This window comes from Gadus macrocephalus, chromosome 3 (genome assembly GCF_031168955.1).
Source record: "Gadus macrocephalus chromosome 3, ASM3116895v1".
Taxonomy (NCBI): domain Eukaryota; kingdom Metazoa; phylum Chordata; class Actinopteri; order Gadiformes; family Gadidae; genus Gadus; species Gadus macrocephalus.
Window position 1 is genome coordinate 2,263,294 of NC_082384.1, and position 144,179 is coordinate 2,407,472.

The following is a 144,179-nucleotide window of genomic DNA, read 5'->3' on the forward strand; positions in this document are numbered from 1 at the left end:
CACACACTACACTACACTACACTATGAATCTAGTGTGGCTTGTCAGCTACACACTTAAATCTGATTTCAATCTAGAATATGAGATGACCACAAGCTATTCCTCTAAAATTCACTGTGTGAGTGCTAGAAACAATCACACATGCAATGTCACATCATATGGGAGGAGCCAGCCTGGAGAACACAACACAGCGAAGCAGGAGTGATCTAGCACCCAGGTGAGTGGAAAGTGGTGAAATTAGTATTTCTAACCTCTTTGCAGTGTTTTTTCCATTTTAACCATCTTGGATGCCTTCTTTCTCCCTTTCCCCTTCTTCTTCCTCTTTTTGTCCTCTGAGGATGAGCTGTTGGATGACTCTGAGTCGGTACTCTTTGAACTCATCTCGGAGGAAGATGAGTCCAGTGTAGAGACACTACTGGAACCGGCAGTTGCTTTGGGCTCATCTTTTTTAAGAGCTGTTTAAAAAGATTAAAATACAAACATAAGAGTCACAACACATAATACATAACAACACATATGTGCACGCATACAATGCACAGCCAGATCCTGCAAGTTCATGGTCACACTTTTTCCCCCACTACTTTTTAAGTAATTTTAATACTAATGTGAATGTTAAAACAACAATCACAATACTAATGTAAATTGTATTCGGGAGATATGCGAATAACAGGTACACAAACACACGCAGACTGAGAGACAGACGTTCCTGTCATTAATTGATAGATGTAGCCTGCTGCCAAGCAATAGTAGTACTATTTCCGATGAAAGCAAAGACTGCCTCTTAAACCAGAACCTTACTAAGAGAAGACTTTAACATCATGAGTTTGCGGTTGTGTGTTAATAACAGCAGTTCAATAACCTGACGGACTGTGGAAAGGGAATGTGCGAATCTGCTAATATGGATCTGTACATTCTTGGACCACTCGGCAGATGACTGTGGCGGACTGGAGGCGAAGAGGACACGCAATGCCTTCCTTCTACCCTACTAAAAACAAATCTGCAACTCGTGTGCTTTATTGTTTAGTGCCAGCTGTGCTGTGGGGGCTGCTGACACACCTAAAAGAAATACATATGTCATTATTGAATGAATGTAGAAAATCTAATTAAAGTCAAATCACTGGACACTGGACAAATCACAGGAATTCAGTAAAATGTGTTTCTTCTATTCAAGCACGGGTTTCATAAAGTAGCCTATAAAACATTAACTGTTAGCCTATTAAAGTAACCTCATCTAACAGAAAGAAATTAAACTAATGGATTTCAGTCAATTTCCTTTTCTAACGCCTGTATAGCTTATTGTTCAGGTATGCAGTGTGAAATACTATACAATTAGTTCATTACAGACTGCATTCAGAGGTTTTCATTCGGTTATCTTATACTGTCTTTATAATACGTTCACAAGATTAATTTGGTTTGCTGAAATCAGGAGAAACATGCTGAATTAATTTGTTGACGTTCCATGGTAGTTAGGCTACAGTAAACTCTCACTTCTTATTCATTAAACTGCTTATGCAGTTCAGTGCATATGAGTAGCTAGCTACTATATGTGGCTGTACTGTATAAGTAGCTAGCAAGCTAGCAAGCAATCTACCTCATTGTCAATCAATGTAAGTTTAAAAAAACGACAAAAACACATTTATACTCACCAACACTGCTGCCTTCCGCTTCTGTCTCCTCTACATATTTTTTTCCTCTAGTCTGTATCCGTTTTCTGTTTGCCATTATTACTGCTACTGTCCACCAACTGGAACAGGTGGCTATATCACTATAGAATAAGCGCGAAACCTTTCTTTGTCCTACGTTGATGACGCGATCCCTACTGAACGCAGGCGTTAGATTCTGTGGCAGCACGATCCTGGCGGCATCATTCACCAGTGCAATGACAAGATTCAGGAGTGTGAGAAACCTAATACATCAGGATGTCTCTAAACAAAATGCTTGGAAGCTTATTAAGTGGTTTCAGAGGAAGAAACTTTTGAGAAGAAAAATGAAATGCAGTAAATGCTATCATGGCATGGAGCTGAAGAGAAGAGGAAACTGTGTGGACCAATATGCTTGGTAAGAAATGGATAGCTGAGATGAGATACATTCCGTTTGAATAGCATGATATGCTGCAATTTTTTATTGTAAAAAAACGAAGTAATTTATTTCTTCAACTTCATATGGGACTAGACTGAGCCTACTTGGGGTGCACATGTTGCACACTTGAAGAAAGTAACTCTAAACAGTGTGCTGGGAAAGATTGCCTTCATTTATTTACACATTTACACATATTTCAGCTCACTTCATAAGCAACGACTGCTTCCCTTTTCCTTATCATGTATTTTGTAGTTTATAGTAAAATATGGGGACATGTACAATTGTGCTGATTGTATTTTAATTGTATGATGCACCTCTCTAAATAACAACAACGGTATGTTACTGTTTGTTAGGATCTGTCGACGGGCTGCACATTACAGAAAGCCCACACAAAAATCTGTGCGGCATAAGTCAATGTTCAGTCATTCAAAGGTCTCTCTGAAAAATTGGATGCAATTCGTGTACAGGTAGGTAAGCAAGCAATACATTTGAGTTTTAAGAAATCACCTCGCCATTCTGTTAATGTAATTGATTATGGAGCCATACTTTTATAAACTTTTTATAGTTTTACCTTTTTATTTTAATTGATTACTATTTGTTTTGTAGCTGAACATGTTTAAGCCTACACTCAATGTATTATGATTGCATTATTATTCGTATTATTGTAATGTATGTGCTATTGTTGAGTTAACATTATATTTGTCATTGCTTGTTATTATTGGCTATGTTGGTACTTTTTAGTGTTATGCGTTATAAGGTTAACAATAGGTATATAATATAACCACCTTTATACAACCCTATTAGCAAAAATAACTACAAATGTTATTCCAAGGAATTACCAGTGCATGACAATGCAAAAGTGACTTAACATGTCATTGAAAGCTAAAACAGATAATGCGTAGAAAGACTGTTGTGTTGCTAGACATGGTGGCTGCTAGGTAGTAGAGACAGAGAGCCTTTAAAGTTCAGCAGTTAAGTGAGCAAGGACCTTTTGAAATAGCACCATGCACTTGAGCAGAGGAAGTGTAGAAAAGTAAAACACACCGAGAAAAAGAGCCTATATTTTGAGTACTTGAAACATGCAAAGCATTTTCTTTTTAAAAATAAATAAAAGAACAAAATGAATAGTATAGAGTGCTCGGTTAATATGTGCTTGATTGTCTGAATATGATGTTAACCACATTTCTATGTTGAAGGTTCTCGAAGTATTTTTGGGTGCCGTCACGGCTGTTGATGTTTCAAACAAAACAGAGAGCTAGCATATTCAGCGGACAGGCAGCTAGTGGATCGTTAGGAGATGATTGCTGTATGTGACAAAATAAATGTTCTAGCTAAGAAACTGCGTAGCAAGACTTTAAGCCAGTCAAGCTGAATTAATTATTGAAGAAACAATACAGTGTATTGTTTTGCTTTTTGCTGGTCTCTTTGATTGTGTTAAATGTATTAACAGTACAACATTTTTTGTATTTACCTTTGAAGATTTTCACAGGGTCTTAGACTTAGACAAATTGACATGATGGAAGACAGCATTGCAGCCAGTTCAGCCACTCTGACCAAAATGGCCAAAAAAATAAGGGTGGTATGTGTGTTTGCGATGGAGAGGTTGAGGAGGCGGACACGTCAGCAGATTGGTGGGAGAAGGGAGTTTGTAGCTATTGATGAGAGCCATTTTCGACACAAACGAAAGGTATGTTTTTAGCTTTAGTTTACAACATTTTGATACTTGTGAAAAACAGTAGTTAATCAAGTTATTTTTTTATAGTAATATGATTGTATAATAGTAAAATATATAAATATATTTTTTCCTGTATAAGTATGGAAGAGGAAGGATGGCTGGTGGGTGGAGACGGCGGAAGTGGGTAGTTGGGATGCTTGGCGTGAATGGAGAGGCAAGGAGGCCAGTTTTGCGCCTTGTGGAGAAGAGATCCAGGGGGCACCTCGTGCCTTTAATAGTTCACCATGTCAGACCAGGGACATCAATTATAAGTGATGAATGGCGTTCCTACCGTGTACTCTCAGGGCTTGGGTACCACCATCATACTGTGAATCACAGTAGGTGGTATGTTGATCCGCGTACTGGGGCTCATACTCAGCACGTGGAGAGGGCCTGGCGCTCTTACAAGGAGCAGATATGGAGACTGAGGGGAAATCGGTCAGAAAGTCTGCTCTCTGACCATTTGTCCCTCATAGAGTGGAACGAGTGGCTGGCGAAAAAGCACCACCATGGTGCATTTGGTCGGCTAATGCACGACATCTCAAAAAAATATAAGTAGGCCTAGGTAGTGTTAATTAATTGTGCATACATATGTTTATATTGTTGTTTGTTTGTTTTATGACAACATAAGTATGCATTAATTGTATTTTTTTGCCTTTTTTTCATGTTTGTTCAATACCATTGTTCATAGCTTATTTTCTGTTTCTTTTTTTCCCCCTGGGGTGTGTGATCTTAGTCACTGTTTAAAAACACAATTTGTGTTGAAAATAATAATTATAATGTATTTAGTTTTAAATAAATATTTGTACGTTTTCAACACTTTGACATATCTTTCCCTTTTCTTAAAATAATACTTATTTTACTTGTGTCTCTTTGGTATCTGCTAGCTTTTGCCACTCATTTATAAATACTTTGAAAAGCATAGCAAGTCCTCACTTTAGATGGGCTCACACCATATAGTCAACTAATCAGTAGTAACTCATGAGTTAATCATGAATTGAAGTGTTGTTAAGTGCTTGTTAAAGATGCAGTAACACTAACTATCCGTAGGCATAGTTCTGAAGGCATGTCCAAATAGAATAATACATATTTGTGTCCAGGTTATGTTTGCAATTCATTTATAAATGCTTTGTAAAGCATAGAAAGTGCTCACTTTAGATGGGCTCACACCATGTAGTCAACTAATCCGTAGTAACTCATGAATTAATCATGGATAACCTAATTGGTAAGTATTTGTAACATATGTATTAACACCCCAGCTATTAGTTGAGGCCTATTTCTAAATCATAACATTTTATTTAAGGCATGAACAAATGTAGGTCTAGATAGTCTGTTAATCATCAACTTCCAGGTTTTAACCGGGCTTATACATTCCTAGGTACCTAGATAATAATGGTAAAATTACTTTTTTAGAAGGCTTATTTACTATGAACAAACCATTTATAACTGTGTGAAAAAATGCTTTACTAATGATACGTTATGTATGAACAATAAATAACTAATGGTGAACAAACCATTATTTAATAGTTTTTTAGAAGGCTTATTTACTATGAACAAATCCATTTATAACTGTGTGAAGAAATGCTTTACTAATGATACGTTATGTATGAACAATAAATAACTAATGGTGAACAAACCATTACCTAATAGGTAACGAATGCTTAATAAATGATGAATTGTGTGTAGTTATTATATAGTGTTACCCCCTAAAGATATCGATTGCATCTCTGCAACGCGATAGTCTGAGTTCACTTTTCACAGTCTCACCTATACTGTCTAGCAAGTGAAGTTTCTTGCATTCCCTTGACCCCGTAGGCTCCGCTTGCGCCTGGATACTCTCCCATTCAGCCTTCCAGCGCCAATAGTCCCTCCTGTCCCCGGAGAACTTAGGCAAATTTATGGGTGTGAGCCTTATGCTTGGTCGGGCCCATTGAGAGCTGATATTCCCACCGACGTACGCACCAGGGCCGCTATATGGCATGCTACTACCTTGCTCCATGCTGATATCGACTGGTGGAGAGGCACGAACACTCAACAGTTGTGGCGTGCTGGCAAGGGTTGGAGGTAGGGCGGAACTGACACCAAGTCCACCATCAGACCGTCGCGACTGCAGAGTGGGCTGTAATGTCTGTTGGGTAAAAGTGATGTTATCTGCAGCTGTAAGGCTGTCGCTAGCTGTTGCGACATGCCCACCGACCGCACCATCACCTGCCACATCTTCATCCTCTTCCTCCTCACCTCCGTCACCGTCGCCACCGTCATTTTGTTCAGTACAGTTCCTCTTCATAACCTCATTGTCACGTTGGCAGGTCCACTCATCCATCAGTTGCTCCTTGTCCTCTCTCAATGATAAAAGGAGCATCCATTTGTCCTTTCCAGGCGGCCGATAGTCTCTCCAAGCGTACACAGCCTCTCTGAGTTCATCGAGTTTCCTATCCAATTTACCATTGTAGACCCCTCGCTGCGTCCATGGCACTACTATACTTTTCCCGAGCGCCTCAGCCTGATCAAAGGCAGACTTGAACTGTGTTACGAGAGCATCTATGTCCGGCGCTGCATACTTGGACCACAGCATTTCCATGATCTTGCCCTCAGTTTCAAGGAACCTTTGCTCACTGGCATCTCTCTTCACCAGGACGTCCCGCGACTCACTGTCGTCACCTGTAGGGTCTATCTGGCTCTGTGCGTCGATATATTCATTACCGACATCGAGGAGTTTTTCATAATCATCCTTCAATCTCGCCAACTCTTCTGACAACTCAACTTCACGTAAACGACCAGCACTAACATCAAGGCGGTTTAATCTTGTTGTAAAGTTTCGTTGCGCATTTGAGCGCCTCCGCTTTAAGCTCTCTAGATCTGGCTTGTCATCCGCCATTTTGTCTTCTCTAGGTGAACAGAATCACTAAAATCACCTTTTAGCAAAAGGACTCATTTAAAGGACTCGTTCAAAGGATTCGTTCAAAATGAACGGCTCGTCCAAAAGATTCGTTCGAAACGAACGACTCGTCCAAAAGATTCGTTCGAAACGAACGACTCGTCCAAAAGATTCGTTCGAAACGAACGACTCGTCCGCCAACGACACAGACGTCTTCCCGCGAACGACAGGCGTCTTTCCCCGGTTGCTATGGCTGGTAGCGGCGTTGTTTACAAAGTCACTTTATTCCTTCTGCGGCTTTAATATCATCCACACAGCCTTAAGGCCGATTTATGCTCAGTTACGTAAGCGTAAGCGCAAGCGCAAGAGGCCCTTGCGCGCCCTTGCGCACCCCTTGCGCGACTTCTCACGTCTGCGTCGGGCGATTTTTCTAGACTTGCGTCATTTTTTACGTAAGCTTTTACGCGAGCCGCGCAGCCTGCAAGGCTGTGATTGGTCTGCTCGTCTGGTTACTACTTCCTGTCTGGAGTATCACATTTCCTGTTTTCATACCGCCACCTACCACACGATCTCATAGCGAACCCTTTATGCGAACCCTTCCACAGGGGCAAAGTGCTATTTTGATGCGCGACATCAAACAGCTGATGCGGGATTGTGAGCCATTTTAATGATCTTGTCACCCGATATTCGTTCTATTAGGCCTACTGGCCTTATTTGTTTTAGTGTTAGCCTATTTGAATTAATTACGTAATGTTTTGTGTTCACGTTCTATGTGAAACATAAGTGTTCATGTTCTGTGTGAAACATAAGTTCAGTAGCCTCTTTGAGTGAATGAAATTTGAAAGCGTGAGTGTGTAGTGAATGAAAAATGTGTGCGTGTATGGTGGGACTATTTTCTGTATTTGATAAAAAAAAAACTGTTCTCTAATAATGCTGCCTACCATATAATTTATGTGGACATTATGCGCTATAGCTTAAAGCCTTTGGCTATAGGCCTACACTTCAATAATTCATTCATCTGTCAAGGCAGTAGCTGTTGTATAAACATTTTATATGGATATGAATTAATGAGTTTTGTTGGGCAAAATAACCTGCTGAGTACATCACATGTACATTATAAATATAGCTAACTCCTACCCTAGCCTGAAGAGCACATCACACGGCAGTCACATTACAATATAGTCAACTTTTAACACATAACACACACATAATATATAGTCAGGTCAAGGCCGGAGCCGAAGGCCCCATTTCTCAGCCAGGCAGATGTTGGACACTCAGACAATGCACTAGTCATCCTCAAGAACGGGAGAGTCACAAACAGGAGACTCTGTGAAGCTCTCCCCCGTTAGGAAGAACACAAGAAGATACACAGGCATACACTAAGGCCTGGGAGGCAAGGTCAAACAAAAACACACAGAACCATACACATCTCAAACGCACACACCTCATCGAGAGGAGGATACAGCATAAGAGTGTATCACACAGGAACTCATCACCTTCTTCTGCAGCAGACCTTCCACGGAGGCGAAGCTCTGGACGAACCATCAGCGCTGATTAGGGACTTAGACATATTCGATCTCTCACGCTTTATGACTCTGTACAACCGTTGCCACTTTACTTAATAAATCCAAGGTCCTCGTGCCGATAGACTTTATTACCTCTCCGTCTCATTTCATCTGGTCCAGTAACTAGACAGACCGTTTTTCCCTACAGTTTGACGTAAACCAAATTAGGTAACTTGTGTAACATGATAACTAATGAATCAAAAGTCATGCTTCCAAGTGACCAATGTATATATATTTATTGGTCAATGCGCATACCCAATCGTAGCACATTGTACTGGTGGGGAAACACGCCAGCATCTGACAAAAAATAATCTGCCAGCTGTTCCCTGACAAGGGCCGGTTTTGGTGAGAGTCGGGAAGATATCGGATGACTCGCGAAAGGAGATCATCAAACTTTGGCACATAAACAAACCAACGACTCCCACAGACAAAGACGTCATTCTCGAGGTCGTCTTCAACGAAAAACTTTACTCCACATATTACTCCACCTACTGTTCTGACGGTAAATTGCTTGGCAACACGCGCAACACGCGCAACCTAAAAGGGAGCATGAATTGCTTTGAGTAAATTTTGCGCAACAACGTAAGACCAACGCTGAAGCATGCAGCCGCCTTTACTCACGGTTGTGGAAGTTCTTCAGCCCTTTAACGGCCCCGTTAGCTCTTGGCTTCGGCTCCTCCGTTATAGTGGCGTTACTGACTCCGGGTCTCCGCTCCCGGCGCCGGTCATCAACGATGGCTCCTTCGCTCGGGGCCCGTGCAATCTCCGGCACGGCTCCGACGACGGTTTACAACTGTCCAGTTTTCACTAAGCTACCTGCTATAGCTCAATAAACTCCCCACTGGAAGGGTTTCAGGACAAGTACGGTGGATACAACTCGAGTAACTTTATGGACTTTTATTGCACTCACACAAACAATAAGCACCCACGCACTAGGTAGCCTGACTACCAAGCTAAGCTAGCCTCTCAAGTTGACAATAACTGTTAGTTAGACAGTTAGATAGGTTGTAAACCTGCAACGAAAAAACAAACACAAAACCCAGAATTAACCAATGAAATTAAACAAACATTCCCGTGACATTAATTCTTGATTTCAGTTACTAGCATGCTAGTTTATAATCACTCACCGGCAAGGCGTACTAGTCCTGACCATCAACTGTATAAAATGTGACCTAAAGGCGTGGCCACCTGTGCACTGGGACTAGTCGCACATACACAGACACACAGTCCGGGGATCAGGAATGACAATAAACAAACCTGTAACCTGGTATAATTGTAACATATATAAAATATAACATAAAATATGCCTGCATTTGGAATAAGGTGGTAAATGTTTGTACTTATATCCTCAAATACCCTAGAACGTAATTATAACATCTATCACTTCCAATATATATATAAAGTAACAGTAACACTTACTGGGAAGTTCTACAGATAATCTGCGGGTTGGTGAGGGGTGTCACATGCCACTGCACACTTTTTGCACTTTTTTGCAGATTTCGGATGACACAAAGCAAAATCATTTCTACAGATGTTATGTTTGCGATTGTCGATGCCGTTAGGTTGTGAAACGACAGTCACTGCCCTCTAGAAGATTTATTGCGTAACATCCATAACAACGCTGAAACCAGACGGAGGTATGAAGGGTAGTTACGGAGGCAACGTTTGGGGCGACGGACGAATTTCGTCCGGAACCAGAGGTATGAATCGGCCTTTACGGTTTCGATCTATCCGGTTTCAGAGTATCTCCGTAAAGAACTCCGTCAAGTGAAACCGGGTAGATCTGTTGAAACGCTGTAGTACACATTCCAGGCCCATAAGGGGCGCTGCTTCTGCTACAGAAATCCAGAAGAAAAAATAAACAAGAAGAAGAGGCGAGTATGCGCATAAAGGGTGAGACTCCGCAGCCTTATCAGTCATTGGCTAGAGAGTTGAGGGGTGGGGCGATGACGTCATGGTTTACGGTTTCAGTCGGTTTCAGGCGTCCACACAAATCCAAAACGAAACCGGGTAGATTTGAAACCACCTCCGAGGGTGGTTTCAGAAGTTTACGGTTTCGGTCAGCGGATTCGCCGGCTTCGTGTGGACGGAAGGCCAAACTGTACAAGACCTTTGCGGTTTCGCCATGAAATCAGCTTCGTGTGGACGGGGCCTCAATGTGCGACTGGCTCGGAGTGGCTGTAACTCTGCACCACGCCTGAATTTCCGGAACGTCTTTGAATACTGTGTTAGTGGCCCACTAATACCTATATTAAAGCATCCATGAAATAGCATGTCATGGCACCTTTATGGGATTCTTAACAAGTGGCATGGAGCAGCTGGTTCTTCGTTATTTAACCTCTTCAGTCGCGGTAAAGCCGCTTTAATTGGTCTAGATTATCTAAGAGAGCCTAAACAGTCTTTAAAACACAGTTTACAATTTATGTAACCTTTATTTCATTAGTATAAATACCAAAAAGGGGAGATTTCACTGCTTTTTTTGCATCTGAACCGTCTTAGAACTAGTCCTGATTGAAAACCACTACACCTACACTCTTCAAATCTGGATTAGATTATCACAGTGAGGCTATACCTTATATAAAACATAGTTTCAGGTTTATGAAACCCTTTCCCTATTTGTAGGGGTGTGACGAGATCTCGTACCACGAGATCTCGCGAGATTAAACTTGACGATATTACCCGTCGCGTTAAAAATCTGTCTCGCGATGTCTCGAGATTTCTGAGCTAGCCAAACTTCTATTTGTGGCCTGTAGGGGCAGTAATGCGCCTTTGATACGTCTAGCCTGCCAGAACCTTACGAAGGAAAACAAGAAGAGGAGGAGAAGGAGGGGAAGCAGGGGAAGCAGCCATAGGCAGCCAGAATGACGTCGGAAAATACCCGTATTACCGTTGAAGATGCCCCCGCCACTTTTAAATGATTTGTTTGGCAGCATTTTGGGTACCCGGCGGAAATTATGAATGGCAGTAGAGTGACTGATAAGACACGGACAATACCAATGTCAGTGACATACTTGGTCAGACTCTGTTTGCACTATTTGCACTCTGTATTGATGGAGTAGAACTTTGATTTGGTTTTGCACATAATATTGTTTGCACTTGAAAAAAAAGAGAATTATTTAATTTAATTTATTTTACTTCAACTTTTATAAATTTTAGTTTTAGTTTCAATTTCATGAATGTTAAGAGTTATAATAAAACATTTCAAAATGCATGTGCAACTCGGTTAAATAAAAGTCTGTTGCTCCAGTCATATATTTTGTCATTGTAGTTTTTTTTAAATCTCGTCTCGTCTCGATCTCGTGAACCGAATATCATGTCTCGTCTCGTCTCGTGAGCTGAGTGTATCGTCACACCCCTACCTATTTGTGAAAAATGCAAAAAAGACACATTTCAACGCTTTTTTGTGGTCCAGACCACATTAGAACTGGTAGTCATTGAAATTCACGACACCCAGGGGTGGACTGGCCATGTGGCATACCGGCATCGTCCCGGTGGGCCGTTGACCCTCTCTCTCTAAATTCCCTCCAAATGGGCCGGCCAATGGGCTACAGAGTACGACGGAGTATTAGGGCCGCACATGAATAGGGCTGGGTATCGAATTTCGATCCGGTTATGGCACCGACCGAAATGCTCCGATCCTATCGAATATCAAAACATTAATAGTTTTCCGGTGCCGTATTTCGATACTCAATGAAATTAATCCCAGCCTGTCTGCCAATAGTAATATCCTTTTCAACTGTTTCTGGGTAAATGCTATGTCTGTGAGCCAATAATCATGTGGTATTAGTGGTTCCGAATCTTAAGTCGCTGGTGATTGGCTGTCCCATTTTCGGAGCGCGAGACACGTTTGTCTACTTGACCGTCACTATTTTTGTCAGCTGTAGCGTAACGTCACTCTTGACGTTGTCATAATGCCTAAAAGGTCCAAAGTGTGGCTCCACTTCGCTCAGGTGGACACCAATAGAGCCAGATGCTCTATTTGCCAAAAAGTCGTGCTGGCGAAAGACGGCAACACATCAAATCTTGCGAAACATTCAATAATGCACAAGATTAACCTCCGGTCGGACAGCAGCTCCGTGTTTGACTGTAAAGCTAAGAAAGCTAAGAAGGACGACGGGACTTCAGTCACCAGAGCCCTGTTTCAGGTAGCTGGTTTTGAGGCAACCCCGAGTTTGTTCGCTCTGAGTTAGTGGAAACTCTGGGTTTTCCGTTTCAGGTAGCAGGTTCAGCGCAACCGAGAGTTAGTTGCTGCGGCAACATACGCCGTGGGTCTAACCTGCTCGGGAGGTGGTTAGACCTACTCTGAGTTTGTTGTCTATAAGGCTGAAGGCAGCTCTCCGACAGAAGGAAGTGTTAGAAATGGCATGTCCTTTTCTACGAGAGCCTGTGGACGTAGAGGCTGCTGCGATCCTCAGAAGGAATCTCCGTGAGGAACGATTATTAAGACCCCGGTTGGATATAATTTATTTTCCTGATAATTTTCTTCCCGAGCGCTATCGTTTTTCAGCGCAATCTACCATTTATTTAGACCACCTTCTCAGCCCCCATGTTAACTGTCAAACGCACCGGAGGCATGCTTTAAGTTTAAGTTTTGTTTTTTTATTGCAATTAACGCGTGCAGAATGATCCGCCCCGTGTATCCCACCCGCTCTGTACAGTCACTTCAACGTTGTGGCTTTCCCATGATCAGAGTAGCTGACTAACCACGGACCTATCAAGAAACTGCAAGTCAAGAAACTCATTTTAAGAATGCAAGGCAGAAAAGACCCTGGTACTGCTTTTAACCAGATGCTGTTCTTCTCTACATGCACATGCTCAACATAATCGTCTGCATTGTTCACTGAAATAAAACCCTTTGAGTAAACTGTTCAACAAAATAACTTGTCCCACCACAGCCCGTGTTCTAATAAAGACAATCTACTTATTATGAGGATTCCTTTATTTCCTGAAAGCACAAAAAAAATTAAGTAATTTATATTGGGTATGTTTTAAGAGCAGGGAACACTATCCCAGTTTGCACCTCCCCCACCTTTAACTTATGTTCCGAAATTTGGATCTCCAAAGCATCCTTTTGCATCTTTTGAATTGTTACAATTGCATGGAAGTTGGTGAGGGCATCTGGTTCAAGTAGGGCGATGACGCCATCAGATGATTAGACAGTGCAATTACCTACTTGAGCCAGAATATTGCCCCATCTAATTTGCAACGCGCTGGGTTGCGTGTACATATTTAATTATTTTGAATAACCAACCTCTTATAAAGGCACTTCTATCCTGGGGGGTGGGGGGATCAGAGGAGCTCCCCCCAGTGATGCCCTCATCCACAGGACGCATACTCTGTTGGCTGAGGGCCATCTCCTCAGCCTCTGAGGGCTGTAGAGGTGGACCCCCTCCAGTCTGCCGGGCCTCTGCTTTTTTTCGATTTGCTAACATGGAGGAAAATGTTACCCTAATATTCAGTAAGCGCTATTTTGAAGACATATATATATATATATATATATATATTGCATTTTGCCTAGGTGTAGCCTTCTAATATATCTAAATCCTATTCAATATTGGCAGTGTTGGGGTGGCTGGGAAATGTACTACTTACATTTACTGCTTAAATATAGGCCCATCACATGTTGAATATCTGTTAAATTAGGTAGAGCAGGCAAAACAGCACAATTGATTTGATTTCAATTAAACATTAGTTTACCTGTTTAAACTATATTTTTGTACTTCATCTTCATTTGCTGCCAAGTCCTCGTGGGGCAACTCGGGGTTGCGTAAATTGACACACACACACACACACACACACACACACACACACACACACACACACACACACACACACACACACACACACACACACACACACACACACACACACACAATTTACATATTGAATAAGTGGAAGATATTAAACTTTCCTCTTATTTTATTTTACTAATTTATTTTACTGACGCATTGACTTGTTCAGCTATTTACTGCCAAGCTCTCTCTCGCGCTCTCGCTGCCGCGGCGGAATTGCTTTTTTTTGTTAAAATGGGTAACTGTTCGGCATACGCGTTCATTAGAATTTCCAATTCCGTGGGGGAAAAGTAAGTGGATCTACGCTTTTGTTCCATGTTTGATCATGTTATCAGAGATCCATTGATGATGGCTCTTTATAGTCAACAGGCACGCCCTCAACCCAGAGTGAACATACTCAGAGTTGATTAACCCAACGCTGATCACCTGTTCTGAAACCGAAAACCCAGAGTTGCTTTTCAACCCTGAACTCTGAGTCAACCAACTCAGAGCGCAGGATTAAACTCAGAGTATGTTAAACCAGCTACCTGAAACAGGCCTCAGGTATCGAAAAAAGTATCGTATCGAACCGGTATCGAAACCAAGGTATCGAAATTAGCACCGTATCGAAATATTTTGAACGATACCCACCCCTACACATGAAGAATTTTTTTTTTTTTGCCGTGACAAAATGAATGTCGACAAGTCGACTTTAAAGTCAACATGCGACTTTAAACTCGAAATTTCAAGAATAAATTTGAAATGTCACGTTGACTTTAATCTCGACATGTCGAGTTTAAACTCGAAATGTCGAGAATAAAGTTGAAATATTATGTCGACTTTAATCTCAATTTGTCGACTTTAAAGACGACATTAAAGTCGAAATGTCGAGAATACAGTTGAAATTAGTTGGGAGAGATTGCAACCGCTCCACAGGGCCTGCACTGAATCCAATGGCTTGTGCAGATAATTTGGTAAAATTGTATTTCAGAATCGGGTTTAACAATAAAGAGATCCTCGCTGTTTTAACGCAGAACCACAGTGGGTGATTAGTGTAAGGACGCTGAAAAGGTTGTGCGGAAAACTTCGTCTGTTCAGGAGGAGGACCTGAACACACGTGTTACTCGTCGACGTGTCGACTTTAATCTCGTCACGGCAAAAACATTTTTTTCTTCATGTGTGGCCCTAATACTCCGTTGTAACAGAGGGATAGGAGTGTGTTGCCAGCATCGATGCATATTATTGGTCTATGTTTGTCATTGTCGATCAATCATGGGCTGACAGGCTCAGAGAGCCCTCACAGTGCTGTCAATCACAACACAAACCAGGGTGGGCGGGACCTCATGGCATGGGCCGGAGTCACGGGAGTCGGGAAGGAGCTGAAAATGGATAAGCGTAAGAAACGCCCGGGTGGCGCCGAAAAACTGCGACTTATGAAGCTAAAGACTCTGGAGATGGAAGCTGCTAAATGTTCAAAATCGACAGACCTATTTGGTGATGGGGTCAACAACAAAGCAGGTGCTGCTGCGCCAGGAGACGAGCGACTGGAGGCATATATGCTAACGTTAGCCTGGGGCTAGCTAGGCTACATTTTGAGAAATGTCCAAAAAAAAGTAGTTAATGTTTTTACATTGAATGCGATGTGACCTAATTGACTGCATACTTGTGACAACATATTAGCCCAGAGTTGAAGGGCTGTGACTGTTGGTAGTTCTGATTGATTTTGTTTAAATATGCCGAATTGTGATATTATGGGTTATTATTGTTCAGATGATTTAGCTAAGCTAGCTAACAGCTGCTAACGTCAGTAGTCTCCAGTTGCCATAGCAACAGTAAACATTCACATGGACTAATGAGCTGTAAATAGAGATGCAGAATCAAGCAGTATTGTAAATACAGATGAGATACTTTGAATTTTAGCACAAAATACAAGTAAACATATAGGAAATAATTAGTTTAATTTGCAATATTTGCCATTGAGTTTATTGTAATCTTTCAATTCAGGTATTGTTTACTGAGGTGATGACTATTTCATGTGGTGAGAGGAATGCAATATGTATATGTTCAAAGGTTTATGTGAAGAAACATACTATATGTGTGATAAAATGACAATTGGTCATTCTTAAATGTCTCTTTATATTCTCTGCTACCATTATCTCCTGTCAAACTGGTTTTCCTGACCGGCTAGAAGTTCAGTTCTTCTATGATGCGAGAGAGAGAGAGAGAGAGAGAGAGAGAGAGAGAGAGAGAGAGAGAGAGAGAGAGAGAGAGAGAGAGAGAGAGAGAGAGAGAGAGAGAGAGAGAGAGAGAGAGAGAGAGAGAGAGAGAGAGAGAGAGATTCGTCTTGACTTTGTGATTTTGTGTGATGCATATCTATTCAGACCTGTAATTCATGTCTTGGACTTTTTCACACAGCTATAGATAAAAAAAATAATAATTCAATTCTCTATTTATGGTTTCATAATGACTGAGTCACCGTTAAAATAAATTAGTTTCAGCTCTAATGCTGCTACTGTCTTTAATATGTTTCTATTTAGATTATTTGTCAGGATATTTTCTTATTATTGTCCGAGTCTGGTTTTAACTAATGCTGGGCTTACACCAAACGATTTTCACAGTCACAGACTAAAAACTGCAAGAGAGAATTTAGTGTTGGATTAAGTGTGATATACAAGGGTTTTGTAGATATGTAGATATGGGGGGTGGAGATGCAGTGACCACAGGAGGTAACTTCCTGTTCGGGTTTCACACCTGTCTTCTCAGGGGATTCTCTAAATCAGGCCTATTCAACTAGCGGCCCGTGGGCCAAATGCGGCCCCTCTTTTTTTTTTTCTGGCCCACGTCCCATTTTAAAAAATAAATAAAATAAAGGTTGCATGCAAATCAGGTTTCCGTGTGTAGCTGGTGATACTAGCCAGTATCAGTACCCCACAACCAGGAACTGGCATCACTTATTCTGACAATGTTTGGCTCAACCGATAAGTGTGAGTCTAGCTTTTCTCATATGAATGCCATCAGAACAAGGGCACGTTGCTCCATGACCTATAAGAAGCTGCGTGAGTGTGTCAGGATGAGCCAAACTAGGCAAACAAGGCAGTGCAATCTTTCTCACTAGCTCAGTGGCTCAAAATATCTCATATGTACAGTAGTTCTGTTTTGTGATGATTCAAACAACATTGTTGAATTCTAAATACGTGTCCAAAATATGTGAGAACAAAATCTTTTATAATGGTACGATTAAAAGTGAAGAAGGAAGGAATGCGTCTGACAAGTTTATTCCATGTAGCAGTACTATATATAGTAAGTTAACACTTCTTTAAGTACGATTTATTTGTAGAGATTCATTCACATAGTTTTACTCTGTGTGGCCCATGAACCCCCAGTGGTTTTCCTTTTCGTCCCACTTGTTAAGGAGGTTGAATAGCCCTGCTCTAAATCGACGCCACTTCGCCCGGGGCGGGACTTTACGTCCTACGTCACTCGCTATCGGTGTGCATGTGTGCGCGTAGCCGTCACTAGCGATGGGTGTGCATGTGAGAAAGGTTTTGGCTTTTAGTGTCTATGTTTATTACGCTGTGTGACGTACTTCCTGTTTCAAATAATACAGCTCGGCCGGTTCCGTTCTGTGTGTTTATCGCGCTAGCCAGCTGACGTTGATACACTTTAGACATGAATCAAGACCACAAACATTTAAAAACGGTTCATTTTTATAGGCAGGAGAAACCTACGCCGAGCACTCCTGTGTCCCCCACTGTACAGCGTCAGCCAAATCCAAAGGGGTATTAAGTTTCCATGAATTTCCGAGCCAAACTGACGTGAGGAGTCAATGGATTGTAAACATACGCCGGGATAAATATGTCATCACCACTCACTCTAAGATCTGTAGCAGACACTTTAGTTCTGACAAGATGATTGAGCCAACTACTCTTCAGGGTCGAAGGAGATTACAAAAGGTGCCGTAGCGACCATTTGTGAGTGGAACCAGTATCCAGTCGAAACCCCAAGGTGCGGCATGCGGGAGAGAGTGGATCGGTTCGTCGAAACTGCCCCTCCGGAAGATGAAGTTGATCTCCTTTTCAACGATCAAGACTACTGCTCTGTCCCTGAACCGGCTGCCATGGATATGTCCGCATCCGCTGCTGAAAGCGTCTCAAATGAAGTACAGGAGCTGAGAAAGGAGCTACAGGAGTTACGTCTCCAGCGAGAGTTTGGACTGCAGCGGTCTGCTGGCTCCGACACAGACATCCGAATTTACATTTACATTTACATTTAGGGCATTTGGCAGACGCTTTTATCCAAAGCAAATTCCAATAAGTACATTTGTCATAAGAAGTGCATCAATATATCGCTGTCGGTACAGAAAGGATGTTCATAGAACCCGGCATTTACACAAGGGAAGTCACTTTTTCACAGTCACATTTTTTGTATTAGCCTATGTCATTAGCCTAGGCCCTACGTGACGGGGATATTTGTCAGGCAGGGACATTTTTGGTAAGAAAATAGCTTGACGTTACAGATTAATAGTATTATTATTTCTTAATAGGTCTATGTGAATGATAAATAGCACACAAGTAGTGGCATGTTGAGGGATGGTGTAATTGGAGTTGGGGATGTCCATGTCAGAATTTATATACATGAATGTGACCGCACCAATAGTACAGAAACAAACAACATTTATAATACAGATTTGTGTAAAGACTTACAGAGACGTGTTTCCAGTTCAAGTCTACAAAAGTTTATTTTTAATTAGTTGAAAAAAGTCATGTTAGTATTCTATGAGATGAAAATAGGAGCACTGAAGCGCCAGCGCCAGAATGTGACCGTCTCCAACTCCACCAATGCTGGTCCTAGAACAAAAATACTATTAATAAACAATTGGAAAATTTATGAATTGATAACACCCTACTTATCTGCATGCAAGTACACATGGCAAACCACCAAACCACGCCTCCCAAATATACGGCCCGGACAGGAACACTACTCTCAAAAGAAAGAGCATAGAGACCACATTAGGGCATTGGATATCCAGACACATCAGGTCGTCCTACAGGAAGTTGGGGAAGTTATTGAACTGCACCCAAAGAGGCTACATATGTATATATATATATATATATATATATATATATATATATATATATTAGTGCTGTCAGTTAAACGCGTTATTAACAGCGTTAACGCAAACCAATTATATATATATATATACATGATATAATCTTAGGTTGAATCCCATTACTTGGCTCGCTTCAAAATCTCAGCCCTAACCCTCGCTGTTGCGCGTTCACGCGCCATGGAGCCATGTCCCAATACCAGTTTAAAGGTAGCTTAAGGGGTAGGGGGAGGGCTAACATCCCCTCAAAATTGAGATTTTCGATGGGCACACTCAAAGCGCTTCAGTTCTGACTTGCTCCCACAATACCTTGCGAGAAAACGGAAAATCAAGAAATATCCTAGACAAGATGGAGGGCGAAAAGATGCGACAGGATTGGAAAAACACAAATGTAAGTGTTTTCTCTGTAATTAACTAGTAATTATTTTATTAATTATACTCTGCAGCCCGGCCGCGGGCTTCGAAGCCCGGCCGCGGACTCTCGGAAGATCGCGAAAGTCCGCGGCCGACTTTCGCGGAAGATCGCGAAAGTCCGCGGCCGACTTTCGCGGGCCGCCCGACCCCGGTTCTCGGCCGGGCTGCAGACCGGGCTGCATATCATGTCGCATGATATCCAGATCTTCCATGTTCTAGTGACTCCAGGTTAAAAATAAGCTTTATACTAATATATTATATTATATTAGTAATATTACATGGTTAATCAATGTATTTTTTGGCAGTACTATATTGTGTACATAGCTATTATATATTGTACATAACATATGGCCATATCAACCAGTTCTGGCATATAATTCCTAATTCCTTCTTATTTGTTTTCTTTCAGGACGAAGATGTGATTCTCCACCATTCTCTCAAAAGCTGAGAGAGAGTGTGTGTGTGTGTGTGTGTATTTTTAGGTGTGCGTGTGTGTGTATTTTTAGATGCGTGTGTGTGTATTTTTAGATGTGTGGTTCAGTGTTTCTTATTTAAATATAGTGTTTCTTCTAAAGTGTTCTTGTTCATAACCGATTATTATCTAAGGGTGCACTCACACTAGGCCATCTGGCCGTGGCCGTGGCCGTTTTAGCACCTAACCGTGCTCAAATCTGCCAGTGTGAGTGTGGCCAGTCTGGCCAGGCCGGGCCAATTTGGCTACTTGGGAGAGGTGTGCTGCTACGGCACGGGCCGCTAAGGTACAGATGCTAATGAGCCGACACGCGCACGGCTACGCAACCTGAGCTGGATGACGTATAGTCAATGCGACGACCACGGACATAATAAAGGCGACGAGCCTTCTTTCCCATTAAACGGTAAACATCGCGTCAAGCGGTTCAACTGTTGGTGTGTTCTCTGTGTTGTTGTCCTTTGTTGTTAAAACTCTGACTGGCGGCAGACTTTATTATGGTCCATGCAGCGGATGCTTGGTGATGACGTGTTACGACGTGATGACGTATGTACAAGAGCCTTCCGTGGCCAGGCCACAGCTGCGACGGCCAACGGCCACGGCCAGATGGCCTAGTGTGAGTGCAGGCCAGAGAAAAATGGGGCCATTTGAGCACGGTTAGGTGTGAAAACGGCCAACGGCCACGGCCAGATGGCCTAGTGTGAGTGCACCCTAATACCACCTTTAACATGTAGCTAAGTGACATTCAAAATAAAGGTATATTACGAGGGACAAATAGTATAATTTTTTATACTTTATTTAAACATGCCAATTACAAAAAATAAATACCATTTCAGGTTAAACATCTTTACAATGGGTCTTGCTCGTTGCCCGAGACAATGGCAGCCAGTCTGTCTCTTGTAACATTACCTGGGGGCTGGTTATCTGCTAGGGGGCACGGGGAGGCCATGATGACGTCACAGGGTAGGGTTGTCCCATTTGGTAGGGGATCGGTTAGGGGTAGCAAAGAGCATGAGCTATGAGGGTAAGGGTTAGGGTTAGGGTTGAGATGTAGGGTTGAGACAGTGAGCAAAGAAACGGGATTGGGCCTTAGTAGTTACTGTTGACATTATTAACAATGTATACTTTTGATGTACACTTTTAATTGACATTTTTTATGTGATGTCTTTTGTGAATAGATTTTCCAGCTACAACCACTTGATGGCTTTTTGGTCTTTGATTGAGCCTTGTCTCTACACAACCCAGTCGCCAAGAAGAAACGTTGACGGTGTACGTTTCCATGAACACTGGATACGTAGCATTTCAACGTAAAATAACGTGTTATACCTATAGTCAGTGTTGTGCCTGAACGCGTTCATTGAACGATAGTTCATGAACTCGTTCATATTTTCGGCGAACGTGAACTGAACGTACTGTATTACTGCCTGATGAACGTTACTGTGAACTCGTTCATTCTGGTCTCTGTGAACGGCACGCGCACTCGGTTTAACTTCAGTTTTATATCAGCCTTGATGTTTGCCTGTTGTGTTGAGTAATAATAGTTTAAGTACAGCCACGGTTTTGTGTATATAAAAGTAACATTACTTAGCTACCTAATGTTTCTTTCCATGTAGTAACATGTTGTAGATGTGATGATGCGAGTAACCCAGTACAATTTAAGCTTAATGAATTTGTATGTGTTATTTCATTCAGTGTCCAATAAAGACAAGCTGACAGTGCAGGTCAGCGTGAGAGCCTTGTGCTACAGGTCGATGGGGAAGAGCGAGGCACCACAGTTTGAGTCTAGGCAGGAAGCTGTGTTCATCGCTGTTCAGTGGTGTTTGTTTGGTTAAGCAGTAGCTAAGTGTAGTCCTCAAGGGCCACCAACTTGAATGTTTTTCATGTCTCCCTGTTTCCCTGTTTTTCACACACAATTTAATATAGTCAAGGTAATGAGTACAAGGCTACAACTTTTCAATAAACAAGATATTTATTGTCGTTTGCACAGCAGAAGTACAGGTACATTGGAATAATTGTGATTCTTTAAAAAATAGTTGTTCTTTAAAAAAAAAACACATCTTTATTTTAAGAGGGAGAGAATATAACAGTAAGCATTCAGGGTGGTAGGCTTTTTCTAGCACAGTTGAAGTACTTACCTTCATAAGAAACAAGTTGTTTTTTACGCCCATGATGCTGAGGTTATATTTCTAATGATTTACCTTTTTCTCATAGATCAAGCTTTGTGATTTATCAGCCAAGGGATGAAAAAAGAAAGAGTTAATCTATGGGCTGGAGCAGCTGTCTCTGAGAGGAAAAGAAAAAAAGTATAGCTCAAAAACAACAAATACAAATGCAATGGCATCACGTATAGTTACATCTGTAACTACTTATAAAGTACTGTTGATGCACGTGCAGGTGCGACCACTTCTTTTTTCTGGGCAGCTGATTTGGCTCTGGAAACACGGACCATCTTGTAGAGAAGGCTCAATCAAAGACCAAAAAGCTATCAGATGGTTGTAGCTGGCAAATCTATTCACAAAAGACATTGCATATAATTTTCAATTAGAAGTGTACATCAAAAGTATACATTGTTACCAAAATAATGTCAACAGTAACTACTAAGATTAAGATTTTATCGTATATATTATATATATATATATATATATTAGAGCTGTCAAGCGATTAAAATATTTAATCGTGATTAATCGCATTAATGTCATAGTTAACTCACGATTAATCGCGATTAATCACAAATTATTTTTCTATGCTAAATATCCCTTGATTTTTTTGTCCCATAATTATTCTCATTTTAATTCTCTTATCAACATGGTGAAGTGTATCGGCTTGCCTTGTGCAAATGATTTTCTATTGATAACAACATTGGCATATACTGATCAAAACAGGACGATACAAAAAAATAGCCTATAGTGCAATTAAACGACTGCTTTGAACAAATGTCATTTGAACATAGCAGTCAGGCTACTGCTTCTTTGTTTTGAGGCAAAAAATATATATATATTTTTTTATAAAATAATTACGTTAATCGCGCGCTAATTTTTTTAACGCCGTTAAATTTGGTAATTAATAACGCGTTTAACTGACAGCTCTAATATATATATATATTATGTAGCAGGGTGACCTGTATTTCTCCCATATATCTGTTTCAGACTCAGTCACCTCCCTTTTACCTGTATTGTGACTTGTGCCACTACGCAACGGTTGCTCTACCGGATGGCGTCATAACTAATCCCTGGCACTCAGCTGACAGGTTTGTTTAGCTTCCTCTTTGGGTGCAGTTCAATAACTGCCCCAACTTCCTGTAAGACAACCTGATGTGTGTGGATATCCAATGCCCTAATATGGTCTCTGTGCTCTTTCGTTTTAAAGTGGTGTTCCTGTCCGGGCCGTATCTTTGGGAGGCGCGGTTTGGTGGTTTGCCGTGTACTTGCATGTAGATAAGTAGGGTGTTACCTGCTCAATTCATACATTTTTACAATTGTTTATTAATAGTATTTTGTTCTAGGACCAGCATTGGTGGAGTTGGAGACGGTCACATTCTGGCGCTGGCGCTTCAGTGCTCCTATTTTCATCTCATAGAATAATAACATGACTTTTTTCAACCATTTAAAAATAAACTTTGTAGACTTGAACTGGAAACACGTCTCTGTAAGTCTTTACACAAATCTGTATTATAAATGTTGTTTGTTTTTGTACTATTGGTGCGGTCACATTCATATATATAAATTCTGATAAGACATGGACATCCCCAACTCCAATTACACCATCTCTCAACATGCCACTACTTGTGTCCTATTAATCATTCACAGACCTATTAAGAAATAATTTGGTACAGTACTATAAATTAATCTAACGTAAAGCTATTTTCTAACCAACAATGTCCCTGACTGACACATATCCCCGTCACGTAGGGACTAGGCTAATAACAGACCAATACAAAAAATGTGACTGAAAAAGTGACTTCCCTTGTGTAAATACCACAAGGGAATTGTGGTATTGCGTCGGAGCCAGCAAACCGCTGCAGTCCAAACTCTCGCTGGAGACGTAACTCCTGTAGCTCCTTTCTCGGCTCCTGTACTTCATTTGAGACGCTTTCAGCAGCGGATGCGGATGCGGTTCAGAGAGAGCAGTAGTCTTGATCGTTGAATAGGAGATCAACTTCATCTTCCGGAGGGGCAGTTTCGACGAACCGATCAACTCTCTCCAACACGCCGCGCCTTGGGGTTTCGACTGTATACTGGTTCCACTCAAAAAGGGTCGCTACGGCACCTTTTGTAAGTCTCCTTCGACCCTGAGGAGTAGTTGGCTCAATCAACTTGTCGGGACTAAAGTGTCTGCTACAGACCTTGGAGTGAGTGGTGATGACCTATGGTGATGACCTATGGTGATGACATATGCATCCCGGCGTATGTTCACAATCCATCGACTCCTCACGTCAGTTTGGCTCGGAAAGCCATGAAAACTTAATACCCCGTTGAATTTTGCTGACGCTGTACAGTGGGGGACACAGCAGTGCTCTGCGTAGGTTGTCTCCTGCCTCTGAAAAGGTCCAGTTTTTAGAAGTTTGCGGTCTTGATCCATGTTTACAGTATCAAAGTCAGCAGGCTAGCGCGATAAACACACAGACCGGAAGCAACCGAGCTGTATTATTTGAAACAGGAAGTACGTCACACAGCTTAGTGCATACACCCTATGGGCCTATCTCACAAAAATCGGAAATGACGTCACACCGGGTAAACATTCTTGTCATTTTTGTATTGCCGTCAATGCAAAAATGGATCGTTTCTTCGCCACTTCCCTGGTGGGTTTTCCGAAATTGCGATTCGAAGATGTGCAGAAGATTGTGGAGACACACTCAGCAACACCACAGCCCAGGCTGACAAAGGGGTACAAGTTTTTTGTGGAGGAGTTTGTACACAATTATCAAGGTAAGTTGTCTAAGGTGTTTTGTTGTTGTCAGTAGGCGACTCAATGGCCGCCTTGCTCATTCATGTTTTGTGATGACAAGCAAACCATACACGATCCATATAAATCATCAGAAATATTGTCTGTGTGTGAAATGTGTGTAAAATGATCATATTTGTTACGTGTAGACTATAATATTATGAATATAATTAGCCATGGTGGCTATGAAGTCTCCGTGTGTAGCGTTAGCATTTTAGCATTAGTTTATCCAAGGATAGGTTCAGCTAGTTATTTGCTGACCAGTTTTCTTCCGATCAGCGACATATTATTAACATTATGTATATGCTAAGTGTCAAATATAGTTGATGGAAAGGTGGTAGTGAGAGGTAGATGCAACCGCTCGATGAGGAGGAATGAGGAGCCCCACATACTACATGTTTCTGCTGAGTTAGGGCCCGTTGGCCCAAGTCTGTGTTTGTTTTGATAGTCTGTCTGGACTAACAACTGCAGTTGCAGTTTTCCTCTTCTTCTGAAGTTCAGATCATTTTCATTGTTCTTTCTTACAAACAGTAGCGTGCTTAAGACTTGGCCCACCTAGCTTGCTGCAATGTTGTGGCTGTACAGACCTATGTATTTTTCTTCCTCTTCATTAAGGCACAAGCCGTAAATAAAGGAAATTTGTTGAGTGCATTAAAAGGACAAACATCTAGGCTAGTTCATGTTATAACATTGCTAAAACAACAGATGTAATGGTGGCCCAAGAGTTTTGCACGGAACTGTACATGGCTTTTCTGCGGTTGCAGGCTCCTTGCCAGTTTCCAATGGCCTTATATCAAGGTCCTACCTACTAAGTTCAGTAACTCAATTCTTATGGTGTTCACAGATCACCCTGGAGGCTGTTGGACAACTGGGTCTCTCAGAGCTGTAGCTTTGCTGCGGGCAAAGGCTTCTGTAGCCATATAACCGCTCTGCTGTTCCAGACAGCGCATTATGTGCAGCTGGGCCTTGATGTGGTTCCACCTTCCCTGGCCTGTACCAGTCAACCACAGATGTGGCATCGACCTCGAACCCACGTGTGCTGTTGTGTCCTCTGTTCAAATCATACACTTCAGTATTTGTCTAGAGTATATGAGCATTTCCTGTATTGTTGTTCGCCTCAGGGAATCCATCCAGAGGCTGTGAGTGACCTGGTGGTGAAGAAACCCAAGTCGGTGGGGAAGACTGGAGTCAAGTCCACACTCTACAGAGCGTATGCTGGTAAGACATTTGTTTTGCAATTTGCACTCTGTTAAACTTGCTCATTATGAAAAGATGCATATTAGAATACATCTGTTATCACTACAATATAAAAAAAAAAAAATTATTTGATGTTTCGCCCTTTGATGTCCCACATCCTAGAGGGAATATCCAGCTTGGAGTTGGTACCATCTCAGCTGTGCTGACCTGGAAGATGTCAGCAATGACTTGTTCTTTAAGGCCAGTTGCTACTCTACAACAGTAGATGAAAAACTCATCAATGGCTGGAATCTTCCTTGAAGGGCTTGGTGTTGGAATCGCCTCTTGTCCAATCCTCTGTGCTTTGCTCCAATAAAGAATATATTGTGTTGAGGGGCAAAACAGACTCCCAAAACACTTGAAACACTTCTTGAGATGGAAACCGAGTATAATATGTCATGGTCTGATCAGACACACAAAATCTGTTGAGGACAGTTTGTGGCCCCATGGACATTTCTTGCAGCCTTGCCTCCAGCTCAGCAATATACTCCAGGGCATCATCCAGTGCACCTACAAAAAAAGAAGACAAATCAGTCTTCATTACCATTCATTCGTATTCACCCTTTCTTTTTATTGTATTGTTATTCTGTATACTTAAGTTTATTTATATTTATTATTATTAAATTTATTTGTACTGTTTTCTGTTTTTCTTTTTTATGTATTAACTATAATAATAATAATAATAATAATACATTTAATTTAGAGGCGCCTTTCAAGACACCCAAGGTCACCTTACAGAGCATATAGTCATCATTCAAAACTATGTAAAACAGACTAGGAATAAAAGGAAAACAGAGGTTAAACATGAAGAATAATAATAATTAATAACACTCAAAGACGCCTAAAGTGAAGGGGGGACCTCACTAACCACCACCAATATGTAGCACCCACTTGGGTGATGCACGGCAGCCAATCGGTGCCAGAACGCTCACTACACACCAGCTTGAGGTGGAGAGTTAGGGATGAGGTGGAGAGTGAGTGAAAAGAACATATTTAAACACTATCGACCATATTTAAACACTGTCGATCACATTTAAACAATATCGACCACATGTAAACACTATCGACCACATTTAAACACTATCGACCATATTTAAACACTATGGACCACATGTAAACACTATCGACCACATGTAAACACTATCGCCCACATTTAAACACTATCACCCACATTTAAACACTATGGACCACACGTAAACCCTATCGACCACATTTAAACACTATCGCCCACATTTAAACACTATCGCCCACATTTAAACACTATGGACCACATTTAAACACTATGGACCACATGTAAACCCTATCGACCACATGTAAACCCTATCGACCATATATAAACACTATCGACCACATTTAAACATGTAAACCCTATCGACCACAATTAAACACTATCGACCACAATTAAACACTATCGACCACATTTAAACATGTAAACCCTATAGGTTGAGTGTTGTACATAGAGTAAAAACCAAAGTCAAATTCCTCGTTTGTTCGCAAACCTGGCCAATAAAGCTGAATCTGAATCTGATTTAATATGCAACCCCAGTTTAACAGAACGTCTGATGTTGATTGAATGTTTTACAATAACAATCAGGGATTATCACGCTTCCTGGTTCCGGTGGCGGGATTTGTCTTCGTTGTGCATGAACACTTCCGGCGCACTTCCACCATGGCTGAAACAAAGGCGAGATGTCACTGCTCTCTGTTCCACTTTGTACATCTAACAAACAACACCAACCCTACTTAAGTTTTCATGGATTCCCGACTGAAATGAGTCTAAGGAAGAAGTGGATTCAAGCGGTTCGCCGGGATGAAGGGCCAAACTTTAAAATAAAACAAGGTAGCATGTTTGTTTGTAGCCGGCACTTTAGTGAATCAGACTACAAACGCTACAGCTAGCAACCAACCGGGGTCACACCAAGCGACTGAAAATCGGGTCTGTACCCTCCCGTTTCCAGTGGAACAACTGGGGACTGCCAAGAAGGGGGTCTGTTTATAAAAGAGCATCAACTCGCTTAGGCCATGACGTTCACCCATCCCTTCCCCTGGAGCAACCGCTGCCCTGTGAATAAGAGCCGATGGAGGAGATCTCAGCTTCGGTGGTGATGACAGAACATGATTTCGGTTCTGCTCCTAAACCAGGTTTGTCAGTGTTTGTTAGTGTTCTGAAATATTGGCCTACTATTACCCCATACTGTTCTTAAACCACCTACCTGACAGGATGTACTACCTATGGTTTAATCACAGAATTGGCTATTAGTAGGTTATACCGAGGAGGTAGGTCAACTTTTCAGAACTCAGGCACAACATGTTTAGTCTTATTAATGTCCCAGCATTTGACCAAACCACAATGTGAAAAGCTTCATCACAAGTACAAATGTTGCATTTTATATCTTACTTAATTAATTGTAAAGGTGAATATTGAGCTATAAAAAGCAAAATTTAAAAGCAATATTGAGCTACAAAAAGCAATTTCTTTAGAGGTCCAAACTGCTTCCAATATGCAAGTCACAGCCAAAATCTGGGTTAGATGTTTTAATTTCATCTCATACAGGTGCACTGGATGCTGCTGCTGTAAACATACAGCAATTGGAAGAAACAGTCAAGGAGCTGATGAGAGCTGTCACAGCTGAAAGTGGTTCAAGTGCATTTTCACAGATTCTGTGTCTCAGACGCGGACATCCTTTTTTACACCAGATTCACGTCGAGATGTTTTTTGTGACTTCTGGGAGGTTATTCAACCATCTGCCTCCATGTTGGTTTATTGGTCGAAAGCTCAGAAAAAGAAACAAACATTTGAACCCATTTCTCCCAGTCCAACGTGTAGACTGCAACTGGTTGAGTTTTTTCTCTTCTGCTGCCGGGTTGCTGCAGGCCTGCAAGAGAAGGTGCTGGCTGACATGTTTCAGGTCAGTGTGTCCACTGTCTACCATGTTGTTATACCGTGGGCCAACTACCGTTACCTGCTCCTTGGCTCCCTCCCCATCTGGATGAGTAAACTGCAAGTCAAGAACACCATGCCAAGATAATTTGTGCAGTACAGTCCAGATGTTCAGGTAATCATCGACTGCACCGAGGTGCAGTCGATGATTACCCGAACATCATCTTACAAGAACACAACAACCTTTAAGGCCTTGATTGGGATTGCCCCTTGTAGTGCTGTGACTTTTGTGTCAAGTCTCTTCACCGGCTCCATCTCCGACCCAGAGCTGACTGAACGAAGTGGACTGCTGGATTTACTGGAGCCAGGAGATGGCTGCATGGCAGACAAGGGTTTCACCATCGAGAAGCCACTAGCTGATCGTGGGGCAACGCTGATTATACCACCCTTCAAGATGACAGGTAGGCATGAAAGGAATGAACATTTTAAATTAAAACTTTGACCCAAATGTGACCATTAAGATATGCAGACAAATGTTTAAGATGGACTGAAGCACTCACAATAATATTACTAATTAATTTATCTCTAACCACTGCGCAGTTCACTGAAGAGGATGCTCTGAAAACACAAGCAATCGCTCGACTTCGAATCCTCGTAGAAAGAGCAATAGGCAGAGTCAAGGAATACCGCATCTGGGAACACACTGTCCTTTCACCTTGTCTGCGACAGTCAATCAGCTGTGGACCGTCTGCTGTGTGATGACCAACTTCCAGGGACCACTTGATTTAAAAGGCTACATCCCTGTTGAATAGTGTTTCTACTCAAACATGTACCTATAAATATTAAATATAATATATAAATATTAAAACGAGAGGCACTGAACATTTGGATTGGTCCCTTCATTTTTTCCGGAGCTGTAATTTTGTACACTGAAAACATTGTATATATTGAATGACATGTAATGTAATTGAATGAGAAGTCTTTCATCTATAATCAATTTTAAAGTCCAGTCAGTCCATCCTGAAAGTATTCAAAATAATGTTAATATATAATGTAGTAAATGATGTACTCAGAAAAAGAGAATGAATTAAATCCTTTTATTCTTTCAGTTCCTTTATTCATTCAGTTCATTTCACATTCATTTCACTTTCTGCTGAAGATACACATTCATATATGTACCAAAGAAGTACAAGTCTACCTTATTTTTCATCTCTTATCATTTCATCCCTCCAGACTGAGCTGACGCCAAACCGACGTTAGCATAAGCCAACCTACCTAGCGTAAGCTAGCTAGCAGACACTCGCATTCGTAGTCGTTATATTTCTCGAAAAATAAACAATCCCTTGTCCAGTTTGGAGCGGGCTGTTATGGAGTGTTGTTCGGTAAGTCTGTGAACTTCAGAAAACGTGACTTTGGGTACATTTACCAGGGATGTCGTGAAAGTGAACTGCCGGTCCTCCATCATCAGTTCGCCAGAGTGATGAGTGGTTCACCGGATGTCACAGTGCACAATGAACACCGAATGCGGAAGTACTACGTATCAGCGTGATAATCCCCTATTGGGGGGTTATTTGTTTATCAAAACGGCGGATGCGCGCGCAGAATGATTTGTTTGACCGGTTGCCATGGTTATCTCCGTGTGTTTCATTTGCAGTTGCGGCGTTGTCAGCTTACTGTTACATTAAACTGCAATCAGAAAATGCAGTTATATGCTATAGACCCTATAGTGTCTGTGGTGTAAAGGCTGGGACGAATTAAAAAATATAAATACACTTTATGTTGAAAGTATAGACCGTCCCGATTCCCATTGAAACGAATGGCGCGGGGATTATTCTTCAGAACGAGATCTGTTAAATAGTGAAAAATGAATCGAACTGTAATCAGACAACACGGTTATATGCTATGGACCCTAGAGTGTCTGTGGTATAAAGGCTGAGACGAATTTCGAATTATAAATATGTACAATCCATAACGTTATCTCCCGCTGGCTCATAGCTCAGCGGACTAGAATACCTCCTAGAATCATTGCTTGTTGGCCGGAAACGTAAATGGGGGCTGTTTACGTTTGGTTGTAGTCTTTTCGCTCGGTTCTCCGACTCAACAGTAGGGCTAGAACCGAGCGAAAAGACTACAACCAAATTTGAACTACAACCAAACTAGTTCCCTTTCCGCTTCCGGCCAACGAAGCAATGAGTCTTCCAACAGAAATCAATGGGATTTACAAAATGCGCTAAATGTACAATACATTTTCGCTACGATGCTTGATTCAACCACTCTATATCATCCTAGACAAATCACGAAGTGGGCTCGATGTTCAAAATACCGGAAAAAAATAATAGCTCACACAGCAACATATTGAAAAAAAGAACTATGAACTAGTTCATTTTTTGGAACTGTGAACTTAGTTCAAATCTTTGAATTATGAACGTTGAACTGAACTACTTCATTTTAAAATTTGTGAACTGAACTTTGAACTAGTTCAAGTAGAAAGTGAACTATCCCAACACTGCCTATAGTATCCACGCGTGCCGCTGTGGATGCGGGTTTCGGGGTTTGGGTTTCACGGGTTCCGCGGCAAATTGTGGACACGATTGTTGAGGGGGGGGGGGAGGTAGACTGTTGTTGACCGGGGAGGGGGGGGGGGGGGAAGACACGTGTGTTGAGGGGGGGGGGACACGTTAGTTGAGGGGGGGGGGGGGGGTACACGTTTGTAGGGGGGGAACACGTTTGTTGAGGGGGGGGGGACACGTGAGAAGTCATTCCTTCTCCTGAGTTTGCTTCCTATTTATGTCTAGTGTACAACCCTACTGTCCACAAGCATCACCCCCCCCCCTCCCCATATGGATTTGAAGAATTGTTGCCACGTCCCAGTGGGGGAGGTATCATATATATGAAAGAGGGCATTCGATTATACTACAATGATCAATTAGGAGGCCGAAGCCCTAAAGGAAGTGATGAAATAGGTGACTGGGTCGACAACATTTAAGTAAGCTGTTACTTGAGGTCTCTTATATATCAAAGGGGGTCTCAAAAGACGCATACGCTTCAACCTGTGGCTCCAGCCCTACAGGAAATGACTCAGCAAGTGCTCCATCTCGTTGCACCTGCACCCAGCGGCTCGCTTGCAAGATTTTGGCCTGAAGTTCTTCCCAGACCTACACCGTAGCCATCCAACCTGCATATCTGAGAATCAGGCCTCTCTTTAATAATGACAAAAAGTTATGAGAGAAATACACATTGACTTTTGTCTTATAAGCGGCGTGGTGCCGTCTCCTTTTGACCTTTTGACCCCAGACTTCTGGGGGAATAGCTGAATCAATTCATTAGTCAATCAGAAGCATGTAAATATCTTCCCGGTGGTGTAAGAGGGCGAACAAGGTGTCCTTCAACATCTACGCTTCCAGGCGATTGCAACAGTGCCACACAAGAGCATATTCGAACATGTTTGATGGTAGTAATTAGCTGTCGAAATTGGAGGCCTTAATCAATAATGAGCAGCTATTGATTTGCTTCCCGATAGAAATTTGTGACAAATGACATGTTATTTAGCATCTACACGTTGAGCTGAGTCCAATGACACCAAGCATGACACACATGACAAATGGTAACATGTATTTTACATGGTACACCTAGGTCTAGGACATGATCTCGGTGTAGCAAGAGGGCGAGCTTGATCTCATTGGACTCAGCTTAACGTGTAGATGCTAAATAACATGTAATTTGTCAAAAATCTCCATCGGGAAGCAAATCTATAGCTGGTTATTATTGATAAAGGCCTCCAAAATCGACAGCTAATTACTACCCCGACACATATTCAAATATGATCATGTGTGGCACTGTTGCAATCGCCTCGAAACGTCGATGTCAAAGGACACCTTGTTTGCCCCGTTACGCCACCGGGAAGATATTTTCATACTTCTAATGGATTAAATCATATTTTAAGGTCCTCAGAGTGAGACCCCCTGTCTGTCTCTGCCTTGCCTGCCACTCAACTGCTCACACCTGGCCTGCATCGTCTCATCAACTCCCCTACAAATACACCTGGTTTCCCTGCAGTCATCGCCAGATCGTACTTTGTGTTACCGTGGTAGTTATTCGTTCCTGGCTCCAGTGTATCTCTCTAGTGTTCTCTCTTGTGGAATTCTCGTGCCTCACCTTTGTTTTCTCTCACCTATAGTTTTTGGATTGTCACCTCCAGCCTGCAGTCTTCACTCTCTCCAGCCCGATACGCTCCACTCCAACCAACCTCCTGCTTCACTCCTAGCTGATCTAAATAAACCTGTTCACCGTCACTCCAACTCCTGTCCAGTCTCTGTGTTCTGCTCTTGGGTCCAGCAGCTAACGCTACCCTAACAGTTAGGCCCTTGAATATGGTATTCGAATTTCAGGACCTTCCTATCTCAAAAACTGTTTTTCCACCACATTCTGAACCATTAGGTCTTGCAGGCCAAACTTCTGAGGGGCTTTGTCCAAATGACAGTCCATTTGGGAAAACTTTTTTTCTCTATGGGCTAGAACGACAAATCTTGGATATGTCGTTCTCGGGGCCCCGGGAAATGTGTGTAAACATTTTAGCAGTTATCTCCCTAGTTATCTCGAAAAGGCCGGAAAAGGGGCGTGACCTCCAACAGTACAGTCAATGCACATAAGACAGAGGTTAGTTTCTAGGCCCCATTTTTTGCTGGATGGATGTGTACATTTGTGGCTTAATGTGTGTAGAAACAGCTGGCCTGTGGCCACGTCTTTGAAGTCTGGGGTCAAAAGGTCAAAAGGAGCCGGCACCACGCCGCTTATGAGATAACAAAAAGTGAATGTGTATTTCTCTCATAACTTTTTGTCATTATTGAAGAGAGGCCTGATTCTCAGATATGCATGTTGGACTGTTAGGGTGTAGGTCTGGGAAGAACTTCAGGCCAAAATCTTTCAAGCGAGCCGCTGGGTGAGGTGCAACGAGATGGAGCACTTGCTGAGTCGTTTCCTGTCGGGCTGGAGCAACAGGTTGAAGCGTATGCGTCCTTTGAAACCCCCTTTGATATATAAGAGACCCCAAGGTACAGTTTACTTAAATGTTCTCGATTCAGTCACCTATTGCATCACTTCCTTTAGGGCTTCGGCCTCCTAATTGATCATTGTAGTATAATTGAATGCCCTCTTTCATATTATATGATATTCCACCACTGGGACGTGGCAACAACTCTCCAAATCCATATGGGGAGGGGGGGGGGATGCTTTTGGACAGTAGGGGTGTACACTAGACATAAATAGGAAGCAAACTCAGGAGAAGGAATGACCTCTCACAAATATTTATTTAATAAATTGTTTCAAATAACCCTGCCTCGTTAAATCAATGAACTTGGTGTTTTGCTTTCAAAAATAGGTTATAGAAGAAGTCTAAACTGCAGAAAATAAAAACATCCAAGCTGCCTTTTAAGGATACCTCGGAATATCTGTCAATTTTTTAACCGTCGGACCCCAGTTTACGAAAAAAAAAAACACAATTGACAGCAGCTCCTTTGCCGCGTGGTTTTTAGAGCCATGTAAGGATTAGAGGGGGCGGTCGATAGCAACCACCATAGCAACCACGACGGTCAAGTGACTGGATGCAGCCCCGTTGAAAAAAATAGAATACCACCCTACACACTCAGGAGATTAATGATATTTAAATTATTATGACCATGAAGTCTTTATTTGCATGGGTTTACATTTCGTTCTGTGTAGCATGGAAAACTCTGAGAAACACTCCCATTCAGAATGCATTTTATTTATTTATTATCCTCAAAAAATTTAGTTTTTGAGGAGGTGCTTCAAATATTCAAATTTTTCTGCAATAATCCAAAATCCAATGGAAAAACCCGTTGGCTTTTTGTCAAGGGAACCCAGGGCGACGTAATCCAGTGTTCACGAAACGTACACTGTCAACGTATGCTTTTGGCGACTGGGTTGGCTCTCAGATATACGTGTTTCTAACAAGATGATATCATTAAAAGTTACATAAAGTAACGGTTTAATAACACAAACGCAGGAAACACGTGAGCTGCTAGTTTAGCGAAAGCAGCGTCCCTAACAACCTGACGTCGTTGAAACATGCGAGCGAGCCGATAAAATCTTCCTAATAACTATAAAACTAAAGATCAGACACAATCACTGACTGAAGATTATGCAAGTAATTCTTTATTTCTTGCTAGAAATGTTATTAGAAACACGTTTAACAGTGAATCGGTCCTAAAATATTGCATTTCCCATTCAGATAATAAAGATTAATAAAGATCATACACATTCACTGACTGAAGATTATGTAAGGAAAATGTACATTTCTCGCTAGAAATGTCATTAGAAACGCGTTTAATGGTGTATCTGTCCTAAAATATTGCATTTCCCATTCAGATAATAAAGATTAATATAGGCTACGTAACAATTTCACCAAATACTAGGAGAACGTATGTCCCCCTGTTGGTGCTATTCCCCCATTCATTTCGAATGGAGAAGAAAACGTTTTCAGGGTCACGCTTTGCTCCAAGGCAGAGGGGAATGTAAAATGAAAATATATATATATTGTGGCGAGTGGCGACCACGGGTGTGGACGCCGTGTTCCGGAGCTGCGGGGGATTCTGGGAATTGGGGTTGTCAGTTGACAAAAGGGGCTTTTGTTAACTTGTTTTGTTGTTAGGATTAAGTGGGGTTTAAGGGGTTCGGGATGTTATGTGGTTGTGTGTTTTACTGTTGTTCTATTAACATGTTCATTGTTCGTGTGTTCATTGTTGTCGTCACCGTCACCGAGAGTGACGTGACCATCGTTTCGGGCAGCTGTTCCGTGTTGAAGTCTCGTTCAATAAAAACCAACTCTCGTTGTCGAGCGTTCAATAAAAACCAACTCTCGTTGTCGAGCGTTCAATAAAAACCAACTCTCGTTGTCAAGCGTTAAATAAAAACCAACTCTCGTTGTCGAGCGTGTCCCCCCCCTCAAAAAACGTGTCTGTCCCCCCCTCAACAAACGTGTCCCCCCCCCCTACAAACGTGTCGTCCCCCCCCTCAACAAATGTGTCTCCCCCCCCCCCTCAACTAACGTGTTCCCCCCCCCTGCAAACGTGTCTTCCCCCCCCCCTCCCCTGTCAACAACAGTCTACCTCCCCCCCCCCTCAACAATCGTGTCCACAATTTGCCGCGAAACCCGTGAACCCCAAACCCCGAAACCCGCCTCCACAGCGGCACGCGTGGATACTGTAGGTATAACACGCTATTTTACGTTGAAATGCTACGTATCCAGTGTTCATGGAAACGTACACCGTCAACGTTTTTTCTTGGTGACTGGGTTGCTCTACAAGATGGTCCTTGTCTCAAAAGCCAAATCAGCTGCCCAGAAAAAAGAAGTAGTCGCACCTGCACGTGCATCAACAGTACTTTATAAGTAGTTACAGATGTAATTATACGTGATGCCATTGCCTTTGTTCTTTGAGCTATAATTTTTTTCTTTTCCTCTCAGAGACAGCTGCTCCAGCCCATAGATTACCTCTTTCTTTTTTCATCACTGGTGATGAATCACAAAGCTTGATCTAAGAGAAAAAGGTAAATCATTAGAAATATAACCTCAGCATCATGGGTGTAAAAAACAACTTGGTTCTTATGAAGGTAAGTACCTCAACTGTGCTAGAAAAAGCCTACCATCCTGAATGCTTACTGTTATAATCTCTCCCTCTTAAAATAAAGATGTTTTTTTTTTTTAAAGCGGACTCCAAGAATCACACAATTATTCCAATGTACCTGTACTTCTGCTGTGCAAACGACAATAAATAACTTGAATATTGAAAAGTTGTAGTCTTGTACTCTACACTTTACAACCGAAAAAACACCACTGAACAGGGTTGAACACAGTTTCCGCCTACACTCAAACTGTGGTGCCTCGCTCTTCCTCATCGACCTGTAGCACAAGGCTCTCACACTGACCTGCACTATCAGCTTGTCTTTATTGGACACTGAATGAAATAACACATACCAATTCATTAAGCTTAAATTAGTTACTCCATCATCACATCTATAACATGTTACTACATGGAAAGAAACGTTAGGGAGATAAGTAATGTTACTTTTATGTACACAAAACCGTGGCTATAAATTAAACTATTATTACTCAACACAAAAGGCAAAAATCAAGGCTGATATAAAACACTGGTTAAGAAATCTGTTTCTGCATCGTAATACACGTTAGAAAGTGACAGTTAACTGACAGACTAGACTTTGACAGTAGCTAGCGTCTGCTAGACGTAGTTTTCTTACCTTCGTAGCTGTGAATATAGGTCACAGCATACAGCCTAAACCACTTCTCCAATTTGTTGGTCGGAGTTTTCGTTTCCCTACATAATCGATGTACATCAGTGATGCTTATTGTCGGCAGCTCTTGTAAACACAGGGTGTAGAACGTCGCCATATTTGACCGGAAGCTGTGAAGCTGTATTACGGCGAATCAGGAAGTGCTTGTGCAAGTAGCCTATTCTGTGGCAGTTCCAAAGATGCTGAAAAAATGTTTTAATGATTAACATTTAGCTCACACATCTTCCCGAATATCCCATGTTGACTGGATATAACAGGAATTCTGTGCTTCTATTAAAAAGCTCAGCTGAAGCTTGAACAAGGTTTGAACTTATAGAAATTAAGCAGGTGTCTTTTTAGGTAAGTCTTTTTGCTACATTTCTTCCCTTACTAAAGGGGACCTATTATGCTTTTTCGACTTTAATGACCTATAAACGTTGTTATAATGATTGATAGTCATGTTTAACCATACTAAAGTGTCAAATAATGACGTACATGCATTTTGACGTATTCCATGCTGACAGTCTAGGGCAGTGAACCCCAATTAGCGGCCCGCGGGCCAGATCCGGCCCGCGAGAGCCAAATGTCCGGCCCGCACGGACCCAGCGCATTCACATGTTATCTCCAAAAAAATAAATAAAAATAAATATTTTTTTATTTGCGCGGCCTGCTATATTTTCCCCTCAGCCCACACCATCCACTTGACCGTTGACGTTACTGCGTGCATACGTAATGACGTGCTTCGTGCATTTTCAACTTCACTAGCGTCACACGCCAGAGAGTAGCCGCCGCATGCTGTCACTTTCCCGCTATCCGTCTGTCATCCCAGGGTATTACAACTTTGTCAAAAATCAACGGATTGAAAATTGATGAAAGAAACATGTCATTTGCCAAGAAAAGGAAGGTCAACCAGGAGAACCGCCAGTTTAAAACTGAATGGACCGATAAGTATTGCTTTTCTTTACCGGACCATGCCAACGCAAAGCCGACATGCTTAATATGCAAGCAGACCGTGGCTGTCATTAAATCTGACAACCTGACACTTTAACTGTTTGCATGCTACCAGCTTTAATGGAAGTTTCCCAGAAACATCTGAGCAACGCAAACAAAAGATTGCAAGCATGTTGACATCATACAAGCGGTCAGTTTTAACCATATGCAAAACGGCATCGGCACAAGAGAGCACAACAGCTGCTTCATTACATGTTTCCTGACGGCGAGTGGACTGCAGAGGCCAAAAGGCTTGTGCCATCCACAGATTAGGCAGCTTAGTTAATACTCAGGGTATTAAGTTTGTGACAATGTAAGTGCCTGTTACTTTGTTTCCTTTATTTATATGGGTAGATCAAGCAGAGCTGTGGTTGTGGTAAAGATTGAAGTCATGCACGGGGTGTATGCTCAGATACTCAGGCAAAATAAACAAACTGCGCCTGGGTATCTGAGTGTATGTTTTGTGTATGACTTTTTTCTGTGTTGTGATTGCAGCTCTGTTTGATTTATTTACATATGCTTGCTATATAACTGTATATGTTGTTTAGCCTGTAGTTATTTATTTATTTATTATGCTTCATAGAACTAAAGGTGTTTTTATTTTACTGTTGTTTTATAGAAACTGAAAGACATTACCGAGTATTTAAATAAACAAGGCTGAACATAATATAGTCTGAAGCAAGCTACGTCTCCTCGTCCTCCTCATTCCTTGCATTCTCATCGATGCACCATTCCTGGATGCTATTTAAACCTAATTGATCTAGCCCTCCTGCATTATCGCTAAAACAGTACTTATAATTAAAGCTAAATTTGCACATAAAAATGGCGAATTAGAAAAATGAAACGACATTTCGGCCCTTGGCATGGCATGTTTGACCAAATTTGGCCCTCTGGAAAAACTAATTGGGGAACCCTGGTCTAGGGTGTCTGTGCAGAGCGCTAAACACTCGGGACAACGTTTGCGATTCACTTGTTCACATTTCCGGGAAATCAACTACTTAGAAGTGTAACGATGGTAAAGCATCAGGGAGACGGAGGCGAAACTGTTGAATTTTCTTTATTTTATCTCCCTTTGGAAAATGTATCAAAACATTGCCATCAGAATTCAGTGTACATATACAGCATCAGATCAAAAGCAAGGGCTTCTCTGATGATTACTAGCAATAGAAAATGCATACAAAACATTTAACTTCCCAAGAATGAGCATAACTGTAGTCCAAGTGCAGTTACATCACTTTATTAAAACCTATTTACATTATGGAGCCACATACCTTTGGAAAATAAATCAAAACATTGCCATCAGAATTTGGTGTACATATACAGCATCTGCACAAGCAAAATATAAAGAATGCATTGCATTACATATAGGGAACATATACCAAAGTTATACTGAGGCTCAACATACACACATGGTAGAAAGAGAGTAATATTACTTTCAATGCATGAACGTGGCTAGCGGAGTTTAAGGCTAGCCATGTTAGCCTTAGCATGTAGAAACCCAAGGTCATAAGAAAAGTATTAATAAACTTTCTGTAAAACATGCAAACTGCAGTACGATCGTAACAATGAATGGAAAATAACATAACACTTTAAGAAAACTGATATACTGGGTACAGTGCTTTATATAGCGAACCTACCAGATCAAAAGCAAGGGCTTCTCTGATCGAGTAGGAACGCAGCACAGGACTAAACGCGGCAGATCTGCAGTACAACAAATGGCCACGGGTGGCTCCCATTCACACTTATTAACCACGGCAGTTTTATTTTGGCGAGAATCATATATAATAATACACTACATTTTTAACTCTGTTACAGAGGCACTCCTGTGGTCCAAGCACAATGAAAACAGTTCATACTTCAAGTCACAATGGGCGCATCCATCTTGAATTCTGTCTCGGAATTTTGCTCGGTCACTACTGAGTTCAACCGAGATGGCGAGTTCGCCGTCCGATGAAAAGGGGCGTGCTTGTGCGTGTCGCTAGGCAACGTCCTCGGACCTCCGAGATGGATGGATATTAAAACGCAGCATTCATGCGAGATATTATCTCGTAATTACGAGATCCTGAGTGTGCTAACGGCTACATTAGCTGTGAAACTTTTATTTATTTGGTGAATGCTCAGCGCCACCGGAAAAAAGCGCCAATGTATCTGTATAATGTTAATCAACTGACGGCAGCATAGTTTTGTTCTGTGTAAAACTTTTGGTTTTATCAGTCACGTGCGAGCTAGCCGATTTTGTGTCCATTGTTGAAGGAGAATTACGGTATCTTGAACATTGAGCCGCCTTTCTGGGTTCTTTAGCATGAAATAGAGTAATACCAACATTTTGAATATTGGTCCTGTCTCGAGTATTTGGCTAAATTCGATTCGCCCCTGCCTGCTTCACAATGGTTGTCTATCTGGGCATACAAAAACACCCCTTAATGTTTGGTGTGTTACCTGTTTCACTTTAGTATCGGTCTTGTTTCTCCCCATGTCAGGTTTCCCTCCGGTGTGATTACTGCTCCCTCCCTAATGTGTCTCAGCTGTTACTCGTTGCTTGCCCTGTGTGTGTTTGGTATTTAAGCCCTTGTCTTTCCTTTGTTCCTTGTCGGATCATTTTAGTTTGTGGTGAGTTCTGTCCTGTGTGTTCCCGGTGTTCCCGGTGTTCCCTGTGTTACCCGCGTCACCCGTGTTCCTTGCCTTTTTGAGTTAATAAATTATCCTTTTACTCGAACTGTCTGCGTTTGGGTCCTACCTGCCTGCCTGCCACCCGCTAACCGTGACAGTTTTCAGAAATTGAGTGGTTAGTGGTGTTCGTTGATGTTCCTTATCAAGTATCGTAGTGAAATACAGTTTCTGCGTGTTTTATTCCGGAACCGGAAACGAAAAGTCTTTCCTTGTAGTCTTTTCGCTCAGTTCTAGCCCTACTGTTGATGAGCGAAAAGACTACAACCGACCTATACTTCCGGTGTTTAGATTTAAGAGTAAAGCAGACAAAGGAACAGATATTCTTGTGTTCATTCTTCCCTGATAATGAAGTCACTTTGAATCATGCAGTTCTATTATTTGTTTCTCAATAACATTCTTCTTTATTGTTGTACATTGTATGCAGGGGGACAGCCGAGTATTGGTTACATTTATTTGGTAACAGCTATCAAAAAATACTCGCAATGATTACCCAATTTTAGTGAGTAATAGGGATGGGCGTGAGGAATCAATTACTCGAGTACTCCTCGTTAAAAATGAACTCGGTTGGTGGACAGGCAAACTCGAGTTTGCACATACACACACAAAGTTTTCTGAAGCAAATGTATACATTTTCTGTGCGGCGCCACTGATGCATGCCGTGGGCACAAAGCAAATGAAATGTATCAAATTTCTGTGTGGCGCGTGCCGTGCCGTGTGCAGGCACGCCAGAATTCAAAAAGTTAAGAAATGGCGGTTAAAGCAAATCGCAGCGAAGAATTGAAACACTTTAAAGAAATAGGAGATCATAAGGTGAAATGTTAAATATGCCAAGCGAAATCGAGCTACAAGAGTACTACAAGTACTATGCGGTAGGGCTGGGCGATAACTCGGTTACGATTATTAATCGCGATAAATCTCACGTCGATTACGACGATAAGCATCAGACATAAATGCTTGATATGATTTTTTATTTTTTTTAAATAAATAAATAAAATTAAAATGTAAAAAAAATAATAATAATCTGATATGGATTTACCTGACAGCCAATGCGGCAGAAATAAACAAAATAGTCAGATCGCAGTTTTGCGGTTAATGCCTAAGTACACGCCCATTCCCTGGTGCATGTTTGAGCCTCCGTTACACACACACACACACACACACACACACACACACACACACACACACACACACACACACGCACACACACACAGCCTATCAACAACAATGAAAATAAGAGAAAAAAAAAGATATATATATTTTTTCTTAATATATTTTATTTTTAAAATATTATATAACGTGATTAATATCGATATCGAAAAAATAATCGTGATAATATTTTTTGCAATATCGCCCAGCCCTACTATGCGGCAAAATATGCTCCTGAAACACAACGGTGAGTTCGGGAAAGCAGACCCGCAGCAACCAAGTGTGTCGGGTATTTTCACCGCCGTAAAACGCAGCTGTAATCCCGGCCGCGTAGAGAAGATCACAACGCTGAGTATTTCCATAGTTCATTTGCTGCTGTAATGGTTATAAATATGTGTTGTAGTGAAAAGGTTTAAAATGTTTAATGCAGTAGATAAGTGCTTCAAAATGCAAAAACTGACTTTTCTCACTATTTTTATCTATTACCCATTGCTCTGCCCTTTGAAGTTATAAAGTGATGCTGGTAAAATATGTTGTTTATTTCCATGTTTATCTAAAAAATTCCTTATTCTTTATTTGCTACAAAATTATTCTAAAGAGCTAAATTAGGAAAGTTGTTGCAGAGTTTCTTTATTCCACCTCATTTTGTGTTCAATCTTTCGATGGTCGGTGTTCGATTGCTTTTGTTTTGCCTCGTTCAGCCTGTAGGGGGAATAGCGTGCTTGCCGTTTTCTCGGCCATTACAACTTTGGACTTGACCACAACACTGCGTCCTCGTTGTTCATTCTATACCCCCCTCACAGGTAGGAACGGTGGTTGTGTAATTGCTTATATATTTATATTTTAATGCTAGGGAACATGCCGAGAGGATAATAGCCATGCATGGATTGTTTGAAGGGGTAGTTGGGTTGAACACGGGGGAGTCGCTCTGCCATAGCGTGCTTGTTAGCATCCCAATGGCAGACGCGTGGTAGGAAAGTGTCCGCCATTTCCTGACAATGCGTGTTGGCGCTGTGTTTAATTTAATGTGTAAAATATAATGTAAGTGTGAATAAGCTGGCACAGTATTCAGTTTAAGTGTCGTTAGACAGTATTGTTAGTGTGTTTTAGCTGAAATAATACTTATTGTAGAATGTGTTAAAGTTAAAAATACTTTTGAGAGGTTTATCTTTTTTTTTTTGTTAATAGCTATGGAAAGATGTCTTATGGTGAAAAGCTTTAAATGTAGTACTTAGTACTCAAACAATGCACACTTTAATATGCTGTTTATTTGAATGTTGTTTTGAAGGTTGTTTGGTTTTGCATGCTGTGAAAATGCCATTTTATGAATACTGTACAGATATATCTGGTATTTGGAATTGCATAAGGGATGTACTGTTTGTTGAATGTTGTGAACACCATTACAACTTTGGACTTGACCACAACACTGCGTCCTCGTTGTTCATTCTATACCCCCCTCACAGGGGCGTAACATTTGGAGGCCCCGCTGGGATTGTGTGCAGTGTTGGTCAGCGTCTACGTCAGATGTCCCCCAACCGTCATGCAACTCTTCTAAAACAACCCAGACTTCGTGAGCAGGTGGTGTATTGGCTACAGTGAGATCTCGACTGTCCGAGGGCTGAATGCAAGTGATCTGAGGTATTACTTCATACCAGGAGAGCTACAACTACTACCCAAAGATTAAAAGGTATCACTTCACAACGCTAATAACCAGGCTCTAAAAAAGATAAATAAAAGAAGAAAATGGATTCATCAGAATTGGAGAAAATACAGCTAGAAGTAATACAGGAATTGTGCGTGCTGTCTAGAGATCATCTAGTGGATTTGTGTGATAGTCTAACCATCACCGGAGCTGAGTTTGAGCATGTGACTGGCAAGGGTCGAGCAGCCCTCATCACGTTGATTTCAAACTACATACAGAGTGAAGAGCTAGGAAAACTTGAAGATGAAGGGATGTCTCGATTACTCCATCTCCAATATAACATTTCTGAGCTCCAGACAGCTGCTGAAAATGGCACGTTAAAACAAGTAAGCGACACACAGAAAAAACTGAATGACGAGGAGGAAAGAATATTAAGGGAAATTGAGGTCTTGCAGCTTCAGTTGGCAAACACAGAAACCAAATGACAAACAAGAAATGAGAGAAACTAAAAACATGGCTCCCACTAGGAAGCTTACACAGATCACAGCCCACCCCCCTACACTTCCTCCATGGCATAAGGACTTTAAGGTAAATGGCCAGATCGGTGAGCCCGGTCAGAAAGATCGATTGACATTTTCAAGCTTAGCTCGCCAAATCGAACATGGCCTAAACAAGGGGTTCCAGAGAGTGAAATTGTCGATGGAGTAATAAAAGCAATATCCCCTGGCATGCAACTTCGTAGCTATTTAGAGGGAAAATCCAACTTCACTTTACCCATATTAAGGCGAATACTCCGTTCTCATTACCAGGAGAAAAGTGCAACTGACCTCTATAAGCAACTGTCCTCAGAGGTGCAGGGCATTAAAGAAACTCCACAGAACTTCCTGATTCGTAGTTTCGACCTGAGACAAAAGATTTTGTTCGCTTCGCAGGAGTCTGAGTCGGCTCTCCAATATGACCCAGGGTTAGTGCAGAAAATGTTTCTTCACACTGTGCTAACGGGCCTACTAAATGACAACGTCAAGCGCGATCTTCAGCCTTACCTTGAACAAACTGACATCGCTGATGAACTGCTACTTGAGCGAATGAACACGGCATGTGCACTTGAGACAGAGAGTCAACATAAGAGGAAAACTTTGGGACAACGGCTCGCCAATATCAATTCAGCACAGTCAAGCGACGCTCCTGTGGAAGTGAAGGAAAAAAACTGTTAAACAAAACACGAAAACCTCCCCTAATGTTCTGTCTCAGCTTGAGGAAATTAGGTCTGAAATGGCTATGTTCAAAGAACTTAAAGCTGAAGTGTCTCAAATCAGAGAGTCTATGCAACAGCCCCAATACACGCCTCGACAGCAACCGCCAGCAGGTGGAGCCAATGTTACAACTGTCCCACAGTTTTCAGATCAGCAGGTGCAGGATCAGGCACAGGGGTACTGGTTCACACCTGGCTCCAGACACAGAGGAGGGAACGCCCAGTACCAGCAAAGGTTTGCCCCTCAGCGCAGCTTTCCTGGGCGTATGAGAAGATGTTTTGGCTGTCAACAGAGTGGAACGGAGGAGTATTGCATGCACTGTTATAGGTGTGGCAGCAGCAAGCATTTCCTTGCTGGTTGTCGAATGAGGGGACAAAGACAGTTTGGAGGTGAGGCTTTAAACGGGGAAAGGTCGCTCGCACGGGACAGGGAGTGACCAGTAGTACCACAACGTCCCAGCACTGTGCACACTGTAAAAAAAAAAGGCAAAGAGGTTAAACTGAAACAATGTGCATCATGTAAAAAAGTGCTCTACTGTTCTAGGCCATGTCAAGTAGATAATTGGGCTTTACACCAAAAAGAGTGTTCATCACCGTCATGTGTTACTGTAAATACTTACAAAAAGAAAGAAAAACAGGCAAAAATGGCTCCATTAGTAGGTGAACAATACTTGATTGATTGCTTCATCCAAGGTCAAAGTGTCCAGGCATTGTGGGACTCGGGTTCCCAAGTAACGATTATTGATGACCTGTGGACAAAAGTTAACTTACCAGACACAAGACAGAGATATTTCTGAGCTTTTGGACACATCAGATACTCTAGATATAGTGGCAACAAATGGAGAGAACATGCCATATGTGGGTTGGGTAGAGATAACTTTTAGTTTAGCTTACGCGGGGGCTCCCACTACAGAAGTTATCGTCCCCACACTGGTTCTAATGTCATTGGGCTCATTGTAAATAATATATCGAAAACAGTCGAATGCTGGCAGAGAACAACTGGTGGACACAGTAAGAGCAACATTCCCAGGCCAGGCAAAGGCCTTCATAGAACAAGTAACTACTGTAGTAGAGCAAGTCAGTAATGGGCAGACAAGCGAGTTTGTAGTCAAGACAAAAAAAGAGAGGATAACTATACCCAAACATATGTCCGTCAAAGTAAAGTGCAATGTGTCTATGGAATCACCAAAGGAAGATACCACACTCATCTTCGAGCCTGATGTGAACCCGCGCTGGACAGAGGGACTTGAGCTATGTGACACACTCGTAAAGGTGACTAAAGGGGCCAAACCATCCATCACTGTAAGTGTACAGAACCCTACGGACCACGATGTAGTACTAGCAGGAAGAACTGTGATCGGGACTGTCCAGCAGACCCAAGCAGTCTACCCAACTTCAATACTAGAGGGGTCCCGCCCTCCCCCTCCAGCTAAAATGAATCACATCAGAGTTGAAAAGAATCAAACTACTACTGATGCTTGGGATCCACCTGTAAATCTGACCCATCTCAGTGAACCAGAGAGAGAGATAGCCCACAAAATGCTAAGAGAAGAGTCTGCCTCCTTTTCAAAATCAGATGAAGATATTGGCTGCATAGAAAAATTGCAACTCAGTGTATCCCTTAAAGACACTGCGCCTGTAGCAAGAACCTATCTATCTGTGCCTAAGCCACTGTACCGTGAAATGAAAGACTACTTAAATGACCTCAACACCCAGGGCTGGGTAGTAAAGTCTAACTCACCGTACGCATCACCGGTGGTGTGCGTTCGAAAAAAGGACGGTAGTCTAAGGCTGTGTATAGATTTCCGTGAAGTAAACAAAAAAACTCTCCCTGACCGTCAGCCTATTCCCAGAGTACAAGACATAATGGACGGCCTAGCAGGAAACTCATGGTTCTCGCTTTTAGATCAAGGGAAAGCGTATCATCAGGGCTTCATGGCCAAGGAGAGCAGACCCATCACCGCTTTTGTGACACCATGGGGTCTTTATGAATGGCCTGATGAATGCTCCAGCTGCCTTCCAGCGCTGTATGGAAGAATGTTTGGAAGGACTGAGAGATGAGATCTGTATACCCTACCTGGACGACACTGGTCTTTAGTAGATCTTTCGAGAATCACATAGAGGATGTGAGGACAGTGTTACAGCGCCTTCGGCAGCATGGAATAAAGCTGAAACCCAGTAAGTGTGAAGTTTTCAAGCATAAGATCCGCTACTTGGGCCGCATAGTGTCGGCTGAGGGCAGTCAAATGGACCCTGCTGATACCTCGCCGTGAGAGCATTAAAGGAGAAGAGGCCACGTACTGTGGGAGAGCTGAGATCAGTCATGGGATTACTGAGCTACTACCGACAGTACATAAAGGACTTCTCCCGCATTGCTGGTCCTCTGTATGCACTGACTGAACTTGACCCTGGATCAGACAAACAAAGAGACAGAAATGAAAGGACAAGGAAGCTAAAAGGAAAGAAAAAAGGGACACCTTCAAACCAACCGATAACATGGACTGACAAACACCAACTAATACTGGAAAAATTGATTGACTGCCTGGTTGAACCGCCTATACCTGGCTTCCCAGACTTTAACAAATCATTCATTATGCACACAGATGCATCAAACCAAGGCCTGGGTGCAGTGCTATATCAGGAGCAGGAGGGAAAGCTACGTGTCATAGCCTATGCATCTCGCACACTGACCAAAGCCGAAAATAATTACCATCTTCATTCAGGGAAGCTTGAGTTCCTAGCTCTGAAATGGGCAACGTTACTGAACGTTTTCGGGACTACCTAATTGGCTCATCTTGCACTATATACACGGACAACAACCCACTCACCTATGTGCTGTCGACGGCCAAACTGAACACCACCTGGTATAGGTGGGTTGCCAAATTGGCGGATTTCCACCTAACTATCAAATATCGCCCGGGCAAAGAGAACTGTGATGCTGATGGTCTCTCAAGAATGCCCTGTGACATAGAAACAATGATGGACAAATGCACAGAACAAATGTTTTCTCCTTCAGTAGAAGCTACAATACAAGCTGTGGAGACAAAAGAGCCAGCATGCACAACATGGTCCTTGATGGCAGTCGAATGTGTAAAAACTAACCAGAGCTCACCTACGTCCCTTTCAAAAGCAGGCATCTGGAAAGCTCAGAGAAATGACAAGATCATTGGCCCCGTCATAGCCTGCAAACTGTTGGATGAAAAGCCTGTAGGACCGCAGCTAAAATCCTTCAGTGCACCGAGCAAGTGTTTACTCCGCGAGTGGGAAAAACTCAGCCTTGATAATGAAGGGATATTCCATCGAAAGACTAGAACTAGAACACAACTGGTTCTACCTGAAGCATACAAGACAACAGTACTGAGAGAACTTCACGACGAAATGGGACATCAAGGTGTGGAACGCACAACATCACTCGTTCGGGATCGTTTCTTCTGGCCACACATGCAGCGAGAGATGGAGCACTACGTCACTCAAGGCTGTGCATGCCTCAAACGGAAAAAAACCCTGTCGAGAAACAAGAGCTCCACTTACCTCGATTGTCACCACTCAGCCATTCGAACTTGTATCCATCGACTTTCTGCATCTAGATAAGTGTAAAGGTGGTTACGAATATGTATTGTTAGTAGTTGATCATTACACGCGCTTTGCACAAGCCTATGCAACCACATCTAAATCCACCAAAACTGTTGCTGATAAGATTTTTAATGATTATGCACTAAAGTTTGGTTTTCCCCTCAGAATCCACCATGACCAAGGTGGGGAATTTGAAAATCAGTTGTTTGCACAGCTGAAGAGCCGCTGTGGTGTGATGGGCTCAAGAACAACACCCTATCACCCGCAGGGTAACGGGCAAGTTGAGCGTTTGAATAGAACACTACTACAAATGCTAAAAACACTGACTGTGAAACAGAAGGCAAATTGGAGAGAGTCGCTGCCCAAACTCATTTATGCATACAACAGCACAAGATGTGAAGTCACAGGCTTCTCTCCCTTCTATCTCCTATTTGGGAGATCGCCAAGACTACCTGTTGACTTGTTATTTGGTTTAAACCCTGAGACTGGAACTCCTGATCATAAAGAATACATGAAAAAGTGGAAACAACAGATGCAGGAGGCATACGAGATCACAACTGCAAACGCTAAAAAAAAGTGCTGAGGAGCAAGCGAAATCAAAGTACGAAGTTCTCTGGACGCAGAAAAAGCTTTTGATCGCCTTGAATGGCACTATTTTTGGGCTGTCCTTCAGCATATGGGATTTGGTATCCATTTCATCAACATGATTAAAACGCTCTACGCCTCCCCTTCAGCCATGGTAATGACTGGCAATATCTGTTCTTCGTTGTTTCCAGTGGGCCGCAGCTCTAGACAAGGCTGCGTTCTTTCTCCACTTTTATTTATTTTATCTTTGGAACCTCTGGCCCAGACGGTGCGTCAGTCAACCCATACTCCTGTTATTGTCCATGGAACAGATCATTTCATCTCCCTTTATTGTGATGATATTTTGCTTTATCTTGGTGATGCAATTAAATCTACACCACATTTTGTCTATATTTGATAAATTCGGGAGTATCTCTGGCTACAAAATAAACTGGTCTAAGTCGGCTCTCCTTCCTCTAAACGACACTATGAGGCATGCTTCCTTACCAAACATTATTCCAGTAGTTGACAATTTTAAATACCTAGGTCTATCGATTTTTCCTTCATTACAAACTACAGTCTTGGTTAATTATAACTCGACTCTCAGGCAGGTGGAATCCGATTTGGAGCGTTGGTCGTCCATTCCTAATTCATTTCGAGCAAGAGCTTCTATCGTAAAGATGAACATCCTACCGCGAGTCAACTTCTGTAGTTCAATGCTTCCCTTAGCTCCCCCAGTTGGTCACTGGGATAAACTACATACATTTGTTTCCAGGTATGTCTGGAAAGGGAAACGCCCACGGATTAAAATGTCTATTTTGCAGAGGCACAAACTCTCAGGTGGCCTTGGACTTCCAAATTTCCAGTTTTATTTTTGGTCCTCAACCCTTCGTTCTCTTCATACCTGGTTAGATCCAGAGGCTCAGGTAGCCTGGCGTTCATTAGAGGAACATCTAGTAATACCACATAGGCTTCAGGATGTTATTTACTCAAACATCCCTCTCAAAATGTGTAAATCCAAATTTGGCTCTTTAATCTCACATCTTGTTGCCGTATGGAGAACTGTGGAATCACACTCTAGCACTCACTTTAAATTCCATCCCCACCTTCCTTTATTTAATAATTTCGCCCTTTGCTTGGGTGGTCACCCGATGTCCTTCCCTCAGTGGAGGGATAAAGGGATTAATACCCTTTCCGACATTATGTCAGATAATGCGCTCAGATCTTTTCAGGACTTGAAATCGCATTACAACTTACCCGGCACCTCCTTTTTCTTCTACCTACAACTCTGCAGCGCCTTACGGGCATACAGAGTCCCCTGGGGTGAAAACATGGTGCCTCATCCAATTCATAAAATATGTGGTAGTTCATCTACCAAAGGCTTGGTCTCTGCTCTATACACATTTATGTCCAAACATGCAGAAAAACCTTTGCAAGTGGATAGTCGCTGGAGCCATGATCTCTCAATTGCACCTTCTTCAATCAATTGGTCCATAGTCTGGTCAAAGCTTGACCTATCTTCGCGTAATCCCAACCATCAGATGATTCACTACAATTTCATACACAGACTCTACTGCACTCCTCATAAATTATTCTTGATGAAATTAAATCCATCTCCTAACTGCCAGCTATGCTCTCTAGGTACTATAGGTACCTTTGTTCACATGGTCTGGGAGTGCCCTGGGGTGAGCGACTTTTGGAGTATGGTATCCAATAGGATGTCTATAGTACTTGGACGTACCATCCACTGCTCCCCAACTATCTTATTGCTGTGTGATTTTACGGGTCTAGATCTTTCTCTGATGCACCAACGCTGGTTTTTGGTAGGCCTTACTGCTGCTAAAAAGCTTGTAGCACAGAGATGGAAAGCTCCTCATGACCTGTCCTACCAACATTGGGTGAACACAGTCATAGATCTGGCTAAATTAGAGAGATCTGTGGCCAGCATGCATGGCGCCCAAGCTAGAAATATTAACTTATGGTCCACCTTTATTAACAGTATGTTGGGAGGGTAGTCATGGCTTACTGTATCTACGCCTTATTCACTGCTTTTTCATCCTTTTCCTTTTCTTTTTGTTTCTTTATTTATTTCACATGTTAGTATTAGGCCTATTGAACAAATTTGCTGAGTTTCTCAAATTATTGATTCTGTCTTTGTGGGAGGCAAGACCTGGGGGTGGGTGGGCTTGGGGGGGGAGTATGGTTGAGTATTATGTGTTATGTTGTCTTACTTGTGTATATGTGTAACTGTTTCTTGTATGAAATATAAAATACAATAAAAAATTGATCACAAAAAAAAAAAAAAAGTACGAAGTTCTGTATTGCAAGAGGGTGACTGTGTGCTTATAAGGAATATGACACCAAGAGGAGGAACAGGGAAGCTTAGGAGCCACTGGGAGGATTGCATCCACAAGGTCGTACGTCAGGTGGGAAAAGACATGCCCATATATGAAGTAATGCCAGAGCAAGGAAAAGGGAGAGGAAGTAGGATTCTGCACCGTAACCTTTTGTTGCCATGTGACAACTTGCCTCTAGAGATTCAGCTAAAACCTACCAAAACAAAGAGACAAATCGCAGCTCAGAGCAATAAAGACAGGCAACAATCTAATGAAGAAGAAAGTGATGAGAGTGATAATGATGACTATGGATACTATATGCCTCAGGTGCACATTCTACTTATTGTAGAATGTGTTAAAGTTAAAAATACTTTTGAGAGGTTTATCTTTTCTTTTTTGTTAATAGCTATGGAAAGATGTCTTATGGTGAAAAGCTTTAAATGTAGTACTTAGTACTCAAACAATGCACACTTTAATATGCTGTTTATTTGAAGGTTGTTTTGAAGGTTGTTTGGTTTTGCATGCTGTGAAAATGCCATTTTATGAATACTGTACAGATATATCTGGTATTTGGAATTGCATAAGGGATGTACTGTTTGTTGAATGTTGTGAACACCATTACAACTTTGGACTTGACCACAACACTGCGTCCTCGTTGTTCATTCTATACCCCCCTCACAGGGGCGTAACACTGCCGTTTTATTTGCAGCTTTAAATTATTTGCAATGGTTAGGCTACTTGTTTTGTTGAGGTTTTTTTTTAACCGTTACAGGCCTTGGTTCGACGTGATTTAAATTGTGAGACGCATATTTTTTTTTGTAAGGAAAATGTGTTTTGAACGTTTTCAAAAATAAATAATGAATACTCTGATAACTCTGACTGTTTTGATGGAGAATAAGCATTACATGTTTGGTTGGTAATATTGCCGTTCATCATTAGGCCTATTCCTGCTGCATATGCGATGCATTCTAAAAATAGATTTGATTAAACGAGGACTCGATTGATCCTCGAGGAATTCCTTCGATCACTCGAGTTTGAAATTTACTACTCGTGCCCATCCCTAGTGAGTAATGTAACCTAATTCAACCAAGTAAAGCACAAGAAAATAATTAAAATCTACTAAATTACGTCATAACAGCATATTCTACAGATATATCAAATTTACTTAAAGTTTTGAGGAAAATGATGTTCTTGACTATGAAAAACAAGTAGACTTTACTTAATTTGGTTAAATAAATATAACTTAAAACTTGGATGTAATTGAGTGAATGTTACTTAATATTTTCACAACTATTATGTTTTATGGTAAGTAAATTTACTTGATACTGGCAAGTTAGTGTTACTTGATATTGCAGCATTAAATTTTACTTGCAAATACTTAAGTAAATCTTATTTACTTAAGTATTTTTTTCAGTGTTGAGGTAGGGTGTTAGGGTGGCAGGTAGGTAGTTAGGGGAGTGGAAAGGTAGTTAGGGTATAGGTTGGTCAGTTGGGGGTAGCAGGAAGGTCGGTAGTTAGGGAGGGGAGTGCTGAATGTTTGCCAAGTGTGCTAAGTACTCTACTACAAGTGATTAAGAGGGCTTACATTGAGCCATGTTTAAATCATCATCACATCACTCCAAACTCCACAATGGGAAACTTGTGTGCTCAACTGACCTAGTGCCTCCATCCGTCTGACTTCCAGGCTTTCTTCAGCTTTCTGCAGAGTGGTATGTGGCTCCATTGTTCTCGGCAGCAGCGGGGGGAACACATGCAGGACTTGGCCAAAGCCAGACTCAGCGGTGAGCAATGGTGAGAGCCGGGCCAGGAGCGTCCTGCAGCTCTTTATAAACACAGCTCCTTATAGTTTACAGAGGAAATACAGACCGGGCAGCATTAGCCGAAATATGTGTGGCTCAGTTCCAATGAAGTTGGAGATTCCCACTTTCAGAAAGTCGAACCCATAAAGAAACACGTTTGAGTGAGGAATTAGCCACCGGAATTGAATTTGGGGAATGATAAATCCATCCATGCTTTATGAGTTTTTCTCACACGCGCACACACACACACACACACACACACACACACACACACACACACACACACACACACACACACACACACACACACACACCTGCTACCACCCAAGCCAACGCCAGACCCCCACCTCCCAACCCTCCAGTCAGTTGGCTGTGTGGTCAGATCGGATCTCCTGATTGAATCCAGCAGCTGGGAGGGTAGAACGGGGGCCCCTGGGCCCTACAGCAGCAGTGAATAGGCAGCTCGCTCTGGACACCTCTCCTCTCAAACCAAACACACAAACACACCCATCTGAGTTGCAGTGCAGGCAGAGAGGACAGTGTAAGTAATAGGAAGAAAGAGTTTCAGACTCTGTGGGTGTTGAGGTCAGCCACACCCACTCAGGACAGAAGAGGACTCCGGGACACTATTTAACCCCTCCACAAAGACACGACTCTTGAACTGTGCCTACCGCCATCTTTGTTCCCACTTGGGAGAACAGGGAGCCAAAGCAAAGGCGGTCAATACGTTACGGAACCATGCACAAGCGCACCAAGATCAAGGTGGCCATCGGGGTGCTGATGGTTGGCATGGCCTGCATGTTTGTGGCGGTGGTGACCGACCACTGGGCTGTGCTGAGCCCCCGCATGGAGAAGGTGAACGAGACGTGCGAGGCCGCCCACTTTGGCCTGTGGCGGCTGTGCAAGAAGAACATCTACATCGGCCCCGAGAACTACATCGAGGGCCATGGCTGTGGCCCCATAAGCCTGCCGGGAGGTAAGGAGGAATGCTTGGACGCATGCATACGGCGGTTGGGAAGCATCGAGCACAGGATGGACTGTGTCGTTGGAAAAATGGCCGTTCTTTGTGCATTAGGAAGCCAGCATCTAAGAATAGAGCGAATGGTCTAGCATCAGGTCATATGACCGTGTCAGTGTCTTAGAAGAAGACACATTAGTGTGTAATGAAGTCTGAAAACCAAACAGGAAACAGGTTTGCTTTCAGAGTGCTCACGTTTAGAACTCGAATAAACCTCCCCCTTAGGCTTGAAAATCATTCAAAGCCATAATCTGCATGTTTTGACTTGTATTGATGACTGTGCTGAGGAGCGTCCTGCTCTGAATGGCACTGCCCTGGGGTTCCAGTTCCCCTCCCTAATAAAGAAAGTGTATTCAATGAAAACTGGGACTACTGCCATTGAGCCATGAGCTTCCTTAGTTTCTGTTGGCTGTATCCATACATGCAGGGTTCAAGGTTCACTAAAGTGGCTTCCCTTCCACACTTTTAACTTTTGTTTTGTTGTTGTTTTTGTGGAGTGTGTGTGGACGATGGCTGGTTTAAGCAGCTTCACCCCTGATCCCTGTCAAAGTGATTCTACTCTGGCTGGGTGTGGTGCCTGGACTAATGGAGGTTGGTTAGACCAGCCATCCCCATAATCGCACTCAAGGAAAGCTCTGTCAGCCTTCACCACCTGCAAGGCTTTGAACTTCTTGTTCAAGAAAAAATGAAAATCGGCCTGTTCCCTCGTCGTTGGGGAGCCCAGTGAAGTGAAGGGGGGGGGGGCAAGGGGCAAATACCACAGTGGGGGAGGTCTTCAATTCATTTCCTCTGGCCTTTGTTCTTCTAACAAAAGTTAAGATGTAACGGATCCATTGATATAATCACACAACTGACTGCTAGTGAAACTTGCTTCTGAACATTACAGTACAACCATGTTCGGATTACCCCAGTTGTGCCCCTTGTGTACCAATGAAAAAATTCACCTGAAAAGCTGTTTCAGAAAGCTAAACAGCAACGTAAAGCTCATGGGCTCATTGTCGGTCTGGCCAAGCCTTCTGTGGAGTCTGAAGACTCCAAAAGATGCCATTGTTGATGGTAAGGCCATTCCTCAAACAGATAGACAGCCATAAAAGGGGGTTCCGTCTCGCAGGCATGGCATGCATTTGCTGAATGCATGGGATGATCTCATTAAGCCCTCCAGTATGAGGCGTAGGATTGAGAGTGGTTCTCACATGGGGCTCATGTGCTCAAACAGGTGGAGCTCTTTAACAGCCTTATTTGATTCCAGTCTAGACGCCTGTCGTGGAGCCTGTGGAAAACCATCCATCTTATTTAAGATATGCATAGAAGACCATTAGTTTATACCAAATAGAATGTGAATAAGCGGTCGGGCCATTGCTGTGAACACTGCTACGAATAACCTGCCAAAAAAACACAAACACATATTGTAACACACACAGTATGTGTAACAAACACATACAATACTGCATATTTCCCCACTGTGGGATTAATAAAGGATTAGCTAATTTGTTCTAATCATCATCTATTTATATCACTGAGATGAGACCTAACTTAATTAAATTGGCATTCATTATCAGCTTGCTCAGCTTCTATTGGTTTAGTTTGTTTCCGCATTGGCATCAGAGCGAAAATTGTTTCATTGGTTATACTGAGACTTTGTTAATGGTTTCAATTCAATTATGATTATTTGCCAATATAAGTGGCCTAGGCTCCCAGTTTCACAGTGTGCTGCAACCACTAACTCAAACAAGTAGGATAAAGTAAGCTTCCCTTTAAAAATTGATTATGTCCCTTTCAGTTTTTATTTCGATGTAGGTCATCAATTGGATGAGTCATTTCATTTAGCCATGGGGGGGGGGTTCCTGTCTGGATATCTGTATTTGGTGAGGAACAAGTGATGTTTATTATACTCCCAGGTCTTAAGAGCTGTGTCAGGATATGATCCAACACAGGGCCTACTTCCAGTAAGGAGACCATCATCTGGAAGAAATTGCCTCACTTCACATTTGTGTCTTCAACCATTTTACTCCTGACAGAACCTAGAGCCCATGCGCCAAGTAAAACCTCACCAGAGGCCGTAAGGACTGCAGCAATTACTTATTCCCTTGTCCCTCATTGAGGTTATTCTGCCTTTGTCAATGCATGTCACTCTAGTTTTACATTTCTTGCTCTGGGGTCGTATTCACAAAGGATCTTAGGGTTAAAAGTAGGTCCTAACTAGCGAATTTAGGAGTAACTCCTAAAAATAATGGGCGTGTCACTCTTAACTTTAGGACTCCTAACTTTTTTCACTAAAAGCAATTCACAAAGTATTTTAGGCCTAAAAGTAGCACCTAAGTCTAGGAGAGCTTAAAAGTCCTCAAGAGGACTCCTAACTCAGTAAGACCTATTCACAAAGAATCGTAAAATGGCTGCGAGACGAAATGTTTTGGAGACAATGGAAGACTGAGTTAATGAAGAGATATAGGCTAAATCGTGAGGGTATTAAACTTGTTGTGGAGTTAGTGCGGGATGCAATAACATCCCCGACTAACAGGAATAATCAGATTAGTCCCGAAATAAAATGTTTGGCAACATTACGTTATTTAGCAACAGGGAAAATGCAACTTTGCAATGCCGACGATTTAGGAATATCGCAACTATCAGTCAGCCGTGCCATAAACCAAACTATCAACGCGCTCTCTAGACCACATATCATCCAACAGTTTATCCGGTTTCCTTTGGACATTGAACAATTACACAGGATCAAAGCCAACTTCATGGCAATTGCAGGTAACCCCGGTGTGGTCGGTGCTATTGACAGGACGCACATAAAAATATTTGCACCATCAAAAGATGAGGACATGTTCGTCAATAGGAAGAAAGTGCATTCCATCAACACGCAGGTTGTTTTTGATGCAAATTTTAACATAGCCTACTGGATGTTGTTGCAAAGTGGCCTGGAGCTACCAATGATTTGTGCATTTTAATGGAGAGCGGTCTGAGGCAGCTTTTTGAGAGGCACCATGTACCTGTTGGGTGTCACTTGCTGGGTAACAGTGGCTATCCCTGCAAGATGTGGCTCTTGACACCCTACCTCAATCCACAACCGGGAGAAGCGTTAAAGTATAACATGTAAGTGATTACGCAGATTACGCTTAGTCCTATGCGTAAAACACATCGTATTGGCTCTTTGTAGCCTTTTATTTGTTGAATCCACATTTATTATTGTTTACCTCCATATATGTTAGAGCACACAAACATACACAAAATGTTGTGGAGAGAGGAATTGGGCAGATGAAACGTCGGTTTCATGTCCTCCACGGCGAAATATGCCTCACCCCAGAGAGGGCAGGCATAGTCATCACTGTATGTGCCATTCTACACAACCTCTGCAAGCGGAGGAACATTCCACAGCCAGACGATGATGATGACGATGAAGAGGACGATGACCACGATGATGATGATGATGATGGCGATCAACATGACAATGAATTTGGCTGTGTGGAACCGAGTGGACTGGCATTTAGGGATCACTTTGTGAATGCACATTTTAGGTAAACACCTTGGCACAAATCAGTCAACACACATTTGTGTAGTTCATAACATTTATTTTCTTTCAATTTTTCAATTTTACGTACTTTTATTGTTTGCTTTCTCTCTCTCGCTCTTGAACGTGCAGGCTACAACGCCATTATCGTTGTCTGCACAAACTTGTCATCATACGTGTATTCTGCTAACTGCACTATAACTACTTAATAGGAATTCATTCCTAGCCTAGGCTATTTTCTTGTTTTTCAGTGATTTAGTGGGCTCGTCTGAACAACCAATCACCTCACTGACCGCTTCTAAACTCGTGCACGAGAATCGACGTAATCCATAGCAACGGCGCGTCCTTCTTAGTGATTCATCCTTAGTAAGAGCAGGTCTCAGCGGCTTTGTGAATAACTTTTAAGAAAAAACTCCGTAAAATGTTTTAGCGCGAGTTAGGAGCACTGCTAGTGGTAAGATAAAATGCTTTGTGAATACGGCCCCTGATGTACTATGTCTCTGGTTTAACATGTCCCACTGTAGTTCAACATGTCCTTCAATGATTTACTATGTCTCCAGTCATACAGTACTAACATGTCCATCCGTGGCCTACTGGTTGGGAGTCCGACTGGTAACCGGATGGTGGCCGGTTCAAATGTCAAATGTCAAACGGTAGGCAAAAATGTGGATGGGGGAGTAGAGAGTGTGGAGCACTCTCCTACATCTTCATCCACGGATGAGGTTCCCTTGAGCAAGGCATCTGAAACCCCCACCTGCTCCGGTGTGCCCCCATGTGTGTGGACCTCTGAGAAGGTCACTCCTCAAAAAAGGGATTTCCCCAAAAAAGGGACAATAAAGGATAACTTAACTTAACATGCCCTACACTGATTTACTATGTCTCTGGTTTAACACGTCCCACTTTAGTAAAACATGTCCTACTCTGGTTTGCTATATCTCTGGTTTAACATGTCCTACTCTAGTTTAACATTTCTCTGGTTTAACATGTCCTACTGTAGTTTAGCATGTCTCTGGTTTAATGTCCTACTCCAGTTTAGGATGTCTCTGGTTTAACATGTCCTTACAAAACACTGGTTTAACATGTCCCGCTCTAGTTTAACATGTCTCTGGTTTAACATGTCCTACTGTAGTTAAGTATATCTTTGGTTTAACATGTCCTACTGTAATTTAGCATTTCTCTGGTTCGATGTCCTACTCCAGTTTAGGATGTCTCTGGTTAAAGATGTCCTACTGTAGTTTAGCGTGTCTCTGGTTTAACATGTCTTACTGTAGTTTAGCATTTCTCTGGTTCAATGTCCTACTCCAGTTTAGTATGTCTCTGGTTAGACATGTCCTACTGTAGTTTAGCATTTCTCTGGTTCAATGTCCTACTCCAGTTTAGGATGTCTCTGGATAGACATGTCCTACTGTAGTTGAGCATGTCTCTGGTTTAACATGTCTTACTGGAGTTTAACATTTGCTACTTTTGTTTGACGTAACTCCGGCTTAATGAGTTTGTAAACATTGCAGGAACCTCCCAGAACTATATAAATATCCTAAAAACATAGCAATGTATCACAACCAGTACCCAGATCCACCATCAAAAAAAATGCGGGCCTTTATTTTCTTCTTCTTCTTCTTCTTCTTCTTCTGTGTGTGCAGTGTAGCTAAGGCCCCAAGGTTATATATAGGCTGTTGAAATACCCAGCTGTCTGGTTTCGGCCGCCCGGGTCAAGTGCTGGCAGTAGTCTGAGCACTCAGTGATTGACAGCAGCACCTGTACACGCGGGCATAGCTCCCTGCGTCCCATGCCGTCCCCAGCGGTCCTCTGGGGGCAGGAACCCAGACCGCTGGTACTTAGTCCAATGGGTTTAGGGGTTTTAACTTAAGTATTATCCCAAAATCTACATATTGGTTGTAAGACTGACTTGTGTTTGTCAAAATTCCAGCATGGGTAGAACCAAGCAGGCTTCCAGTCCCGGTAACTCTACACATCTTGATGGACAGCTGGCTGTTAATAAAGATGCCAGTTAAATAAAGCAAATGGCTGGAGTCTCAGTCTTGGCCTACATGGTTATTGGTTAAAGTGCAGTGTTGGCTAGATATTCGACAAGATTACAGCATGCCCCCTCAGGGATGGGCAGCTCTGTGAAACCAGCAGGGATTTCACACGTCTATAAGTTACCCTAAGGAAATCACCGTGCCCTGGTAAGGACATGCCATGTGTTGACATTAAACAATATCACAATATCAATTTAAGCTGGCAAGGCCCTTATTCACAATTAAATTTGTTTCTCATGAGATCTCTGAGTGCCCAATAGGGAGCTGTGGTAAGGGCAGACTACCGCTCGCAAATGGACAGAAGGACACCAGTACAATTTGTGATCCTATGTAATCCAACAAACACATAAGCACAAACACATGCCAACTAAACCAGAGCTGTCGGTTCCACCGCACGGGTTAGTTCAATCAACTCGGGATTGGTTAACACAGGGTTGTGCGCGTCCACGCCAAACCTATAAAGACGTGATGTATGGATCATGGAAACCCTGATCGAAATGGCGAAAACGGGCCGCTTATTTCAATGAAATGGAACTCCAGGTTCTCCTGGAGAGCTGTGACGAGGAGAAGGACATTATCACAAGAAAAGGGAACGCTAAAGCCTCTGCAACCCGGAGAACCAAAGCAAGGCAGCGGATCGCTGACCGCGTAAATGCGTTAGTTACACGTCAAAAGCATGATCCTTAATATTTGAGCCATGAATCTATAAATATCCCAGTTAAGCATTCTTAACGTTCCTACCACATAACCCTTTTCTTATAAAAAAATATGTATTCCGATGGCTCCCAAGCGGTCAGCGGATCAAGTAAAAATTAAGTATAAAAACATACAAACTGTTAAGCTTTTCCCACCATCGTATTGGTATAAATTTAAATGAGCCATTTTTTTAAGCCAATCGTAAAAAGGCCTACAGTCGGCAGACTGGATCGGGCCCTCAAATTTTCATGACCCCGGTGGAGGAGCTGTTAATAAATATAAATTCAGGGCGCCCTGGCATGGAGGGGGTACCTGGAGGTATCCTCAGAGAGTCAGGGGCCATGTGAGGGTACCCCACTGGTTGAATGTAGGTTTTTGTGTTTTCTTGTATTTTAGATTTTGTTTGCCTTCGAAGTAACACATGCAAACCGTGTGCGTGCCACAGTGCATATGTTCCAAATGTTTTTTTTTTGGTAACTGGGTAGAAAACCTAAAAGTGACAATTCATCAACTTCACAGATCAAGATGGATTAGTGCTTGTAATGAAGCTGCCGGCTACGATCGAACATTCTCCAGTGGAAGTCCGTTAGGACTATTTTATACTTTCTGTTGTAAGCGCCTCTCGGCATTGTACTCAGCCAATATTGCTCTTTGTATGATAGGAGGCAGATGAAAATCTTGGTCCGGACGTGGATTGGTCATCTGAAAGGATTGAGATTTGCTCAGCATCTCCAACATGATAGATAAAACTACCATTTGCAAAAGACGGAGGGCTACGCAAATAGTATAGAGTGAACTGAGGCCAGGTCCTTGATTGGTAGTGTTGGCTATGTAAGGCTGGAGAAGGCTATTTAAATATATTAAAGATTTGCCCGAGAATCTATATCTCTCCAGCAAAAAGTCATCCGATATGCCAAGATGTCGAGCCTTGTTCTTATTAATCGCTCCCGGTGGATTGCACAAAGCCTATAATTTGCGCTCCGATATCAGCAGGCCTCTCATCAAAAGGTCATGCCATTGTGAACACATGAAATCTGCGGTGAACGCGGGTTTAAATACCCAAATCCGGTTTATGTTTCAAACTTAACCTGCGCAAAACCTGCTCCGACCAGGTTTGATTCAGAGTATAGTAACTAACATACCGTGTTCATTTTGGAATGGAAAACCTAGGGTTACAGCAAACCCTGGGTTAACTTACCCGGTTATGTGATAAAACCGGCTTTGTGGAATACCCCACAGTAATACACAATAATAATACAAAATAATAATATATTATAGGCCTATATATTATATAAAGATTATATATTCTATATAGAATATATCATCTATACATAATATAGTGATGAAATAATCGTCATTGTCGGTCTGAAGAATCTTTCACAGTGTGAATGTAGAAATAGGAAACTAATAGACCAAAAAGACCCGGAAATACTCCTGAAACCGCTGAAGTGCATTCACGACAGAGAAATCTGCCCAGTTCTGAGTCCTGACAACTGACTGTGACGTGTGGTCGTGCTTCCATGGGGAGATATGGTCTATCAAGCCCTCTATACATCCCTGCACAGGCAGGAGATGCACTTAGCAAACCACCGTTCCACATGAAAGACGGGAGAGAGAGACAGTGAGAGCGTGACCGCACGCGGGAAGAAAGAGAGCGAGCCTTTCAGTAGAATCCATACCATACTCTGAAAACTTGAAAAGTTGGATTCAACACTTCGAACATTACTGTGTAGATAGCAGGATAGATGAGAAGACAGAGCCTTTTCAGTGTGCTGTATTCTTGCATGTTGCTGGCGAAGAAGCAGTAAAAGTATGCAACACGTTGAAATTCGAAGAAGAAGAGGAAGATAAATTTGCGCCGTTAAAGAAAAAGTTCCAGAACTATTGCGAGAAAGAATTTGCCATGCACGTGCCATTTATTCTTCACGCGGGCACAAGGATCCTCTGGGAAAATCGATGCATACTGTAGGTGACAGAATTTAAGTAAAGTAAGTAAAGCAAAAGACTGAGTTCCGAAATTTGCATGCCTCATTAGTTTGCGACAGAATTGTATGTGGCATAAATAACGACCAAGCTAGAGGAAGACTACTGAGATAGGTGGACATAACATTGCAAAAGACAATTGTTGAGCGAGTCAGATTACGCCAAGCCAAGTCAAGGCATTTAATGATGAAGTTGAAGTACATAAAATCCGGACTGTTAAAACAATGCAAAGCTAAAGAGGCAATGCAAAGATTGAAAAGGATGATCAGAAGAATGCATGCATCCGATGTGGCTACAGCGATGAAGCAAACAATTATCCAGCATATGGCAAACGTGTAACTCATGTTAAAAAAAGAAATAACATTTTCCGAAAAAATAAATAAATAAAATTAAAGATAATGCACATTGTCGAGCAGGATGATTGTAGCATAGACATGTTTATTAGCACACTTGAAGTAAATTATGAGAAATGCATTCAAACTATCAACAAAGACTATGAGGAATTGTGGACTGAAAATGTGCAATTAAACAGGAGGAATGGGACATTCAAGCTGGACAAAGGTGCTGAATGCAACATAATGTCAGAAAAAACATTCAGCTCACTGGACATCAAAGGAAAACTCTCAGAATGGAACAAATGGGTGTTACCGCAAGACAAACAGAACCAAAAGAATGGGTGACGGTGGTCACACCAGAGAAATTTTGCATCTTCATTGATCCGAAAGACCTAAACAGAGCCATAAAAAGAGAATATTATCCACTTTTGACTGTTGAAGAAGTATTGAGCCGTATTTTCAGTACTGGATGCCAATCAAGGATTTTGGCAAATTGAAGTTGATCCTGAAAGTTCCAAGCTGTGCATGATAAACACTCCAATAGGGCGCTATCGCGTCATACAGTTACCATTTGGAATGTCTTCAGCCTCAGAAGTGTTCAAGAGGTCTGTTGCTCAGATGATAGAGGGGCCTAAGTGGGGGTCAACATCATCGATGATATGCTGGCATGGGGAGACACACTAGAGCAACATAACGGCAGGTTAGTGAAGCTGCTGGAGTGTGCCAGAGATTACGATCTCAAGTTGAACAAAAACAAATGCAAAATCTGAATGACGGAAATCAAATACATAGGCAACATTCTCAATGTACCTACTGACAAGCAGGAACGATTCATGGGAATGATTCAGTATCTAGAAAGTTCATCAAAAACTGAAGTTGTTTGAGAAAGACACAGAAGGGCATTTGGAATAAGAGCCACTGAAAAGACTCGTCATAAATGGACCTACCTTGAAATTTTTCGATGACAACAAGCCTGATATGTTATCAGTGGACGCATGCTCAGAAGGTTTATGCGCAGTCATACTGCAGCAAGGCAAACCCGGGGCGTACCCCTCTCGTGCACTCACTGACTGTCAGCTCAGGTAAATGCAAATCGAAAAAAGAATACTCCCCATAGTATATGGCTGTGAGAAATAAATCAATATGTCTATGGCAAGGTGATGGACGTTGAAAGTGATCACAAGCCACTGAAGAGTATCTCAAGAAACCTCTCCACCAGTCACCGATGAGACTTCAAAGAATGCTGCTAAGGCTACAGAAGTACAGTCTCAGAGTCACATGCAAGCCAAACAAAGAACTCCATATTGCTGATGCTTTAAGCCGTGCGTATCTTGATGAAACAGATTAAGAACTGCTAGAAGATCTGGTCGTAAACTGCATCACACGTCAGCTGCCCATGACAGAGGAAAAGCAGTAAAAGTTTAAAAGAGCCTCAGCAGATGATCTGGAAATGCAAACGCTAAAGAACACCAGAGGAACAAGTCAAAGTCAGATTTAATTATCATACTAGGGGAGATTAGGATGCAGCAACAATCAACACAATCAACAAGCTACAGTTTAAGGCAACAATTAGTGATGGAAACCCCATGAAAACACAAATAACAGAGACCAGTACATAAAAATACATAAGATACAGTGCAAGATCGCTACATTGGGAGAGGCAGTCGTCCAGGATAACAGTGTGCAAAAGAGGCATAAAGTGCAATAGTGAAATTACTTGTGCAAATTCAGCATGTTAATGGCAGTACATACAAAGGAAAGTTTGTATTGTTAAGTCCTGTGAGTGGGAACACTGAATCTTCTACCTAAGGGTAGAAACACAAACTCTGGATGAAGGGGATGGTCAACACAGTCCAGAATAGCATGAGCCTTTCTAAGGACATGATGGTCATATATTTCACAGAGTGATGACTGATTCACCCCTATAACCAGCTATACTGACCAGCTGCCCCAAAAAAGGAGCGGTACCAAAAATAGTAGGGCCATTCTGGACCTTCAGAGAGGAAGTCAGCTATTCAGATGGACTGTTATTCAAAACAGACAAGCTCATTGTCCCAAAACAACTCAGAACAGAAATGCTGGGCAGAATACATGAGTCACACTTGGGAATAATGAAGTGCAAAGCCAGTGCGAGAGACTTTCTATATTCATACTTTGCAGTCACACGACTACTATGGCTACCTGGAGGGCAACAAACGCAGACAAAATGGCGGCAAGCAAGGGGAATTGCAGCCTTGCAGATTTCCAATAGTCCTACTACAATCAATCAACTATTTAGACCATAATATTCAAATATTGAAAAATAAATAAACATACTCTGAACTTGTGATCCATACACAGCACCCGCTGATGTGTTCATTGCTTTGAAGTTGGCAACGTCTCGACCAGACTTGGAGTTTGGAGATATTTACATTCATCTTATAGAGAATCAATCACCTTATACCGCACAAAAAATGAAAGCATACAAAAGTACGGATAACAAACTTTTTTTCACACTCAAAAAAGTAAGTGCAAGTATAGAAGTGCGCGATTTCAGACACAAGATAAGTTTCGCTAGCTCGGGGCAGAGACAACATCTAAGGTGCTCAGTGCCAGACAGAACAGCGCCTCCCAGAGGGCCGCTGAGGCTATGACTGTTACATGCTGACCTCCCGCGCTCGTTATTACCCGGGTAGGCAGCCCGTAACCTGTGTCTGTCTCTACTTGGTGTGCTGAACTTGAGTATTGTTCCTAATCTTCCCCTGGGTGAATGCAATCTAACCTTTCTAGGGGCGTAGGTGCGAGGTACTCACCACAGGTCCACAACCACCATAGGCAAACAGCTCCGTCTCTCACACTCCGCACCGGTTCCTTGTCCTGGTTGGGTGAACCGTCAGTCCCGCTGACCACTTTAGTACAAGCTAACCACTAATAACCTGTTCTAGTGTGATCAAGTCAGCTCCCAGACCAGCATGCGGGACAGTGCATCTGCCAGGATGTTGTTTTTCCCTGATACCTGCTGCACCTTCAAACTATAAGGCTGCAGAACCAGTGACCCCCTGAACACTCCAGTGTTCGATGTTTTGAACTTGGCCAGGAAGGACAGTGGGTTGGGGTCTATGTAGACCACAACCGGTCGACCTGAGTGAGGCACATACGCCTCAAAATGCTTGACTGCCAAGACTATACCTAAAGCCTCCTTTTAATGGTTGAATAAGCTTTTTGCTGCAGATTTAGCTTCTTCGAGAAATAGGCTACGGCTCTATCCAACTAAGCTTTGTCTTCTTGCAAGAGTGCCGCACCCACACCAGTATCGCAAGCATCAACGGCCAGCTTAAACGGCACTTCAAAATTGGTTGCGTGCTCCCAATGCAAACATGGCTTTCATCCCTCTAAATGAACTCTCACCTGCCTCTGTCCAGAAAAACTTGGCAGCTTTCTTAAGGAGGTTAGTCAATTGTTCAGTAACCACAGCAAAGTTAGGCACGAATCTCTGATAGAACCACACATGCCCGATACTCTCATTATTTCTCTTTGGTTCTTTGGTTGGGGAAGATATAGGATGGCCTCCACTTTCGCCCGACAGGGCATCGCCTTTCCCTGCACTTTAGAGGGTGCCAGCCTGTACGGGGGTGAATCGCCAACCTCAACATCACGGATAGCTATAGAAGTATGTGACCAGGGACATCCTGGAACAAATGGGAGAACTCCCTCTTGAGATCACTAAACTCCCACTTCCACTCCAAAGGTAAATGCCCCAGCTGATTCTCTATCCTTCAAAGCCTCAGAGTTCCTTAAGCGGAATCCAACAGTTTCACCTTCCTCACGGTCATCCTCCCCGGATCTCTGACCCATAGCTGCACAGGCAACAGCCGACGCGCATGGTCGGTCCTGGTCAGGGACGTCGGTCCTGGTCGGGACTTCCCGAGATTTCCCGGTCGGCCGGCCGGCCAGCGAGGTCAGGTGGACCGGCCCGCAATTGTGTAGCGGCCTGCGAAGTCAGTTGGACCGAACCAAAGTTGTGAGCGGCCGCGAGGCATCTGTAAGCCGGCCCTGAGCATAATTTATTCCCTGTCAAGACGCCGTGAAAATCCCCGAAATAAACAATATATGTCTCGAGAACATCCAACCAATATTTATACCACTTGCTTACTCTCTATGTCTCATTCATGTTTTTTTTTTATATATATTTTTTTTACTTCATTTAATTCTTCATTATTCAGGCATTACAGAATTTTCATGGCCATAAATAAATAATACGAACTACAGTTTACTTTAATTTGTTTGTTCTTGAATTGACGTAGAATGGAGCAAAGACTCCTGGGATTGGGAAATGCGTTTATCCAATAAACAGCTTGCAGGTCAAGTCCATTTTCGGAAATGTAGGGGGATACATGAGCGGCCCCACGTCTAATGGCATGACCCTAAAGACACGTCAGACAGAGAAGGCGAGCAAGTTCGTGGTTGCTTGCTTTTGCTTGTTGTGGCACTCATGGAAGGCAAGAAGAGAAAAGAGAAAGGAGGGGCTGAAAAGGCCAGAATAATGAAGAAGCGGATGCTGGAGGGGGATGCATCTAAGTGCTCAAAAATAACGGATTTATTCCGAAGTCAGGCATTAACGAGTTGTGCAGGTGAATTGACAGAACTTAGCCAGAGCTCCACCATTGACGTTATTGCTAGGCGGGAGCTAGCACAAGCTGCTAGTCAAATGTGTATGTGCTGGCTGGTGTATTTCAGACGAATTAATGACTTAACTGATCTCTCTTTTTTAATGGATGGAGAATATGTTAACAGATTTGGAACATGTAGTTGTAGTCGTGTCAACAATTTACACCGGTATTACGAGTATAAACGGTATAAACTTTGAAACTAGGTCAACCGCCATCTTCTCGTCAACTCTCCTCTCACACTCGGTGACAGCGTCTTATAATGTTCTATATATAATAGTATAATATAATTTTATAGATAATATCACGGCCAAAAGCTCTGTGCGCCTCCGGATGGCTGTAGTGCGGGGAGCACTACGGCCATCCGGAGTGCTTTTGTTTACCGGCGTTGCTATGGTTACCGGTCTTGTAAGGAAGTGAGCCAATTCTCGGAGAGCCAATCTCTTCCGCACAGAGCAGAACTGTGGCCTATTTTACACATTTTTATTTTCTTAATTATAATTCTATCATTCATTTTTACCGATTTTTTTTTTATTACTGAATAAACCCCGGTGTTATATTCCTCAAAGGAATCGCGGTAAGCGGGTAGTTATATCCATCACAGTCACAGAAACTCATTACCTTTCTTAGTTTTAGTTAGGGCCAACACAGTCAATGACTACCCGAGAAAAGGGCTCCTCAACCATAGGCACAGGGCTCAGCGGAGCTACAGGGACTTTCTGTTTAGGTTTACCTACAACCTGACAAGTGTGACAGGATCGACAAAACATGTCCACATCCTGACGGAGCTTAGGCCAATAGAAGTGTCTCATGACCTTAGCTTGGGTCTTACGAATGCCTCATGGGAATGTCTCATGGGCCAAACGTAACACATCTTCCCGATAACCCTGAGGCAGGACTATCTGCTTGAACACACTCTACTCGTCAGTGGCAGGTCGCTCAGGGGTGGCTCCACTTTCTCAAGAGTACTTCATCCCTAGGATAAAATCCCTCAGCTATAGTGCAAATCTCCTCAAAGGTGACCGCAGCATCCCTGAGGGAGCTCAGAGTGGGATCCTTGCTCTGCTCTACCACCAAAATGTGGTGACTTAACAACGGCAGCTGGTCAACCCCGCACCATTTAGCGAAGACTGATTCCTGCAGACGAGTCTGTCTGCAGGTGGGTCCAGGACCACCCTGTCCTCAACATCAACAGTGGGACGACTTCGAACTTTTGACTTAGACCGGGTGACCACGCAGACTGGAAACACTTCTGGTTACTCTTTCTCGAGAGCCCTGGTCTCTTCCACTTCACACGGCGTGGCTGACAAATGAGGAGTCACCACTACCTGCTAACGAGCCAAGTAATTTCCTAAAAGAAATGTGATGCCCTTCACGGGCAACCCCGATTCCACTCTTACCTGGGCATATCCCACAAAAATGTTAGTTCGCACAAACACTTTGTATAATGGGACAGCACTATAAGCTCCAGCAAATCCTTCAATCAGGACAAACGGCCCCAAAGAAGTTGTTTCAGGCAGTTTGATAGTGCCAGCCACCATGACAGATTGTCCCAATGCGGTGTCTCTTAGAACGGTAAGAGGCGTCTCAGCCACCCCATCCTCAACAGCAACCAATCCACCAGAAAATAAACCAAAATTCACAATTCGGTTTCCCCAACAACCTCAACCGCTCCTTGGAGTAGGCTCACTCCAAGAAGATTAATGTCAACAGAGGGTCCCATGTCCGCCCTGTATCCCTCTCCCCTCTGTAGTGCCTGACACCGTGATTTTTAGTGACCAGCGGTCGGTTGCACCAGCAGAACGTAAAGCCGATCGTAAGTTCGGGTGTAAAGTCCGCCGTAACCCTACGCTCGACGTAGCTAGTGTCAAACTAAAGGTGTTCTAAATTTTGGTTGCACCACCATAACTTAAGTTGTAACGTTACTAGTAGTGCATAAACTGTACCAGTGTCGCTTTTAATGACGTTTAGATAATTTCAAACCAATCATTGGCAGATAACAATGTAAACAGGAAATCCCGGAAGTTTCCACCTTACCCGAGTGAAGACGCGTTAGCACCCAAATGAGAGGGCAAACAAAACCGTTTCAATTTGCTTGGACTGTATAGGCGTGAGGTTAAGCTATTTGATGGCGGATTTTATAATAAATAAATAAATATAATATTCCGCCCGGCAAAACCGAAATCGCGCATATAATTCAACATCATCATAATAAAGAAATGGATCGATACGGTCACGGACAATCCGTTCCCGGCGCAAATCGCATTGAAACTCCTCTTCCCATTGCTCAAAACGAATAGCCATCTTTACCCTGCGTTAGTGTTGAAATCGTTTTACGTTTTTTTCTTTTAACGGTTCTTTATCGTTAGTATGGAACTTACACCAGCTAGAGGGGAGGTGTAAAAGATAAGTTATAACTTAGTGTTACGTTGAAACTATCTGCTTGGTGCAACTGCTATTATTTTAGTAGAGTGTAAAGTCGAACGTTTGGGTGATTTACGTTCAACGTAGCCTAAGTTGGACCTTACGTTCTGCTGGTGCAACCAGCTGCTGGTCTATGGCAATAATGAAAGATTATCTCACCTAGGGCAGGGGAAATCCTGAACGGTCACTCAGCATTCTGGGATTTCATGAACTGCCTCCGACCATCACTGTTCCCATCTCACTGATTTCCATCAAATTCCCAGACCCTTGTGGTCAGGGAACCCATTTGTTCTGTCACGCCAGGAATCATGATGACATCACTAGCTCTATGCCATTTATCAAAAGCTGCTTCCTGCTGTTGGGCAAAGTCCAAATAAGTTTGTCCTGGCTTTACTTTCTCTGTCCTGAGGCTCTGCCGGTATGCCTCCGGAACCAACTCATAGGCTTTTAGCACCGTTTGTCGGACCAGATCATAGTCACCGATCTGACTGAGATCGAGAGAAACATAAGCTGCCTGGGCCTTACCTATAGGAGAGCCCTGAATAAGGGTCACCCACTCTTCCTTTGGCCACTGTTGCGGCAGAGCAATTTTTTAAAACATCTCGAAGAACAGCTCACAATTGTCAGGATCAAACTTGGGCACAAAAGAGAAACACTTACTCACATCAAAAGTTTCTCGCTGTTCCTGACATCTGCGATCTACAGAAAGCTTAGCTTTCTCAAAGTCCAGTTGCACCCTCTCCAGCTGTCGCTCCCTATCTCTCCTCAGTCTCAAACTCCGAGAGACCCCTGCACACTCAACACCGCCCCCTTTGTGTGACGTCAGTACTGACCCTAACCCTAAGCACACATGCTACCCTACCATAACAATGACCCCTCATGTGTGAGAGGTTATTATTCATCCTCTTTGTATTGACTTTTTCTGTAGTTCAGTGCAATGATCATGGTAAACTGCATATTTATAGGAATAAGGAATAGAGAGCCAGATTAATAGTTTACATTATAGTTTATTTTCCAATTAATTAATAATTTGCTTGTGGACATAACTAGGAAGCTTGCAATGAGTATTGCACTCAACAACAGAAAAGGTCAATACACACTCAGGATGAGGAATGACCTCTCACCAGTGACGGACTGGGATTAAAAAAAGGCCCTGGCATTTTCACCCAACAGCGGCCCACACGGGGACGCGCACGCACGCGCGTGCCCGCAACACACAGATATAACTTCACATGCACGGAAATAATACGTAGCCCCATTGGTGATGAACTCTCGAACTTTAATATGCATAAAGACTGACTGTCCTCACTGTTCCTCACTGTCCTCCTGTCTTACTCCCTGCCCCTGGTCTGTTTGTTCAGTGTCTTGAACATTACTGCTAGCGCTGGTGCTACTAGCCGAAGCTGCACTTGGCGGCTTAAAAAACAAATCGGTCAGTTTCGCGCATTTTTTACTGTCAGCCAACAGTAATTTCCTGGATTTCGCTCTCTTTTTCTCCGCTCCTCCCTTCTGTCGCTTAATTCCTCGATTCATAGTTCATACTCATAGTAACCTCAGCAGACTCTGGTATCTTCCAACTTTCAACTTCCAACAACCCCCTATACGCAGACGCGGTCTGATTCGGTTTTGAAATTCCCAGAAGTCATTGCTTCATATAACTTTTGTAAACCAATAATAAAATTTAAAATACAGGCAGATTTGTTGTATTTCAATTTCAAACAATGCACTTTTTAAACATCTGATTGAATAAGGCTACTGTAGTATATAGATACTCATATCTGGTATAAATACTGATTTGTTCCCTGGTATAAAGCATGAATAGGGATTTCGAGGCAACTGGCTAATTTGAAGCTTTTAACAGTATAGATGCTTGATAGTGGGCCAAGAGATAATGTGGGGCCGCGTTGCGACGAAGCGGCCGTGCAAACCCGACAAGCATGCCGCCCCGTGATTGGCCGGCCCAAACGGCCCACGAGAGGCCGCGGAATGCCAGACCGTCCAGTCCGTCACTGCCTCTCACACATGATAAATTAATGAATGGTTTAAAATGAACCTGCCTTGTTAAATCAATGAGCTTTTGAATTGCTTTCACAAATAGGTTATCGGCTCTATCACTGCCAAATCTGTCCGTGTGCAACTCTAGGAGTGACGTATGTAGCACTCAGACCCTGTTTTACACGTACATGCTTATTTTGTAAAAAAAAAACGGAGACATTTGCCATGGTTTGTGCCCTTCTTTTACACGCAAACTGAGGATTCTCCTCTGAAAACGATTCTTTCTTAAAACTCCGGCCAGAGTGGAGATTTTGGAAAACTTTGGTTTCCTCTTTGCATGTCAACTGAGAAAAAATAAGTTTGATGCTACGGCCACACTGCACGCGTTACTCGGGTTAAAAAACGTGCATAACGCGCCTAACTTGACGCTTGATCATTGTGTGTCACAAAAATGGTTCAACGCGCCTGTGACTGCGCTGGATTTAGGAGTCTGAGGTAGGAAACCCAAACGCCGCCGTGTTTGGCTGCATGATAAAGCTTAGATCGGGTTAGATTAAATAATCTCGGATATAAATTACAATAATCGGGTTAAATAACTTCAAATGGTGTATCTGGTGTGTTTCCAGCCTTCGTAGTGTTGATCAGCAGAGAAATAGTCCCCCAAAGACGTTGTCCATGCAAGTGAATGGAGCGTTCCCTCTTCGTCATAACTATCAAACCAAACATCCTTCACATTCACCGAGCGAACATTATGAAAGTAAAATGCACATTTCTCGCTAAAAATGTTTACATAAATGCTTTTAATGGCGTAACTATGTTACTATTTCCAGCAAGAATAAAGAAAGATGTCCGCCATATGCTTCTGTGCAAGCGTCACTCGTTACTCTCTGCCAGTGACGTCGGCTCAAGCTCCACGCTGGTTGGCTATCGCGGCTAACCGTCACGTGTAGGCGCGTCAAAAGTTACAATTTTTTAACTTTGCGCGTTGGTGCGTTGGGGCGTTTACGTGCGTCATTACGTGCATATGCCGCGTCTAACGCCACTAACGCGCCGCTTTAACACGTGTAACGCGTCTATGCGCCTACACCAATGGTTTCCTATGCAAAAATTCAGATTTTCAACGCCAACGCGCGTGCAGTGTGGCCGTACCTTAAGGCAGCTGACGTCACAGTTTATGCCAGAATCTGAACCTGCGCCAAAAGTGCGACCTATGTTTACATATTCATTGGCTTTCTGATTGACTAACGTGGACTGGAGCTTCTCATTGCACTGCCACCTACAGTTTTGGAATGTCCTGACGGCCTATATACACGGGTTAGGGTAAACGAAAACTTTATAAACAGGTGTGCACAATGTTATTGTCATGTTGATCATTTCAGTAACTTAATAATTAAAACTAAACTAAAGTACGTATGACTAGGCCTGTCACGATAACAAACTTTTCTGGGCAATTAATTGCCCCAGAAATTATTGCGATAAGCGATAATATTGCAGTTATTCAACTAATATAATGATAATGGCATAATAATTCAAGTGCACCCTTTCGAAGATCAATAAACCTTTATTTTTAAAGAACACTGGAACTGGACGTCTGGAAAACATTTAAAATATCCAGAATAAATTAACAAAACAACAAAAAACAATAAATAAAATGGAAAAATAAATAAAATGAACATTTGTTACTTAGGTCTACTCTGCTAAATATATATATAAATATATATAATGTATAGAACGCCGGTCATTATCACATTATCCCTCTTATTACACGGCTACTTGCCAAAATGAAAAAATAACTTCACATGGTGTGTCTTTTTACAATTTATTTGTTAGCAGCATTCGTAATGTTGATCAGCAGAGAAATAGTCCGCCAAAGACGCAACCGAAGACGCTGGGGTTGACAACGTACCGGACTACTATCTATGCAAGTGAACGGAGCTTTCAACGGTATTGAGAAGACCCGTGTAATAAAGGCCTATAATATTTCTGTTTATGGCAGTTTTCTTCTCAGATTAGGCCAATAAAGCAATGATTTAAAAAAAAGAGTGCGAATGGAAATAATTGCGGTCGGCAAAAAATGATCGCTCATTTTAATTTATCGCACAATTAATTGACTTATTGCTTATCGTGACAGGCCTACGTATGACAGCTGGAAACAATAGCCAATCATTTTGGGATTAATATTATACGTAAACACCGCCACATTGAATCTCAACATAACCTTGGTTTGCAGAAGCCTACAAGTAGCTGTTTCATTTTGGCGACTGGGATGTCTTCAATGTTAAATTGAAAACGTAGTGAATTTGGTAAAAAACTAAATCGAAATCTTGTATTATGAGAAGACCACAATAATACATACAATTCATAAATGTTATAAATTCAGTTAAGTTCTTTAATTTTTGGTCAGTCTGCTTTTGAACATGTTGATTGGATGAAGAAAGAAAATGAGTCTAAGCTAATGTCATGCTATGGAATGAATGGGAACCATATCAATGGTGAGCCATGCCATAAATGGCCTATCACTGTTATATGCAGAGCAAGGGAGATCAACAGGGTTCCCAGGGTGGCACCTAAGCACCTAAGCATTTGCTTTAGTTAGCAGTCCAGGACAAAGGGGTATGAGACCACGTATGGGTATGAGAAAATTAAATAATGTTTTGAAGGTATTGTCTGATAATGTCTTGGGGGTATATTCGGCCAGTTCTTTTAAGATACCTGCAATATCCTTTTATAAGTAATGGCACTACAGCACCAAGAGAATGACAATGGATACTGTAAAAAATAAGTTTGGTCCATTCTATCTTCAAGGGACATGAGGTGAATCTTACATTGCTACTAGATTCAGTCATCTATTTCAAGATGGGGGCGTGGGTGAGGACCGACTGGCACAGACATGTGGTGTGAGCTGTTAGCACTCTGCACTATGACAGAAAGCAGAGCCTTCGGCTGACTTAAGAGCTGCTCTGAGTGTTTGTTATGGTGACCATCAGAACAGGATTTACCGGGCCGGTTTAACTTCAGCTTTTTATAAATGATAGTTAGTTCTGCATGCTCCTTCATTCTTCATTCAATGTTCGTTGGTGGTTTGTGTAATGGTCTTCTGGTCTTCTGCTTGTTACCCCTACATTAGCATACTAAGATATGTTAAACAGACGTTCACCAATCTACTTTGAACTAATTCTCTTTTTTCTTGTAACAGAGGAAAACTGTACGTACTTCAAACACTTCACGCCAGGGGAAGATGCGGAAATCTTTGAATATAAGACTCAAAAGGGTGAGTATCCTGGTTCACGTACGGCAGTTTGATTACATGCAAACTGGAGTGCTCACACAGACCTCCAAACAGCAGCCCGCTCCTCTCTGTTGGACCCGAGCCATTTGGTTTCAAACAGAACAGATGGAAGCAAATAAAGAAAAGATGCCTCTGCAGACGTGCATCCGCACAGCGCTGATAAAAAAACCATAAAACCAATGATGACTCCTGTGTGATGACACACAGATGTGTTGCAACTAAAAAACAATGAATCAAGAGTATAGGCAAGCAAAGAAACAGGTACCCCATCCAAAGGGTGGTGCAGCGACGAAGAGAGGGTGGTGCAGCTACGGAGAGAGGGTGGCGACGGAGAGAGGGTGGTGCAGCAACCCCACATTAAAAACGTGTTCACGGGCCTTCTGCCTTCACGCACCTTAAGGCACAAGTTTCTCTCTCTATCCCTACGGAAATGGGGAACTTGAAACCGACAATGTTTTATGCCTATTTACTGGATGTCACAGGTCTTAGTGTGGGGTCAGGGTTAAGCCTGACCCATTGTGAATCACGTCTTGTAGGGCTAAAGCCCCCAAATTATTATAATATATCCCTGAGGCCCGCAATCAATGTAAGGAAATCCTTAATGCCTAGATTCATATAAAAAAACAGATGTCAGTGTCTCACTCCAAGTGCCTCCACATACAGTAAGTGTCACTTATTGTATGTCTATGGTGTTTTTCATGTCCATGTTCATCATCTCGTTAGCCTCTTAGATTTAAAGGTCCCATGACATGCTATTTTATGTATTCTTTAATATAGGGCAACTAACACAGTATTCAAAGACGTTCCCTAAATTCAGCCGTGGTGCAGAGTTACAGCCACTCCGAGCCAGTCGCACATTGAGCTTCCCCCAAATGCGCTGTTTCGGTGGGCGTGTCAAGGAGGAGGGTGGGGGTGTGGCCCTGAGCAGCTTGCAGCCACCATGCGCTCTGTTTACAGTGGATGTATCGCAATGGCGAGCCGCACACAGCCTTTAGCCGTGTTCTGTAAATATTCTAGAACACACGGGAGTCCTGGAGCTCTATATCTAAATATTATCATATAGCCTACACAGATATCTATATCATATAATAGATATTATCACGGCCAAAAGCTGTGTGAGCCGATATTATGAATCTCAAACGACCGCGTTGGGTTCTCCGACGTTCCTGGTTCTTCAACGTCAACATCAATGTGAATACACACACTGTAACGCAAGTGTTTCTTGTCGGTTCTTTGACGTGTCTTGTATTTCCACAACGAGACTGTCGTGGGGGTTATCTGAGCCATGTTTGAGAAGGAATTGGGGGAAAGGAACTTTGATTTGACTCGCTGAAGTACATGAACTGCGACATGCCGCCGGTTGCCGCGAGGCACCATCGCCCGGCAGCGGGCAGCCGGCAGCAGGCAGCGCGCGGTTCAGTCAACTTCAGGTTGATGTGAAAGTAGAAGAACCAGAGACGTCGCAGAACCCGACAAAGTCGTTTGTGATTCATAATATCGTCTGGAGGCGCACACAATATGTTATATGATATAGATATCTATGTATATGATATTATTTAGATATAGAGCTCCAGGACTGTAACGCAAGTGTTGTACACTTCCTTGTTATTTGGATAACCGTTCTGCTGTTGGTGTGATGGCGCATAACACGTCGGACTCTCGTATCTGGTATTTCTACAACGAGACTCGTATTGGGGGTTATCTCAGCCAAGGTTGAGAATGAATTGGGGGGAAGGAACTTTGGCTTTGACTCCCTCAAGAACATGAACCACGACATGGAGGAGAAAGGGATTGTTGGCGGCGAATGTCTCCCGCTTGAGCCCCGCTGAGGGACCACCGCCGGAGGCGGAGGTGCATAAGCGCTGCCCGGCAAAGATCCCTTTCTCCTCCTTGTCGTGGTTCATGTTCTTGAGGGAGTCAAAGCCAAAGTTCCTTCCCCCCAATTCATTCTCAACCTTGGCTGAGATAACCCCCAATACGAGTCTCGTTGTAGAAATACCAGATACGAGAGTCCGACGTGTTATGCGCCATCACACCAACAGCAGAACGGTTATCCAAATAACAAGGAAGTGTACAACACTTGCGTTACAGTCCTGGAGCTCTATATCTAAATAATATCATATAATACATAGATATCTATATCATATAACATATTGTGTGCGCCTCCAGACGATATTATGAATCACAAACGACTTTGTCGGGTTCTGCGACGTCTCTGGTTCTTCGACTTTCACATCAACCTGAAGTCGACTGAACCGCGCGCTGCCTGCGGCCGGCTGCCCGCTGCCGGGCGATGGTGCCTCGCGGCAACCAGCGGCATGTCGCAGTTCATGTACTTCAGCGAGTCAAACCAAAGTTCCTTTCCCCCAATTCCTTCTCAACCATGGCTTAGATAACCCCCACGACAGTCTCGTTGTGGAAATACAAGACACGTCAAAGAACCGACAAGAAACACTTGCGTTACAGTGTGTGTATTCACACACACACATGTGGCGCTCGCACGGTCGAGTTTCATTGGCGGGCCAACGTCTCTGGGCGGGCCAGGCAGAGTAAGGGGAGGAGCTGAGATTCCTCATGACGTCAGGAATCAAACGGAGGAATGATTCCTCATTCCTCCGTTTTTTCAAAGGCGAGCAGAACAGCTAGTGCTCGTTTTACACCAAACGCAAGTTTTAGCCACTGGGGGACCATAGGCAGGCTAGGGGGAACTCATATTTATGTTAGAAAACCTCATAAATTGAGATTTTCATGTCATGGGACCTTTAATAAAGTTTTACGCCCGAAAATCGCTTACGATTTTAGGGCGCAAGTGAAACGGCCATGACCTTTTGTGGGTTGCATCACAAAAATCTAGACTAGAGAAAAAACGTGACTCTAAAGCTTTTACTGAAAGATTAACGTCTAAAAGCGTTATTTATGGATCATGTTATTTTGTTCATCAAAATCGATGAATGAAAGGAACCGTTGGAATTTATATATTTTGGTGGAAGCAAAGCTAACAAAAACTTCCGTTGTGCAACAAGGAAACTCGTCGGCCTCGTCCGTCCCAAAGAAGAAAATCTTCTCTGTCACTCGAATCAAAATTATTTATCAGTTTTGGATCAGTTACATAAAACAGCACTGAACACTACAACAACCATATAATATATAATTTAACTTCACTGACATTTACCCCAGAATTTAATCAAAGCGCATTTTAATGCTGAAACTATCTTAAAATGTTGCATTTTCCACTGAGAATAATACTAATGTCATAAATGTTGCTTTGACAAGACATGTCACTGCTGATTGGACCAGGCGCTAGAGGCAATAGGAGCGCTAAGGGCCATAGGGGCGCTTTGGGCCATAGGCAATATCATCCCACAGCAGATAGAAATGGGCGTTCTCGTGTGGTGGGGGTTCTCGATTACGCAAACTGGAACGCCCCCTTCTTCTTCTTCGTCGCCTTTCTTGCTGAACTGCATTAAAATGTCAAAGTACACTACTCCGACTCCTTAATCCATAATCCGACTCTGTAACTATGGAGACCCCTTGAGCATTCAAAGTTCTCCATTGGGATGTTTGCTAAGCAATGCAATTCGCCGCCCGATCGATCTTATATGTTGACTACAAACCATGTAAATAGTGTTGTAAATAAGCTTCCAAAGTTTTTCAAATCTTATTTGGTGTTTAATTTGTCTTTAATGTGCAAAGTAAACAATGTCCAAAGTAAATAAGGTGCAAAGTCAAACCGGAAAAGTGATTATGGGAATGATTTTGTTAGAGGACCAATCACAGCGCTTACCGTCTCCGTTGCATCGACGGATAGTTAACATATATATAATATTGGATGCGCAGGTAAGCTACGGTTGAAGAGGGTCTCCGACAGGCTCTCCGTGTCTACGTACAACACTTTACGGAGGACTATAAACCGGCCTAACTTTCACCATCAACACCGGCCCCCTTTTTCTGGGGGCAATAGGGTCGCTTTGGGTCATAGAGACGCTGGGGGCCAAAGGAGCGCTAGGGGCCATAGGGGCGCTTGGTGCCATAGGGGCGCTGGGGGCCATAGGGGCCCATACCAGGGTCTGCAACCTGCACCATCAAAGTGCCAGTCCCTCTCCCGCCCCATCGAATTAATCTGGAGCCACAAAACCTATTGATCCCTAACATGAAGATAAAAGCGTTAGATATAGCTATACTGTAGGCCAGGGTTCCCCAATTAGTTTTTCCAGAGGGCCAAATTTGGTCAAACATGCCATGCCAAGGGCCGAAATGTCGTTTCATTTTTCTAATTCGCCATTTTTATGTGCAAATTTAGCTTTAATTATAAGTACTGTTTTAGCGATAATGCAGGAGGGCTAGATCAATTAGGTTTAAATAGCATCCAGGAATGGTGCATCGATGAGAATGCAAGGAATGAGGAGGACGAGGAGACGTAGCTTGCTTCAGACTATATTATGTTCAGCCTTGTTTATTTAAATACTCGGTAATGTCTTTCAGTTTCTATAAAACAACAGTAAAATAAAAACACCTTTAGTTCTATGAAGCATAATAAATAAATAAATAACTACAGGCTAAACAACATATACAGTTATATAGCAAGCATATGTAAATAAATCAAACAGCTGCAATCACAACACAGAAAAAAGTCATACACAAAACATACACTCAGATACCCAGGCGCAGTCGTGTAGAGTTTGTTTATTTTGCCTGAGTATCTGAGCATACACCCCATGCATGACTTCCCTCTTTACCACAACCACAGCTCTGCTTGATCTACCCATATAAATAAAGGAAACAAAGTAACAGGCACTTACATTGTCACAAACTTAATACCCGGAGTATTAACTAAGCTGCCTAATCTGTGGATGGCACAAGCCTTTTGGCCTCTGCAGTCCACTCGCCGTCAGGAAACATGCAATGAAGCAGCTGTTGTGCTCTCTTGTGCCGATGCCGTTTTGCATATGGTTAAAACTGACCGCTTGTATGATGTCAACATGCTTGCAATCTTTTGTTTGCGTTGCTCAGATGTTTCTGGGAAACTTCCATTAAAGCTGGTAGCATGCAAACAGTTAAAGTGTCAGGTTGTCAGATTTAATGACAGCCACGGTCTGCTTGCATATTAAGCATGTCGGCTTTGCGTTGGCATGGTCCGGTAAAGAAAAGCAATACTTATCGGTCCATTCAGTTTTAAACTGGCGGTTCTCCTGGTTGACCTTCCTTTTCTTGGCAAATGACATGTTTCTTTCATCAATTTTCAATCCGTTGATTTTTGACAAAGTTGTAATACCCTGGGATGACAGACGGATAGCGGGAAAGTGACAGCATGCGGCGGCTACTCTCTGGCGTGTGACGCTAGTGAAGTTGAAAACGCACGAAGCATGTCATTACGTATGCACGCAGTAACGTCAACGGTCAAGTGGATGGTGTGGGCTGAGGGGAAAATATAGCAGGCCGCGCAAATAAAAAAATATTTGTTTTCATTAAATTTTTTGGAGATAACATGTGAATGCGCTGGGTCCGTGCGGGCCGGACATTTGGCTCTCGCGGGCCGCTAATTGGGGTTCACTGCTGTTGGCTATATAAAATAACCAGTAGCCTATAGTTGGTTGCATTGATGGATTTGAGGTTGTAGGAGGTGACGTTTATTTTGCTAAAACACTTTTTTATTCTAGTGTCACGGCATCACCTTTAACTCCAAAATAAAAAAAATATATAGAAAAAAATAGCCACTGCAAAGGAGAGGAGGGGTCTCTGACCCCTGACCTCTGTAACCTATTCTGTCATTTAGGTGGAGGACAGTTTGTGGATGTCCACATGATCCAAGGAGTTCATCGTCCATACTTTATATTGTATACCTGTAGATGGTGAATGAAGCCTGTAGGGTTGTAGGGTTCTATCACAGTACGCCTACCCCCGATAGGAGAGGAAGAGCATTTTGATTAGGAGCCCATGCCCTGTCACACACACACACGCACAGATGCTCCGACACGCAGTGGCGGCAGGTGGTTTCATCCCATTGCTCCCCTGCCAGCGATAGATGAAGGCTTCCCCAGAAGAAAGGCTCTCCCCTGAGCATGGATCCATCGGCAAACAAGAGGCAGATCACAGGCCTAGCTCCCTATCTGACACACTCCTTCATAGCCCTGGTAACCATTTGTAAACCATGTGATGAGGCAACTCTATTCGGACACATGCTTTATCTCCCTCTCTTACTGTGTCTTATAGGCCGACCCTTTAGTGGAATCTGAGGTTTGGATGATGAGCTCTGTTGCGGAAGTCTCAGATAATTTGATCAAAGATGCATGTTCATACATCAGACTTTGATCCAACACAGTTCACATTAAGTCCATATTTTAACAGCATGAATGTTCCACTTCCACAGCTTGGTGGGTTACAGGTCCCTGCCTCATTCTCATGCCTGTTTCCCTCTGGATCTCTCCCTTCTTCTACCTCTTCCTTTTTGACAGAATACAACATCTCAGCAGCGGCCATCTCCATCTTCAGCCTGGCCTTCATGATCCTGGGCACCTTATGTTTGATCACCTCCTGCACCGGAAAAGGCGGGAAGGGACGCGACTACCTCCTCAAACCTGCTGGCATGTTCTACGCATTCGCAGGTAGGAAAAGTGCAAAGTGACATTTGAGGCCAAAATGTCTAGGGCTGCGCTGACCGCCGAGGGGATGGTCCTCACCTATTGATGCCTCCGTGGCTCAGAGCTCGCTGGGAGGCCTCCAGGGTCTTTGCCCTGAATACGTTACCAAAAAAGCATCGCTAACGTGTGTGTCCGTGAGGGCTGCTATTGGTCCGTGGTCCTTAAGAAGCTCCTCCCTGTCATGCAGGCCTGTGTGCGTTCATCTCCGTGGAGGTGATGCGCCAGTCAGTGAAGCGCATGATCGAGAGCGAGGACACCATCTGGATCGAGTACAGCTACGCCTGGTCCTTCGCCTGTGCCTGCTCCGCCTTCGTCCTCCTCTTCCTCTCCGGCCTGGCCCTCCTACTCCTCTCCATGCCCCAGATGCCCCGCAACCCCTGGGAGACCTGCATGGACGCCGAGCCCGAGCAGATGGAGTGAGGCTGGGGGAGAGGAGGAGCCGAGGGGGGGCGGTGATGGGACGACCTGACGGCTGCAGAGCTCCTTGCACCACAAAGCCCGTCTCAGCAGGACATGGACTAGAGGGGAATGGATATGAATGACACCCAGTCAGTAATTTTTTTAAAGCATAAACCAACCTGATTGGTTGGTGAAAAGGGGGCGGTGATGTCATGTGTACCCTCATCTTGTCCTGTGTTTGTAAAGCTGTTCCTCCAGAGACCTGCAGCTGGTTGCACCAGCAGAACGTAAGGTCCCACTTAGGCTACGTTGAACGTAAATCACCCAAACGTTCGACTTTACACTCTACTAAAAAAATAGCAGTTGCACCAAGCAGATAGTTTCAACGTAACACTAAGTTATAACTTATCTTTTACACCTCCCCTCTAGCTGGTGTAAGTTCCATACTAACGATATAGAACCGTTAAAAGAAAAAAACGTAAAAAGATTTCAACACTAAGGCAGGGTAAAGATGGCTATTCGTTTTGAGCAATGGGAAGAGGAGTTTCAACACGGTTTGCGCCGGGAACGGATTGTCCGTGACCGTATCGATCCATTTCTTTATTATGATGATGTTGAATTATATGCGCGATTTCGGTTTTGCCGGGCGGAATATTATATTTATTTATTTATTATGAAATCCGCCATCAAATAGCTTAACCTCACGCCTATACCGTCCAAGCAAATTTTAGAGAATAAATGACTGAAACCTCATTTGTTTGCCCTCTCATTTGGGTGCTAACGCGTCTTCACTCAGATAAGGTGGAAACTTGCCGGTATTTCCTGTTTACATTGTTAGCTGTCAATGATTGGCTTGAAATTATCTAAACGTCATTAAAAGCGACACTGGTACAATTTATGCACTACTAGTAACGATACAACTTAAGTTATGGTGGTGCAACCAACATTTAGAACACCTTTAGTTTGACACTAGCTACGTCGAGCGTAGGGTTAAGGCGGACTTTACACCCGAACTTATGATCGGCTTTACGTTCTGCTGGTGCAACCGACTGCAGGTCCATCGGTGTGGAATGTATAATAAGATCGGGATTCCAGCTCGCCGCTTGGCTAGATAACTGGTCTCAAGGCCTAAGTCTCCCAGGGGCCTATCTTAAGCCTTGGCCTTGGCTATAGTGTTGTTTTTTTTAAGGTTTGAAATGTGAGGGATTTTTTTTGTGTGTACATATGTATATACACACACACATAAATGTAGCAACCTTAAAATTATTTTCATCTCCTTATGAGATTTGCTTTATCAGAAACAAAGTGAGATATGGATTAAAAGTCACGTCTAAGAAACTACCATCAGTTAAATGCTGGCACAACAGATCACGCAATGCTGAGCATCTTGCTCAACGTTTAATATAAACTAAAAACATACTCAGAGATTTGATGATAATAGCGACAGACTTAAAGTCATATTTTTATGTACAGCGTTTTGTATCATATCTTTGTACATAAGTCGTTTTCTTCTACTACAGTTCATTTGGTTGCTTTTGTATCACAACACATCAATTGTGTTCAGTATCTTATTTGAAACACACTTATTTCTCTTGAAATGTTTGCCTTTAATGACAATTAAAGATTTTGGTGACTTCGATGACCACATAACATTTACAACTATCACATCATGCATTTCTTATAAAATATCTTACATGAAATATTAAATGTGAATAATTTGTTGTGTAGGTGTTTTGGTTCATGTGTGTGGAGGGGGGCTCACCCGCCATTGGCTGCTACACAATGACAAAAAATAAAATAACGACCAGACCGAGGTAGAAACTAAAAGGGAAAAAGTGAGTGATACAAGGTGAGTGAGAAACTAAAAGTGAAACAGTGAGAGTTATACAAGGTGAGTTAGAAACTTAAAGGGAATAGTGAGTGTGACACAATGTGAGATATAAACTAAAAGTGAAACAGTGTGTGACACAAGGTGAGTTTGAGACAATACATGAATGTCTTTCATTCAGAGGCTACTCCTGTTAACTCTCGGCCTATAAACACCAAATTAGGGCTGCAACTAACGATTATTTTAATAATCGATTAATCTGTAGATAATTTTTTCGATTAATCGATGTATCAGATAAAAAATAAACATTTGTAATTGCCGCATCTTTATTCAAAAACTGAACAATGCTTCAAATTCACAGTGCAGGCTGAAGTGTAAAAACACCAGGTTATCTCTCCAACTTCCCGGAACTATTAAAAGTAATATTAAATTATAAAAAAATAAAAAAACATAAATGGCATAGCACAAAAAAAACATACAATGTATGATGTACATGTAACCCAAATGTCCCGCTGCCTCTCTATGACCCTTGGACTCTGCGTTGTGTTGGATTGTTTGTATGATGGGTAGAGAAGGACCACGGGACACAGTTGTTCGGGATTGTGGAAGACGCTTGGCAATTTATTCCCCAACAGTGGAAATTCCTCATTTGTCGTCTTGGAACTTGCTCACCTTGGAACCATTAGGGTCAAACATAAAACAAGATTTAAGAAAATACTCTTTAACCCAACAAAATGTAAAAAATAAATACATATAAACATAAACTTTATAATTAAATAAACATTCTCTTTCAAATAAAAGAAGAAAAGGACGATAACATTAAACTAAGCAGTAGACAAAATCATATTGTACGAGATCATATAAGACGCAAACACACACACACCACATAACACTCAACAGGTAAACGAACATCCTATGCAACATATTGACCAAACAAACTGAACGGATGAGTGGTTTAAACTTATATTTAAAATATAGATCGTGCAAGACAACTAAAACACTGCTCACCTTGGAACCATTAGGGTCAAACATGAAACAAGATGGCGCACACACGAACTACGTTGGCCCGCAAGAGACACAATATTCAAATCGCGGTAAACAGCGCCACATGGTGGCCTGTCTAATTAACAACCTTACATCTACCCCTTCTTTACTTGATGGCGTCCCAGTCATCAGGATAAGCAAAACAGAACACTGATTGCTATGCACAGAACAGTCAGTTAAACAGCAGTCACTGAAAACAAACAAAACCCGTGATGACTATGTGTCCTGCATTGAGAATGTGTGTGCACCAAGCGCCCTTGGGGGATATGGCTTCATTGTTTTACGTAAGCCCTGCTGCTCTTCTTGCCTTGGCCCTTTGCCATAACTCCCATCCCCTTTCTCTCTTTCTCCGGCCGTCCTCTGACATCAAGACTTGTGACTCGCAAGATAACTTTTTCGGGGGACGTCGGGTCCTCTGTGGGTTTCTCCTAGCACTTGTCTTTTCCTCCTCTCCTTGATCCATTTGTCCATCATCCAAATCCTCTTCCTCCATTACTGTGTGTCCATCCACCTGACTGTCTGTTGTCCAAGGTAGAACGGTCTCCACAACTTCCTCTGTATTGTACATCTCCTCATCCTCTGCTGTATCCGACTCAACCTCCTCTCCTGTCACTTCACCAGCCTGTTCCACTGGAAGGAACATACACTGTGTAAGGAGATTGCGGTGTAGCACTCTCTCCCTTTCACCATCTTCTGATCGCACCACATACACAGGCGTGCTGGGCTGTTTCTTCACCACGATGTATGGATGTGACTCCCATTTGTCTCCGAGTTTCTGCCGGCCCTCCACATGACACACTTTGATGAGGACTCTATCCCCTGGTCTGAAGTCTTGACCCTTTGTCTTTTTGTCATAGTGCATTTTCTGTTGTGCCTTAGCATTCCGAGAAGTCTGATTAGCCTGGGCGTAGGCCTGTGAGAGACTGTCATGCAGAGTTTGCACATACTCACTGTATTCGCATGGCTCATTGGATGTAGAAAGCCCGAAGACCAGGTCGACTGGGAGCCTGGGATGTCTACCGAACATCAGGTAGTATGGTGTGTACCCAGTGGAATCGTGTTGTGTGCAGTTATAGGCATGTGTCATTGCGTCGACATGCTCATGCCAGCGGGGCTTTAAGTGAGGCTCCAACGTCCCCAGCATGTTCATGAGGGTACGATTGAACCTTTCAGTGGTCCCATTGCCCTGGGGGTGGTAGGGGGTTGTATGGGTCTTAGTGATGCCAGTACACTTGCACAGCTCCTTAACAATAGCACTTTCAAAGTTGCGCCCTTGGTCTGCATGAAGCTTTTGGGGGAAACCAAACCGGCAGAAGAAGTTTCTCCACAGAACTTTAGCCACTGTGCAGACCTTTTGGTCTTTTGTCGGGTAGGCCTGTGCATAGCGGGAAAAGTGGTCTGTAACCACAAGAACATTTTCAATGCCACCCTTCGACTTCTCCAGGCACAAAAAGTCCACACACACAAGCTCCATGGGGGCACTGCTGTGGATACTGACCAGGGGTGCTGTCTCTTCCTGAGACAGCACCTTTCACACTGCTCACACCAAGCCTTGATGTCCTGGAACATTCTTGGCCAGTAAAATCTCTCTCTTATCATCTGCAACGTCCTCTCAAATCCTAGATGGCCTGAGTCATCGTGGAGAGCAGTCTTGACCATTGCACGTAGCTTCTCTGGCAACACCAACTGCTCCACTACTCCCCTTTGGCCGTCTTGGATGCGGCGGTACATGATACCGTCCCTTACTACCACTCTCCTCCACTCTTTTAAGAGAAGGCACACTTGCCCACCACCACTTAATCTCTCGCTGCGGTTTGGTTTGTGGTTTAAAGATTTAAAGTGCAAGACAGGGCCAATGACAGGGTCCTCCTTCTGCCCCAAACGGATCTCCTGTTTTGTCATGGCAGGCAGTGATTCTGTCCCCACTTCTTTATAGGGCTCACTAGACGTTGGCCGTTGAGGGTTTGGTGGTTGAGGGTCTTCAGTGGTCTTTCCAGGGGAGCCGCCTGGTTCTTGGGTGGGCTGTGCCTCTATGCGCTCATTCTCACCGGTAGTTACCCGCTGAGGACAGGTTCGTAGGACCTGCGTGACCTCCTGGCTGGACATACGGGAGAGGGCGTCAGCATTTGCATTACTCCGTCCCCTTCGATACTGAACGTCAAAGTCGAACGCAGAAAGCCGAGACACCCACCGCTGGCCTGTTGCATCCAGCTTTGCAGAGGACATCACATATTTAAGTGGGTTGTTGTCCGTTTGGACAGAGAATGGACGCCCATATAGATGGTCATAAAACTTGTCTGTCACGGCCCACTTCAGAGCAAGAAACTCTAGTTTATGCGCAGGATACCTTGACTCAGCTGGGCTCAAGCCTCTGCTCGCATAGGCTACGACCCTCTCGGTTCCACCCTGGAATTGAGCCAAGACCGCACCAAGCCCCTCTCCCGATGCATCAGTCTGAAGCACAAAAGGCTGGCTGTAATCTGGATAGGCCAGCACTGGAGCAGTGGTCAACTTTTGTCTTAGGGACTGAAAGGCCTTTTCACACTCTGTAGTCCACAGAAAGGGTGGTTCGGGACCCAATCTCTTCTTTCCCCTTATTTTCTTTCTGGGATCACCGGATGTGAGGCGGTATAAAGGAGCAGCTATACTTGAGTAGCCTTCAACGTACCGCCTGTAATATCCAGCGAACCCCAAGAACTGCAGTACTTCCTTCCGATTAGTTGGCCTCTCCCAGTCCTTTACCCTGCTGATCTTCTCTGGGTCTGTCTTGATCCCCTCTGCAGACACCAAGTGACCCAAGTACTGCACCTCTTTCCTCACAAGATGGCACTTGGAGGGCTTCAACTTCAAGCCATGTTCCTGAAGCCTGTCGAAAACTAGCTGCAATCTCTCCAGGTGTTCTTCAAACGTTTTGGAGAAAATTATGAGGTCGTCGAGATAGATCAGAAGGTGGGTGAAGTTCAAATCCCCAAAGCAGCAGGTCATGAGTCTCTGGAAGGTGGACGGAGCATTCTGCAGCCCAAAGGGCATTCTGTTGGCCTCAAACAGCCCCATGGGAGTGCTGAATGCTGTCTTGTGCTTGTCATGCTCTGCCACCTCCACCTGCCAGTAACCAGATGTGAGGTCAAGTGTGGAGAAGTACTTTGCTTGGCCCAGAGCTTCCAGAGCCTCCTCTATTCTGGGCAAGGGGAATGCATCTCTCGTGCTGTAGGAGTTTAGCTTCCTGTAGTCTACGCACAACCTTAGTGAGCCATCTTTCTTAGTGACAATCACTACAGGGGAAGCATATGGACTCTTACTAGGCCTGATGACTCCTGTTGCCTCCATCTCTGTCAACAGTTTCCTCACGTCTTGCCACTGTGCAGGCGGAATCTTGCGGTACGGCAGTCGAAAAGGCTTAGGGTCAACCAGGGGTATGTCATGTTGCACTGTTTTTGTGTGGCCATAGTCCAGGGGATGCTGAGAGAAAACACCTACATTCCTCTCCACTAGCTGGTTAAGGAGGGAGCGCTGGTGTTCATTTTCGACCGCTGCTTCACTTACATCCACCTTACAATTTGCCACTACTTGGTCCAGACTCAGGCATGCCTCCTTACTACCATTGCTATGACAGCTACTCTGCTTGTCGTCTGAAAATTCCACAACATGGTCCACCAGGAATGCATTGGCCAGATGTGTGTATGGCCTTATCACAATAGCATGCTGGGACAGGTTCATCAGCCTGACAGGGGCACAGCCTCTCTTTACATCAGCACAGACTTTAGCAACCAGGAGATTCGGGGGAAGCTGTAGGGAGGAGTTGCCTTCAATCAGGGCAGTATATGTCTTTCGCCGTGGACCAGCTTTTATCTCACACCTTAAGTCTCTTTCTTTCCCTGCAGGAATCCGTATCTTACGGCCAGTATACACAGCAGGGCCCACCATGTCATCCGTTGCACCACAGTCAGTGCTGTCAATCTCCAGTAGAGCGGTGTACCACTCTGGGTGGATTTCCTTTGCCCTATGAAGAAACTGCTGGCCGTAGGCTGCTCTGAGGTGCCTCCTGGAGGCACGGATGACATTTGTTCCCATGAGCAAAGGAACAGTGGAGCGGTACTCAGAATCAGGGACAACAAAGGCAGGCACAGTCTTGAACTCTTTCCCCAGTGCTTTCAAATTAATGTGCAGGACACCATAGTAGGGCACACTCTGACCTGCTGCACCCTCTATGGGTATTTTAGAAGGCTGCAGCTTTTGGTTCTTAAGGATTGGGTGGTTGCACCAATATCCATGAGTAATACTGGTTATCTGAGAGCCAGAGTCAATGAGGGCTTTGCACTTCATCCCATTGACCTCTACCTCCCCCTCGTTCCTAGGACCCACCAATGGGGTGTCCTCACCGACAGTTTCCTTACTCTGCTGTTGGGGGTCTTGCTGCTCGCCCATGGTTTCCCCTGCGACCACAGGCTCTAGGCATTTAAATGCTGAGCTGAATTGGGTGTGTTCTCCTCTGCAAGTGTCGTAGGCTGTGGTTGGTGAGTCCAGGATAGATTTGGATCAGGGAGCACCGCTCTGCAGACACGGGCTGTATGACCTTGCTTCCCACACCGGTAGCATGCAAAACTTGAGTTCTGGTTTGCAGTGCCAGCAGGTGCCTGGACTCTTAATGGGGGAACAGTGGGTGGGGCCTCAATTTTTGATTCCAGGCGAGACAGCTTGGCCATCTGCTCCTCTTGGTTAGCAGCCAATCTCTTGACCATCTCTGTCAACTCTGACCACTCTGTGTTATGCTTTGTCCTTTCTGTCCTCACATTTGTGCCACCCTCTGGTGTAACATGCACCTGTGCATATGTTTTCTTTGCCTTTTGTTGTGACTGGAACTTTTTTGTCTCTTTTGCTAGGTTTCTGAGCTCATCTTGTAGCTCTCGGAAACTCCAAAGCCTGGGCTTCATCGGTGCGATCCTTAGATAGACCTCCTCATCATTAAGCCCTCTTAAAAACTGTCGGGTGAGTTTACTATCGCGGTCTGGGAAAGGTCTCCCCCCTATTTGACTTTCTTCCACAGCCCGCAGCTTTGCCTCCAGTGCAATAGCATAAGAGCAGGGCGACTCTCCTGTCCTCTGGCTACGCTCGTAGAAGTCAGCTAGTGGATCTATGGAGCTGTGTGAGTCCCCATACTCCGCCTTCATTTCCCTAAATGCTTTCTCAGGGGTTTGGTCGTTGGGATGTAGATTCAAAACCAGCTTCCTGGCCTCACCACTCAGGTGCCGCACAACAGTAGAGAAGCGAAGGTGCATGGGGAGCTCAACTGCCTCCAGGAGATACTGCATGTCACGGACCCAGTCCTCTACCAGAATCTTGCTGTCTGCATTACCAGTGAAGACTTGGACATTTTTCACCTGGTGAGTTTGCATGAAACCACCATAGGCAGCCGGTGGAAGGCCCGGGTTGGTGAGAGCTCTGCTAGGTGGTCTTTGTAGTGGCTCAGAAAGACTGGGGTGCATATGTGGGATGGATGATGGATGAAAGGGCGTGGGCTGGGGGAAGGCATTGGGATACATGCCGGCTTGAGGGTATGATGCAGATGTTGGTAGATAGGCTGGGGCAGGGGCATGGGTAGGAGCTGTGTGGTCAAAAGCTGCATAAATTACATCCAGTGGAATTTGAACTGTAGATTGTGACATATGCATTTGGGGGTTAGGTCCATAATCTGTCTGTTGGGGATTGGGAACATGGGGATTACTCGTAATGTTCATTACTTGGGGTGTTTGAAAGCTTGGCACGGGTACTTGGGGTGCTGGGGTGGGATATGCATAACTGGTGTAGGCCAGGGTGTTAGGCTGAACAGTATGGATTGGATAAGGGGGGGTAATTGGATGATTAGTGGGCTGCAGTACAGCTTGCATCTCCGGGAAGCGGGGGCGTGAGAAGCTTTGAGGTGGCAGCATGGTTGTGGAATCAAGCACGCTGGCTTGAGGCAGGGGGGCAGAGACCATCGGTGACTGGACCGCGGCCTGGGGCACTAGAGAGGTTACACTGGACAGGCTGTATTCTGACCTGTTGGTCTGGTAACTTGGTCTCGCACCAGGGCTGTTGTCAAGGCAGAGTGGGGGTACCTGCATTGAGGCTCCAGAGCCTGGTGATGTGTACCTATGAGCGGGAGTACTACGGGGATCGGTATAAGGTGATAGAATTGGAGGTTGTGGGGTAGGCTGTGAGCCTGCGCCTGCATCTGTGGGGTTCCAGCTGGTCTGATGGTCTTGAGTGTGAGACTGTAGAGGAGCATTTGCAAACCTGATGGATCGGTTAGTTGTCTCCGGCCTCACTGATTGGTGATGGTTTACTGTGTTCCCGAAGGCTGTCGCACCCTGACTCAAAAGGGGGGTTGGAGGACCATAGTCGTGGCTTGTTTCAGGCACTGGGGAATGTTGGAGACCTGTTGCCACAGCAGAGGGGCCCTCGAGCTCTGATGGGGAATCTACATTAACACTCCACATTCTTGTGTATTAATGTGTTATCGTTAGTCAAAATCCCGTTTGTAGTATGTTGTAAAGGAAAGGAAAAAAAATAAATAATAATATATATATGTATATATACACACTGCGTGACACAATTATCAACCCGGAATAAACCTCAAGTCAATTAACTCAAGAACACAGCTCTATCCCAATAACAATGAAATAAACCAACAACAACAGCTTAATATCAGTCACAGAACGTTCACACAGAATCACAATTTACGTGTCTTGGTAAAAGAAAAAGGAAAAACAGAAAAATAGTCAAATGAACACAGTAAACCAAGGTTCGTAACAGCCTTTGAAGGATATATTGCAGAAGGCTGGTATCCTGCCAACACAGCTTCACAGGCGATAGTCGCTTGGTCCAACACCGTGTCCACTCAGAAATGGCAAAACAGTTCAATACCTTAGTAAAGTGAGGGATGTTGCCGGTGGTCAGTTTCTTTGCGGTCTCGGAGCACCACAATCCATGTCACGGCACCAAAGATGTAACCCAAATGTCCCGCTGCCTCTCTATGACCCTTGGACTCTGCGTTGTGTTGGATTGTTTGTATGATGGGTAGAGAAGGACCACGGGACACAGTTGTTCGGGATTGTGGAAGACGCTTGGCAATTTATTCCCCAACAGTGGAAATTCCTCATTTGTCGTCTTGGAACTTGCTCACCTTGGAACCATTAGGGTCAAACATAAAACAAGATTTAAGAAAATACTCTTTAACCCAACAAAATGTAAAAAATAAATACATATAAACATAAACTTTATAATTAAATAAACATTCTCTTTCAAATAAAAGAAGAAAAGGACGATAACATTAAACTAAGCAGTAGACAAAATCATATTGTACGAGATCATATAAGACGCAAACACACACACCACATAACACTCAACAGGTAAACGAACATCCTATGCAACATATTGACCAAACAAACTGAACGGATGAGTGGTTTAAACTTATATTTAAAATATAGATCGTGCAAGACAACTAAAACACTGCTCACCTTGGAACCATTAGGGTCAAACATGAAACAAGATGGCGCACACACGAACTACGTTGGCCCGCAAGAGACACAATATTCAAATCGCGGTAAACAGCGCCACATGGTGGCCTGTCTAATTAACAACCTTACATACATTTATAAATATACAGTATATAAGGGATGTCCATGGTTAACTGATAAGATCTTTAACCGGTAAATACTAACGGTTAAAAAGAGATGAAGTCATCTTAATTTCTCTCAGATGACAGATCGTTTGTCCGATTTTTTTTGTGTTGCATTTGAATACATCAATCATATTACTGAGCCGACCTGAACACATCACATTTGACACTGTTTGCGACTTTTTTTTTTAAGCTAACTAGCTCTATATCCTGCCGATTTTAACATGGATTTAAAAACTGGATTACTATTTTTACAGGACTTTCTACACCGTTCGGTTGAGTGATTACTACGGCTGCTTTGAAAGACTGTTGATGCACGCGGTGCCGACTCCGAGCCCGTCTGCACACCGTCTGCAGCAGGAGCAGCAGCTGACAGAGTTTTCGGTTGGACTAGACGGATACTGAGTTGAAGGAGTTTTTTTTAACCCAAAGACAGTGAAGGTACAACACTTTATATAGGCCTACAGTCCAGTGTTAAGATATGACCAAAATACAAGCTGTGGTCGCTCACACAGCTCGCTGTGGGCGTGCATGAACCATGAACCAACATGTCGGCGGCTGGCTGTAAACTAAACAGTGCCGCGCCTACGAGTGACGTATTAATCGCGCGACACAACGAATCGATGACCAAATTCGTTGCCAACGCTTTTAGTAATCGATTTTTATCGATTCGTTGTTGCAGCCCTACACCAAATAGTTGTTAAAACCTGCTCATCACCCTCTTAGCTGACATGAAGTGAGGATTGGTTGTGATCTCTTGGCTTTGAACGATTCAATGTAACGGTTCTGCTGGATGGATGACTTTGGAGGCTGAATCATTACAGCACAGTCCCATTGGAACCACCATATTATTATCATAACTATAGTTTCCACGTGCGCATTGCGCCCGCTCAACCTCTAGTTGTAATTAAACCCATAGCTATAATATGGAAACCCCATTCGATAATGTAACAAATTTCTGAGCGCATAATATAATGACATTTTGGTTCACCTATTGAGTAATGTAGCAAGCATAATAATTTTCTCCTTACTTTATGAAGCAAGCATATTCATTTTCTAATGTTTTCACACATGTCCACATTTTTGCCATATTTGTATATCAGGAGATTCGACCCTGAGGGTGATTCACACTTAATAATTGATATGCGGACATCGTTTAGACATCAGTAGAATCAACGGAGGATTTAGGGGGGGGGGGCCTGCCCGTAATTCCGACACATCATTTTTCCGACGTCTCAATGGTCCGAAATATTTCCCATTAGATCGACATGCCACTATGCCGACGGTTCAATGTTCCGAAAAACGTAACCCATTGGTCCGAAGGTCCGTTTGTCCGACTTTTCAAAAAGGAGGCGCATTAGGCCGACGGTTCAATATGCCGAATAGGCCTACATATAAAGAGTTTTATACCTCGCTCGCGCTCGCGCTCTCGCTCTCTCTCGCTCTCGCTCTCTCTCGCTCTCTGCCACTCTCTCTCCTACATATCACGTTCACGATGAATATTGGAGAGCAAAGTGACAACGCTTCACTTCATTTCGACACGGTGTTTCAGCCCCATGGACAGAGAGCGTAGGTCTAATTCTCAACACGGGCACGAACACACGACACACACACACATACAAACACACACACACACACACACACACACACACACACTTTACTAAGTACACGTTATGAGGTATAAGTTTGACTAAATCAATACCAGCGAAATTATTTAGGCTAAAAGCCCACTGCAAACACAGTAAACAACACATATAGGCCCTAAAGCTACTAAAGATAATATGAATTGAAACGTCGGCCTAATCATGGTTCTTGCACCATTTTTAAAGTCAAATTTAAGACTTTTTAAGACTTTTTAAGACCAACACATACATAAATTAAGACCCAAAAAATGTCTGAACAATTATTTGATAGAAAAGGTGTGTATAATTGAGTCACTTATACACATCAACCGTAGCCGTAGTACTAGCAGTAGTAGTACTCTTGCAAAGTTATCTCGGAAGCGCGCGGACACGACGATACGCGAACACATTAACCCACCCGTGTCACCCATAGTCACCCATGGCCGTCGCTTAGCAACCGGACACGCTGGGGTTGATATGTTACCGGACTACTGTAACTACTACGGAGTGATAACAAAGACATGAATCGGGCAATAAATCCACCGTCCTTGACAGCGGTCAAGTTTGGAGTGCGGAGTGGACCAAATGCGAACTACTGCAGCTTTCCTAAGTTAAACCCCAAACAAATCGGAATAAGTGTATGCATGTCGATTATAGCAGACGAACAGATTTACGAACAGATAATTGTATTCCGATTGAGGCGTATTATATGATCCTTTTCTATTCCGATTGAGCTGTTCTTCCACAACTATGCGGATCAGATGTGTCCATGTAAACACGGCTGACAGTGATCTCACACACACACACACACACACACACACACACACACACACACACACACACACACGAATATCAAAAAATAAATCAAAATTCAAACAAATATTAGGCAGCCCTTAATATTCGAACCTGTTATGGCAGGCCAAGAGGGAGAGCGAGAACCCGACGCAGTCTACTCATAATATTGTAATGACCACGGAAGAGGCATTGAATGAAGTATTGATTAGACAGCGATTTATTAGATACCTAATAAACCGTCGGAACACGCAGGACCGGTAACCATAGCAACGCCGGTAAACAAACCCCGCGAAGCCCAATCCAGGTCTTACTGAAGGAATTTAATGGTCATAATATTATTAATAAATATTCGAATATTAATATTAATAAACAAACAAACTTCGAATATGATTTTTGGGAAAAAGTCCGTCACACAATTCAATTAATTTACTGTTTGGAATACTTACATTAAAATGATCCAGCATGAACTGTGATCCATAGTACCGCGATAAGACATGGCTGTCGGTGTCGTCCGTGGGCCAGTACCTCACATGGATATCCATCTGTTTGCTTTTAGTGGTTTTGTTCACTCATCGAACATGAGGACGTACTGTTTATCGTTTACGCTGCGTGACAGCTCTCTTTTTATGAAAGATGCGATCCCGTATTTGGCTAGATAGGCCGTTTTGTTTTCACCGCAGGTGAACGACTTCTCAAACTCAGAATCTGGGAACATAGCAGCCAAGACGTTACTAATGTCCTCGTTCGATTTGAAGGAATTATGTCTGCTCACCGTGTGGAGAACCCACAATACCTCCGCCTTCTGGGTTTCTGGTGGCGACACAAAGCCGGTTAACGCCGTCTGATGTGAAGTACTAGCCACGGATGCTGAACTTTTCAGTCCACTTCTTTCAAATAATACGGGCATCGCTGTAGTCCCGCTAGCTGCCACGGAGTATCGGATATATTTCTGCGACCTCATGTGGGACTCAAGAGCTTTTGCTCCCATGGTCCCTAGTATGAATGCCTTTCGGGATAAACAACACCTTGCCTCGTAGTCACCTGCCTTCTCCAACCACCCCCGAAACGTATCTTCCTCAAACCATTTCTCATTGAATTTGCACTGTCCCATCCTGAAAGTAGCGCAAGTTGGCCTAATGATGTCAACCGTCACTAGCTAAAAGTAGCGGCAGCAAGTTAGCCTACAGACGCAGCTGCAGGCTGCAGATGCAACCGGCCCCCCGATGACTGATGTCAACGTTAACGTAACGTAAAACTCCTGAAAATGCCGTAATTAAAAGACGCACTAGGTGATTTGTTGTGCGCGACAATTTCCCAGTCTTAAAAAACCCTCTGCAAAATGTAATACCTAGAGCAAATTTACAGTAAATTTAAGACAATTTATGGCCTTAATTTTACACCAAAAAAATTAAGACTTTTTAAGACTTTTTAAGGACCCGCGGGAACCATGCTAATGCGCCTCCTTTTTGAAAAGTCGGACAAATGGACCTTCGGACCAATGGGATCCGTTTTCGGAACATTGAACCGTCGGCATAGTGGCATGTCGATCTAATGGGAAATATTTCGGACCATTGAGACGTCGGAACAATGAGGCGTCGGAATTACGGCATGGCACCTTAGGGTGGTGGGCTTGCAGGGAGCGGGATATGACGTAGGGTCTAAATTCGCAAGAGGCTGTATAAGTGCGGCTGCTGTCACTAGGTGCGTTTCCATCCCCCTGATTTTATGCGAACTTTGAAGTATCGAATCAGTAAACGGTGATGGAAACACCAAAATTCGCATTAAAATCCTCTAATTCGCAAAAAAGGTTATCCGCCCACTTGACGGGGTTTTTGAGGAATGGGAAAGAGTAAATTCAGAAAATGGGAGATGGAAACACACTTTTCGAAACAGCTGTGACGGAGCGAACTTTGAACACACAGGACTGACAATAGATATATTAACTAGAGCTGTCAGTTAAATGCGTTATTAACGGCGTTAACGCAAACCAATTCTAACGGCGTTAAAAATTGATTGCGCGATTAACGCAATTATTTTATTATATTTTTGGCTCAAAACAAAGAAGCAGTAGCCTGACTGCTATGTTCAAATGACATTTGTTCAAAGCAGTCGTTTAATTGCACTATAGGCTCTTTTTTTGTATCGTCCTGTTTTGATCAGTATATGCCAATGTTGTTATCAATAAAAAATCATTTGCACAAGACAAGCCGATGCACTTCACCATGTTGATAAGAGAATTAAAATGAGAAGAATTATGGGACAAAAAAATCAAGGGATATTTAGCATAGAAAATGAATTTGCGATTAATCGCGATTAATCGTGAGTTAACCATGACATTAATGCGATTAATCACAATTAAATATTTTAATCGCTTGACAGCTCTAATATTAAAGGCACCCAGTGCAACTTTATGTAAACATTCAATGAAAAATAAACATTCAATTTCTAGTCTTTTTTACACGTAGTAAGTTTCAATAACTCCATACCATTACATATCGACATTCAAGGAGCAAAGATGAGACGTCGTTGTGTGGTGAGAACTGATAGAAAATCGTAAACAACAACAATCGCCGGTGGGGAGAAGCCATTTTTCCATTGACTGGAAGCCTGCTTTATTTATTGTAGGTTACAAAAAATAAAGAAAATGGCGGCATTGTTGTTGTTATCGATTTTGTATCAGTTCTCACCACACAACGACGTCTCATCTTTGCTGCTTAAATGTCGGTATGTAATGGTATGGAGTTATTGAAACTTACTACGTGTAAAAAAGACTAGAAATTGAATGTTTATTTTTAAGCCTCGAAAGTTGCACTGGGTGCCTTTAACTAGATGCCCTACCGCGGCGTCTAGAACGTCACCATAGGCGGCCATCTTACCACAGTAAGCTGCTCACCCATAACATTGTGTTGGTAGTGGTGTATGCACTTTTTAAATAACCATAACTTGCTCAATTTTCAAACGATTTACAAACGGTTTGGTTTATTACAAACGTTATTAACGTGGTTATGATATTGTACCTATTTTAGAACATTATTCTATTTTTCATTATTCTATCAAAAGTATGCAGTGTCATAACTACATCTCTGACGATTATAACAAACCAAACCGTTTGAAAATTGAGCAAGTTATGGTTATTAAAAAAGTACATGTACCACTACCAACACAATGTTATGGCTGAGCAGCTTACTGTGGTAAGATGGCCGCCAGTGGTGACGTTCGACTCCATTGGCCAGCAGCGCGGACGAGGCATCTAGTTAATATATATATCAGTCTTTCCGATTTCCGCATAACGACCAGCCATAGCAACCCTGCCGTCATCGTGTAAAGTCGTCACCCTATCGTGCTCTCAAACAACGATACGTGTTTGAGAAACTACGTATTTTTAACCGTTTGTATGTCCTTTAAATATATCCTTTAATTACGTACATCGAACAGATGGCCAATGTAAATACTAGATATGTGTGGACCGACGAAGAGATTAAGCTATTCCTTGCTCTCATCCAAGAAAAGAACCTAACAGCTATTTTAGATGGAAAACAACAACGTAATTCCACTATTTATCAGGACCTAAGAGAGATGATGTTACTAAAAGGATATGATAAGCCCTGGAATGTGTTGAGGAGTAAGTGGAAAGCTCTCAAACAACGATACAGCTTTTCTACTTCAACCATTTATTACAGCCATGTATCGGCATATATTTTTTGCCTGCATCGCCACCTCCAGGCAGAACTAGGGTAGTTACCCGCTCCAACCACTTGATGGAAACGCACCTAATTCGAATAACTCTTTTGCAAACTTTCTTAAGATTTGCATCACCTTTTAGATGGAAACGCACATGTCCGGGTTGGCTGGTGGTTGTTGGTTCGATCCCCGGCTCCTCCTAGAGTGTCAAGGTGTCCTTGAGCAAGGCAGCTAACCCTGACTGTTAGCTCCCGACAAGCTGGCTGTCGCCCTGCATGGTTGACTCCGCCGTCGGTGTGTGAATGTGTGCGTGAATGGTGAATGTGAGGCAATATTGTATAGCGCTTTGGGTGGCCAATGGTTAGAAAAAGCCCTATAAAAATGCAGTCCATTTACATTTACATTTGCACACAGACAAAATGGAGGCAGAATAGGTACAACTCATCGCGATCATCTTAAATGTCGCTAAAATGATGCATCATATATTCCGTGGCATCCACAAAATCCGGACATTGATCGATGAAAGATTGGAGCATGAGTTAGAGACAAATAGAAGAAACGACGACGTTACCGGAGAAAGAAAGCATTGTTTTTTGCTTGATTTCATGTGACAATAATTAAAAAACATTTTCTATATAGTTATGCAGCTGTGAACTCATGCATTGTAATTTATTGAATGATGTGTTCTTTTAGTGTTATGATAAGGCCTATCTTTTAGCGTTCATCACGAATGACTCTTAAGAACAGTACCAACATTTAAATATTTTTTAACCATTCGGCGAACAAAAAGCAACAGGCTGATCATCATTTAGGGGGCCTCTCAATGACATGCAGAAGCGTCATCAATACGCCCATTCAAGTTGTGAGAAATACCAACTTTCTACACCTCATTCACATATAAGGTCATTTAGATTTCCTATGGAGAAAATACTACCAAGGAGATTTTCAGGGTAAAAAATGATAGAATATGTTGTTCACACAAATGGCCCATCAGCAGAATAGCATGAGGATATCAGGACTTAAACATGTTTCTGAAAGAAGCTAGTGTGTGAGCATTTTATGACATTATAAAATGAGTCAATTTATGGCAGGGTTCGAGTTATGACTCCATCTCTGTCTCTAAAAAAAACAAAAAACTATAGATGCTCAAGTTAATATGTAAGGGATAATGTATAACGCCGGTGATCATGGCTGTGTGTGCATACAATGACCGCTGTCAAGTAGGCCCTGGCATTTGCACATACCAGCGGCCCACGGAGCGCTCGCGTGCCTGCGCGCGCAACTCGCAGATACAACTTTTCACTCGCGGAAAAAACATGCACCTTTGACAGCCACATTGATGGTGAACTTAAACTTAAATACATAAGACAACTTCACTAAAACATGGATAGATCAATGCACAACCCCAATGCATAAAAAAGTCAATAGATCATCAGAGCCAGCCTCTCCATAATATAAACGTGTCTTACCGTAATGCAGTTAACAACGTACAAAGGACCTTGCTCTTCCCCCTCAACCCTGTCATCCAAATCCAAGTTCATAAGGACATCTGTGATGGCGACAGAGTATAGCTTCCAACTTCCAACAAACCCAAACATGCAGACGCGGTCTAGCCTATGCTACTCGATTCCGTCTTCAAATTCCCAGAAGTGATTGCTTCATTTAAACATTTGCAAACAAATAATAAAATAAAGAAAATACAGGTATATTTGTTTAATTTCAAACCGTTTTTTTGAACCATTTTTTAACATCTGAATAAGAAATTTGGCTACAAAACAATGTAGACCGATGTAAAAGTTTAGGGTAACCATGACTGTGATAGAGACCCATATATCTCTGGTATAAACACTGATATTATCTCTCTGATCCCGAGCCCGCCACATACTCTGTATGCCACATACTCTGTATGTGGAAGGGAAAATAGCTTTATTTGTAATTAAAATATTTACTGCTGTATTTTCAGAGACCCCACAGATATGAGTTTGCTGATTTCATGGGAGCCAGACCTCTCTCTATGTGAGCTCAGCTCCCACTGGCTCCCACCTAACTCGAACCCCTGATTTATGGGTTACAGGGGTAATTGTTCAATGGAAAGTGTAGTATAATATCAGTGTTTCCCACAGACCAGGTAGCAATGTTTGGCGGAGGGGAGGGGAGATTAGACGCGGAGTCGGGGGTAGGGTTGGACAAGAAGTCCAGCCGGGGAGGGGGGGCATTTCGCGATTGATCATTCGCGTAATCGAGCAACCGCGCACAAAATACATTTCAAAGTGGACCGGCCCACCGGGAGAGTTCCCGATCTTCCCGATCTCCAGCCCCTGCTGCAGAGCGAATAAAAATCGCCGGCAGAACGGCCTGGGGGTCTAACACCGTCACAACTTCGGGCGGTGAATTATTGGTAAGTATAACCATGAGTATAATTGACCGCTGTCAAGGAAAACAAGGATTTTTTGCCTCTAATGACGTCTTTGGTACCGGTAACTTTTCAACCCCAGCGTCTTCGGTTGCTAAGCACACTTGAAAATAAACTCAAGCGTGACTTGAAGAGTAGTTTCTTTAATGAGTTCTGTAAACATACACAGGCAAAGTACACATTTGGACACTTTCTGCCCGCCATGTTTCAATACTGCTCTACAAAATGTGTTTCACTCGGTCTGTTTACATCCTAATCTAAGTATTACACCATTCGCAAAAATACATATTAATAGACATAGTAATCGGCAATGGAAATACACAAAATAAAAGCACATTGTGGCTCCTGATATTATTCCCAGTTCTTAACCTTGGTATACAAAGTAAACAAACACCATCTACATAAATGTACCGCGACCGGACCCTAATGGCGACGCAAGAAGATTAGCTTAGCTGCTAGCAGAAGTTGCTTATGACGGCATTACAACCTTTAATACAACATTCACGGCTGAGTTAACTTGCCAACTCTTCCCCACATCTCTAACCCTTGCCCAGCTCATCTTATGTACATTCATGATTCTTATATTGTTTGCTTACCTGTAAACATACACAGGCAAAGTACACATTTGGTTACGACACGTTCTGTCCGCCATGTTTCAATCCTGCTCTACAAAATGTGTAGCTTTCACAGGACAGAGTGCACCAATAGATCAACGCCACCATGTGGCGGAAATTAGGTACTATATGCATTACATTATATGCCTGTGTAAAGGTAAATGGAGCACAATGTTTACAAAATGAAACAAAAACAAGAAGAATGACTGTTAAACTAATTATGGCAATATGGGGGGGGGGGGGGGGGGGGGGGGGGGGGTGTACTTATCTAACACGCTATTCTCACACTAAGCGACGTCAACGTCTTTGGCGGATGTTGGTAACAAAAAGAAAGACACACCATGTGATGTTATTTTTTCGTTTTGGCAAGTAGCTGTGTAATAAGCGGGATAATGTATAGAACATCGCTGGTCAATATCGAAAATAAGCCCCTTCAGGGCGAAGGGACACCGACGCGTAGCGGAGGTGCCTTATTTTCCCGATAATGAACGGTGTTCATTATCGTTCTATACATATGGAAGGTTGTTAATTAGACAGGTCACCATGTGGCGCTGTTTACCGCGATTTGAATATTGTGTCCCTTGTGTGCCAACGTAGTTCATGCGTACACCATATTTTCTAATTCTTGTTTCATGTTTGACCCTAATAGATCCAAGGCTTACTGATCCAAGGTGAGCAGTGTTTTAGTTATTTAAGTTTAAACCACCCATCCGTTCAGTTTGTTTGGTCAATATGTTGCATGGGATGTTCGAGGGTTATATGTGATGTGTGTGTTTGCGTCTTATATGATCTCGTATGATTTTGTCTACTGCTTAATTTAATGTTTGTCTTTTTCTTCTTTTATTTGAAAGATAATGTTTATTTAATTATATAGTTTATGGTTATATGTATTTATTTTTACATTTTGTTGGGTCAAAGAGTATTTTCTAATTCTTGTTTCATGTTTGACCCTAGATCCAAGGCGACTATTGAAGAATTTCCACTGTTGGGGAATAAATTGCCAAGCGTACACAACTCCGAACAACTGTGTCCCGTGGTCCTTCTCTACCCATCACACCAACAATCAAACACAACGCAGAACATCGCTTAATAAAAAAAAGAAGCAGAATCAATTTGTGGCGCTTGGTGTTGATTCTTTGGCTCTTCGCCACACATTGGTCTATGCATGCAAATAAATTATTCAATGGCTTTAACTGTTATTCAGAGCTCAAAGGGCATTGATATTTTTTTAATACATGCCAACTATTGGTTAGTTGAAAATAATAATAATAATAACAAACAGCTTCTTCTGAAACTGAAAATTGTGTTCATTTACAGAAGCACCTTAGTGAAACTAAGGGATAATGTATATAACGCTGGTCATTATCGGGAAAATATAGGGGAAAATAAGCCCAGACAGAGCGAAGCGGAGGTGTCTTGCTTCGCCCTGAAGCGGCTTATTTTCAAAAATGACCGGTGTTCTATACATTATACCGCTTATTACATAGCTACTTGCCAAAACGAAAAAATAACTTCACATGGTGTGTCTTTTTACAATTTGTTGATCAGCAGAGAAATAGTTTGCCAAATACGTTGACAGATACAACCGAATGCGCTGGGGTTGACAAATTACCGGACTATTTGCGGAGGGATATGAAAGACGTGAATTTGAGGCAAAAAAACACTTTCCTTGACAGCGGTCATTACATGCTTAGCAACGGTCAATTATCAAAAAATAATTGACCGCCGGAAGTTGGGAAGGCCCATGCAAGTGAACGGAGCATTCCACAGCATTAAGAAGAGTCGTGAAATAAAGCACAGGCTTGAGTGGGGGAGGGGGAGAGGAACAAGTGAAATGAAACCAAACATGTTCCCAATAAACGAAACAAGTGAAATGAAACCAAACATGTTCCCAAATGGAACGGAGAAGGGAGGGGGCGCAGGATTAATTGTTAATTAATCGGCGGGAGTCCTGGAGCTCTATATCTGAATAATATATTAAACATAGATATCTATATCATATAATATATATATATATATATCACGGTCAAAAGCTGTGTGCACCGCCAGAGGATATGAATCTGAAATTACTCCTCTATGTAGTGGTTCATGTACTTCAGGGAGTCAAAGCCAAAGTTCCTTTCCCCCCCAATACCTTCTCAACCATGGCTGAGATAACCCTCCACTTCCACAACAATCTGAAGTAGACTAAACCCGGACATGGAGGAGAAAGGGATTGTTGCCCTCGATTGTCTCCTGCCGGAGGCCGGCTGCCCACTGCCGAGGCACCAACGCCTCGGCAGCGGGGCTCCGGCGGGAGACAATCGCGGTCAACAATCGAGGGCAACAATCCCTTTCTCCTCCATGTCACAGTTCATGTACTTCAGGGAGCCTAGCCAAAGTTCCTTTCCCCCCAATTCCTTCTCAACCATTGCTGAGATAACCCCCACTACAAGTGTCGTTGTGAAAATACCAGAGACGTCAGAGAACCCGACGTGTTATCCGCCATAACACCAACCATGTTCGTAACTCATCGTCTCATTGGCGGGCCAAATTCTCTGGGCGGGCTAAGCAGAGAAAGGGGAGGTAGCATGTCTCCGTATGATGACATAAGGGGAAAATTCCAAATTGGCGCGTCTGACCTTTGTTTTTTCAAAGGCAGAGCAGGATACCTAGGGCTTGTTTTACACCTAACGCCATTTCAAGCTACTGGGGGACCATAGGCAGACTAGGAGAACTCATATTAATGTTAGAAAACCTCATAAAGTGACACTTTCATGCCATGGGACCGTAAAGATCTTGAGACTTGTTTGTTGATATGCGGTTCGGCGCGATGTTTGAATAAGACATAACGTCTTACTTGGGAGTGTTGACCGCGGAGCCGTCAAAACATTCTGAGGGGGGATATCAATATCGCAAGACATTGCGGGATGCACTAGGAGGTAAGCAATATTTAAAAAATAAATTAAGTTTGGCAAAAAGAATATAGTGTAGCACTGAGGCTTGATCTGTCCCAGTACACACACACACACACACACACACACACACACACAAAGACCAAGATTTCCAATAAACTTCATTAAAAAAGAAAAACACTTTAATAGAGAAACAGAAAACAACCCCCCCCCCCCCCCCCCCCCCAAAAAAGATAAGAGTTAAAAGAATCCTTTGAAACACAGTCTAAATCTGCTATGAGGCCCACCAGCCAACGGATCAGAACATCTCTAGTAAACAGTTCTAGTGAACGGCCTGAAGGGTGCTGGAGCTTTGAGAGGTGCCTCCACCTACTGCAGAACAGGGGGGGGGGGGGTGTCTCACCAGAACACGCTGGTCTCTGGCTGGCTGCCGGTGCCTCGCTGACCACTGGGCCATCAGTTCTACCATTAGAAGAGCAGTACAAATGCTGCTGTGCGCGTGTACCTTTATCCCAAACTGATGAACGTTCCCTGGGGTCTGGGACCGTTCATGCTCAGCAGGAGGTGGGCCTGGGGAGTGGTTCAGGAGGGGGAGGGCCTGGGGTTTGGTTTAGGAGGGGGAGGAGGTGGGCCTGGTGGAGCAGAGGCCTGGTGGTGTTTTAAACATACCACTGAAGAGCAGGATGAGGCCGTTTGAGGAGCTCTTGTATCGCGTAACTTGTTCAAATCATTTGTGGAAAATGGTTCTGAACTGGTTTGTTTCCGACAGAAATTGAAAATAATAATGGCACCTGGTAGCGAGCAACATGAGCACAGCCATGCTAAATAAGTAGAGAACAGAAAAAAACTCACACGACCAGTACATATTCCATGGGCATGGTAGTAAAATAGTAGAATATGTTTTTTTCTATAATGTCACAAGTCATTGTACACATCAAATAATATACTCAAATTTGTATTGTATTGTGAACATAAACCTGTTTACTTATCCACCCCCCACAAATCAATACAAAGAGCTTGAGAAAAACAGAGGGGGAGGGGTTAAAATCAGTCTGGTCAGCTGAACATGCACGGAACGAAAGGTCAAACAAGAGTTCAAAGAAAGAACCCCCCTCTCCGCCAGAAACCACGCTTCGGGGGGCTCCTCAGCCAGAAACTATCTCACAACATCAATCAGGTCGCCTGCACCCCCCTGCAACATGGACGCTGGGGAGTGTGTGTGAGAGGGATTTGCATAATTAAAAAGGACACGCCTCTCTGAGACAGCACGTCCAATTGGGGGGCACTCCCCAAAACCTTTTTCTTTTCTTTTTCTTTTTTGGAAATCTCTAGAAAATGTGTATTTACAAGTATGCATTTGTAATGGACTGAATGGTCTCTATTAAACTACTGCTGACTGTTGTTACCCAAGCCTCTCCGGAGCTCCTAGGAGTCCCACGGCGATCCCTCCCCAGCGGCCTCCAGTCCGCTCTCCTAACCATCTGACCATCCTAATCCTCATCATCCATCTTCTGATATGTGCCACTTCTTTTGGCATTTTATCTTTTATGTTTAGGTATTAAAAAGAAGATAAATAATAAAGTACAGCCAGCTGGTAACCTATCTCAGATGGTAAATACAATTGTTCAGTTACTTTTAGGCCTTCAGCCAGTGAGTTATCAATCCCTCTGAATGAAACCAACCTAAAAACTGATGGGATACATGTAGTCAACTTGACCCTCTGACCTCGCCTCTATAAACACTTTCTTAAAGACTAGCCTTTTCACCTTTACACCCCTGGGACAACTTCCTCAGACACGCCAGCGTTTCCCCCTGGAGATGAGAACCTGACCTCCTACAAACCCCCTAACCAAGTGTATGGAGACGCATTCCTCCATGTAGCCCTGCCCTATGACCCAGGAGGCCTGTGGAGCCTTGTAGGGACAGTCCTCCTCTTCCGCCGAGGCATGCCTGCATGAGCGTGCGCATCTGGGTGTGCGTGTCTGTGTGTGTGTGCGCCTCCTGGAGGGCCTCTTCCTCTGCTGTAGATCATGTGTTTAGGACAATGATTTCCTTCATAACCTGTTTTTTGTTTTTGTTTTTTTAAATGAAACATGATTGAGTGTGAGATAGTTTCTATAATTGTACAGAATAATAGCCATTTTGAAAGAAAAAAAATTACAACAAAGAAAATCAAAATGCAAAACAACAAACGTGTTCGGTTTAAGTGTTAAAGTAATTATAATCAGGCAAACGTAATCAATGTGTAACCACGCTTTAGGTCAAATAAAAAGTCCCAGTGGGGAGGAGAAGCAGAAGATCTGTTCTCAGTTGAACGCTAACGTGGACTTCTGTCTGTGGCAAACAATTCATTATGATGTTTATCTATGTACAGATTAGAGAAAACAGGTCTACTTCTATACACCGAGTCAGCTGACCACTTAGCAACATCTTTTTGGTCTTTTTTGTTTTGTTTTTACTGCAACTATAGAAATAGGAAAAAAACCAGGCGTACAAAGACCACTGGAACGGAAAGATAGGAAACCACGAAGAGCCCTGGCGGTCTGAGTAGTCCCTCGGTCAGCACTCACCCTTCAGCTTGTAAGAAAACGTCCTGGCTGCTAAGTGGTCAACTAAGTCACATCTTTTTAGGCTTTTTTCAAATTTAGGATTTTTTTTTTCTTTTGTTTTTTTTTCTGAATTACGTACATTTACAAGTTTACATAATATAAGTATATATTCATATATACATAATGAGTATGTATACATACGGTAATGCGTTCCTTATATATATACTTAGGTCTTTGTTCTTCACAGATATGTGAATATGTGAGAAGATTTGACTATAACAGATAAAACAAAAAGGCTGAAAAAAACCAACAAAACAAAAAACTATTGATAGCACTTTTTCACCAGATATTTTATCCCTTTTTTTATTTAGTTTCACAGTTTTACCTTTTTTATATATATTTTTTTTTTTATATTTAAATATCACTTCTTGAGGAGGGATGGGGAGGAGTTTAAGTACTCAGGGATGGGCCAAGTAGTTGAGGTGGTGCCTTACAGAGGCTTACTTAAAGTAGGAGTAGTACCCGTTACTGCCGTTGGAGCTGCCGATGCTTAGCTCCTGCAGCAGCGAGAGCGGGTCGCTGTTCTTCTTGGACTGCTCAGGCCGGGCGGCGGGCCGGGGCTTGGGCGGGGCCCGCAGGGCACTGGCATACGACATGGTGGGGGGCTTGGCCTGGTTGGGGGGCCCCTGCCCAGATTCTGGAGGGCCCTGCTGCTGCTGCTGCTGTTGTTGCTGCTGCTGCTGTTGTTGCTGCTGCTGCTGCTGCTGTTGCTGCTGCTGCTGTTGTTGCTGTTGTTGCTGTTGCTGCTGCAGCTTGGCGTGGGGCATGAGAGGGGGGAATTGTCCAAGGTGCGGGAGGCTGGCTCCAGCTGGGGGCTGCGGCGGCTGCTGCTGCCCTGCTGGCCCCTCCGCTTTGCCTTGCTCCTCCCCCGTGGGCCGGAGGGCCTTGGAGGACACCGCTGCAGGAGAGGAGGAGACGAGGTTAGAGTAGAGGGTATGAAGAAACAGGAGGAGACAGGTTAAGAGTAGAGGGACTGAAGCTAGAGCAGGAGAGGAGACAGATTAGAGTAGAGGGACTGAAGCTACAGGAGAGGAGACAGGTTAGAGTAGAGGGACTGAAGCTACAGAAAGAGGGAAGACATGTTATGCCGCTTTTCCACTGCATGGTACCAGCTCGACACGACTCGACTCGACTCAGCTCGCATTTTTTGCGTTTCCACCACGAAAACATGGTATCTGGTACCTGAAGTGGCTGCTTTTTCTAGTACCGCCTCGCTCTAGGTTCCAAGCGAGCTGAGCCGATGCTAAAAGGTGACGTCGGCAGACGGCCGGCCACTGATTGGCCAGAGAGTGTGACGAAGTCACGAGAGCGACATGGCAACCATGCTGGTAACAGCCATAGCAGCGCCGCAGCCAACATATTCCACTTCTTCAACTTCTTCAACATGCCAGCTAATAATACGAACACGAATACCATCGCATCGATGTCCTCCATTGTTGTTATGTGGGTTCTGTCCATGTGTGGGTTGCGTAGGTGTTGTTTGCGTCGCGTACAAAAATACGTCACGGCCCTTTCGCGCAGCCGACCCCGCCCACGTCCAGGAGGTACTATTCGCGGTGGAAAAGGACCCGTGGTGCTACCGTGTCGAGTCGTGTCGTGTCGAGTCGTGTCGAGTCGAGCTACATGTGCGGTGGAAAAGCGGCATTAGAGTAGAGGGACTGAAGCTACAGGAGAGCAGCTAGGTCAGAGCTACAGGACGCTGCTAGGTAGGTACCTACCTAGCAGCTCTCGTGGTGGGGGTGGGGGGGTATCTACCTAGCAGCTCTCCGTGTTGGTGGGGGGGGGGGGGGGGGGGTATCTACCTAGCAGCTCTCGGTGGTGGGCTAAAGAGCCGGCGCCGTTGCATGGAATGTTGTGGAAGGCGCCGGGGGCTCCTCCTCCGTTACTGGGCCACAGCTCGCCCGGGGGATAACCGTAGGGGGCGTGGCCGGGCTGCTGTGTGTGGCCGTGGCCATGGTCGTGGGGGTGCTCCTGGGGGTCCGGCTGGCAGAGCTGGACCTGCTGGGATAGGCTGGTATGGGTGCCGGAGGGGGAGGGCTCGTCGGGGTAGGTTGAGGAGATCCGCCGCTGGTATAGGGGCCGCCCGGGGCCCCTGGGCTCGTACTGGGGAGGAGGAGATAGAGACTGTCTACAACCTGGTACCATCGAAGAAGACACACGGTAGCCTGTCTTGGGACCATGGTAACATGGGACCGCTCCCGGTACCTCACCTTCTAGCTCCACAACTACATTGTAAATAAGATGGTTAAGACTGCGCTGGATAAGGTAGCAGGATCCTCATCTGAAACCTCCTCATCAAGCCAAGGGCTACCAAAAGCCATTCTGTTCTGCTGAGACTGGTTCTGATGGTGGGCCATCAGTGAACTGGTGACTCTCTTCTCTGTCCCGGTCTGCAGCCAGGGCAGAACTCGAACTCACTGATCACCGTGACTCTTAAAGGGGACGTATTATACCACCAGGTGTGAGTGTGATTAGCCTTACAAGCCGTTTAGAAAATTGGCCCCAAATGACATCACTAGTGGGCGTGTCCACCTAGATCTGTGCTGGATAGATCAGTCTACCAGCCTACCCAGGGAACTGAAGTAAACGTTGCTCATCTATCCAGCACAGATCTAGGTGGAGACGCCCACTAGTGATGTCATAGGGGGCAGATTTTCGAAACGGCTTGTAAGGCTAATCACACTCACACCTGGTGGTATAATATGTCCCCTTTAAGGTCACGGGGTCAGGAGTCTTCTCACCTCGTCTACGTTGTGGAGAGCCGTGGTTGCCGCTGTGGTCCTGGGAGACAGGGGGTGGTGGTACGTCTCCGCACCTGGTCCCTGGCTCTGCTGCTGCTGCTGCTGGTGGTGGAGCTGCATCAGATGGACCTGCTCCTGCCTACTGGGGTGTCCCATTACGGGCATCCCGTACGGAAAGCTGTGGCCTTGGTTCCCGAGCAGGTGGCTCTGCTGCGGAGGAGGTGGTCCACCTGATGCAGCTCCCCCGTGAGACCACTGGGCCTCCGGAGGCAGGTACTTGGCCTGGGAGAGCGGGGGGGAGGCGGGAGGGCCCAGGGTATGATGGTGGGGGTAGGAGCCGTGGTTATAGAGGGCGGTGCCAGGGTGCTGTTGGTGGAGCTGCTGTTGGGCGCCCAGGTCTGCCAGGAGGTCTCGGCCCGGGTCCTGGGGGTATGGCCCCGTGGGGAATGCCGCCATGTGATTGGATGAGGCGGCGGACGGCGAGGAGGGGTCTCCGGGGGAACGGGACTGGACCTGACGGTACTGGAGGAGGCGGGACTGGGGGGGGGGTTGCATCTCCGTCTGCTCCCTGGGATCAGCCTGCTCCTGGGGGGTCATCTCCCTCAGGAGGCCCGGGTACCTGGGGGGGCCGGACACAGGAATAGGCAAAGAGATTCCAGTTATCCAGAGACTTGTCCAGCAGGACTTCATGTTCTGTCTTTAGTAACCTCCTACTTATCACAGGGGCGTTTCTCACCTGGTGAACAAGGTCCTTAATAACCTCAGACTCATCACATGGCGTGTCTCACCTGGTGAACCAGGTCCTTAATAGCCTCCTACTTATCACAGGGCGTGTCTCACCTGGTGAACGAGATCCTTAATAACCTCATACTCATCACAGGGACGTGTCTCACCTGGTGAACCAGGTCCTTAATAACCTCCTTCTCATCACAGGGGGTGTCTCACCTGGTGAACGAGGTCCCAGGTGCGCCCGGCGAGGCCCCCTCCTCCTCCGTGCTGCCCCCAAGGCCCCAGGCCGCCCTCAGTAGCTGGTGGGGGAAGCGAGGCAGGCCGGGCTGGGCCATGCCGGGCTGGACCATGCCGGGCTGGGCCAGGTGGGCAAGCTGCGGAGGCAGAGGGAAGGCCATGCCGCCCTGGAGGAAGGGCCCCCCAGGCTCCCCCCACTGGCCCAGCCTCGCCGCCTGCTGCTGCTGGCTGAGGACCTCCAGCGCAAGAGAGCCTTGCAGGTCTGTGGGGACACAGGATTAGTCAGCGGGATGCAGCGGAACCCTCCACACTCACACAAAATGAATGCTCTTTTCAAGACTTGTTTCACAACGGGTTTGCTAGCGGTGCTAGTGGTCTTGGAGCTCCACTCACCCAGGCTGTCCGCCGGGCCACCGTCCGGCCCTTCTTCACCAAAGTTGTTGACCCTGCCGGGCTGCAGGAGGCCGGGGTGGTGGCCAGCCGCGTGGGCCCCCATGGGAGCCCTCATGGAGCCGGCCCCATCGTCCACGGACTCGGAGCCATCCAGGGTGGGGGAGTGCACTCCCCTGTGTGAGGGGACGGGTCCACCGAAGAAGGCGGGGTTGTGGTTCCCGCCCGAGTAGGCGGTGCCGAGCTGCGACTGCTGGCCCATGGCCGGGTGTTGCGAGGGCTGGCCCACCCGGTAGGGCAGCCTGGAGACTGGGTACTGCTGGGGGAAGGGGCGCCCCCCGGACGGGTGCGGGACAAAGCCCTGGTTCGGGGGAGTCAGGTGGTAGTTGAGGGGTCTCTGGCCTGCCGAGGGGTCCTTGCGATTGAGCATGGTGTTGGGGAAGGCCCCCGGGCCGTCGATGTGGGACTCCAGGCCTCGCCCCGCGTCCACGTCCCCCTGAGAGACACGTGAGAGTGTGAGTTCTCGGCCCTGGGACACCCTTGACCACTGTGGTCTATGTTGGATGGTCTGTGAGTGAGGGTGTGAAAGGAAGAAGAGGTCAGTGCGTGTGACTCGCCTGCTTGTCCTTCAACTCTGCAAGTTTGCGTTCTGGCGTCTGCAGACGACTCTGCTCGGGCTTTGGACAGCCTTCCAATTTACCTGGAAAACAAGCCCAGAAACATTTACAATGATTGCGGCCACAAGATTACCTCATTTTACAAGCTAAAGAAAATACAAAAACCTCCTTTAGAGATATCGTACCCTAAGTGGTCTTGGACTTTGTTTAATGGCATTTATAAAACATGTGTTGAGAGCTAGAAGGGGCCAGGGACCCACCGTTCCTGAGGGGGTCAACGTGCAGCTCCTTGTCCGGGCTGGGCTGGGCCAGGCCCAGGGGTGAGGGGTGGCCCACCGCGCCGTAGGGTAGGGACGGCCCGCGGTTTTGGGCCTGCAGCAGGTTGAAGTTGTAGGCCATGGCCGCCTGGTGGTTCATGATTCGCGGGTCCATGGCGAAGCGGTTGGGGTAGCCGGCCCACGGTAGCTGGGAGAAAACATATGAGAAGTTAAAGCACCATGAACCACCGCCATGCTGCTGACAAACCAACAAAAGAACAGAAAACATTGACCAGTGTGCCTTCAAACTCGGTTGTTTTGGACTCATTTGAACGAATCACATTTGTAACGGTATGCACATCTGTACGAGACAAGAGTGGTGTTTAGATAAGCATTTGCCCATTGCCAATACTTTGGTATTTAGCTCCACTAACCTGATGACCTCAGGCTATGCCCCTTGATGCTTGGATGTGATTCAACATCCGGCAGGCATCGGAGCATTATTGCTGCCAAGCCCCGTTACACCGGGATTCCACCGGACACGTACGGGCCGCGGAACGGCTGCGTCCTCTGCCCTGCGTCCATTCCTACCGGGCGCGTAACGGCAGCGTAGCGCTGCCTTGCGAGCCAGCCGTATTCACGCGAGATCACGCGATAATCCTAAACCTAATGCACTCACCTTCCACTCCCAAAACTATTGAAATTAAATGCCACGCTTTGTCCTTTCTGACATTTTCCTTATAAAAAGGATGATTTGGTACATAAATGACTTCATGTTGCTGAACTTCGACAATGAGTCTCTCGTCGTCCATGTTGCCGACCCTTTGATTGATTGACTGCTGACCTGGTGCCACCGGTCATGACGTAATAATGTTGATGTGAAGTTACATGAGCTGAGTATTGTGTTTTATTTTGAAAATTGACCGGATGCTCTATGGCTTTTACTTTTCACTTCCTGCCCGGCTCGATCTGCTCTGTCGAAATTGACGCGGTTTAGCAGCGGCTCGCGGCAAAAATAGAAGTGCGACGGAAAGATAGCGCCGCGGCACAGCACGCCGCTCCTGGGACGCTGCTCCTGGGACGCTGCTGAAACGTTCCGCGGCGCGCCCGGTGGAAATGGTCTCATTGATTAGAGTGGAAGCGATCAGCAGCGGTGACCGTGGCGCAGCCGTGCCGCAATGCGTACGCCTCCGGTGGAATCGAGCCTTTAGGGTTAGAGTTAGAGTTAAGGTGTCTAAAGGGGTTATGGTAATGGTTAGGGTGTCCAAAGGGGCCAGGGTGAGGGTTAGAATTAAGGTTAGAGGTTAGGGTGTCCAAAGTGGTCACCCTACTTTGGACACCCTAGGACCACTGATGGACTGGACTGCTCAACCTGTTGTCAACCCATTCCATGCACTAACGGCTCCGGAGTTAGTATTGTGCATACTAGGTCGGGACATGGATACTTTCTTTTTAATAATTCAACATTTGCCTCAGGAATAGGATTGTGTGTAAACTCATGCATAACCCAGCGCTAGGTTGTGACATTCTCCCTAGTAGTGGGGAGCTGGGGTGACCCAGGACTGCCTAGGGAGGGAAGGGGGAGAATGCTCCTGCTGCTCCACCTGAGCCTGCACTCCTAACAAGGCCAAAGGGCACGCAACACAGCTTTAAGTATGCGACGCCCTTGCTCCTAGGACTACTGAGAAACCTGAACATGGATTGTAACCGGGACTGTCCACATTTGAGCTCCAATTAATCTGGAAACTAGGGGTGTAACAGTACACAAAAGTCACGGTTCAGTACATACCTCGGTTTTGAAGTCACGGTACGATACAGGACAGTATGGTTCATAGTTCAGGTGAAATTTAAAAAAAATGGCTTGTTTGTCAAAAACTGAGAATGGCCGTAGATCAGCAGCAATGAAAACACCAATAAACTTCATTATGGCTTTTGCATTTCTGAATTCCCAGCCAGGGGTTGTAGAAATAGTGTTGTGAGCTGGGTTTGCACAGCTCGTTTTCTTTTCACATCAACGGTGATAGTAACACCTGGATGGTGCCTTTTCAAATGTGTGTGCATGTTAAAGTGCTGTACGTAGACACAGAGAGCACTCTCCGTAGCTGGAGAGCCTGTCGGAGACCCTCTCCGTAGCTTACGTGCGCATCCAATATTTTTTAACTATCCGTCGATGCCAAGGACCTATTGGTCGACGCAACAGTGACGGCAAGGGCTGTTTAAAGGTCCCATGACATGAAAATCTCACTTTATGAGGTTTTCTAACATAAATATGAGTTCCCCTAGCCTGCCTATGGTCCCCCAGTGGCTAAAACTTGCGTTTGGTGTAAAACGAGCACTAGCTGTTCTGCTCGCCTTTGAAAAAACGGAGGCTCAAGCGCGCTGATTTGGAATGTCTTTATTTAGGACGTCATAAAGCATCTAAGCTCCTCCCCTTACTCTGCCTGGCCCGCCCAGAGACGTTGGCCCGCCAATGAGACACGACCGTGCGAGCGCCACATGTGTGTGTGTGAATACACACACTGTAACGCAAGTGTTTCTTGTCGGTTCTTTGACATCTCTTGTATTTCCACAACGAGACTGTCTTGAATTGGGGAAAAGGAACTTTGGATTTGACTCGCTGAAGTACATGAACTGCGACATGCCGCCGGTTGCCACGAGGCACCATCGCCCGGCAGCGGGCAGCCGGCAGCAGGCAGCGCGCGGTTCAGTCTACTTCAGTTTGATGTGAAAGTGGAAGAACCAGAGACGTCGCAGAACCCGACAAAGTCGTTTGTGATTCATAATATCGTCTGGAGGCGCACACAGCTTTTGGCCGTGATAATATGTATTATATGATATAGATATCTATGTATTATATGATATTATTTAGATGTAGAGCTCCAGGACTGTAACGCAAGTGTTGTACACACACTTGTTATTTGGATAACCGTTCTGCTTTTGGTGTTATGGCGCATAACACGTCGGACTCTCGTCTCTGGTATTTCTACAACGAGACTCGTAGGGGGGGTTATCTCAGCCAAGGTTGAGAATGAATTGGGGGGAAGGAACTTTGGCTTTGACTCCCTCAAGAACATGAACCACAACATGGAGGAGACAGGGATTGTTGGCGGCGAATGTCTCCCGCTTGAGCCCCGCTGAGGGACCACCGCCGGAGGCGGAGGTGCCTAAGCGCTGCCCGGCAACAATCCCTTTCTCCTCCTTGTCGCGGTTCAGTCTACTTCACATTGATGTGGACGTTGAAGAACCAGGAACGTCGGAGAACCCAACGCGGTCGTTTGAGATTCATAATATCGGCTCACACAGCTTTTGGCCGTGATAATATATTATATGATATAGATATCTATGTAGGCTATATGATAATATTAGGATATAGAGCTCCAGGACTCCCGTGTGTTCTAGAAAATGTACAGAACACGGCTAATGGCTGTGTGCGCCTCGCCATTGCGATACATCCACTGTAAACAGAGCGCATGGTACCGTGGCTGCAAGCTGCTCAGGGCCACACCCCCACCCTCCTACAGACGCCAAAACAGCGCATTTGGGGGAAGCTCAATGTGCGACTGGCTCGGAGTGGCTGTAACTCTGCACCACGGCTGAATTTCGGGAACGTCTTTGAGTACTGTGTTAGTTGCCCACTAATACCTATATTAAAGAATGCATAAAATAGCATGTCATGAGACCTTTAAGGACCAATAAAACACCAATTAAGGTTTGAAAAGCTTCGGAAGTTTATTTACAACACTGCTTACATGGTTTGTTGTCAACATATAAGATTGATCGGGCGGCGAATTGCATTGCGTATCCGACATACCGACGGAGAGCTGCTGAGGGGTCTACGTAGTTAGATTGTCAGAGTAGTATACTTTGGCTAAACGGTCCGGGGGGAACTCCGACTTCACGTATTTGAGTTTTATTTCAAATACGTGTATCGTTACACCCCTACTGGAAACCTTAACGTGCAAAAAAATAAAAGATTACTCAAATAAAGGCACATCTCAGAAGGGCCTTCGGGCCTTTGACCTGAACTTGTGAGCACTTTGGATCTGCGTGGCGGGTTAGGGTTGGTGGACGCTTGGGGAACGGCACACCACTATAATGCCACCCTCCATTCTACCGTCCTCTCACTATCATCTGATTTCTGGAACGTAAATTACAAATGGCCATAACTACATTTACGTTTGGGCTCCACTGGGTCCCAAACGGTAAATTCTTAAGGGGGAGGAACATTCCTTGGAGTGAGTGGACTTCATTCTCCCACAATGAGAGACCTGTCCAACATGTCCTCAGAGGGGTGGCTCTGAGGACATGTTGGATAGGTCTTCATTCTCCCAGAACCCCTAGGGAGCCTGTTGACTGAGCCGTACTGCTCACAACTTAAGTGGTCTCTGTAGAGCGTTGCTGAATGTTGAAACCCATCGTATTCATGTAGCCCAGTAAGGTTGGAAGCTACATTTTCTCTGCTTCACTTCTCAAACCTTTGCCTTGGTATAAGATGTACTCATAATAAAAAGCATTTAGCATTAATTGTGGAAACTTGCTAGACATTCGGCAGTATACTATGATGCATTATACCACAGGGGTGACCACATCTCAACCGTCACTTGGCGACTGTGCTGGGATTGTTAACCTGGGAGAGCTAGCCAGGGACAGCTAGCCTAGAGGAGCAAGCCAAGGAGAGCTAGCCTGGGAGAGCTAACCTGGGAGAGCTAGCCTGGAAGAGCTGGCCTGGGAGAGCTATGGAGGTAGCCTGAGCCTGCTAGCGCTGCCTCCAGCACTGCCTCCAGCAGCACTGCTTCCAGCAGCACCAGCTCCAGCAGCCATCTTGAGTGTTGTTGAAATGCCTCACGTCATGCCTGCAACGTCACGGTATTTGTCCGGCCTCATTTTAGATAAATGGTCGGCCCATTTCGTACCGGGGAGAAGAAAAGTTCTATGTGAGAGAGGGTAGACGTATTCCCAGAGCAGGAAGGCCAGATTGGTCTGGTTCCCAGCCTAGTAGTTACCATACCTACAGTGGGGAGAACAAGAATTTGATACATTGCCAATTTTGCAGGTTTTCCCACTCACAAAGCATGTAAAAGTCTGTAATTTTTATCAGACGTACATTTCAACTGTGAGTGCCGGAATCTAAAACAAAAATCACGAAAATCACATTGTATGATTTTTAAGTAATTAATTAGCATTTTATTGCATGACATAAGTATTTAATACATCAGAAAAGCTGAACTTAATATTTTGGTACAGAAACCTTTGTTTCCAATTACGGAGATCATACGTTTCCTGTAGTTCTTGACCAGGTTTGCACACAATGCAGAAGGGATTTTGGCCCACTCCTCCTACAGACCTTCTCCAGATCCTTTAGGTTTCGGGGCTGTCGCTGGGCAATACAGACTTTCATCTCCCTCCAAAGATTTTCTATTGGGTTCAGGTCTGCAGAATGGCTAGGCATCCGTAAGATGCTTCTTCCGGAGCCACTCCTTAGTTTCCCTGGCTGTGTGTTTCGGGTCGTTGTCATGCTGGAAGACCCAGCCACAACCCATCTTCAATGCTCTTACTGAGGGAAGGAGGTTGCTGGCCAAGATCTCGCGATACATGGCCCCATCCATCCTCCCCTCAATACGGTGCAGTCGTCCTGTCCCCTTTGCAGAAAAGCATCCCCAAAGAATGATGTTTCCACCTCCATGCTTCATGGTTGGGAAGGTGTTCTTGGGGTTGTACTCATCCTTCTTCTTCCTCCAAACACGGCGAGTGGAGTTTAGACCAAAAAGCTCTATTATTGTCTCATCAGACCACATAGCCTTCTCCCATTCCTCCTCTTGATCATCCAGATGGTCATTGGCAAACTTCAGACGAGCCTGGACATGCGCTGGCTTGAACAGGGGGACCATGCGTGCGCTGCAGGATTTTAATCTATGACGGTGTAGGGTGTTACTAATGGTTTTCTTTGAGACTGTGGTCCCAGCTCTCTTCAGGTCATTGAACAGGTCCTGCCATGTAGTTCTGGGCTGATCCCTCACCTTCCTTATGATCATTGATGCCCCACGAGGTGAGATCTTGCATGGAGCCCCAGACCAAGGGAGATTGACCGTCATCTTGAACTTCTTCCATTTTCTAATAATTGTGCCAACAGTTGTTGCCTTCTCACCAAGCTGCTTGCCAATTGTCCTGTAGCCCATCCCAGCCTTGTGCAGGTTTACAATTGTATCCCTGATGTCCTTACACAACTCTCTGGTCTTGGCCATTGTGGAGGTTGGAGTCTGTTTTTCGAGTGTGGACAGGTGACTTTTATACAGGTAACAAGTTCAAACAGTTGCAGTTAATACAGGTAATGAGTGGAAAACGGGAATAACCAACAGGTCTGTGAGAGCCGGAACGCTTACTTGTTGGTATGTGATCAAATACTTATGTCATGCAATAAAATGCAAATAAATTGCTTAAAAATCATACAATGTGATTTTCTGGATTTTCGAGATTCCGTCTCACAGTTGAAGAGTACCTATGATGAAAATTGCAGACCTCTGCATACTTTATAAGTGGGAAAACCCGCAAAATCGGCAGTGCATCAAATACTTGTTCTCCCTACTGTATAGTAACTACAATAATACACCAAACAGTCACAGAGGACCTGCACTGCACGCAACAGGGGGAGGTCTCACCGGCAGGGGCATGGACATCACCATGTTCCCCCCGTAGACGGCCGGGACATAGAGGATGCTGGCGCCGGTGTGGGGGTCTATCCTCTGCACCGGGCTGGGGGACTTGCCCAGGGCGGCCGGTGTACCGCCAAGCGGGGGGCTGAAGGCCCGGATGGGGTTCCCCATCAGCACCGCGGGGCTGGCCTGGACTGCAGGGAACAGAGGACAGGGTTAGCATGAGGCGTATCATGAAGAAATACAGCTGTGACTCTACATAAGGTCAGGAGAACACTGCACATATTCTAATATACATATAAACAACAAAACAGTGACTGTTATTACTGTAACATGTATTCTGCTCAATGTGTTATTACTGTAACATGTACTCTGCTCAATGTGTTATTACTCCAACATGTATTCTGCTCAATGTGTTATTACTATAACATGTATTCTGCAGAGGCCGGTTGTCCCCAACAGAGCAACACATGCTGGCCAATCAGGTGTGAGTGCAAACCCTAAACTATGAAAACCATATTCAATAGAATATAAAGGAGACTGTAGGTGACATATTGTAAAGCAGATACGTCTTCATAGTTGTAAACTCCCGCTGTAAAGTGCGTGTGCAGATGATTCCATTTGAAATAACAACCTTGTCCCTTATTGGCCGCTCATAATCTCTGCGATAGATGAAGTGCAATAATGATGGATGATCGCCTTGTGTACGTGTGTGTGTGGTCTTAATGCCGGGTCTCTAGTGACGTTATGCTAATCGTCCAGTCGCTCCCCTCACCCTACATTATGTGGAAAAGCTCCCTAATGTGTTCAACTCTGAGACACATGGTGTGTGTGTGTGTGTGTGTGTGTGTGTGTGTGTGTGTGTGTTGACGTGGGGGTTGTAAATGCGATGTGTGTGCCTGCTCTTCCGTATGTCTTGCCATTACTTTGGAGGATATGAAGTTATCATGTGAAAGAGTCTCAAACGATGACGCATACAGTGAACGTTTATTTGCGCAGCGGGGGGGGGGGGGTTCCTCTGTGGCAGCAGCAGCTCTATTCTAAAGCCCATCATCTCTGCGACCCCATTGGCTGACGGCTGAGGTCCTCAGTAACAGCCCCTCCCCCAACTCCTCCCGGTGCTGCAGCAGTACGAATCTTTGTGTAGACGTGCAGTAGCTTGACGCTGGTTTGACAGACCTTCCTACAGCGAGGTAGGAATGAACCTCAATGATGGTTCCCTACAGCACAGTGGAGGTGGACCTCAATGATAGTTCACCATAGCGCGTTAGAGTCTAACCTCACTGATTGTTCTCCCTACAGCGCGGTAGAGGTGAACCTCAATGATGGTCCTCCCTACAGCGCAGTAGAGGTGAACTTAACTGATGGCTCTCCCCACAGCGCGGTAGAGGTGAACAGTGCTGTGCCTACAGGCTAAGCCCAGTGCTGTGACAGGCCTGTGCCTACGGGCTGAGCCCTGTTCTTTGACTAGAGGCTGAGCCCAGGACTGTGACAGGCCTGTAACTATATGGTGTGTCATATGGAGAAGACTGGGGTAAGCAGCATGAGCCTGGTGTCCTTCAGAAGCAGGGTCACAAAACGGGAAGGAACGCTCACCAAATCCTTCAGGGGGAAAGTGCTCCGTGTGGTTGCCATGTTTCCCCTGCAAAATAAATTGGATGAATTAGAAACAGATTGAGGTGGAGGGACACACAGCTAGCTCATTAGAAACAGACTGATGTGGTGTAACACACAGCTAGCTCATTAGAAACAGACTGAGGTGGAGGGACACACACAGCTAGCTCATTAGAAACAGGCTGAGGTGGAGGGACACACAGCTAGCTCATTAGAAACAGGCTGAGGTGGAGGGACACACAGCTAGCTCATTAGAAAACACACTGAGTTGGAGGGACACACAGCTATCTCATTAGAAACACACTGAGGTAGAGGGACACACAGCTAGCTCTTTAGAAACACACTGAGGTAGAGGGACACACAGCTAGCTCTTTAGAAACACACTGAGGTAGAGGGACACACAGCTAGCTCATTAGAAACAGGATGTGGAGAAACAAGTAGCATCCAGCTGAGGCCCCGAAGCTGCACACTGTGGTGTGGCAACAGCACTGTGGTGTGGCAGGTCTAGTTTTTTCCGCTTCTTTCGACGGTTTGCGTCACAGTCTACGTACGTTGTTCGACTTAATTAGACCGAAGTCAGAAGAAGAAGAAGACGCTAAGTTTTTAGCGTCTTTATATAGTATTTGTATTTTTCACGTTTATATCCATCTTCTATCTAATTAGCATATGTTTTGGGTTAGGGTAATCCTAACCACTATATATATATATATATATATATATATATATATATATATATATATATATATATATATATATATATATATATATATATATATATATATATATATATATATATATACATTTTTTCGTTAGATTTTTTATTTTTAATTACATTAATAATTATTAATTGTTTTATTGAAATTGAAAGGTCCCATGGCATGAAAATACGCAGTGGGCAGCTGGCAGCGAGCGGTTCAGTCTACTTAATGTTAAAACTGCATTAGCCAATAAGATTAGAATTTGCATAAGTAATTTTATTTTTTTTAGTTACACATAATTACGATTGTTTCAAAATTACAATAACCCTCCCTCTGCCGTCATGGGGGTCGCCAGTGTTACGAGATGCGCGGGAAATCTGGCCCAATCTGGCGAGGGCGTCACTTAATGATCCTAAGCAGTTTTATTGTGCAGCAAAAAGCTCCGCTGCGCTTGAACTTCAGAAATGCTTGAGAAAATGTAACTTGTGTGGACGCTACCGCATTACTTGGTCGATAAAAGAGCTACTCAAAAGCTTTTTGATTCAGAAAAAAAGCTATTTGTTGATCGTTTTTCAAAAGCTTACAGATATTGTCAAGTCTTCTTTGGGATCGCTGTGCTGTACAGATCGGGAAGCGGGTCAACAAAGCTCTGTAACGCTTGCATTTTTATTGGTCCCACTTGTTGATAACGTTACTGTTTTGTTGACCAATCAAGTACATGTACTAACAGTCCGTGGCCGGGGCAGACTTGACAGTAGAGGGCAGAGAGGCAGGAGGAAAGAAAAAACGCGGGGCACCAAGGCCACAGTGGCCGATGGGCATACGATTTTCAGAAGGGCATCACGGCCAGATAGCGGAGCAACGACGGCCATGGCCGTCGCGGCCGCAGGTAAAATTCCTGCCCTGCAGACCACTAACAATGGAGGCATCAGGGATCATCATACTCTTTTCTGGTGTCTCTCGTTGACTTGGTGAAGATCAGCAAGGTAATCTAAATTAATGCAGTTCATACTCATGTGTGTGCTCACAAGGCTAAATGGGGGATGGCAGCAGTGGAGATTGTCAACCTTTAGCTCAGCACCATTAGACACACACCAACATCCAACCCCTTCTTCCATCCATGCACCTGCAGGCTCTCACCTTTGGAGGCGACTGCTGTTGTGAAGGCTGCTGTTGCTGCACCTGCTGCTGCACCGGAGGCTGCTGCTTGCAGGTGGCTGCCTGTGGGTGCTGCTGCTGTGGGTGGTGTGAGTGTTGGTGTTGGTGGAGGTTCTGGCTGGGCTGATGGGAGCTCAGCAGAATCCGGAGGGCCCTGGGGATGAACTCGGGGGCCAGTGGGTTGAGCACATAGGTCTTCTTGAGCTCCAGGGCCTCCAGCTGGGCCTTTATCTGCTCGTAGGTGATGCCGTGAAGGCTGGTGTTCTGGTGGCAGATTGAGATGAAGTGCTCCCAGAACTTCCTGCAGAGGGGGGCGAGTGGGAGGGGTTAAACCAACTTAACATGGTGTTCCTCTAAGAAGTGTTAAAAAACTGTCTTTGCATGTCTGGGTCTTGTTTCAATGAACATGAAGTCTTGGTCATGTGATGCTTCATGTTGTTGACGGGAAGAATCGATCTACAGCCAACACATGGACACTTTAGACAAATATAGAAGAAAGCTAGAAAAATATTTGATCATTCTCTCCAACTACTTTGGTTTGATATAAGTAGTATTATTTACAATCTAATACAAAAGCCAACAGTAATGAATGAAAAAGAATCCTGTGTCAAGACTAATTACAATTGGTAAAGTACAATAATGGACGACACTGGCAGTCCTTTATGATGAAGCCTCGGATTGGAGTGCAGCTTCATTTGTCGACCCTTTCCATCCATGCCCCAATTCCCAAAGTTGTCCCCCTTCTCCACTGCTGACTCTCAGCCATGCAAACAAACAATACAACAATTCATACATCAATGTGGGTTGGGCGAAGGAATCTATGTCCATAATGTCCCATCATGGTTATTCTAGATGACAGATGCATGATGTGATTGCCAGGGGGCGTGGGAGGAGGGTGGGGGGGTCTCACGTCTACTGATCATTACAGAAAAAGTCACGTGGATAAACATTTAGAAAAGAGGGTATTTTTTAACATGATTTTTTCATCCAACATTTAAGAGCAATGTCTATCAAAGTTCGCAAGTCAGTGTGTCTGTGATTGGTGTGACAATATCACATGCTCCTGGCAAGATTTAAATAATTTCTTATCTCATATCACAATCCAAATCTAATCCATGACGTTACCTACTCTTATGGATACATGGAGAACGGAAATGCTGGGTGACAGATCCATGAAATAGACGGCAAACTAGTTTTGATCCCCACTCTTCACTCTGATTAACGGAGCTGATCGGTGGACATTCTGCTCCACCAAATATCTTCTAGAGATCTGATATTATTCTACAGGGCATGTACATTCCATCTAAAAGCAGCTCTCGCCTCCTGCCTATCACTTCACCATTCGCCTAACTTCAAGTGGAAGATGACTTCATTCACACATTCACAACTCAACAGAATCACTGCGTTTGTTTCTTGCTTTGATCTAAAGTAAAGAAAGCATTTGTCTGCAAAACACCAGACTATTCGTTGTCCTGCTTTGCCGATGCAGTATCAAGCCTTCCTCTTATTTCCGAGCTTCTATCGCAATTCATAGATTTCAGTGAGGATTGATTGTATTGAATGTAAAACCTGACTGGAATGAGATGCATTGACATGCTGCAGTCATTAGTTTAGTGTGTGTGGGATCTAATGTGAATATTAATGACATTTCCCCTTTCCTCCGTCTTTCTCTGGCCCCATCACAGCTCGCTGCTGTCTCTCTCCCCTGAACTAATCAAAGCTTTTCTCCCACCCTCTAGGTAAACGGTGAGCCTCCTGGATGGACCTATTGGAGCCTTCTTTAATTGATCCTTTTGTCCATAACTACTTGTTTACCGGGGTATTCAGAAATACCAAAGGTACGATTAAATACGGTAAAAAAATACTTTCCGACATCTTATGAGGAAATTCTTTTTAATGCTGATGAGTATCTGGCCAATGTTTTAATCAGGATACATAGTTAAGTGGTCCAAAATTATTTCAAAATTAACTGGCTGTAGCATTGTTGTTGAGACTGAAATAGCTGGACATTAAACTGAGTAATAAACGCATCTCAATACACATGTAGTTCAAAAGTAGAAGCATTTTTTAAGTGACAAAGAATTGGTCTCTGAGTGACATGTGACCTGGTCCATGTATGAGCCTCATGTGTTCTGGATGTCAAGTGCCCTATGACCTGGTCCATGTATGAGCCCCACGTGTCTCTGGATAACAAGTGACATATGACCTGGTCCATGTATGAGACTCATGAGTCTCTGGATGACAAGTGACCTATGACCTGGTCCATGTATGAGCCCCATGTGTCTCTGAGGGACATGTGACCTATGACCTGGTCCATGTATGAGCCCCATGTGTCTGAGTGACATGTGACCTATGACCTGACCAATAGATGAGCCCCATGTGACCTATGACCTGACCCATGTATGAGCCCCATTTGTCTTTGAGTGACATGTGAACTATGACCCGGTCCATCTATGATCAGACTTAAACTGACTTAACATTGGCTGTATATAATACTGACTTAACATAGTACTCTGGAAAAATAAAGAAGGGCCCTACTTTCTAGCTGATATTCTCCCGTCCATAAGGATTTAGAGTGTGTGTGTGTGCACTAGGGTTGCCGTGGTGTGGACATTTTCACACCGAGTAATACACTTGTGTCAACGCCGGTATTACAGAGTATAAACGGTATAAACTTTGAAACTAGGTCAACCGCCATCTTCTCCGTCAACTATCCTCTCACACTCGGTGGCAGCGCGCCAATTCTCGGTGACAGCGTATTATACATAATTGTAATATCATTTTAGATATAATATCACGGCCAAAAGCTCTGTATGCCTCCGGATGGCTGTAGCGCGGGGAGCTCTCGTAGGGATTGGGCTTTGCGGGGTTTGTTTACCGCCGTTGCTATGGTTACCGGTCTTGCGTGTTCCAACGCTTTATTAGGTAGCCTATTAGGTTTGTATATATTTTTATTAATTTTTTATGAAAAACACATCTCAAATAAAATAGTTGAAAGACAAACTGCCCAACTTTTTTTTTTAATCAAATAGGCCTGAAGATGACGCCGATTATTTTTTATTACTGGAAAAAAATATTACAAAATAACTCGGTGTTGCCCTCAACACAGGTAACACCGGTAATACCGTATAACCGGCAACCCTAGTGTGCACTTGTGTGTGTGTGTGTGTGTGAGTGTGTGTTTTCACCCAGGCAGACCCTGCTGCCTCAAAGGGCAGCCGAACAGTTGCCATGGAGATGTGAAGAGGAAGTCGCAGGCTTTGTGTACAAAGTGAATTTGATAGAAGAAAGAGTGAGGGAGATGGACAGCTTGAGAGAGATGGACAGAGTGAGAAAGATGGACAGAGTGAGAGAGATTGACAGAGTGAGAGATGGACATAGTGAGAGAGAACGAAAGAGTGAGCAAGAAGGACAGAGTGAGAGAGATGGAGGGTGAGGCCCCCATGCAGCAGCCCGCCCCACTTCCCCACTGTCCCCTGAAGCCCCTCCTCCTCAGCAGCACTGTGGATCAAGAGGACAGTACCTGCAGCGGCCCACCGAGCAGAGCGCTATGGGGTCTCCAACCACGGCCACCAGGGACTGGGCCCGGGTGATGGCCGTGTTTAGCAGCTTGTAGTTGGACAGGAAACCATAGTCCAGGTCCTCCGTGGAGTCCTCCACCAGCTGCTCCTTGCGCTTGATGGCCGTCTGCTTGTGCTTGCATGTGTGGCGCGTGCGCACCGTGCTCAGGAACAGCACCCGGAACTGCTTGCCTGGAGGGAGGACATGTTGGAGTGATCTATATCTAAAACACCTTTCTAACAATGAATGGGCCTTGGTGCCGAGCCCAGGCATTAGGGATGGGAATCGAGAACCGGTTCTTGTTCAGAACCGGTTCCGAGTCAACCGATTCCTTGGAATCATTAGCAAGCCTGCTTAACGATTCCGCTTATCGGTTCCGGTCGCAGCAAATGCGTCGTGACGTCACACTAGGGCTGGGCGATTTGGCCTAAAAATAAAATCTCGATTTTTTCTAACTAAAGGACGATTTTCGATTTAAACCTCGATTTTTTTTTTCTGTATTTCTCTAAACAAATTCCATTGAAACCCATGTACGTGTGTGGCGCTTATGGGGTGTCGCACCACACTCACCAACGCAGGGGTCTACAACCCGCTGATTTAAGAGTATAACGATTATCAACAATCATGGAAAGCTGAGTAGGTTTATCAGTTTTAATAACAGTATGAACAAATAGAACTCAAAAATTACAAGTTGTCCTTTGTATATCTATAGTAGCAATAGCACATGCTAAACAAGGACAAAATCTACTCAGAATAATTGAATGAACTGTTTACATCCATGGCTAACCAGTGCATGAGAAGGAGATGACAGGAGACTAAGGTTTCACTCTTTCAATTGCTCTAATTTGAGCTCTTACTGTTATCTAACATACCATACAGTAATTTAATTGTGTAAAAGTGTGAAATTACTGCACCTTAAAAATGACCATGAATTAGCTATACTCTCATTTGCATAGTGATTAACATTATGAATTTCAATTGTGTATACCAACTGTATGTTGGCTGACATTTACCTATAACTTTTTTTCCCTCCACTCTAACCAAGGATGCCTGTTTTTAAATTCCCTAGCCTGACACCCAGTCTGAAAGGCTGGCCAGGGGTTCTCATCTAAAAGTAACGAGGAGATATAAAGTGGGATTAAAACATTGTCTTCTGTTGACTACTTATTATGTGGTTTACACATTAATATGGGAGGACTGGACACACACACGCACGCACGCACGCACACACACGCGAGAAGGAGGGGCTCGGCCCGCCAACTAACGTGCAGAGATGCAGGGGCAGCTTCGCGCTTCGTAACAGAGACAGGGCAGAGCGCGAGCGCACAGCGGGAATTTTATGAATGGTGAATGTAGGAGATAACTTCCCCTGCTTAAAGTATTTTATTGCAGTTATACCCAACCGATATTTCCGAAAAATAAACACAGAAGTGAAAGATCTGTCACAAGACGATTGATACGTATCCGTGCACATTTTTAAGTGGGTATACGCAAATCCTGGTGCGTTCCTAGTGGGTATACGGCGTATACCTGCGTATCACGTAGACTACACCACTGCTTGTAACTAAGAGAACACACATGTGAGTTGTTGATCACAAATTATTTGTATACATAACGTCATCTTTGCAAAAGACGTTTAACTGAAAAGTGTTTCAATCGACCCGGCTCTCCCCCAAGTCTGTCGGGGGCGAGGTGAATGTGATTGCAGTAGGCTGAGTTTTGCGCGCGTTCTGGAAAGTGAGAGAGGAGGCTACTACGGAGTCTATTCAGCAAAACAAATCGGAAGAGTCTAGAACTGTTTTTAAATCGCGATTTTTCGGTTCAGCCATTTCACAAACCGTAGGAAAGAAAAAATGCAAATTAATCGATTAAACCGAAAAAATCGCCCAGCCCTACGTCACACACACGCTGCTTTGATTTGGTTCAGAACGCAGCAAACATGTCACCGCCGAGGAAGAATCGCATTGTGCGTTCACACCAAACACGACGGGGCGACAAGATCCCATACAAAGTGAACGTAGAGACGCGTATAAGGGAGAATTTTTCGCGGGAGAAAACCGGCGACAAGTTTTTGTCGTGATGACAGCCAATCAGCGTTCAACAGCGTGATAACTGAGTGACATGTGTAACGTAACAGCCAATCAGCGTTCAGCCGTCAAACTCAGTGCAGTGCAGTCCGGGGTGAACTGCGACATGGAGGAGAAAGTTATTGTTGCAGTTTGCGACTCCCGGAGCTCTATATATAATAGTATATAATATATTATAATTGTATATATAATATCCCGGCCAACAGCTCTGTGCGCCTCCGGATGGCCGTAGTGTGGGGAGCTCTCATAGGGATTGGGCTTCTCGGGGTTTGTTTACCGGCATTGCTATGGTTTCCGGTCTTGTGTGTTCCAACGGTTTATTAGGTAGGCCCATCTAATAAATCTCTGTCTAATCAATGCTACATTTTGTTTATGTCAGTTGAATTTTGTTACAAGTTGAATGCAAATGAGCACTGTTAGCATTCCAAAAGGCACAAGCTCGTACTGTTTTCAATCTGTGTTTTTAGTTTTATGGCACATAATGATGGCATTTGGGCTTAAAAAGCCAAACATATTTTTTCGTCTAGACCAATTGATTTGAAAAAGTACAATTTCCTAATACTAGAAGCACTTCTGATCAGATATTAAACAGATTTAATACAAACAAACACATTTAAACTTATTTTCTCACCCAATGAGAATCGATAAGGAATCGGATCGATAAGCAGAATCGGAATCGTGAAATTCTTATCAATTCCCATCCCTACCAGGCATTCACATTATTCATCAGCTGTAAAAAACTTAATTCAGTATCTGAATTAGAGCTGCCGCGATTAGTCTCCAGGAGCTATATAATATAATGATATTATATATGGAATTTATATAATATTATATCTAAAATCACAGCCAAAAGCTACTTGCGCCTCGTATGATATTATGAATCATAAAGACTGCGTCTGAAGTCTCTATTACTTCCACAACAAGTCAAGACTCATAGTTGGGTATATCTCGGCCATGGTTGAGAAGAATAGGGGGAAAGGAACTTTGGCTTTGACTCTCTGAAGTCCATGAACCGCGACATGGAGGAGAAAGGGATTGTACTCAGGGAGCTGAGCTGCCGGACTGCCGCCGAGCTCCCCCCGCCGGACCTGCCAGCTTCGGCAGCAGTTCAGCTCCCGGAGTACACCCTCCGGAGCAGCCGGAAAGCTTCGGCGGCAGTTCAGCTCCCGGAGTACACCGCCGGAGCGGCCGGGATGTCGCAGGAAGTCCGGCGGGGGTAGCTTGGCGGCAATCCAGCAGAGAAAGGGATTGTATTTCCGGAGCTGAGCTGCCGGGCTGCCGCCGAGTTCCCCCCACGGGAGCTGCTCGTCCACTGGTCCACAAAATCTTAGCTATGCTCTGATTGGAGGGGAGTGGGGGTAATATTCAAGTGTGCCCCCTTCCCACGTAGGAGGGGGCGCCGAAACTGACTCGGTTGTTTGGTAACTGTAGGCGGGGTACTTTCAGAAATGCATATCTCACTCAAAAAATCATGTAAAGACTTTTTTTCAAAGGCTGTATGTCTGTGGGAGCAACAGAGACCCAAAACAACACCCAAAATCCCAGGTGAGAAAAGTGTTGTTTTCATAATATTTCCCCTTTAAATAAACATGAATGGAACGAGAAACATTTGTTTATTTGATCGCGATCTGTCTAATTATTTAATTAAAGGGATACTTCACCCATTTAGAACCGGCGTAAAATCGCTATGTAATATAAATAAATATATAAATAAATATCAGTCTAAACCAGTCTCTCCTTGGCCCATTTTTTCTCCCGAAATGACGTCAAATGACGCGTTTGACGTCATTTCGGGAGAAACCTCTTGTCCCGCTAGAAGGGCCGAGGACTACAACACACTTTTGGTGGCAAACTTTTCCACCAATAAGGAATGAGAGGGGGCGGGGGCTCACGTACTGAGGGCGAATGAGGGGGACGGGAGACCGACAGGTGGGCGGGGCAGCGAGCGCAATGCACTGTGGTAGTTGGAGGTTTTCTTACTTTGAGCCAGAGAGACCATGAAAACACTCTTTCTGCCTTTTTTCAGGCTAGGATGAACCGATTTCAATTTTTTTTTCACATTTATAATACATTGAATTATTTAATTCATAAAACCTTCATATTCCCACCGGTGAAGTATCTCTTTAAACTGGCAATGTGTTTGATTTGAGCCTCTATCAGCTGCTTACTTTACTCAGCAGCCATTAAAACAAAAACTTTTGATGTGGCCCCTCCTACTCGCTGCGGTGGCCAACGCTCATCAGAACCACCTGCTGAAGCCAACTGACTGGGCTGTTATCTAGGTTCTTCATCTTTGCCCTGCGACCCCCAATATTAATCCTGGCTTTACCCCATCTGGAGGTCTGCTTTATTGGAGGAGGAAAACATGGCTGCATCAAAAGGCAGGTATCTTTAACACTGGAGGGACTGCAAGGCGTGTAGCTAGCTCTGTCACAGTGACAGACACAGCGCGGTGGTGAGTCATATCGTACCCCTCCTCACTGGGAAAGCACCTTGAGGAACTACTGTATTTTCCGCACTATAAGGCGCCCCCGGAGCATAAGCCGCAGCAGCTAAATTGAATGATTAATAATCCCTAAATACTCCCTGGAACCGATTTTGACAGTATCTGCATATTTTGTTGAAGATTTAATAGCTTTTGAACGTTAATTAGTAGGCCTAGGTAGGTTGATTTTTTCCCGTGAAAGCGAACAGCTGTTGTTCCGTTCCAAATCAGCTGTCCTCTGCCATCTCAGCCCTTACGGGAGCTTTTCAATTCATCCAGGAACGTGCATCTTTTCAGGGAATTTGTACAATAAATCATAAAATACAGAATATTGATTGTCTTATGTGTCCATATTATATCCATTATATTGACCGGGTATTCTCAAGACGCTCACGCTCTGCAGCAAGCCAGTCACAGTTGATTGGCGCGGTGCTGTACAGCGAACGTAATCAAACAACTAAGCTAAGGTTAGCATTTCGCTAAGTATTACTCTTCCTCCCGAGATGCCGCTAATGTTGTGTTATAAGTAAAGGGAAACAAGATATCTATTCTTCCCCCACCTCTCTCGCTTCTCTGCTTGGTGTCGTTGACGCTATAGCTTGCCTCCCTCGCTCTGGTAACGTCACGTACGTGAAAAAAAAAAAGGAAGCTCCGAATACTCATTTAATCTTCGAATACTAATTTTCAGAACGAGTATTCGAATATTCGAATAATTCAGGCCAGCCCTAATTACCATATGTAAGGGTTCGTGCACAGAGGGGATTGTCGGGAAAGAGATGGCTGTCTCGCTGTGTAATGTCTGTCTTGCTCTCGTTCTGTCTCTCGTACCACTCTCGGTTTCACTTTTACTTTTGCGCACTACCTGTCTCACTCTTTTCCGGCCTCCAGCTTTTCCTGCTGGAGCCCGCCGCTTAAATGTGGGGGGGGCGCGAACCGGTCATAGAGCCCATAGAGTTAAAGTTGGTGGACTGTAACCTGTAAAATCCATAGATTTAGGAGGTCCCCTAGTGGCCTTTAGTTGTAAAAATCCATAGATTAGCCGCACCGTTATATAAGCCGCAGAATCGAAAAATGGGGGAAAAGGCGCGGCTTATAGTCCGAAAATTACGGTACATGTAAATACAAGGTTTGACCTAGGCTACATTTAATGAATGGGATTGTTTAGAGAGAGGGAGAACAAGAGCTAGATCCATGTCAAACAGAACAGATTACAATCAAGACTGATGCATGGGGAGACACATTGAGTTGTCTCCACCCTTTCCCTCAGGTGGCTGGCCCAGAAGCTTCTTCCAGGTCAACCAGATTTTGGCCCATCCCCTTCACACACACCCTGTCCTGTGGGGCGAGTTCCCCCTGGCCCTTGGGACGCAACCCCCCAGTCCTAGGCCATCCTCACCTTGCACGTTGAGCACCCTCTCCACGCTGACCTCGTGCATGCGCTTCTTGCGGAGCTCTGCGCGGATGCGGAACACTTGGTCTGCGTAGGGCGACACCACGCCGATGCTGCCCTCGTCCAGCTTGCCCCAGGACACGGGCCACTTCCTCCGCATCTCTTCCACCCGCTCCACGATCTCAAACACCTGAAGGAGAGAACAGGCTTTTAAACATGACATGAAGCTCTGGTGGACCTTTTAACCCGTACACCTGTTGACCGTCTCCAGCCTCCAGGCCTCAACAACCAAACCTTATACTCAACACCACCAGTACCCAGGGCAGGCCTCAGCAACCACACCTCATACTCAACGCCAACCTCCCCCAGGCCTAACAACCACACCTCATACTCCACACCACCAGCACCCAGGGCAGGCCTCAGCAACCACACATTCATACTCAACGCCACCAGCCCCCAGGCCTCAACTAGAGCCCGACCGATGTATCGGCGGGGCGATATTAGGCATTTTCCAAACTATCGGTATCGGCATTTATAATGGCCTATTAATGAATATTTATAATTAAAAAAAGATAAAAATAAATAAATTGGGTTATCGTGTTTTTGGTCAAAGGACTTTGACTTTCATATCTTAAGTTTGTATTGCTATACATTTTATCTATCTTGTGTGTGAGTGATGTCAGCGAGTGAGTGGACGAGCAAGGAGAGCGAGCGCTAGTGTGCGTGTCAGTTTAGTGAAGTAATGAACAAGTCTGGTTGTGATAATAGAAGAATAAAGTACCCAGCCTATTAAGAATCGGTGGCCGCTACATTCCAACCATATTCCAACCATATTCCGACCTTTAAGCAGACCCACTGCCGGTCAAAATGAAGGGTGTTGCGCCCCCAGAGAGCATCAGCCCTACGAGGGACCGTCTCCCCTGTGCTCCTCGACTACGGTCTGGGAGCCGACAGCAGGAAAGGTATAACACTAACCATCTCATAGTTGGAGGCGGAGCGCAAGAGGGTATACGTGCTCAAATAGTGTGAGTTAAAAATAAAGTATATATTTAAATGATTTTAGCTTGTGTGTGATTTATTGCGGGCAGGGGTCGGGTAACGGGACAAATGTTAACGTGTCAGGGCGGGTGCAGATTTCATTTAGATATTATCACGGGTGACGGGCGGATCTGGTGCTGAAATTTGCGGGTGCGGTGGAGGCGGGCCTCAAACAGTTGTCCCGTGCAGGACTCGGGCCTAGGCTATTGGAAATAAACAAAATATTGGAAAGCAGAGTTGGTTGGGCCGCATTTGGGCGCGTTGGTTGGGTCCGCACGAGAAAGCATCTCTAAAAGGAATTGTAGCCAAAACAGTTGTATGGTAGGCTATATCCATACAGGGTATATGCAGGAATCATAGAGATGAATTTACTACCTTTTACTACCTTTTTTACTACCTCCACAATATTTTTTACTACCAACACGACATCAAGCAGCGGGGCGGGGGGTATGCAAAGCACCACTTACAACTTACTATAAGGTAGAAATGTGACACTGCCGCGATCCCTGTAGCCCTAGTGCTGCTGCTGCTAGCACCGCAAAACAACGGCATAGAGAGTAGAGGTCTTCACTCCCGCGGGATGCGACGCAAAATAGTGCAGCGCGGGACAAAAAATTAAAGCTCATTGCGGGTGCGGGCGGGATGATAGAGGTGCATTTGCGGGTGCGGGATGATACACTGCACTCCCGCAAATCAAATATGAGGGTAAAGTAAAATATACAAATTATCATGAAGCCCTCATCAATAAGCAAAACCTACATTTTCAACCACTTCTCCTTCATTGTCGAAGCAGCAGCTGATTCTTTTACCTTTCATTTTTCATTTAGACGTGCTGGTACCGACAGTTTTTATTTTTTTAATATGTGACTGTTTCGTGTTTCAGTTACTGAGGCCTATTTAATGTTTTGTATGGTTGAAAACATGCAGGCATACCAATAAATATTTTACCAATACTGGTAGCCTAATGAATTAGGTGCGCGCTCGTTTTTTCCAAGCCAATGGACAGGCCTTTCCTGAGACAGAAAGTGATTTAACAGGGTAAAGAAGCAACGGTGAAGGACCGTACTAAACGCCCTATCCATTGTATGGGTCTGTAAAATGCTAATCAAATCAATCAAATGTATTTATTAAGCACCTTCGATAAAAGGGTAATTGGTTGGGGGGAGATCTTATGTTTCAGGTATGTTTTTGTCATGCCTGTCTACGCTTCAAACTCGTGCATTTTGCAGAAAATATGCAACAGCGCCCCCTGGGGTCACACTTTTCGGTGGGTCGCAGAATTCGTAACACCGGCGTCGCTATAGCAACCAGCGACACCAACTCTAACGGCTACCCAGTTCAGGTCCTGTAAGTACCGTATACTGTATTTTTTAGGCTAGATGAAGTTAAAACCTGTCAACAAAAAAGCACCAGACTTTCTCATGGTCACGAGAAACGTAAAAAAAAAGAAAATGCCCCACGTCCCTTTACGGGTTCCGTTCTTTTCTGTTGGGACAATAAAACAATAAAATAAAGTTTTTTTTAAACCAACCTACCTTATTATTTTAGTGAGGACTTATAAATAACTACAAATAACCATTGTTAGGGAAATCTGTTTGTTTTGTAACGTGTTGCTGGAATTTTTTTAAATATATATCGGCCGATATTGCGCAATATCGGATCCTAAATCACCAAATATTTTTATCGTATCGGCTTTAAAAATCCTTCATCGGTCGGGCACTAGCCTCAACAACCACACCTCATACTCAACGCCACCAGCCCCCAGGCCTCAACAACCACACCTCATACTCAACATTTTTCTTCTCCGGGAACCATCACCTTATCGTGGTGAAGAGGTTTGTGTGCCCCTATGAACCTGAGGGCTGTGTTGTCTGGAGCCTAGTGCTCCTGGTAGGGTCTCCCAAGGCAAAGTGGTCTTAGGTGCTACTTCGGGCAAAAGGTACCATGTATGAGGGCACAAGAGCAAGGGTGGTAACCCCAGATGGCGACAGTGAGGAGTTTGACATCCTAGCAGGGGTGATACAAGGTGACACCCTACCCCCCTTCCTCTTCATTATAGTGCTGGACTACTCACTCAGGCAAGCCATCAGTGGACGAGAGCTGGAACTCAGCTTCACCGTTCCACCAAGGAGATCTAGGAGATTCCCTGCCGTAGTCCTAACAGACCTGGGCTATGCAGACGACATCAGCCTGATATCAGACCGTGTAGAGCGGACACAGGAGCTCTTGACCAGAGTGGAGACGGAATGTGCCAAGGTTGGTCTCAGGCTAAATGCCAAGAAAACGGAGGTAATCACCTACAACATCCTCCCGGACCATCCACCCCTAATTACAACAGGGGGCATTGCTCTGAAGGTAGTCAATGACTTCAAGTACCTGGGCTCATGGGTGAACACATCAGAGCAAGACCTGAAAGTGGGCAAGGCGCTCGCTTGGAGGGCCCTGAATGGCATGGCCTTTGTATGGAAATCCAACCTCCCCAGAATTATCAAGCTCAGCTTATTTTACGCAACCGTGGACTCTGTTCTACTGTATGGCTGTGAAACCTGGACCCTGAAGCCCACCATACAGAAGTCTCTGGATGGGTGCTACACCAGAATCCTCCGCGCAGTACTTAACATCAACCAGAACGTGCATGTTACCAACAAGCACCTGTATGGTGGGCTACCAGGGCTGAGAGAGAAGGTAGCAGCCAGGAGAATGAGACAGGCCGGTCATCGCCAGAGACACCGCGAGCTTCCAGCAAGAAGGCTGGTGCTATGGGAATCAACACACGGGCATCGATCAAGAGGACGTCCCATACCAACATACTTCTGAAAGATGTGGGAGCAGAAAGCACTGGCGAACTAGCCAGTAGGGCTGGCCCGAATTATTCGAATATTCGTTCGGAAAATTAGTATTCGAAGCTTAAATCAGTATTCTGAGCTTCGTTTTTTTTTTTTTTTTCATGTACGTGACGTTAACAGAGCGAGGGAGGCAAACTATAAGCGTCAGCGACACCAAGCAGAGAAGCGAGAGAGGTGGAGGAAGAATAGATATCTTGTTTCCCTTTACTTTATAACACGGGATCTTTGGAGGAAAAGTAATACTTAAAACCTTAGCTTAGTTGTTTGTTTACGTTCGCTGTTCAGTGCCGCGCCAATCAACTGTGACTGGCTAGCTGCAGAGGGTGAGCGTCTTGGGAATACCCGGTCAATATAATGGATATAATATGGACACATCAATATTCGGTATTTGTTATGGATTTATTGTACAAATTCCCTGAAAAGATGCACGTTCCAGGATTAATTGGAAAGCTCCCGTAAGGGCTGAGATGGCAGAGAACAGCTGATTTGGAACGGAGCAACAGCTGTTCGCTTTCACGGGGAAAAACTGAGGAACTTCAACCTACTTAGGCCTACTAATTAACGTTCAAAAGCTATTAAATCTTCAACAAAATATGCAGATACTGTCAAAATCGGTTCCAGGGAGTATATAGGGATTATTAATATTGTTTTTGATGGTGTTTTTTTCTGGAACGAGTATTCGAATATTCGCTTGGAAAAACCAACAAGTATTCGAAGCCTGAAAAATGGCATTCGGGCCAGCCCTACTAGCGAGATGTATGGATGATCGAGAGGATTGGAAGTAGGGCTGCAACTAACGATTATTTTAATAATCGATTAATAGGTTGATTATTTTTTCGATTAATCGGATTAGAAAAAGAAACATTTGTAATTGCCGCATCTTTATTCAAAAACTGAACATTACTTCAAGTCACAGTGCAGACTGAAGTGTAAAAACACCAGGTTATTGCTCAAACGTCCAGCAACTATTAAAAGTAATATTAAATGACCAAAAAATAAGAAAACATAACTGGGATAACACAAAAAAAAACATACAATGTTTGATATACATTTATATATATACAGTGTACAAGGGATGTCCATGGTTCAACCGATAAGATCTTTAACCTGTAAATACTAACGGTTAAAAATAAATTAAATCATCTTAATTTCTCTCAGATGACAGGAGATCGTTAATTTTTATTGATATTGATACCATTTTCGAGACTCCTTGAAATATAACTTGTATTATTGCTTTAATTGCTGATAAGATGATCATAGTTCAGGATAGGACGTTAAACAGGTCATAATTCCATCTTTACTATCTATTCTATATTGCTGGGAAAACAGGTTTTCCCCAAAATCTCAAATTTTTTTTTTTTTTTGTGTTGCATTTGAACACATCAATCATAATACTGAGCTGATCTGAACACATCATGTTTGACACTGTTTACGACTTTTTTTTAAGCTAACTAGCTCTATGTCCTGCCGATTTTAACATGGATTTAAAAACTGGATTACTATTTTTAACTGACGGGACTTTCTACACCGTCCGGTTGTGTGATTGCTGACGCTGCTTTGAACTCGGAGCCCGTCTGTACACCGTCTGCAGCAGCCGCAGCTGACAGTTTTCGGTTGGACTAGAGGGATACTGAGTTGAAGGAGTTCTTTTAACCCGCGGACAGTGAAGGTACAACACTTTTATATAGGCCTACAGTCCAGTGTTAAGATATGACCAAAATACAAGCTGTGGTCGCTCACACTAAAGCTCGCTGTGGGCATGCATGAACCATGAACCAACCTGTCGGCGGCTGGCTGTTAACAGTGCCGCGCCTACGAGTGACGTATTAATCGCACGACTCAACGAATCGATGATCTAATTCTTTGCCAACGCTTTGAGTAATCGATTTTTATCGATTTTATCGATTCGTTGTTGCAGCCCTAATTGGAAGCACAGCTGGAGGACTCGTCTGAGGACGACCTAGAGAGAGAGACCAACCCCAGGGCAGGCCTCAACGGCAGCAGCCTCCAACATTCAACAACCATACCTCATACTCAACGCCACCAGCCCCCAGGCCCAACAACCACAAATCATACTCAACGCCACCATAGGAACCGTTTGCAACCTATCAATACTAGGGATGTAACGATATGCGTATCGAAACCGAAATTGAAAACTCAAAGCCACGAACCTGTCTCGCAGTGTGAGAAGGCAGAAGCGTGATACGCCCTTTCTAATTCTCCGGTCAAATCGTCAGATTGAAATTTGCTAATAATTTGTCTAAATAATAGTCTGCTGACACTACCCCCACTTATCGATGCCGTAAGTCTGCGACAAGATGTTTGATCCCTGTCTCTATTGTTTTGTGTGATTTGACCGGCAGTTGGTCTGCTTATAGTAATGAAGCGGCCACCGATTATTGACAGGATGGGTGCTTTATTCTACCGGACTCGTTCGTTTCTTCACTAGACACACACGCTACCACTCCCTCCCCTCGCTCGTCCACTCACTAGACACACACGCTACCGCTCCCTCCCCTCGCTCGTCCACTCACTCGCTGACGTCACTCACACACACACATACGCACACTGCCATTTTCGCGCACACACATACGCTACTCGTAACACTATGCCTCGTTATTGCAACGTTCATGTTTTTTTCCATCTATCTGAAAGTTAGGCTATTAAACATGTTGCATTCTATACGGCCTGATTATGTCATCATTTAAGCTACATAGCCTAATAAGAAGCGCTAATAGGATATTTGACTAAACCACCAAACTAGTTGAGGGTTTTTGCCTACCTGCAATCATCCTCCAACTGCAATCATTGGTTATTTATTTATTAATTTAGCTATACTTCAATAGTATTCTTTCTGTTCATATCTGTTCAGTGTTCCGAAATAATTTGTTATTAAATGTTACATTGATGTTCAAAAACTCCAATGAATAGCGAAAGAAGAGGAGATGTGACCCGGCCCGTAGGAAGCCCGGGGCCCCCGTCTGGAGCCAGGCCCAGATGGAGGGCTCGATGGCGAGCGCCTGGTGGCCGGGTTTGCCAAAAAACCCGGTCGGGCACAGCCCGAACAATCTACGTGGCACCCCCCCTCGCTTCAGCACATTGGCCCACCACCTGTGGGAAGACCCGTTGGGGTCGTGTGCACAGCCACATGGGTGGCAGTGAAGGTCAGGGGTCTCGACGGACCAGACCCGGGCGGCAGAAGCTGGCTCTAGGGACGTGGAACGTCACCTCGCTGTGGGGAAAGGAACCGGAGCTTTTGAGGGAGGTTGAGCGCTATCAGTTAGATCTGGTGGGGCTTACCTCCACGCACAGTCTCAGCTCTGGACTCTATTCTTCTCCGGAGTAACCGAGGGCGTGAGGCGCCGGGCAAGTGTGGGGATACTCATAAATCCCCGGCTGAGCGCCGCGGTGTTGGCGCTTACCCCGGTAGACGAGTGTCGCCTCCCTGCGCCTAAGGGTTGTAGGGGGGAAAACTCTGACTGTTTGTGCGTATGCACCAAACAGCAGTTCAGAGTACTCGGCCTTCTTGGAGACCCTGAATGGAGTCCTGTATGGGGCTCCAGTAGTGGACTCCGTAGTTCTGCTAGTTCTGCTGGGCAACGACTGGGACACCTGGAGAGGCGTGGTGGGGAGGAACGGCCTCCCTGATCTAAACCCGAGCGGTCGTTTATTATTGGACTTCCGTGCTAGTCATGGATTATCCATAACGAACACCATCGAACACACCATCGAACACCACGAACACACTATCGTCGATAGTGTTTAAATGTGGTCGATAGTGTTTAAATGTGGTCGATAGGGTTTACATGTTTAAATGTGGTCGATAGTGTTTAATTGTGGTCGATAGTGTTTAATTGTGGTCGATAGGGTTTACATGTTTAAATGTGGTCGATAGTGTTTACATGTGGTCGATAGGGTTTACGTGTGGTCCATAGTGTTTAAATGTGGGCGATAGTGTTTACATGTGGTCGATAGGGTTTACATGTGGTCGATAGGGTTTACATGTGGTCGATAGGGTTTACATGTGGTCGATAGGGTTTACATGTGGTCCATAGTGTTTAAATATGGTCGATAGTGTTTAAATGTGGTCGATAGTGTTTACATGTGGTCGATATTGTTTAAATGTGATCGACAGTGTTTAAATATGCTCGATAGTGTTTAAATATGTTCTTTTCCCTCACTCTCCACCTCATCCCTAACTCTCCACCTCAAGCTGGTGTGTAGTGAGCGTTCTGGCACCGATTAGCTGCCGTGCATCACCCAAGTGGGTGCTACATATTGGTGGTGGTTAGTGAGGTCCCCACTTCACTTTAGGCGTCTTTGAGTGTTATTAATTATTATTATTCTTCATGTTTAACCTCTGTTTTCCTTTTATTCCTAGTCTGTTTTACATAGTTTTGAATGATGACTATATGCTCTGTAAGGTGACCTTGGGTGTCTTGAAAGGCGCCTCTAAATTAAATGTATTATTATTATTATTACCATGTTCGAACATAAGGGTGCTCATAAGTGTACCTGGTACCAGAGTACCCTAGGCCGAAGATCGATGATCGATTTCGTGGTCGTGTCATCTGATCTGAGGCCGCATGTATTGGACACTCGGGTTAAGAGAGGGACGGAATGGTCAACCAACATTGCGTGGGAGTCGGGTAAAGTGCCAAAGGAGAGGCAAACCGGGGTGATGGTTCCCCTGTTCAAAAAGGGGGACCAGAGAGTGTGTGCCAATTACCGGGGTATCACACTTCTCAGCCTCCCTGGTAAAGTCTACTCCAAGGTGCTGGAAAGGAGGGTTCGGCCGATCGTCGAACCTCAGATTGAAAAGGAACAATGCAGTTTTCGCCCCGGACGTGGAACTACGGACTAGCTCTTCACTCTCGCAAGGATCCTGGAGGGGACCTGGGAGTATGCCCATCCGGTCTACATGTGTTTTGTGGATCTGGAGAAGGCGTGTGACCGGGTCCCCCGGGAGAAACTATGGGAGGTGCTGCGGGAGTATGGGGGTCTCTCCTCAGGGCCATCCAATCTCTGTACTCCCAAAGCGAGAGCTGTATTCGCGTCCTCGGCAGCCAGTCAGTTTTGTTCTCAGTGGGTGTTGGTCTCCGCCAGGGCTGCGCCTTGTCGCCAATCTTGTTTGTGATATACATGGACAGGATATGGAGGTGTAGTCGTGGTGGGGAGGGGTTGCAGTTCGGTGGTCTGAGGATCTCGTCACTGTTTTTTGCAGATGATGTGGTCCTCATTGAATCATCGGCCTGTGACCTTCAGCACTCACTGGATCGGCTGGCGGCCGAGTGTGAAGTGGCTGGGATGAGGATCAGCACCGCTAAATCTGAGGCCATGACTCTTAGCAGGAAACCGGTGGATTGCTTACTCCGGGTAGGAAATGAGTCCTTAGCCCAAGTGAAGGAGTTCCTCAGGGTCTTGTTCGCGAGTGAGGGTACGATGGAGCGTGAGATTGGCCGGAGAATCGGAGCAGCGGCTGCGGTATTGCGTTCGCTTTACCGCACCGTTGTTACGAAAAGAGAGCTGAGCCGCAAGGCAAAGCTCTCGATCTACCGGTCGATCTTCGTTCCTATCCTCACCTATGGTCATGAGGGTTGGGTGATGACCGAAAGGACGAGATCGCGGGTACAAGCGGCCGAGATGAGTTTTCTCAGAAGGGTGGCTGGCGTCTCCCTTAGGGATAGGGTGAGAAGCTCAGCCATCCGTGAGGAGCTCGGGTTAGAGCTGCTGCTCCTTTACTTAGAAAGGAGTCAGCTGAGCTGTTTCGGGCATCTGGTAAGGATGCCCACTGGGCGCCTCCCTTGGGAGGTGTTTCAGGTACGTCCAGTGGGGAGGAGACCTTGGGGAAGACCCAAGACTAGGTGGAGAGATTATATCTCAACACTGGCCTGGGAACGCCTCGGGATCCCCCTGTCAGAGCTGGTCAATGTGGCCCGGGAAAGGGAAGTCTGGGGCCCCCTGCTTGAGCTGCTCCCCCCGCAACCCGACCCCGGATAAGGGGATGAAGATGAGATGAGTTGATGTTATATTAAGTTCATTGTTATTTAAGCGTTGTTTAAATAAAATGCTTTTTAAATTTAAAAAAACCGTGGGATGCATCATTGGGTCAATAATCGTGATGCTAACCGAATCGTGAGTTAGTGTATCGTTACAGCCCTAATCAATACACTTTATTCCATGATCTTTACCAACCCATCACTGGGTTGGTAGGAGTGGGTGAGCTCATTCATAATGATTCATAGCAACTCTCATCACTTCAGATCCTCTTGAAAAGTCATGGCTGAAGCTCCATCCAACACATGCAGAGATAAAAGGCTCTATTTGAAACACAGGACCTATATAACTACAATACGTTTTGTGGATTTTTTGTTCTTAATTTTATGATTTCATGTTATTTTACGCTCAGACACTTTTCACAAAATAGCGGCACTCTAAAGCTGACAGCTAGATTACACACTCCCCCCTCCTCTTGCATTCCACACTGCCAGCACCTCCTGACAGCTGGTCCACCATGAGGCACGTGGGCTGTTTCACCTGGCGGGCTGACAGTGGGAGTGACCAATAAGAGCCCGGTTAGAAGGGCGACCGCTCACTGCCAGGAGGCCATCTCTTTGGTGGTGAATTTGTTCTGTTCAGTGTTTCCGCTAGAAGAAATTGGTGCCGGTCATGTGACCGGGAAGGTTTCATTTTACCGGTCAAATTGGAAAAAAAACTGTCGGATATTGTCCGTGTTTATTGCACTTAAAAAAATTGATAGGCAGGCTATAAAAAGACGAAGAAGTGTGTGATCATATTTTGATTCGCCATGGTTGTTAAATACCGGTGCTCCGCAAAGCTTGCCGCCGGCCTTCGCTAGCTTGCCGCCGGCTTTCGCTAGCTTGCCGCCGTTTAGTTCATAAACCTACGGTAGTCTATAGGGGAGCGTGTCTATGTTCCCCGAGTCCTATGTTCCCCTCTTTGTATGAGACTGGGGAACATAGGACCCTTTTTTTAAAAAGGGTTCTATGTTCCCCGGTCTGTTACTTTTTCCACCATTACTGCCAAATTCCGGCCGAGATAACTACCATTGCATGTCTTTACCTTTTGTGGAAGAGGGAGAGACGTCGGAGAACCTGACGCAGTATATTCATATGCCGGTAAACAAACCCCGAGAAGCCCAATCCCTACGAGCGCTCCCCGCGTTACGGCCATCCGGAGGCGCACAGAGCTTTTGGCCTTGATATTATTATACAATTATATTATATACTATTTTATAAAGAGCTCCGGGAGTCGCAAACGGCAACAATCACTTTCTCCTCCATGCTGCAGTTCACCCCGGACTGCACACTGCACTGAGTTGGCCGGTTGAACGCTGATTGGCTGTTACGTTAGACATGTCACTCTGTTGAACGCCGATTGGCTGTCATTACGCGAATGCTGCGTCAAAGTTTAAATATTTTTAAAAATTGATAGATTGCGGGGAACATAAGACCCTTTTCTGGGAAAAGGGTCCTATGTTCCCCGCTTTTCCCAAAAAGGGTCCTATGCTCCCCGGTATGTATGGCTACAGGGGAACATAGGACCCTTGGGGAAAACCGGGAACATAGGACCTGCTAAATTTTGTTCTGCTCAATGGTTGAATTTCCTCGTGACTGAATGTTTGTATACAGCGCGCATGCTGTATGAGCGCAGGGTTGATGCGCTCCACTTTTTTCTGTGGAGAAACAGCGCCTTGAACATTAAGCATGAAACGAAACCGGATCGTTTTCGCCCGTTTCGGCTCCGTGTGGACGGGGCCTTATTTCCAATCGGTCATTCTGACCGGAGACATTTAGAATTTACGGTCCTCCTAATTTTTTTTCCGGTCAAAGACCGGTAATTACCGGACAACGGGAACTCTGGTTCTGTTATGGGACTAGCCCAACGCATCTTCTGAACGTGAAATGAAATAAAGCTCCCGCAGAAGCATAACTATCTGAGCATATCTAGGTAAAACCCACAGCCAGTTGCAGACGCATGGGAACAGTGTTTTACAGATCCATTAGAACCCGGCTCCGCTTGCGTTGGGCTCTACACAAATACCGTCTACTCATTGGTCTCTCGAAGTCTCCTGATGGCTCTTTATTTATCAAATAAACTACAACACCTATTCATAAGAATACAGTGATCAGACACCGCTCCATGGCCTGTGGCGAGGGAAGCATTGTGCTACATTGTGCACCACATCAGAAGACTTCGTT

At 44.2% G+C, this 144,179-nt stretch overlaps 3 protein-coding genes and 3 long non-coding RNA genes across 13 annotated transcripts in view; 3 read left to right on the top strand and 3 right to left on the bottom strand.

Moving 5' to 3' along the window:
* Positions 1–9,116: 9,116 nt before the first annotated feature.
* LOC132453775 (uncharacterized) lies at positions 9,117–9,641 on the bottom strand. The gene is made up of 2 exons (XR_009524799.1): positions 9,362–9,641; positions 9,117–9,247 (listed from the first exon to the last, which is right to left on the bottom strand). It is a non-coding gene; the product is annotated as an uncharacterized LOC132453775 (long non-coding RNA).
* Positions 9,642–23,093: 13,452 nt separating this feature from the next.
* Positions 23,094–23,631, top strand: LOC132453655 (uncharacterized). The gene is made up of 2 exons (XR_009524754.1): positions 23,094–23,242; positions 23,362–23,631. It is a non-coding gene; the product is annotated as an uncharacterized LOC132453655 (long non-coding RNA).
* A 4,153-nt stretch (positions 23,632–27,784) lies between these two features.
* LOC132453776 (uncharacterized) lies at positions 27,785–30,161 on the top strand. Of its 4 annotated transcripts, none has more exons than XR_009524801.1 (4): positions 27,785–28,314; positions 28,727–29,228; positions 29,380–29,514; positions 29,654–30,161. XR_009524801.1 is itself a non-coding variant. In XM_060046712.1 (4 exons), the coding sequence occupies exons 1-4, from the start codon at positions 28,251–28,253 to the stop codon at positions 29,659–29,661; spliced, it is 612 nt and encodes a 203-aa protein (XP_059902695.1). In that variant the 5' UTR covers positions 27,786–28,250; the 3' UTR covers positions 29,662–30,161. The 4 variants fall into 4 exon arrangements, 1 of the variants encoding a protein (XP_059902695.1); XR_009524802.1 differs by having other exon boundaries at positions 27,786–28,324; positions 29,047–29,228; XR_009524800.1 differs by having other exon boundaries at positions 27,786–28,314; positions 28,727–29,081.
* Positions 30,162–38,671: 8,510 nt separating this feature from the next.
* On the bottom strand, positions 38,672–39,273 carry LOC132453777 (uncharacterized). Its single transcript, XR_009524803.1, has 2 exons — positions 38,954–39,273; positions 38,672–38,787 (listed from the first exon to the last, which is right to left on the bottom strand). It is a non-coding gene; the product is annotated as an uncharacterized LOC132453777 (long non-coding RNA).
* A 14,431-nt stretch (positions 39,274–53,704) lies between these two features.
* LOC132453334 (voltage-dependent calcium channel gamma-1 subunit-like) lies at positions 53,705–84,025 on the top strand. Its single transcript, XM_060046180.1, has 4 exons — positions 53,705–54,305; positions 75,173–75,247; positions 81,718–81,867; positions 82,091–84,025. The coding sequence occupies exons 1-4, from the start codon at positions 54,068–54,070 to the stop codon at positions 82,321–82,323; spliced, it is 696 nt and encodes a 231-aa protein (XP_059902163.1). The 5' UTR covers positions 53,705–54,067; the 3' UTR covers positions 82,324–84,025.
* Positions 84,026–105,716: 21,691 nt separating this feature from the next.
* helz (helicase with zinc finger) overlaps positions 105,717–144,179 on the bottom strand; it is a 123,464-nt gene continuing 85,001 nt past the window's right edge. For all 5 annotated transcript variants that reach the window (XM_060046062.1, XM_060046066.1, XM_060046064.1 and 2 more), the window contains 12 exons: positions 132,080–132,263; positions 126,074–126,302; positions 122,533–122,851; positions 120,677–120,722; positions 119,087–119,274; positions 112,434–112,638; positions 112,174–112,256; positions 111,560–112,052; positions 111,146–111,428; positions 110,201–110,819; positions 109,262–109,562; positions 105,717–108,357 (listed from right to left, as the gene is read on the bottom strand). In XM_060046062.1, coding sequence (XP_059902045.1) covers positions 107,900–108,357; positions 109,262–109,562; positions 110,201–110,819; positions 111,146–111,428; positions 111,560–112,052; positions 112,174–112,256; positions 112,434–112,638; positions 119,087–119,274; positions 120,677–120,722; positions 122,533–122,851; positions 126,074–126,302; positions 132,080–132,263 — 3,408 coding nt within the window. In that variant the 3' untranslated portion in view covers positions 105,717–107,899. The remainder of the gene's footprint in view (positions 108,358–109,261; positions 109,563–110,200; positions 110,820–111,145; positions 111,429–111,559; positions 112,053–112,173; positions 112,257–112,433; positions 112,639–119,086; positions 119,275–120,676; positions 120,723–122,532; positions 122,852–126,073; positions 126,303–132,079; positions 132,264–144,179) is intronic.

Excerpts from the sequence above, each read along its gene's own strand:
- LOC132453776 (XM_060046712.1), top strand. The coding sequence starts at position 28,251 with ATGGAGGAGATCTCAGCTTCGGTGGTGATGACAGAACATGATTTCGGT. Across the intron at positions 28,315-28,726 it reads CGGTTCTGCTCCTAAACCAG|GTGCACTGGATGCTGCTGCT; the intron begins GTTTGTCAGTGT and ends CATCTCATACAG. Across the intron at positions 29,082-29,329 it reads TGCTGGCTGACATGTTTCAG|TGCTGTGACTTTTGTGTCAA; the intron begins GTCAGTGTGTCC and ends TGCCCCTTGTAG.
- LOC132453334 (XM_060046180.1), top strand. The coding sequence starts at position 54,068 with ATGCACAAGCGCACCAAGATCAAGGTGGCCATCGGGGTGCTGATGGTT. Across the intron at positions 75,248-81,717 it reads TGAATATAAGACTCAAAAGG|AATACAACATCTCAGCAGCG; the intron begins GTGAGTATCCTG and ends CCTTTTTGACAG. Across the intron at positions 81,868-82,090 it reads CATGTTCTACGCATTCGCAG|GCCTGTGTGCGTTCATCTCC; the intron begins GTAGGAAAAGTG and ends CCTGTCATGCAG.